This window comes from Haliotis rubra, unplaced genomic scaffold (genome assembly GCF_003918875.1).
Source record: "Haliotis rubra isolate DU_JTF1 unplaced genomic scaffold, ASM391887v1 Scf57, whole genome shotgun sequence".
NCBI lineage: Eukaryota > Metazoa > Mollusca > Gastropoda > Lepetellida > Haliotidae > Haliotis > Haliotis rubra.
The window spans coordinates 42279-186457 of NW_025767268.1; the positions used below are offsets into that span (position 1 = coordinate 42279).

Consider the following 144179-nt stretch of genomic DNA (forward strand, 5'->3'; position numbering starts at 1 on the left):
GCTACCTTCTTGTACTTGTATCCAAATTTGAGTAGAAACGTTAATGTCGTGATCCTCTGCAAGGATGTGTTTTAACTTTCTTGTGGACAGGTGTTCATTTCTAGCAAATAGCCGGCGAATGACACCTCTGATGACCCTGATGTCAAAGAATCTAACTTTGAATGCCTACCTTTTTGTACATGGTTTTGTTTATTGGTTGTTGGTTTATTTTTCACAATTTCTAGCACGTTCTTTTTCATGCCAAGAGCAAAAGTTGTACGTTTCATGTAATCCGACACCTTATAAATCGGTTTGCAACGTTTGCTCTCTTTTAAAAAAAATTTCAACACATTTCTAATTAAACGTTTAGCATCATCTGAATAAACTTTCATGATGACAGCTAGAAGTAGTCAATGTGAATGATCCAAACGGTCTATCACTGTGCAGTGCACGGGTAACTATCATGAACTGCACGTGCATTTACCTTTATGACCCAACACTGCCGCTGTAACAGGTCATTGGCTCCCTCCCTCTGCAAGCCGTCTGCGTTCTGCTGTTTATTTTGTTGACAGTTACATAGACAGATTCTTTACTTCAAATGCTTAAAATCGGTGATTTACAATGTGATTAGGTTGTCTGACAAAACATCCACTTGCACAGTTTGAGATCGATTGGGTCATTGGATGAAGAGATATTTACAAAAAAACGGGTCCAAATGCATTTCATGTCAAACTATTTTTTTTATAGTTGCGGTGGCAGTGGACGTGTTTAGGAGTATGCATATGAGAACCGACTTTCTTTAATTCTTTAGCATTGTATAAATCTCATAACGCTTCACTTTGTCGCGAAACATATCTTTTGCATATTAAATCTGAAGGACACAGACGAATCTTATGTTTGTTTAGAAATCAATTAGACATATAAGCCGAAAATGCGTTTATGGTGATAAAGATGAAATATTGGGCTGTAAACACCCTTAACATTGGGCTGTAAAGATCCTAATGTTGATATAAATGAGCGCATAATGTACAAGTGTCCTCATTTTACAAAAGAGAAAAAATGTTTATTCCAAAATGTGATATCAATATTTCGTTTTGTATTCGCAAGCTTTGCCAATCATGCCACCCTGTGATTTACTGTTAATGTTACCAAAGTTCTTTTGTTGTTTTTTCAGGGTATTTTTTAAAAAGCAAAAGAATAGATAACACAATGTTTAATTATCATTTGTACTGTAGGTCCACAATAAAAGGAAAAAAACCACATGTATCTTAATTTCTTATTGGTTTTGATTCTGAACTATGTTCTAAAATTCATTAATGTCTCAAGTCTTCCATGATTAATATATTTGTATGGTCATGAGCGTTAACATATCATATGAAAAGTTTTCGTTTCGTCGTTCACAATTTTTATTAAAGCACATTAAAACGTTTGTCTTTATCTCGTTCCAAACTCCAACAATGAAACAAGAAATTAGGTTTGTCATGTTCACAACTCTCTACATATCACGAAAGTAAGGTCACACAGTTCTGACAACCTGTTATGCAGAGTTGCGTCCCTTAGGCCTACTAGTACAGCTTGTGAGAATTCGAAGCCGTGGCCTCATTTTCAGCAAGTTATGAAAAGACCAGTGCTCCTATGTAATACCAGAGTGAAAAACAACCAAGACCTGAGTTTTCGTACACAATGAACAATAAGATTGGTTGGTTGCTATGTTGTTTAAAGCCGCACTCAGCAATAGTCCAGATATATGGCGACGGTCTGTAAATAATGAAGTCTGGACCGGAAAATCCAGTGACCAACATCATGAACATCGATCTACGCAATTGGGATACAATGACAAGCATCACCCAAGTCAACGAGCCTGACCGGCCGATCCCCTTAGATGCCTCTTTCGACATACAGGGGTTGATGATGTCCATTTCTATCCCGAATCTGCAAAGGTAAATGTCATACCAATAATGATTGTGGTTATTTCTTTTCAGAAAGGGAACTTGGTTGCATACTTGGCGTATTCATCCCTTCAGTATCAATCCGGTACAAGATGGCGTGTGGCAAGGGTGTGAACGTTCTCGTCTACATCTTCATTATTCTATTTGGGGTGTCTTCGTGGGTGGACATCAATGGCATGTGGGTGGAGCTTCCCATCATGGTCCAGAAGCTCCCAGAGGGTTGGAATCTACCCTCGTTCATGGTTGTCCTAACCCAGCTGGCAAACATTGGACCCTTGCTCTACGCAGTTGTTGCCCACCGCGTTCCGGAGAAGGTCGTAATCTACATCATTATTGCCATAGGAGCAATAGCCTGTCTGTTACTGGTGTTTTATGGGAGGCTACTACAGTAGTTGCTGGGTATCCTCACAGCACTGCCATGATGAGTCTGTATTTCATCCTGTCTCTCGTAGACTGTGCGTCAAACGTCGTTCTCTTCCCTTTCATGGCCATCTTCAAGCCAGCTTATCTCACAGCATACTTCATAGGGGAAGGTTTTAGTGGACTTTTCCTGGACTTATTGGCCTTGCTCAAGGCGCTGGACGCATCGTCTGCCGCAACATCACAACGTTCAACGTCACCGTCAACGGATCAGTATCTTCCATAAAGCCCGATTTCATGGATGAAAATTTCTCCTTTGAATTGTTTATGTCTATAATCAGTGGGATTATTGTCATTTCTGGAATATCATTTACCTTTCTCATTTTTCATCCAATGAGCAAAAAGGAATATGTCAAGAATCAAGAAAGTGGGGAGAAACTATCCCCTTTAAAGACGACTGAGAATCCAGAAGACTTGTGTGTAAATGGGGAACATGCTGAAGAGGAAAGTGCAATACCACTCACTGCGCAGGAGAAGCTGCAGACGACGGAACCCGACCAGGAAACCCACGTCAAACGTTTTGGACGAAAATTATACCTGCTCGCGTTGGTTGGTAAGTAGCCCTGATCCCTGGTAAAAATCAACGATCAAACTCCAGGGCTGGGATTACATTGCTAAATAATTCCCAGAAAGAAAATTATGCTTCTGACTCTTGTAAAAAGAATATGTCTGCCACATGTACATGTTTTTCCTGTAAAAAGAAATTAGACTCATATTTTTTTAAAAGAAAATATCTGCTTTTGCTACTTCAATTCAACTCAATTCAATTCAATTCTTTATTCTCATAAACCATCTTGGTGGTACACGAGCATATATCGTAAATATATATATAATACAAATTCAAATTCAAGATGGCAGACAAACAAAAGAAAACTACATACTGAAGCTGAAATAATTGCATGCAAAATCAAGGAAATCCATGATTAATATTGCAACACAGGTTCCTGCGTCCAAAAATATAGCTGTCCTATTTCAGGTTGGGTGAACTGTTTGAGGAATTCGGCGCTGTTGGCAGTTCAGTCCTTCTCTTGTCTACCTTACGGTGTAACCCAGTACCATCTGGCTGTAACTCTGGCAAATCTAGCCAATCCATTAGCTTGTTTCTTTGACCTTTTCGTCCATGTCACTTCCGTTCCTGCGCTGTCCTCTCTGACTCTGCTGGGATCTCTTTTCGGGGCGTACATCATGGCGGCAGCTGTCATGAGTCCGGTTCCAGTTCTTGTAGGAACATTGGCTGGATCAATCTTGATTGTAAGTACCGTAAACAATAGTGTTTCGACATCAAGTGAAGTTTTCTTACAGAAGTGGTAAACTTCACATCTTAATGTAATTTGTTTGTAATGCTTGTCGTAAGAGGCGATCGGGTGGTCAGGCTCACTGACTTGATTGACACATGTCACGGTATCCCAATTGCGTAGACGATGCTCATGACGTTGATCACTGGATTGTCTGGTCCAGACTCGATTATTTACAGACCACCGCCATATAGCTGGAATATTGCTGAGTGTGGCGTAAAACTAAACTCACTAACTCCCTCTTTGAGGACAACCAGAGGCAAACCTATGTTCATTCAGCATATTCCAGAACAAATGATATCCTTGTTTTCCAGGTGTCGGCGTGGGTGGTCTGCATCTTCATCCTCACCTACGTCAAGGTGTCACTGGCGTCGCTCTTCAGGGTGGAAGGCAAGAAAGGCCTGCTTCACTGCGGAGTGGCAACACAAGTCGGCTCTGCCATTGGTGGCGTCCTGATGTTCGTCCTCGTCAACGTTTTGAATCTCTTCAAATCTGTCGACCCTTGCTCTTGATTTTAACAACAGGGAAGCATGTATTTGTTACAGGACGTTGGAGCACATATGTTGTAGCCCATTACCAATATAATATCCACTGTCTTCCTGCGTCACCTTCCGCATACAAAATTATCTGGTATCTGAAAGGTCAAAGTCGTGAAAGAGTGAGTGAGTGAGTATGGTTCTACGACGCTTTAAGCAATATTCCAGCAATATCACGGCGGGGGACACCAGAAATGGGCTTCACACATTGAACCCATGTGGGTAATCGAACCCGGGTCTTCAGCGTCACGAGCGAAAGCTTTAACCACTAGGCTACCTCACCGCCCAGAAACATCATGAAACAGACCACGTAACATTAACTGATGATATTCATGAAGTCTTGGTGCAACCTTTAGGTTCTCTAAATCGTAGCAAAATTATGGATGCGGCATAAACAACTTTCACTCACTCACTCTAAATTGTAGCAAACATCGTCTGTGTCCCCCACGTTTCACCACATCCAGGACAAATGTGTTATATTTGTATTCATTTCTATCCAAAATTCACTATCATCGGAAATATTCAAAACATCCTTAGCCGATATCTCACGTCTTATATACAAGTAGGATGGATTGCCTTCATCTTGTTCGCGATTTCGGTCACATGATATGCAATACCGTGTATGCTCGCATGTTCCCTTGATTTGCATGGGAATAACACCGCATTTGTTTTGTTTTGCCTGTATTACCATCATGAAATCTAATCCTTCACCGTGATACAATATTTGTAATGAATTTCGGTATCTATACATATTCACACTCGATGATATTAATATATTTGTTATATACAGTACACACCTCCTCTTTACTGTGTTGGGTGCACTGGCGAACATGAGAATGGAGTGACCTTCAATTCACACTGATTGATGAAACGGGCACGGGTGACTTTGATGAACAAGGTGCCGCAGTTTCCTGCACAGAGTTCTGTCCCTTAGGGGAGCAGGAATTAGGACTAAGGCAGTGGGTTCGCATTGATTATGATATTAGCTTCATCAACACTGTGTCCGTACATTTGCAGTGATGTGGGATATCCTCTCTCTCGTCAAGCTCACACGCTGTCCTGTGTCTGAAATACTGTTCCAAGCCGTTATATACTCACTCGCTCAGTTATTCAACCATTCGCTCCGCAGTATGACTTGAAGCACTTGATACTGTGGAAGATACGAGTATGAGAGATATTGTGAATCAGTATGTGAGTGAGTGAGTTGGGTTTTACGCCGATTTTAGCAATATTCCAGCAATATCACGGCGGGGGGACACCAGAAATGGGCTTCACACATTGTGCCCATGTGGGGATTCGAACCCGGGTCTTCAGCGTCACGAGCTGACGCTTTAACCATTAGGCTACCCCACCGCCCTGAATCAGTATGTGAAATAGATACTGTTTAATGATTGTTTAGTCTGGTCCTTTCCTACGGCCATGAATGAATGATTTGATTTCATTTATATTCCATTGTGAATCATTCTGTGAAATAAATATTGTTGAATGATTGTTGGGTCAGTTCCTTTCCTACGGACAGATATTTTACATGTATCAGTATACTGAATATGAGATCAACCTAATATCTACGTACTGGCGTGTTATGAAGAAGTAAATGAGGATGATTGTTCTCCTGTTTTAAGATACCAGCATCATGAAGGCCGGGAACATCAGAAAGGCCTTCAACATTCTTCCTGTGTTGGAAACAGGTGTACACGTATCTTTTCAGATTAAGCTTTCAGAGTATAAAAAAGTTTTAAAGCGTCACATTTTGATACTGGGAACCGTTGAACGTGGGTTCGAATCCAAGGCTCTGCTTATGTCCCTTGGTGAGTGAGTTTAGTTTACGCCGCACTTATCCAGCGATAATCCAGCGATATGGCGGCAGTCTGTTATAATCGAGTATGGAGCAGATAATCCAGAGCCCAACATCATGAGCATCGATCTACGCATCTGGTATACGATGACACGTGTCAAACAAGCCAGTGAGCTTGACCACCCGATCCCGTTAGTCGCCTCTTAAGGTAAGCATGGGTTACTGAAGATCAGTTCTAACCCGGATCTTCACGGGTCTGTCCTTTGGTGTGTCAACGGTTAAACTTCTACCTCTCACATTAAGCCCGTGTTTGTGTCACGCTTGCTTAAGGTTTTGTTTGCATTTGTTTGTTGTTTAACGCCACACTCAGCAACATTCCAGCCATATGACTGCTGTCTGTAAAATTGGGAAATTGGGAAATACGACATGCATCAATCAAGTGAGCGAGCCGAACCACCCGATCTCGTTAGTCGCCTCTACGACAAGCATGAGTTGCTGAAAACCAATTCTAACCCGGATCTTCACGAGTCCGCTCGTATAAATGACATCTCGTCACAACAGAGTGGGATGAACATGAAAGGTGGGTTTGGTTTCCGCCGCCTTGAACAGTATTATAAATATATATTTCACATGACATGTAACCTTGCCTCGGGAGTAAATCTTAAGTGAAAGATGTCTTAGAGAATAGCATCAGGAGTAATAGTATGGGAAATAGTACTTCAGTTACAGCAGGACTGAATGGGAGATAAACCTCGAAATGATGGAGATCTTGGAGAACAATAACGACCTTACTATCATATATCAATATAATTTCAGTTACAGCAGGACTGAATGGGAGATAAACCTCGAAATGATGGAGATCTTGGAGAACAATAACGTCCTTACTATCATATATCAATATAATTTCAGTTACAGCAGGACTGAATGGGAGATAAACCTCGAAATGATGGAGGTCGTGGAGAACAATAACGTCCTTACTATCATATATCAATATAATTTCAGTTACAGCAGGACTGAATGGGAGATAAACCTCGAAATGATGGAGGTTTTGGAGAACAATAACGACCTTACTATCATATATCAATATCATTTCAGTTACGGCAGGACTGAATGTGGGATAAACCTCGAAATGATCAACACAACAGTCTCGGTTCCTGTTGACTGGGTTCCGTCCAATTGCGCAACTTAGTACAATAACAAGTCCAGAAATTGGAGACCAACTCATTCAACTTGATATATAGATAAATATTAATCAGTATTATTTGATACATCTAATCACTTGTATATTGCAACACTACGCTCCTTCTAACAAATGTACTTGCAAACACGTCGTGCAGCGTGCCCTGTCGTTCAGCGTTCTCTGACAAAAGGAAATCTGGAAATCGTGGAAATCTCAAAACGGGGCTCGGCCACAAGAAAAGTATGTCGGTCTGGTACGGACTTGATATTATGTCAATCACATTGTACGTTACAAAAATACATTTAATTAGCGCAAAGAGACACATAACAGGTGTAACCGGTGAGCCAGATGAATTTTGAATCATTCTACGACCTCATCAAACAGGGGCAGTCTGTGACGTCTTATTTAAGGTCATACTGCCTAAACCTCGCCATAAAATATAGAAATACGATTTTTTTAAAGTTTAAAATTATAATTAATTTGTAAATGACATTTTCCTATGAAACAAGGAATTAGAATTTAGTGTAACCATAGTTGTTTGTAGTGTCTCTTTTCACTTTCACACGAGAAAATTCGGATCGGCTGAAAAGTAGGTCATTATCTGAATTGGTTAATGAGACTCATGTTTCGGTTTGCGGGTCTTGGAGAACAATACGCCCTTACATATCAATATAAATGTCCTTTTTAATATGAGTGTAACTGTAAAACAAGCATATTCTATACCACTTCAGCCATAATGCATTTCGCAAAAGTCCATGTATACCGAAAAATCTCAGGATGAAGAAATATTTTTTGTTGCTTGATGACAGGGCCAAAGCCATGATTGTGCATTATGTACAACTGGCCATGCCAGACAATAAGCTACCAGCTATAAAGCTATGCTGACTATCGTTTTTCGGCTTAGGATTTTCTGTACCAGATATCACGCTGGCAGATCGGAAAACACAAATACTATTTCACTATTTCCACCTTAAATATCAAATGACTGGGACAAAATATAAAATATTCTTAAAATCAAAATCAAATAATTTCAACACGTTTTAATTGATGTTCCTAATGAAATGACGTCAACACTGTAAATAAATTATATTCGAAAACACGTGGAGTCATCGCAGGTTTTCAGTGATCCATTCTTATAATTATCACCCGAGAACATCCTTTTCGTAATTTAAAAGTTTATTTACATTTTGTTGGTGGATTCGTACATCAAGCATTAAAACGGTCTGACCTAAAGAGGCATATATCACATAGTTTCGACTCATTCCTGTGGGAACCCAGTATGTGTTGTGGTTAGATACAATGACATTACACATGTGCTTTGTCATAACAGAGACCAGATTGCAGTGGGATGGTTTGTGAAAGTTTTGAAACGACAAGACAACTGACCTTATTGTCATAGTATGTCCAGTACAATTTGATAATTTAATTTTAAAAAGACCCTTGCACAAGCATACATACATGCAGGAACGCAAGCTAACACGCAGTCACAAGCTTATGTCTAGAATATTTATCTTACATACCTAACTAAAATAATCCAGTTATTACATTTTCCTCGTGTATAAACTGATTAAATGAAAAAGGAGTTTGTTTTAAAATAATGCCCATTCTTGTTATACTTTTTATCATTAACATGCATTGTATACCTATATACATGAGTAGTTGTACACAAAGCTCTGTGGCAGCAGTAACAGGTGCAAGGTCTATATAGGACTATATGCTATAACATTCACCTATATTAACCTGCCGCTTACTGTCATTACTTGCAATAACAGGACAGCCAGCAACAGTTGTGACCAGATCCCTGTATTATAGGCTTTTCTTTACGCAATTGAGTCGTAAATATGTTACTCGTTGGTGTCAGTCATAGGTCTCCCATCAGCTTGTACATGGGGTTCCTGAACCTCCTGTAACAGCCAGCAACAGTTGTAACCAGGTATGTGTCAAACCAGATCGCTGTATTACAGGCTTTTCTTTATGCAATTGAGTCCTAAATATGTTACTCGTTGGTGTTAGTCGTAGGTCTCCCATCAGCTTGTACATGGGGTTCCTGAACCTCCTGTAACAGCCAGCAACAGTTGTAACTAGGTATGTGTCAAACCAGATCCCTCTATTACGGACCTATCTTTATGCAATTGGGTCCTAAATATGTTACTCGTTGGTGTTGGTCGTAGTTCTTCGTAACACCTGCAGCCATACCATTGTTTGTTAGGGCTTAGTATCAACATGGTGCGAGAGGTAACAATGAAATAGATATGTTATATTGAGGTATTTGTGTTTAAATAAAAACATTTACAAAAAGTGTTGATTGGACAGTTTCCGAACTGGGATATATTCGGAACCATTGTGATCAAATAGGTGATGGTGTAGTTCATTCTAGAGACGTCCTGTTTCATACTGTGGTAGCTGGCTAGTCTGACTGACTGACTGAGTTAAGTTTTACGCCGCTTTTAGCAATATTCTAGCAATATCACGGCGGGGGACACCAGAAATGGGCTTCACACATTGTGCCCATGTGGGGAATCGAACCCGGGTCTTCGGCGTGACGAGCCAACGCTAGTCAGTACCGTCACTTGCCATCCAACGCCGCCACGATAGTATAAGTTAGATACTGTTTTGTTTGTTTTGCTGTTTAACGCCGCACTTAGCAATAGTTTAGCTATATGGCGGTTGTGTGTTAACAATATAGTCTGGACCAGACAATCAAGTGATCAACAACATGAGCATCGATCTGAACAATTTGGATACGATGACATGTCTTAACCAAGTCAGCGAGCCTGACCACCCGATCCCGTTAGTCACCTCTTAAGACTGGTATGAGTTGCTGAAGACCTATTCAAGCCCGGATCTTCACGGGTAGTTACATTCTGAACACTATGGAGTTGTGTCCCTAGGCCTTTTTTACGTATATGAATCTGCGTTAAGCATCGAGCATCCAAACAAAAAGGCTTGTGAAATCACACGATTCCACTGGAAACCGATCCCTTCACGTACAGATAATTCTGCTTGTTGTGAAGTTGTCTGGTGATGCTCTTAGGAATATCCCAGCCATGTAATGGCGGCTTGTAAATAATCATCTCTGAGCCATAATCAACACTGGGTGCATGAAAGTGTGTGCGTCCGTGCGTCCGTGCGTGCGCGCTAATAATGTTCAGTAAAGTAGATTAATATATATTGTTACAGAAAGAATTAAGAATGACGTTTTATGACACAGAGTGAGTGAGTGTGTGAGCTTAGTTTTACGCCGCTTTTAGCAATATTCCAGCAATATCAAGGCGGGGGACACCAGAAATGGGCTTCACACATTGTATCCATGTGGGGAATAGAACCCGGATCTTCGGCGTGATAAGCGAACGCTTTAACCACTAGCCTACCCCACCGCCCCTTATAATATAGAGGTTACCTTGTTTGTGTGTGCTGAATTAGAGAATATCCTGATTCAGATTGCATTGTACACACTGTATTCAGCAGGCGTGTTTAGCTCAAATTTTTTAGCTGAACTCAGTTCATTGTCAACAGTTCTCTGGAATGTGTGATCTTGTTTTTGTAGCTGTGACATCTGGTTTAACTCGCACGTCGAGGCAATGCTAAACATTGAATGGATTATTCCTGGCGAGAAGATCTGTATCGAAATGTCCTGTTTACATAATTGGGTGTCAAATGAACCAAACATTGATAACAGTGTTAATTCTACCGCATTTCAAGGAGTATCTCTACAGATTTCAGTGTGTAAATGTGTTGATTATAGTTCTTTATATATATTCAGATCCAAGGTCTAGGTCAAATCCAAGATGGCGACCAGGGACGGCGTGGTGGTGCCCGTCTACATTTTGATGATAATATTTGGGGTGTCTGCCTGGGTGGACCTCAACGGTTTGTGGGTGGAGCTTCCCATCATGGTCCAGGAGCTTCCAGAGGGGTGGAATCTACCCTCGTACATTGTTGTTGTCACACAGCTTGCAAACATTGGACCAGTTATTTATAGCTTACTGTGTTCGAACCGTTTGTCGGAAAAATTGGTCATATTCTTCATCATTGGCATCGGAGTCTTAACGTGTCTTCTGATGGTGTTCTTCTGGAGTACAACTACCATTGTTGCCGGAGCTCCTCACAGCACCGCCATGTTCAGTTTGAATTTTTTAGTTTCTCTTGTGGACTGTACGTCCACCGTCGTCTTCTTTCCCTTCATGGTAACGTTTAAACCGGTGTACATGGTGGCCTACTTCAGCGGAGAAGGTCTCGGTAGTCTCCTTGCAGGGTTATTAGGACTCGCTCAAGGAGCCGGTAGTATTGTCTGCCGCAATATTACAGAATACGTCAATACAACCGTCAATACGACGGAGTCGTTAGAAGCCGTGTCAACCATAACAGCTACGTACGAAGATATTAATTTCTCATTTGAGGTTTACTTTGCCATCATCACTGGCATCAGTGTCCTGTCTGGGGTTGCCTTCACCTTCCTCGTCTTCCATCCACGTTGTAAAAAGGAGCAAGTTAAACAAACACAAACACAGAAGGACAAGAATCTGAAAAAACCCTGAGTCTCAAACAGCTATACCCGACGACATTCCGGTGGATCAAAAGAATATGGAACTGTTGAATATTGAAAAGAAACACCCTCCGGAACCGATTGGGAAAGACGTCAATGACGACACTTCCAGTTGTATGGTGACGGCTGTCAGTGAAGAAGTTGTTACAAGTGTGAAGAACAATACCTGTGACGTAAAGACAATGACTAGACTCCAGTACATCCTTTCACTTCTATTAACAGGTATGTGCATGTAAAGTGAGGGGGTGTGAGTGAGTGAGTTTACATTTAACGTCGCGTGGGCATTATTTCAGCCATATTGCGACGTGCATATAAAGACATATATTTAGCCACGTTTGTTCACAAATATCACATCAATATAAACTAACGACAAAAAGTAAGGTAACTATTTATAAGAACAGGCGCGTTGCAAGCCTTTGTTTTCCGTGTATGCCCGACAGGGAGCAAAACTTTTCATTCAGATAGTATTGAGGGCTTGCCCAACCTTTTAGGCAAAAATCACGTGTAAGCCCGGGCTTTTTTTTTATAATGGTAGCTACGGGACCCTTAAGAATGCCATTTACAATGCCGTTACGGGGGCGTAGCGTTGCATCTGAAGGTTATATCCAATCGCACAGATGTGATGCACGTACACACAGAATCAAAGCCTACACTAGCAATCACTATTGCAAATGAACTAAACACACGCTGCAAATGCCTGGGACAGTATCTTAGTGAACTGTGGACAAGATAAGGGGTGGATATCAATAAACCAGCATGCCCGAATGTTTTCCAATGTAAATGTTTAATGTCTCCATGTCGTCAAACGGACGCCGTTGCAATGACACCTGTTCGTGACATGCCAGAAAAAGGACATCTGGACAAGATTCAGTATCCACTCCTGTTATAAATAGTTGGTTAGTTTTTCAAGGCCGCACTTAGCTATATTCCAGCTAAATGGTGGCGATCTGGACCAGACAATCCAGTAATCAACATCATCAGCATCGATCTATGCAGTTGGGATACGATAACATGTGTCAACGAAATCGGCGAACCTGACCACCCCTATCCCGGTAGTCGCCCCTTACAAGCATGGGTTACTGAAGGTCAATTTTAACCCGGTGTTATAAACAACTTCCGGTAACACCAATGACAGGCTGTACGATATTGGTATAACGCCATATCTTCATATGCTTCGTTGATGTCAGAAAATGTTGGCGACAGCTTAGAGAGGTATGCCAGGACACCAATTCTTGAATGTGATCAGCAAAGGGGCGGCAGTGTCATGACGACGGGCGGTATTACAGGCGAGAAGGCGAGACACAGGGCAAAGTTACATGGTTTTGACAAGGCAATGAACCTACATAAAGGCAATACCAACCCTTCCTCATCCATAAGAAATCTCTGCTATAAACAAAGTCGACTATATTATGAGCATTTGTTTGTTTGCATGTCTAACGCCACATTCTGCAATCTATTTGACAACGGTCTGTAAAAAGTCTGAACCAGACAATCCAGTGACATCAAAAGAATCACTATCAAACAGTGATTATACTGGGTGTTTGCGAAAAGGCTACCGTTATACACGTCCATCAGCTGATTTAGCTGTATGCTTTTCACGTGTTTTGTGAATGTTTCGTGTGCTTGGAAATTGGGGCTCGCAACGTACACTTTCATTCTTCATTTGCAGGCTTTATAAACTCTTTGAGGAAGAAATTTTGTCCAGTACACTTTTCAAGCAGTGTGTGTCTTCTCTTCCATAGACTGTCAGAGGGATATATTTATCAATGTCTGACGATCCCTTTATTTTCAGGTTGGGTGAACTGTTTGAAGAACTCGGCGCTGCTGGCAGTTCAGTCCTACTCTTGTCTACCCTACGGTGTAACCCAGTACCATCTGGCTGTAACTCTCGCAAACCTAGCCAGTCCATTGGCGTGTTTCTTTGACCTTTTCGTCCATGTCACTACCGTTCCTGCGCTGACCTCCTGACTCTGCTGGGATCTCTTTTCGGGGCGTACATCATGGCGGCTGCTGTTATGAGTCCGGTTCCAGTTCTTGTAGGAACATTGGCTGGATCAATCTTGATTGTAAGATATAACAGTGTGTGTTTGTGTGGTGTAACATATGCATTTCAATAGTGTTTGGTGAATCTGTATCTGTATCTAGATTTGTTTTGAAAACAAAACGCATCATGCATCGTAATTACTTCAAACTGTACATCTCCTTCCTTCGTATCATGTTCAAGTAAGTGTTTCACGTGCATCAGGAACACCTTAGAATACCTTATCACTGTAATAGCATCTAATGCCTTCACGGGTGTCCCCTGTCGTATAGTTTGCAAAGCCTTTAATCAAAGTCGACAATGACAATGGACAATAGTCTTGAGCCAATTAGCAATCACAATTATTTCATTTTTCCCAACCTATGTCTCCTCTGTACATGGGTGTCATTGATGAGAAACTTTAGTACCGATATATCAAAAGCATTAGTCTGTCTCAGTCCCTAAACCACATTATCTTCCGTACTGCCTAGCCCTCCGTGCAATGTTGTCTGTTCCACAGTCCCTGAATCACATTATCTTCCCTTCCTTCTGTTCCAGGTGTCAGTGTGGGTGGTCTGCATCTTCATCCTCACCTACGTCAAGGTGTCACTGGCGTCGCTCTTCAGGGTGGAAGGCAAGAAAGGCCTGCTTCACTGCGGAGTAGCAACACAAGTTGGCTCCGCCATTGGTGGCGTCGCCATGTTTGTTTTTGTCAACATATTTAATCTCTTTCACATTGTCGACCCTTGCTAGTAAATCATTTACTCAAGGCTTGATTTGTGGATTTTACGGCCGCTGGAGTTGCTGTACTCCATTTTGGTAGGAATATGATAGGATGTGATTGGAATGAACACCATGAACATCTCTTTTGTGAACACACATTTGTTGTGGTTTTGTGACGTTCATCTTCATAAAAATCATAAACGGTCCATTTACCAAGAGTTATCCTTCGAGAATTAAATATCAGTTGGATGCTTTCTGGTCATTATACAGGTAGTGTTGTGCATTACTCATAATACAACATTTGATTGTTACAATAGTTCTGTTACTTCTTTTAAGAAGTGTATGTAGCCACCTTAGAAACTTTACTGAATCCGTAAATTAAACAAACATGATAATCGTTGCACGGTTGGATTTTCAAGTTTCGGTATTCTCTAAAGTAAATGTAGCGACCATAAAATCCCGTGTTGGGATTAGAACCACGGACCTTCTGATCCGAAGTCGGACGCCTTGTCCACATGACCAAAGGAGTTAACCTCGTCAGCAAGCTGACACATAATCAAAATACGCAGCCAGCAGTATTAGCCCCGCGAGGAATATAAGAACGGATTTCGTCAGCCCGTTTTTTTAATGCTGAAGATTTTTTTCAAAAACTATTTAAGTTCTAAAACTGAAATTTTACACACTGGCGTAACTAGCCATGATTAAATTCAGGTCGAAAATTGGTGTTTTGATTTAATTTTTCACTGAGTTATGTCCCTTACCTAAAGCGTTTTTACCTAATTACACATTGATAAAATGGGGACAACGTTTCTCATACTGACTGTCCGGGAGTTTTGTTATTATCACACTAATGGAAGCTCGAAAGTAACGACGTGACCAAACTACATGAAAGTAATGACTTTTCCTCACACTCCCCGCTACAAATATAAATAACCAGTGACGCTTAAATCTCATTAAAATCAGATGTAATTGATCCCTATGCTAAAATTACATTTGCAACATTGCGATAGCTGTGCGATGGCCGTCCACAATCTCTGTACGATATTGTTTTTGCCCCCATGTCCACAGAAAAAATCTGTGATCACGCGATCACGCGAGGCCTCGGTGCGATGCCCTTGCTGGGATTGCGTAATGCCACCTACAACATGTTTACGGCCAGCGGGCTGACGATTTAAAAAAATTACTAAGCGAAAAAAATCGAAGAGGCCGCGGAGCCCGTGAATCCGTAAGAAAACCGCACGGCCGCTTCCGGTCCCGGCACGGAAAAGGGGATACGGGCAGGATACGGCTCCGTAGACAAATCCAAGGGCAAATGTCAACGAGTGAGCGAGTGAGAGTTTTACATCGCTTAGGCCTTGTTTCAGCGATATAGCGACGAGTCCAAGTCAGCACACATACACAGGGGCTTGTAACGCTAAAAACTGCCATCAAAACTGTCACTAATGGGGTCTCAGCACTATATGAAAGGATCCTTTTAGTGACAGTACATACCTTGATGGCAGTTTGTAGCGTTACAAGCCCCTGTGCACACATATATACACGTTTTAGTTACAAGTACGAAGTAGTTTCTTAAAATAAATATTTCTTCATTAAAGTATAAGCGCTTGATACTACGATCTGATTTTAATGAGATGTAATATAATAGCAGGCTCTTTTTTGGACTTGAAATTGAAATGACACTATATGATTTACTAAATCAATAAACAACAAGAAAACATTGTGTCCAGGGACACGGATGCCCCGCTGACATTCATAAGACATATAAAGATCAATAATTGAACAAAATTCACGAACAAGTTCAATAAACATCTATGCAACTATGAGATGCACACCTTTCGAGTCCCAATGAAACACATGTATAAGCTTAATCAATTCTGTTGAGCAGTTTTTGTGGAGAAGTGGATATACTTAATCCCCTATTTCACTATCATCAGAGAGAAATTCAACAAAATTGATCTAAGTTCAAATGTCTCTACATACAAAAACTATAAAATACAAAAACAAAATATGAGATGCACACCTTTAGAGTCTCCATAAAAGACACATGTAAGCTAAATGAGTTTTGTGCAGTGGTTTTTGAGGAGAAGTGGATAAAGTACACCCCCTGTTGTATGGGACGAACAGGATGAATAAAACCAAATTCAACTAAGTTCAAACATCTGTAGAAGTGACAAAATTAAGAAATTGGATGAACAAGGTATGAGATGCACACCTTTAGCGTCTCATGACGTAGAAGCTCAATCAATTCTGTTCAGCAGCTTTTGTGGAGAAGTGGATAGACTTCATCCCCTATTACACTATCATCATAGAGAAATTCAGCAAAATGTACCTAAGTTCAAATGTCTCTAAACTTACAAAAAAACCAATAAAATACAAAAACAAAATATGAGATGCACACAATTAGAGTCCAAAGAAAGCCCATGTATAAGTTCATTGAATTCCACAAAGTGTTTTTTGTGAAGTGGATAGAGTACATTCCCTGTTTCATACAGATGGACGGACGGACACGGAGGGTAACCCTATATGCCCCCAGACATATATGCCGAGGCATAAAAAAAAGGAAACTATTTGGAAAATTAACAACTTTTTTTTGTAATACTCATACCAGCCTTTAGGGATTTATATATTTCTGTTAATGTTTTTTTCTGCATGTCAGTTTGACTACCAAATACAGGCTTATCATTTGACATGACAGTGGAGGTTAAGTGCATGAGCTGAGTCATGTCTGATAATACTATCATCGTAACAATCAGCAGTTTACCCATCACAAAACAACCATTGTGTGAATATGGTCAGAGCGCGAGCACCTGTTGATTAATAGTTACCATTGTTATCTGAAATGCCATCGAACGTATTCATTTGAAGGCTTACTAAAAAGGTCAGGGTCGGAGAGCTCTCATCTGTTTACACCATGGCTAATATTCATTGAAAAAAGCCCTGGCACCTAAAATATTTAAACAAACTTGTTTTGATAAGGTTATTTTAAACATACATGTATGTTCTACTTTTACAAATATAACAGTTTTAAATTTGAACATTGTTTTAGGATTGGTCATTTACGCCTGTGTGGAGGTGTAGGGTGGGAATGGCCTGGCGTTGGGTGGTAATACTTTGTTCTTTGGGGTGGGTGAAGAGGGACATAATGCCATTGTCTTTGGGGGTGGCGGAGAGAGTTGGGGTAGGTAAAAGTGGACTTGAAAAACTTGCATGTCATTATGTCTTTGAGGAGGGGGTTAGCTAAAAGTGGACGTGGAAAAGTTGCATGTCATTATGTCTTTGAGGAGTGGGGTAGGCAAATGTGGACGTGAAAAAGTTGCATGTCATTATGTCTTTGAGAGGAGGTAGGGGAAGAGGGACATGGTAAAAGGTTACACAAAATGGTGGTGTTGGGCAGCAAACTATGACACAGAAGATATATCTCTTCTCTGATGGTGGACAGGAGAGGTGTTGTTTCATAAAGGCAATGAACCAATCAGGTCACCTGAATTCCAAGATTCCAAGTCAGCCTCATACACACTGAAGCCACCCAATTCCCTCACCTGGAGTGTGCGAGTATGGTTTTATTCCAGCAATATCACACATCGTGCCCATGTGGGGAATCGAACCCGAGTCTTTAGCGTAACAAGCAAACACTTTAACCACTATTCTACCCATCCATTCCCCATCACCAGGAGGTCACCTGTGTACCAAGAGACCATGATACATTTTTGTGAATCTTAATGGGTTCACAACTCCGTGATTGTACTGCCTGAGAGTGAGTGAGTGAGAGTGTTTTTACGTGGCTTTTAGGAATATACCAGTAACATCATGGCGGGAGGCACCAGAAATGAGCTTCACACATTGTACCCATGTGGGGAATCAAACCCGGGTCTTCTGCATGACGAGTGAATGCTTTAACCACTAGGCTACCCAACCACCCCATACTGCAACCTCTTGAAATGAGCTAACAAGGAACCAGCTTTATGTGAAAATATTTATTACAACAGCACTGGAAATAGCATGTTCACAAAATCATCACATACCACACACCACATGTCACGAGTCTCAACAAGCCAATCTACACAGAAGATGATCATGGCCTAACTTCTTAGCACTCAAGGAAGAAAATAAATATATATCACTGAATAAAAGACTCAAAATGGACAAGATAAATAAACATTTGCTGACAACAGATGTATATCAAGAATGTAAACACATATTTACCACAGTGCAGAAAGGTGAGAAATATATATGCCAGAGACATCTCATCACAAAATATCCGTTGCATCCACTTATTACAGCAATGGAGATTAAAACAATTCAGTTTAATGCCACATCTACCTGCAAGCAAGGACCTACCTGTTTACCAGAAAGATAAACTAACACCACATTTCACATTTATTGGTTTACAATTAGACTTAAAAGCGACAAAAGCTCATAACTAAAATAAGTTTACACAGTTTAAATCATCTGAACTGTCTGACATCTACGTTTAAAAGATTATAAATTAATGGATACAATATGCAGTCATGACTGAAGTGAAAGTGACTATCAACATGACAAAAATGTTAAATACAAAATTCACTAGGACAGATAAATCAAGTAGTTTCCGCCATTAATCTTCAGAATGCATACTCATGCTTTGACACAAAAAAAATTAAATATAGATTAATTATCAGTCATGTGCCAGGTGCTGTCTGCTCTTTCTTTCACAAAGGACAGATAATCACCAAGGCCTCCTTTAGTCAATCTTAGCTTGGTGTGTTAAAGAGATCAAGACTTTTATAATTCAAAATATAACAAATATAAACCTTGTCAAACATGTAAAATATGACAAAGTTTATGTGAAATTGACCAACTCCAAACTACCATCAGACTGATGAAGGGAAATAACTCTTGGTAACATTTAGATATTCCTCACGTCAACATGATCAAAGAATGAGTGAGTTTAGTTTTACGCCGCACTCAGCAATATTCCAACTATATGGCGGTAGTCTGTAAATAATCGAGTCTGGACCAGACAATCCAGTGATCAACAGTAGGAGCATCGACCTGCGCAGTTGGGAACCGATGACATGTGTCAACCAAGCCAGCATGCCTGACCACCCGATCCCGTTAGTCGCCTCTTACGACAAGCATGGGTTACTGAAGATTCATTCCAACCCGGACCTTCACGGGTCGATCAAAGAATGGTTCTACAATCGGAAATAAGAGCTGAGATAAATACTTTACACAGAAGCAAGTAAAAGAATAAATTTCCTCTCATTGTGTAACAATCCAATCTCATAAATCATCAGCCATACTGAGTTCTGATTTCAATGACAGCAATCAACAATATCATTGGATACGGTAATCCTGTTCTTATAGGTAGGGGTGATCTAAACCAATTACATCATCACTCTGAGATCTCATACAGCCAAAAGCAAATTAACAAAACATATATCAGATCTTAAAAAGCAAAAATAACAGTGAAAATAATAACAATTAACTAGCACAATGCAATGAAAATCAACAAACAAGAAAGCCAGACATAACAAGAAATTAATTAATATAATATTATTTCAAACAGTTTCAAAAGTGAACAAAATTTATGCAAATGTTACAAATACAATTAATTAATAAAGGTTTTCTATTCTTAATTTTGTCGTCTACAGTCAAATTGGTGTTTTATTTTTAAAAATTCATGTTATATCATCTTTAAATGAAAGGCAAGAATATGTTATGACAACGGCATGAACAAATTACCTACATGCACTTAATTTTAAGACACAATACATACACACATTTTTTTTTTCATTATCTGACAAACTAAAACTGAAACTGGACAATCTATCTTAGATTTAGTATATTCAATATTTTTCATCCCATGTAAAGGTAAAGACTGATTCAAATACCTCTTGTTTCAGTATGCCTTTCTTCTGAGTCTATATTATTTATTTACTGAAACTGAATCTGAATTGTTGAGTAACAAATGCCACCCAATATTCCAGCTATATTGTGAGCAGTCAATATACAAGTAAGTCTTGACCAGATAAACATTTAATACATGATGTTATGAACCAGAGATGCCACCGAGTGAGTGAGTGAGTGAGTTTAGTTTTACACTGCTTTTAGCAATATTCCAACAATATCACAGTGGGGGACACCAGAAATGGGCTTCACACATTGTACCCATGTGTAGGTGTGACGAGCAACTGCTTTAACCACTAGGCTACTCCAAAGCCCCTGTCACAAAGATTTATCGGCTGGGTTTCTTAATAATTGATAAGTGTATGAAATAAGCCAGAAACCCAGCCAGACATCAGGGCTGGTAACTTCAAAATGGTACCAGCCCAAAATGGATTCAACCAGACCAGACACCAAGGTATTGTGAATTTACTCAGATGTATGGGACATCTAAAATGTCTACTAGACAATCGGGCTGGCTTGCTGTAAATTTTGACCGTCCGTCAGAAATCTAGCCCGTCTTGGGCGGTCGGTCGGGCCTTATTTCATACATTGTTGATAAATAATAAATATGGGTTGTCTAACAAGCTGAATGTCAAAGATATATTTAACAATACCACATCAAATGCCATTTCCCTCAAATTCTGCTGTTTTCCTGGTCACAGTGAAAGTATCAACCATTCACTTTTCATGAGTCCCCAACCAATTCACAACCAACACCTCATTACAAACGGGCAATATGTACATATCATCATCAGTCAGATCTCTACAGATATATAGTTGGGTCATTAGTCTTACACACAAAAATTCTGACGGGATTGACAGTAACCATGGTAATCAACAATCATTATTCATGGATAATTACTCACATTAAGAATATGTTTGGCATCAAACAAGTTACAAAATTCAAAACCGGGAAAGCTTTCCAATCAGCAAAAACAAAACTTGCTGATACCAACAGCAATTTGGCATATAAGTGCAGCATGTTTAAAACATCATACCGATTAGTCTTATGTATGTGTCACTTTTAGCTGGTTTCTCCCATGGAACTGTGTTAATCGTCACCTTTCCCCTACTAGTACCACGCAGTTGTGACAACTTTAATGACATCCCTCTTTCACTGTGTCATTTTTCTGGATTCCCTCTTAATCCCACTGCCCTCCCATCCCTCCCTCTGTAATACATCAACTGTCTTTTACAGCTTCCAGTAACCTTGGTAACAAAGAAACAGATAAATTTAACATTTGTTGCCATTTTCTTACTAGCAGACATCATTTATCAACAGTGATCAATACCTCAATAAAACATATTAATAGCCATTGATCATGGACATGAATACATATACGTCCTGATCTTCTCAAATTGAAATGTACAATTACCATGGTAACTGTTGTCTCGAAAATCATTATACAAAAGATATAAATAACATGATATTGCGCATTACAAAACCAATCAATACCAACAACTTACAATGTGGGAGTGCCAATGTACATAATTCTTAACATTTTCACTTACAACTTTCATAAGCATGATAAATACTCAAGCATAATATTTCATTTGTTCAAGATCATTTTTTTTCTATTTTTTTTTAAAATATGTTTTTCTAAATATACAGAATAGTTCATGATACAAATAAAACAATCTCTTCTTGGTTCACCAGAGGCGATGAGACATAGTTTTGACTTGAGTGTGAGTGAGTGAGTTTACTTTTACGCCACACTCAGCAATATTCCAGCTATGGCGGCAGTCTGTAAACACAATACATGAGAAAGCATGAATACTCAGGTGTGCATTATGCAGGTGTGACAACGAGGAGGTCATCAATGGACCCCGAGACCTGCACAATGGCAAAGGTTGACAGTGTGCATACTGACATACGGGAAGCCTGTGTTTAGTAAACATTCAGTTTGAACAGCATCAAAACGAGCACATCCAACTAAAAAATTGGGAGTTGGCTTTTTAAGTGTGAAATCTATCGTCAATTTGGCGATGTCTACTAACAACAAATCTCATTGGATAATTAGCCCGGTGTCAACCAATCATGTTTCACCTTATTTCAGCGCTTGAAACTACTCGTGTTGGAGTCAAAATTATGTTCTTGCTGTGTGGACATAATTTATATATATTAAAATATTGAATCGAAATAGTGATAATAATTATCGAAAATTAAAACTAAGGTGTCAGATTTGATTTTCAATGAATTGTTGTAGCCCTACAAATTAACACAATATTCTGCATGGATGCCTCTTCATCAAACAGACCCTTTCAAGACCATTATTGTCACATTAATCACATCTTCAACCCCCAACACCTCCTTCAAATACACACGTTTTCATATCCACACACACATGCACGCACGCACGCACGCACACACAGACACACACACACACACACACACACAAACACACACACACACACACACTATGACCATCCTATCTCTCTTTAAACGTGAGTATTAACGATATGTCTCCACATCAGGTAGAATATTACAATGTTTTATTTGCAAAAATCTATGTGTCGATTTTTCATGCCCATCCTCCCGATCAATATAGCTGTCATCAATTTTGGCAATCCTGTATTTCAATTTATCGTTTTTCTCATGCCCTGCCATCACCAATATGATCACTGATCTATTTCACCAGCTTCACATCCACTTGTCTGTGCTATACCGTACATTCAATACGGACACAAGCACATCTGTTCAACAAAGCATTGATGCATCAGTGTTTGCAACAGCTGGGAGAAGTGGTCCAACAAATATTTACATCACTTAACTCGTTAAATTTCATACAGGAAATTGTGAAGGCTTTACCTGCTCTATATTAATTAACAAACTAATTGCTCCTAATTAACTGACCAACTGCCCCTAATTAACCTGGTTTATTCACTGAATAATATACTGGGCATGGGGTCTTATTACAGTTATTATACAGGTGGATCCAATGGAAAATGAACAAAGGGAGACAACTCTATTAATATTCTTGTTTAACATTTTTTTTTCGATTGTTAAAAATGGATGAAGACTGACTGAGTTTTTGGTTTTACGCCGCTTTTAGCAATATTCCAGCAACATCACGATCGGGAAACACCAGAAATGGGCTTCACACATTGTACCTATGTAGGGATTCGAACCCGAGTCTTCGGCGTGACGAGCCAACGCTTTAACCACTAGGCTACCCCACCGCCCCAATGGATGAAGAGGATCTACAATACAGTGATGTACCACATTATCATATAATAAGACTACATGACTGCACAAAAAATATTAATTTGAACAGGGCAATAATGGAATATCAGACTGAAATATGAGTGATACATAATCTGAGTGATAACACCTGTCATTGCCGCACAGGGCACCCTGTCATTTCTTGACGTACCGGTTGCTGAACCCATGATCTGTTGTCACAGTACATTGCTATCACAATAACAACAAGGCCAAAGTATACTGGTCCTTGGGTCTGTCTCACTACAATGTCTCACCACAATTGTTTCAGGATGAACTAGAGAAGTTGTTATCCATAAAGTTTGTCTGAGTGAGTGAGTGAGTGAGTATGGTTTTACACAGCTTTTAGCAATATTCCAGCAATTATCACGGCTGGGGACACCAGAAATGGGTTTCACATACTAGTATTGTACCCATGTGGGGAATCGAACCCGGGTCTTTAGCGTGACAAGCCAACGCTTTAACCACTAGGCTACCCCACCGCCCCCAAAGTTTGTCTAGATTGTTTCAGGACAGTGATGCCATTCAGTAATTCTGCATTCTTGCACCATTCTTCAGCCATTTACATAAGTTTGTATTGTATGACTTGTTGATATATCAGATCCAACTACAATTAAAGGTAACACCAACTTATATATAACGACTATCCATTATTATTGCTTTGGTGTAATTTATGTACATTTGGCAAATGTATGGACACAACTTTTTGAAAATAGTATGTTCGATTGAATATATGTTTTGACAAACTTTTGTGAGGCTGATAAACCTATTTCTAGATTTAATCTGAGATTTTTAGACTAAAACAAAACATGATATCTATATTATTAGCTTTTAGGTGGTGTGATAATATATATGTATGGTACACATATTGAATCTGTCCTGTATTCTACAGTATTATAGATCATTTGAATAATCACACAGAAACAATAAAGCTTTCTCGAAGACCAGTATCTGTGCTTGACTACTTGTTGTGAATAGTTCAGAATCACATCACAGAAATAATCAGCAAGATTTAGTGAATTAATACAGGTCACCTGAAATTCAAATGATCTTGTGCATTTGATCACTTGTTCATACACTTGTCTATTTTCTGCATGATCACGATGACTTTGGAAAATGTGTAATGAATGTTATACCACTATCCTAACCACACAAACATGCCTGTGAATGTCCTCTGTCAAATGCACACATTAAGCTTTTGTCAACCTTAAAGGGGCCCTGACCTGATGGCGTCAACCCGGCAGTCTAACACTGCCACCGTGGTCTCATTAGCTGCCCTGAACGGAATTTTTGGGTGTGACATGAAACAATGTTTCTGAGCATTACTTATATTTATCCCTAACAAACCAAAGAATGCTTGCAAATTTCTCCAAATTGAACAGGCAGACAAAAGGAGAAGTTATCATCAAATATCCCTGTTGGTTCTAGTAAGATTTTAATAAAGTATCACAGCAGTGTAAGCATTTTCACATTTCTGATATGTAGAGTGAGTGAGTGAGTTTGGTTTTAAGCCACCTTTAGCAATATTCCAACAATATCACGGCGGGGGACACCAGAAATGGGCTTCGCACATTGTACCCATGTGGGGAATCGAACCCGGGTCTTCGGCGTGACGAGCGAACGCTTTAACCACTAGGCTACCCCACCGCCCCTGATACATAGAAGATAAGATGGCTGAGATTGATCTGGATCCCATGCCTGTGTTTTGTACCTTAATATGCAATCATGTCATGTAATAACGTCATGTCAATTGACCTATAATATTAAACATGCACATTTGATTTACTTGTCACCGTAATCTAACCTCTGTTTTGCCATTGCTAAAGTACATACAAAAATATTATGTAAATGTGTACCTACAATTATTTACAGAAAATGAGGGTAAGGATTATTTATCTTGGGGTAATTACTTAACATTATTAATTAAGGTCTGATGTGTCAAATGTATCACATTAAGTAATATGCACTTGGGAGCCAGAGAAGAATCATAAGGTGAGTTAAAAATACAACAATCAAACAATCAACCGATAATACTTTGATTATTACCTGTTATCTTGCACAGCCAGTTTATCAAAAGCTACTGTTTGTGAATGCAGAGTTTAATTTTTACCGCGCACTAAGGGGCAGTCTAGTGGTTAAAAGCGACCAGACAATTCGTTTTCAACAGCATGAAGACCCGGTTTGAATCCCCACATGGGTACAATGAGTGAAGCCCATTTCTGGTGTCCCCCGCCGTGATATTGCTGGAATATTGCTAAAAGCGGCGTAAAACCAAACTCAGTCAGTCAGTACTGTTTGTGCATGCTGGTAAAGTCTTTGAAAGGCATTTAGAAGTGATACACATAAAAGGTGAACATTTATGGATGTAATTGTATTTAATCTTTGTTGATCAATGTAAGGATTTGCTCTATTCTACCAAATGAACTTAATGGGGGTGGTTGCAGAGGTCACAAACCAGTCAAGTAATATGGGATATCATCTGGGTACACACAGAACCCCCCAAATGATACAACCATTCCCTTCAAGTTGCTCTAGATCAGAGCCCCTTTAATCAATCAGGCTATATCCTTTGGTTATAACAGTGCAGTGGGTGGAAAATACCATCACGTTTTAATTCTGAGTCAGCAACTATGGATAAGTGGTACCATAGCCTCCTTTGTTTCATAGGGAGAAATATCACAGTAACCATGTTTGCTGAACCAAGGCCCCCACCCACAAATAACTCTCAGTGCTGAAATGATCATAATCCCATACGATAACACTGAATTATGACAATCGAGTACTATGATGACTGACTGACTGACTGAGTTTGGTTTTACGTAGCTTTTAGCAATATTCCAGCAACATCACGGCAGGGGACACCAGAAATGGGCTTCACACATTGTACCCATGTGGGGATTCGAACCCGGGGCTTCGGAGTGACGAGCTAACGCTTTAACCACTAGGCTACCCCACCGGCCTAGTACTATGATGATAATAACCTGATACGATAACACTGAATTATGACAATTGTTGTACAAATATAACTTTGGGACCGTGATATAATGATATTCATATGTGAACTGAGCAAGTTTGAAGTACCTCACAACATGTACAAATCTACGTGATATAAAATCATGGTAACATCAGTGATACCCACTTGATATGTTTGTACATTTTACTGAGATGATTTTACTATTCCAGTGCAAAACGATTCCACAATCTTGTAAGTCACTACACATAGAAGAGAAATCTCATATGGCAAGTGTCTCACTTCCCCCTATCATGTGAGCAGTACAAAGTTCCAAGTCTCTGGTCTATACCTATATTTGTGAGGCTGTATTGTATATATTTGTTTCAGGGTTTGAATGGCAGTCTACTCTGTACCTGGCTGATCCTGGACAAATGCTGACTCATCAGCACATCTGTTGACATGATAAGCATTAGGGGTGACAGGATTTTACATGACACAGAAATGCAAGTCAAGTACATGTTGTATGTGCACATGTATCGAATAGTAAAAAGCATAGATAGCATAGACAGTAAAACATTTTAGTGACTTTTATTTAGTTTACCCCAAAACATAAAAAAATACTATAAAAAATATTGTACAAATTCCTGAAAATAAGGTTCTGAAATTAAAGTAATTATCAAATTGTTGCATTCCGTAGCCAACACCATTTAAATAATTTACAGAACTCTCACATGTTCAGTAAGGACCCTTGAAATTAAATAGGAGGGACCGGTAGTTTTGTATTCCATGGTCAAGTGTGGGGTGACATAAACAGTGTCAAGACTATATCACACCCTTTGTGTTACTAATTATGAACACATCTCAAATAGACCTTTGATTTTTTATGCCTTGTTTGCAAGTCTTTTGATCAAACATTTCAAGAAAGGTGGGCAAAAACGATTCCTCAAAAAATGTCAACAAACAAACACTATACCATTAATGGATATACGTACAGGTTAATATGTATTTTATTCATCATTCACAACATAAACGCTGTAATCGTGGCAAACATCCTAGCAGATGTACCGGTAACCTGTAACATCGTCCTGGCAGGGCACTGGCAAGCTAAAATATATTTCCGTGAAATTGTATCTCATAGATTAGACGACCCCCTTCTACAGACATCTTTTTGGGGTCCTCAAATTTTGGCTTATAGACGCTAATATACGGTAGGTAATAACACCAGAAATGGGCTTCACGCATTATACCCATGTGGGGAATCGAACCCGGGTCTTGGACGTGACGAGCAAAGGCTTCAACCACTAGGCTACCCCAACAGGAAGAGAGGTGAAAAGGGGTTTATGGTCTCAAGATTAGTGTATTTATATAGCATGAAAGCATGGATACATGCATGAGTTTGTGACTGCTTTGTAGTGGTTCAAACGGAAGGCAGACAGTGCTAGCCCACTGAGACAACATGTTGCAGTTTGACATAGATATGTGCTTGTTATCACAAATTAAGACAGAAATATATACCACACCATTTTCTTGCAAAGCAACCTCATTATGCATATATATCTTTGTTACATACTAGTAATGAAAATATTCTTGTTCAATTGTCTTTGTATATAAAGCATGCCTTAGCAAAAAGATCTTCTTATACAACGAATTGTATACCCTTATGTAAATATCCAAAATATTCCTTTATCACTGTAACTCTCATGTATATGGGCCGGAGGCCTGTCATACAATTACATCTTTTGACTTTGACTTGACATGAATCCCCACTCAGATACATTATTCTGACTCGCAGCGGACAGCTGACAAGACATTGCTGTCCCCTTAAACCTGAGCTCCAAGGTAACAACAAGTACCATATGTTAATGATTTGGGGACTGACAAGGACAAGGGAGAAAACCATCGACTTCTGCTCTCTAGGCAGACACTCTATCCACATGACCACAGAGGCAGTATGTTTTACTGGGCAGAACATTGACAGTGTAACATTATAGATGGTAATTTGACACGAGTTTCAGGAGATTCTGTCAGCATCCACAAACATGTGCAGTATGAGAACAGCATCTTGTCTGTCAATGTTTTCATTTCAAATGCCAAACCTGAAGTGGTTTCATTCTCCAAACAGAGAATTATATCATCTACAGTTCCTTGAATAAAACCTTCCTTTCTCCTGCCCACCAAGAATTTTTATCCAAACATGAAATAATTAATAAGATCATCTCATTTTTGTCTGTGCTGTGGAAATCTGTCTATCTGTCTATGTGCTTGGTCTATCTGTACCAATATATATAAAAAACGCATTTCCAAAGCAATACAAGTCGATCTTCAGCGGAAATGAATTTAAAGACTATAACTAAGCGTTCAAAATTCTTAGAACCGCCTCCGTGGTGTAGTGGTTAGAGCATCCGCTCAGAGAGCGGAAGGTCGCGGGTTCGATCCCCGACCGCGTCATACCAAAAGACGTTACAATATGGTACTTGTTGGTCCCTGCCTGGCGCTCGGCACTAATGGGTACAACAAGGACTGGTCGGCTCGGAGTCAGTACAATGTGTCTGAGTGGGGTATTCATGCTTCACTGCGGCATGGTATCTCAGTGGGCTAGCACTATAAAACCAGCTTCAGTCTGGACTAGTACAAGCAGCCGCACATACACATACACACGCATACACGTCGTCATATGAGCGAAATATTCTTAAGCATGACGATAAACCCAATTTCACCTCACCTCACCTAAAAAATTTTTAAAATATGTTACATAACATAAAAACATTTTAGTTTGTTACTTGTAAATAGATTTACTAATTATTTTAATTACTCCACTCTTGTTGGTTTAGGTTGGGGAAATGATATAGATATAAAATAATATGATTGTGAAATTGTGAAAGAGTTTGCTTTCAAATAAATTGCCCTATCATATTATTTCTAATATTTTCAAAATATTTCTTGTGTCAGGTCTTGTAGTCAGGCTTTGTATGCACAATAAACAATAAATTAGGTCTTTAATGTCTACTGCGAAAGAGACGTCATCTGGAAAATCGCTGTTTACCCTGTGAAGTGAAGCTGAGCTGTTGACATAGCAAACATGGTAAGCTAAGCTCAGTGTCTTCACTGCCATATTAAGTATAGCACTCAACAAAAGAAAATATATTAACATCAAGAACAACTAATAACACATGACACTCTTTGCTCCCAGGGACCGACCATTTTATCTTCATGAATGAGGCTTGAGACATTGACAACATCTCAAATGATTGTGAAACAAACCTTTGTAGGCATGCTTTGAAGATTGAATCTGTTTTGATTTTTTTAATAAATAATCACTTGAAGGGCTAATTGTTTGTTCTGAAATGTAAAGCTCATTGTCATTTCTGTAACTACTGGAATTGTTCTGAAAAACAACCCATCTAAATCTAAAAGGGATTTACTGGAATGTGTAATGCTAAAATACATGTGCAAAATTGAAAAAAAGACACTGATTATAACACCTATATAACTTCATTGAAAATATGTAGTGTATATTAATTAGTACATATATGACCTAACCTTAGAAAAAAGAACATGAAGTCCCATTCCTTGCATTATAAAATGGATGGCCCCCCCAAAAGACTGCCTGCACATGATATGATGAATTTGTTACTATAGTGATATGTCCCCAAAACAGGTCCCTGGCTAACGACAGGGCGAGCCTTGTTTGAATATTTTGAACACGTTGACAAGGAGGAACATGGATAGAGCCCCAACAGCTGACCCGACCTGCGTCATCGCTCCACACCACAGCAGCACACGTTTCCCCTCAACACGCAGAAGTGATGCAATGCTCACCTTGGTGTAGGTCAACACGAAAGTGACAAGAAACCATGCTGCAACCTAGAAACAAATAAATCATCATGTTATACACAGATACCAACAAGAAAAACATCCGGCAGGAAAAAATGCAGCCAGTTTTATCAAGTATTGAATTACTATCATTTAAACCACTGTGATGACGTAAAGCTACTGTTTTTGCACTTAATTCTCAGCCAGGAATTCAATAGCCATATCCAAAATAGTTTTCATGAAGCAAAACTGATGGAACTCAAGGTTATTATGCAAAATTATGGAGAAGTTTTTATACCATGTTTAAAGTTGGAAAAATCACAAGAATGATTATATTCCAGATGTATAATCAGCACATCCTGCTTGAGTCTTCCAGAATCCATTGATTTTCATGATTTCTCCATGGTTGATGGTTTGTTTATTGTTTAAATGCCGCACTCAGCAATATTCCAGCTATATGGCAGTGGTCTGTAAATAATCGAATCTGGACCAGACAATCCAGTGATCAACCGAGTCAGCGAGCCTGACCACCCAATTCTGTTCGCTGTCACTTATGACAAGTATGGGTTGCTGAAGACCAATTCTAACCAGGATCTTCATGGGTGATTTCTCCTTGGAGTTAAAAAATAATATGTGTATTTATACCACGCTGGATTCCATACAAAAATGTATGCTCAAAGCGCTACATATAAAGGTGATTGAGTGATACAAGACATAAAAACATTTGTACAAATAGTTGAAACTTTTGGGGATATGTTTGTTAGTCAGTGTAGTATTTTCTAAAGAGAAGTGTTTTTAAGGCACATTTGAAGGAATCAAGGGATGTTGTTTGTCTGAGTTAGAGTGGCAGCTGGTTCCATAGTGTTGGAGCTCCATAACTAAAGGAGAGGAAACCAAAGGCTTTTAGTTTACGTCTTGGGATGACCAATAGATGTTGATTAGCTGATCGTAAGGCTCTCGATGGAACATGTTTGGTCACCAACTCATTGAGGTAGTCGGGAGCAGTTTCATGATAGCACTGGTGGGCTAGACTCAGGATGTTTTACTCCACTCTGGCTCTTATGGGCAGCCAGTGTAAGGCTCGTAAAACTGGGGAGATATTTTCTCTCTTGGACACTTTTTTGACAATGCGAGCTGCTGAGTTTTGTACTCTTTGTAGTTTTGAGATGAGTTTCTCTGGCAATCCGTAGTAGGTGCTGTTGCAATAATCTAACTTCCATGCACTAGGGATCTAACAAGTGCATGAGCAGCTGGCATTGTTAAGGAACTTCTGATGTTGCTGACATTTCTTAGCTGGAAATAGCAAGATTTGCAGACGTTGTCAATGTGTGACGTTAATGTAAGGTCCAAATCCAGGTGAAGCCCAAGGTCTTAACACTGTTGGAGGATGGTATGATGGAGTTGCATATTGGGATTGCAGTTTCTGTGACTCGAGATCGATCGATATTGAGAGCTACCAAGAAGCAATGCTTCAGTTTTGTCTGCATTCAATTTCAGCATATGTGAAATCATCCAGTTCTTTATATCCACGGAACAGTTAGAAACCCTACTAAAGAGTCCACTAGAGGCATCCAGCTTGCAAGAATCAAACAGCTGGGTGTCATCGGCATACATATGATGACTAACTGTGTGCCCTCGAATGACATCTCCAAGATTTCTCGTATAAAGAGTAAACAATACCGGTCCGAGAACCAATCCTTGAGGAACTCCACAACACAACTGTGTTTTCTCCGATGACTTGTCTTTGACAATTACAGATTGCAAGCGTTCAGACAAACATGACTTGAACCAGGATAAGGCCATACCACTTACTCCAAAAACTGTCTCCAGTTGTTGAATTAATACAGAATGATCTATAGTATCGAACGCCGCGGACAAGTCCAGGAGTATGAGAACGGCAATATTCCCATTGTCCACTGAACACAGCAAATCATTAACAACAGAAATCAATGCTGTCTCTGTACTGTGCTTTTGCCGATAAGCAGACTGAAACTTTTCATAAAGTTTACACTCTGTAAGATGTGAGTCTTAGCTTCACTGCCCTTTCAAGCAGTTTAGACAGAAAGGGTAAGTTCGAAACTCGGCGATAGTATTTGAGGATGTTTTCATTACAACCAGGTTTCTTTATCAAGGGTTTTATAACAGCTTCCTTCATGATTGAAGGAACCTTTCCGGAAGTCAAGCTCAGGTTTATCATTTTTTTTATTGTTGGTACCAGGTACTCCAAACCAGTCACATAATACTGCAAAGCTGTCCATCTGACAGTGACACTGTTCTTCTACATCATAGGCCATACACTGTATATGGAGGATATTATATGAGTGTCCACGTCATACTATGCTTATGTCACGAGTGCCAAATGTTGGTATTTCCTGAGTGAGAGCGAGGGATATACCGATATTTAGGCACAAGTGTCGTAAACATAGTATGACATGGGCACGAATATAATGTTCTTTCTATTACCGAAGTTGTCAAATTGAGGAAAATGAACCCAAATCTACTTTCAAACACAGGCTGTCTACCCGCTGTCACTGAATGTAGAATGCAACGTCATAGAAGAAACGTGACGTCATAGCATTGTTCATGACGTCACATCTCCATGACAAAGGCATTGTATGAAAAATATGAACCCCGATATTTTCGCCCTCGTAGGTAATAGTGATAATAGTGATATGACACACAGGCGTTACAGAATGTGGAGCCTTAACATTAGATCACCTTTCAGAGATAGAAATGAAATTGTTTTAAGGGTGCATTATGTGTGCCTTTGTGAAAATAAGTGCACCCTTACCTTTAGATGACCAAATTAAACTTAAAACATCACAATTATGTAATTTAAATTCATTGTTTAATAAATCTGTAAAAAACATGTAGACCTATAAATCTGAGAGCTGAAATTCCTGAACACTATCAAGAATGCAAGAATTGTTTAGCTTCATTTGTCCTCAAGGTAACCCACAAGGTATGTTATCATCTAAAATGGGATTTCCTGTTATGTGGTTGGCATTCAAATGGCCACACCCATGTTATGCTGTGAGACTAAGAGTTCCATCACGAAACAGTTTGATGGGGTGTAAAAATAGGTTTTGAATAATTTGAGTTGGTCAAAACTACTGCATTGTTAACTAAATGAATCAATGTGAGTTTTATTTGTATAATTTTAGTCGTGCTGCCACGGCACACTGAAAATATTTCATCTGTGCCATTTCAATATTTACTGTGTCAATGGCATGCAAATTATGCACTATTTCAATCCCTGCCTTTATTGAAATCCTGTAATCATTAATTTAACACATTCATGCATTTCAATGATGAGATGAGGCATTTGGTGACCTTGACATGCTGAATCAAGTACACACTGCCTTTTAGAAAGTGGTCAGAAGTAATATGTTGGAATTAAACTTTTCCAGTAAAGTACAGATTCCAGTACTTTTTGGGGTAGAGCTCCATGCAGGATTCGAACCCACACCCTCAGTGCCTTACTCTGAATATGTGGATTTGAATCCTGGATGAGACATAATCTAGAATGGTAGAAGAATCTGCACTTTTACTGAAAGTCTAATTCCAAATATAACACGCTTTGCTTATTTGGGTCACAGACTGTCCATCATCAAATAATGACATTTGTGGATTGAGTCGTTGTGATAAACACTGGGATATAAAACAATCACGTTACATCTTCTTCGCTCATCGTATATACAACAACCATATGTGAACTGGCCGCTAACTTAATGTCAATCAACATACAGTGGAAACCTGATAAGTAAAATTTCAAGGGACTCGCCAAAATTGTTTACTTACCAGGTATTTTACTTATCCAAACTTATAAAAACCTGCAAATGACAACCATATGCATGTATTGTCAGTGTAGGAAAGATGTAGAAAATCTAGCCTGTCCACAGGACTGGCAGGTCAAATTTTTTACCAGTCCTGCCAAAATCTAGCCTGTCCTCCAAATATAAATAAAACACCTTCGGCAGTAAATATTCAAAAAGGTTATAATCATTATATATATGTCATTGGTTTGCTAAAATTGACCCGACATGAGGACGGACTAGATACTTTTTTAACCCGTCCTCCACAAAATTCACCCGTCTCGGACGTTGGGACGGGCTATCTTTCCTACACTGGTATTGTATATGTATGCATATGTAACAATGAACAGTGTCAACTGCTTGACGCCAGCGAGCTGTAAGTAGGATGTTTGTTTGACTGGGGACTGACACGACTGCCCCTCATGTCGGATTATGTGGTGATCGCTAATTTAGTTATCCGGTCTCTTTTGATAAGTAATTTACTTCCAGGGACCGTGAGAAGACGTTTAATTAAGCGGTATTGTTTACTTATACGAGTTTAGTTAACCGGACTCTAATAGTGATAATTAATGAAGAAAGTTGCCGGGACCAAAGAAAAGTGTTTACTTATCAGGTCTGTTTAGTTAAGCGGTCTTTACTTAGGCGGTTTCCACTGTACTTAGCTTTTAACATCACAAGAAACCAGCTGTTACTGATGTCACCTGGCCAAAGCCCAATTACAGCAATTTGTAATTAAGTCACCAGTTACCATGGTTACCACTAGAATGTATGGTAAATAATGTTAACTATGATAAGTTGAACATCGGAACACTATCATTTTTCAGACGAATAAAAATGCTGTGATAAATCACCCTGTTATGTAACTCCAGTTTAATGCTATACAAAAATCATTCTTAAATGTGGACATTGATGGGCATTATGTTGCCTTAGAAATGGGCTGTTTGATTGGGTTATATTAGTCTGTGAATGATGTGGTCAATTTATTTTCCTTAAAGGTCACATGCAACCAAAAAATCAAACATAATTAAAACACAATTATCACTTATTCATGACATATAATATACATTGCTGGTTATGAAAAAACATCAAAACAAAATTATAAGCGTACAATCGCAAATCAAAAGTGCAATATTGTGTACTTCGCTTTACTTCCCAAGAAACGAAGCAGCCGGGATGCCGAACCCAGTCAGAGCGGGTGGGTGTGCACTCAAGTGTAACGGCTGGTTCATTTGCAGATGCCCTCACGGGTCATTGTGTTAGTGTATATAGAGATGTTGGGTTTTGTAAATACATGCTCATTTTTTGTGTATAACACTTTGCAATCAACAGACATCATAACATGTCATGTGTTCAAGTATCACACCTGCCTGTCTGTGTCATTACATAATGTGACAGAGACCGAACTCGGGCCATTAATCAATGCATTTTGTTTATGGCGTATAGCCTGATTGGTGTTAAGTTCAAATTGCATGTGGTCAGTGATAGCAGCTGTGTATTGAATATTGTCATTAGCGGACAGGCAGGCAGACACACAGGTGTCAATAAAACAAGACATTGAGTTTAGTCTGTGACAACGACATATCTATATCACAGTTGGAAATTCTGTCAACGCTAAATAATGGCATTGCTTTTAAGCATCGAACTGAGAAAGTGACTCGGTAAGAAGAACGGTGGTGAAATAGACAAATGAAATTATATAAACAGTTAATTTACTGTCATAACATATAAAAGCTCGCCTGAGATATCAACAAAACATTAGAAAAATAGCTCACACCAAAGCCTTCACCCGACAACCGCTTCCAAGCTGCGCGAACCTACTTCACTGCGCACGTGCTATAAGCGCAGCCCAGCTGTTGAAAACCGTTTTCCCCAGAAAAGTCGGGGGAAAATTAGTGAAACGTTTGAACTCCGGTTTCGCGCGTGTTTTTTCATCGCGTTATTTTTCAACTTTATAAGTTGAATTTGCATTTTTGACGATTTGTTTTGGTAAGTCCATACCGAAAGGTATCAGAATCTGCAAAGTTGTGTTTTACGTTGCATGTGACCTTTAACTTCATCTAACTAGTCCACAGCCTATTTTGGTCCTGAGGTTTGTGTAGTATCACGATAACCATGGTAATTTGTAGCAATACACAAGTGGTCCTTACAAACTTTCCCCAGTATCAGAAAAAATAATGAGTGGTTTAGTCTCATCCTGATGTGAGTGACAGACTGACACTTAGTGCAAGTTATCTTATTTGAAAATATCAATCCAAAATTAAAATCCAGTAATTAAAATTGACAATATTTTAAATATTTAGTGCTGTCTTTTTTTACAAGAGGACTTATCCTGAACGTGACCACAGGTCTTTTCAAATGGTTGACATGTTGTGCTGAACAGGCGTTGGTCTGTTTAGCTTCCTGTACTCGAGAATGGAGATGGCTGAGGTAGTCATGTTTTATATTTTGATTGCCTCTCTAGGCCAGACTATGCACACATACATGTAATAGCTGTTGATAGTTAAATTAAACAAAAATATACTACAGAAGTCAATGGGAACATATTTGGTTTTGTGTAACGTGTAAGATACAGCTTGTGAATTCAATGACCATAGATATGGTGTTGACAAACCAAGAACATAATCAGTGAGTGAGTGAGTTTGGTTTTACGCCTCTTTTAGCAATATTCCAGCAATATCATGGTGGGGGACACCAGAAATGGGCTTCACACATTGTATCCATGTGGGGAATCGAACCCTGGTCAAGCGAACACTTTAACCACAAGGCTACCCCACTGCCCCAGAGCATAATCAGGGATTCAAATAGCATAATACGTGTCTGGAATGCCCAAGCGACGCTCTCATTCCCAACAATATTATTGCACTGCCACTGACACACATGACAGACAGACAGACAGACAGACAGAGTTTGTTTCCAGCAAAAGGCCGTAGGCCCAAAATACATTCAATAGGAAATTCCAGTGTAGCCAGGGGTACAATGATCATTCAAGTGTGTTTATAATAATCCTTTTAACATAAAATAGATACAAGGCAACAGATTTTACAGTGTCTACATTTGTTTCTTGAAAAGATTTGCTAAAGAATATAATACAGTATAAGGCTTTTTAACACATTTTGTAATAAACCTCTCTCTTAGTTGTGAATAGGATTCACAAATGAACAGTACATGGAATTTATCTTCAATATAGGTAAGACCTTTAGATTTACATGATGTACAAAATATTAGATTATAATCAGTGTTGTTATAACGCCCTGTTTCTACAGCTATTTTAAAATTACTACACCTCAATTGTGCAATAACATCTTTTAAATGTATAGAAAGGTTAAACGATAAATAACATTCAACATTTAAAGCTGATTTAAAATACTGATAATAGTTGCATTTGGAGGAATTACTCAGGGAAGAGTACCAGGACTGTTTTAAATTATCTGATAATCTTTGTTTAAACAAGCTTATAAACATCTTTACATCACCAACATCTTGGATCAAGCAAACATATCCAAAACCAAAATTAAAAAGAAGACTTTTAACTTTTGATGCCCATGTTGTTCTACCACTATCATCTAATGACTTAAGCATAAGGTAGCTTTGAAAGGGAAATCTGTCATGAAGAAGTTGTAACAAACTACACCAATCTTTGATTACACGGGTCATATAATTAAACTGCAGGGGCAATCTGCCACATTCACCCAGGGCCATGGAATTACAAGATGACAAAGATACATGGAAAATATAATATCTACTTACCACAAGAATATTTCCAAATAGATGTCCAACAAGCAGCGGGTCAGGGCTCATCGCAGCAAGACCGATGCAGTACCCAGCAAAGCCAGTCCCCAGCAGAGTCAGTACCATGATAGCAATGTTAGAGGACATGGGAAGGAAGAAGGCAAAAAGGCAAGACAGGGGATTGGCAATGCTACTTAGTGTGACGGACAGGTGGTACACAGTATTGCCAAATGGTAAGGCGGAGTATGACTGTATAGATGGCAACACCCCATTTGCAAGTCCATTCACCCATGCTGTGATAAATAGGAAGGAGAAGAAGTTTGTCTTTGTCATGCATGTCTGGTGACGGGTGGCCTCCAGCGATATGTCTTTCTCTATAGCAATTTCTGCCCGTTTCTTCGCCGTAAGTAATTGTGTCCTGGAATTAATGTTGTCAGCTGCGTCAAGGAAGTTGTCAGCTACAGGATTAGCTGTAGAACCACTGAGTTCATAGCTGGACGTGAGGTCTGTCTGAGCTGTGATTTCAGTTGACTCATCAGCTTCATCCTTCGTCGTCTTGAGCTGCTCTAGCTTTGCAAACTCACAGTAATGCAACATGGTAAAGGCAGCTCCACAAGCAACCAACATTCCAAACAGCAGGAAGAAGAATACTTCGATCGAAAATTTTGGCGTTTGATACTGGGTAATGATTTCAAATGAAGTTTCGTTTATGGATGTTCCATTGATGGTGACATTTTGGTACACTGTTTGATTCACACATGATGTCTGCCCGGCACCTTGACCAAGTGCTACAAGGCCCGGGCAGGAGGCCACTAAATCCTTCCCCAATGAAGAAAGCAGGGATATATTCTGGCTTGAAATGAGCCATGTACGGCAGGAACACTACTGAAGATGTACAGTCCACAATGGCAAGGAAGAAGTTGAGGATGAGGAGAGCGGTACTGTGCATGGCCCCTGCGATATAGGACGTCGTGTCCCACAAGAATGCCAACAGCAAGCATGAAATCCCTCCTATACCGATAATTAAATAAATAACAGGGACTTCGTTCAGTTTGCGTGTCCATTTTAACTTTGCCAACGTGTAGGTGAGCGGTCCTATATTGGCCAGCTGGACTATAATGACCATATAGGAAGGAAGATCCCATCCTTCCGGCAGTTTCTGGACAAGGATCGGAAGTTCCACCCACAGGCCGTTTATGTCAATCCATGAGGCCATTCCAAACAGAATCACTAATATATACACGCACACATTCACATTGTTGTAGATGCAGCAGATCTGGGCCATGGTGACAAGCTAGCAGATGTTTCCTGAAATGAAAAAAAGAATAAGAATAATGAAGATGGTGATGACAACAGGCACATTCCACAAAGCAATTTGAGTTCTAAGACTGCCAACTTACGTGTTAAAGTATGGACGTTAAGATAATCTTTGTGCTGCTGTTGCTTTGTGAAACAGAACCATAAATTCCAACCAGTGACGATGTCACAGTGCTGGGAACGCTCTTCTGACAGGGCACTAGTGTTGGGAATTGGTTGAAATCTCACAACTGATGATTGGTTCATTACCAACCAGCAATCATCGACAAAAATTGGTTAGCATCATTTTTCAAATTTTCCTATCCAGGTTGTTATTGCAGATAAGGATAACATGGTTCTCTGTTGTTTTTTGTTTTATTCAGAAACTGCAGAAATTGCATTTGCAAACTTCACATCCAATGTAAAATGATGCAACTTGCTACCTTAAAGTGATGACTAATAGAAACTCAAGAAATATTCAGTAAGTGAAGTGAGTTTTCTAAGAATTAAACATGTTTTCAGACCCTGACAACTTCTAAGATATGTTCCATTGTCAAGTGTTTATTCTTATTTATTATTATTGTCAGCATACCAAAAACTTCTGGTCTCAGCTTTTTTGAAAGACAAAATACCAGGTTTTGTCGTAACTAAGTCCACAATCATTATTGGTTCCCAATACTCAGATTATCTTATAAATCATAACATTCCTGTATTTCGGAAATTCAAGAAATCTCTCCAAGAGATAATGAAAATAGAAAGATATATTGTAACAAAGAACAATAAAGAATATAAATTTGAGCAAAAATGGAGACCACTGATGCTTCAATAGTTCCAGTCTCAGTATATCTTTTGGTATAAACATGTGAAAATGTATTTGACATTTAGATTTTTTACATTTAAATGTATCTAGATTGAACCAATATGGTGTATATAAAGACTATGTTAATATATGTATACTCTTGAACTGAATGAAAATATTTAAAAAAAGTGATTTCAAACACTACAACAGTAGTTCCAAAATCGTTTGTGTTCGATTATGAGAAAAAGATTGCTTGGTGTTTGGCCACGACCAATCAAACATCGGAACACAACAGTAGCAGGTAAGTTCATAAGCATGTATTCATGATAATACTTGTGAGAGTGAGTGAGGGTTTTATGCTGAGCAATAACAAATGTGCAATTTTGATTGTTGAGTGACTCGTAACATCAGTGTCTTCAGGACCACTGACTTGGCTGACTCTTGTAATCAACATCCAGAGGTACAATCGTATTTATCACGGCAAATATTTATGTGAAAACTTAATCCTGTTAACACTATTACAAGCGGCTTTTAATTTTAAATGCTCAATAAATTTGTATTCATGATACACACAAAATGTCAAATCTTGACTGGTGGATATAGATGAACTGACGTATATTGAGAGGTTCTATTTCAACACATGAACTGCTTGCAGTCTTTTTTAGTTTCTTATATTACAGATCAAAATATAAATATCAAACCGTAAGCCAACGTTTAAACTTTATTATATTTTACAATTAATGGAAAATGCAAAAATACTCGAACATCAGTGAGGTGGTCAATTTATTTGGTTACTCAAAGGAAAAATTGGGATACCCAAATGAAATGACTTGCTAGTACATAACTCAATAACTCAAAAAGTTATCTGTAGCTCTGAACATCATATGTAGATCAAAGCTCATAATGTCAATCACCTCTTTGTGTGGTCAACCTTGATTATTTACAGACGACATACAGCTGAAATATTGCAGAGTGTAGTGTTAAAAGAAGAAACAAACAAACAAACAAGACCAAAATATTACTATACCCAGGCTTTCCTGCTGGCACGGTAGTGACCAAATAAATATCGGCATTTACAGTCTGTTTGGCTCCAAAGCGGACTGATGAATTGCAGTCGAACTCGAAAACTAATAAACAAATATTACTCAATGAAATGCTGATCATAATCTAAACATCAAACCAACTCTGTGAGGTTTTTGCAGAATTTATGTCCTAAAAAGAAAAAAGTTGTTTAACAAACTATCATTAAAATATTGACACAGTTCACTGTTTGTTACGAGGGAGGAGTGCAAAGAGAGGAACAGTCAGGTGTGCGAGAAAGGATGGATACGGACGCAATCGATTGGTGGGTAACTTTTTCAAAGTCATCATCAGAGAGATCCAACTCTGATTCTGAACTGGGAACTAGTCAAATGGGCCGAAGGACAAAAGGGCCGAGAAGTGCCAAGTCAAATGGGCCGATGGAAAAGTCAAAAGGGCCGAGGTGAAAGTCAATGGGCCGAGGTGAAAGTCAAAAGGGCCTTATTCCTAGTCATATGGGCCGAACAGAAAAAAAGTTTAGAAAGGTTGTACATTATTTATTGACACATATACCATTGAAACATAATATCATCATAACATTAATAAAATGGTAATGGCATGGTAATAGCCAAGCAAGTACCTAAGTTTTCATGTAATGGCAATACATATAGTTCATAATTTACTTAATTAACACAAGTTCACATAATTAACAAAAACTAATATAATGGTAATTTACACAAGTTCATAATTTACACAAGTTCATTCGTTCATAATTTACACAAGTTCATTCATTGGCCTGATATCCGGCAATGGATGCAGTAAAGACGAGCTTTACATTTTTCAATGTATGGTTATTTCTGCCGCATTTAGTGCAAGGTTGGTTTTCTGTACAAGTTTTTGGAGTATGGTCATATTGGAGACACTTCGCAAATGGTATATTTGTTGGCAGAACAGTGCTGTTGGCAGAAATAATTTTAGTTTGTGTTTTGTTGTTATTAGGTGTTTGGACGAGAGAATCTAGTTGTGTTATGGTAGGGTCTAGTTGTATAACCCCTTTTATTTGTTGAGTCCAGTTAGGTGTTACAACTTTAACTGGAATATTGATTTTGTTTATTGCTTGGTTCATAAGCTTTTTGTGTGAACTGGATGAGATGTCCATGTCAATTGAAGTGAGTTCATTAGTTAAGACACTGAGTCGAGATACTTTACAATAAAAACGTTAAGACTCCCATGTTTTAATTAGATTTGGATTAAAAACTTACAACAAAACAAAACAAACATCCCATGTTTTAATTAGATTTTGGATTAAAAACTTACAACAACAAAAACATTTGAGTCTCCAACAACTAAACACTATTTACACTATTTTACTATGTAATTTATTATACATTTATATTATGGAATTTTCTGCCCATTTTCCGTGAGTTTTGTGCCCTTTTAACTTTTAGCCTCGGATTGAAAAAAATTAAGATAAGACTACTCCTGCTCACCATTTCGATATGCACCTTATAATCCAGGCATCCCATTTCAAGCATTAATCCGACATTTTCGAACCTATTCACTGCGCAAGTGTCGGCTATGAGTGCAGCGCAGCACAGCTAAAATTGAAACCACTTTTCACCCCACTTCAAGCTGGGGTGATTTTTGTGAATCGCTTGAACCCCCGATTTTGTGAATCGCTTGAACTCCGATTTTCCGTGTGTGTGTGTGTGTGTGTTCATTGCTTTATTTTTCAACTTTATAAGTTGAATTTGCATTTTTGATAATTTGTTACTGTAAGTCCATACCGAAAGGTATCAGAATTTGCAAAGTTGTGTTCTGCATTGCATGTAAAAAAACATTTGAGTCTCATGTTCAAATTCCATGTAAAATAACAATAACAACAACTAAACACTATTTACACTATTTTACTATGTAATTTATTACATATTTTTTTCGGCACTTTTTTCGGCCTTGACTTTTCATTTTCGCCCTTTTGATTTTGTTTTGACTTTTTTTTCCCGGCCTTTTTGTCCTTCGGCCCTTTTGACTACAACCCATTCTGAACAACTGCTGTCAGAGTGTGTCTTTAATGGAACTGGCAAACTATTTTTCTCAAGCCATGCCAACATCTCCCCCTTCCTGCTGTTTGAGACTTGGGCTATTGTATCAGGTTCTTTCATTATCTTTCTTTTTCCCCCCTCCTGTCCTGTTAATGCCTCCATCTACCAAAAAGTCCATCGTCCATCTTTTTTTTGTAAAACAATAGATCATGATCCCAGTTTCAAGACACACATCGGTTTGAACATGACCATCCCAACCTGTGTAACAACATGCTACTCTACTACACAATGATGCAACTGTTGACAGCAGCAGGTGTCACTAGTTCAGACTCCAGTCGCTGCTCTGGTGGCTGTTGCCAGTCTGTCGTCTGGGTATTTCAGTTAGTGGATGACATTGGAACGCGGTGTCCATGTAATTTGGGAAATCATTCAAATATTATCATCAAACTATAGCCACCTCTGTTTGTGGCGTTATCCATAGTTAGACAGAGGAGTCAAGTGTTCCAATGACTTGTTCGCCATGCTAACAGTACTCAGGAGCGCTTGACGTCCATGCATGCTTAGTTCTCTCATGAAAGTGCAATACATATTGTTTTGAAAAAAACAATATGGATGAGAAAGTCAATTAATTTATGAATAAAATAACAATTACATAATACAATCAGTCCAATGAGATATTGTTTCTGAAGCATGGTTAAACATTATCAGTATTATAGTCTAATATTCAGTATTCTCTATGCGTTTCGATTCTTTTTTCGAAATTCAATAATTCTGCCACTAAAGGTGTGTTAAAAATTACCTTCCGTCAGTGTTCAGCACTGTAGATGGCTCTGGCTATGGTATATATACTGTTAGTTAGTGGGTCCAGTGTATTTCCGGGAGTATGACTTGACCTCAAATATCCTCGAGGAAACCGTAGCGTATTTCCTAACCCACTCACGTTGTCAGTGGGAATGATGCCTGAGCCAAACGTGAACGCAATCTGAACTACCACCTGGCTATTTGTGGTCTACTATACTGTAGATTGTAGTTACGTAAACTATCGGAGATACCCGAGATACTCCGAATGGTATGCCAGCCTATAACTCCTTACAGTGGTAGATTCGTTTCGACCAAGTGATGAGCTTTACAATTAAACCGGAACTTTCACCCGGATCAGTACCTGTTCACGTCGTTTGGTATGTTTTCACGACGGATTCTAAGCAAATTCAATGATTCTAGAGAACCTTCGCACTGACCTTGAACTAGTTTTATATCAGTCCACGTCACTGGTAACCCTCGTTCCAATATTTCTTTTTCCGTTTCACCTTTGAAGCATGACAAAGTAAAGATTACAAAGCTAGAACTGGGGACCAGTCTGTCAACGTCCCTGAACTATAACTCTCTTCCGACCAGCCTATTTCGTAAAAAGGGCAAACTCCCTTAATGAAGCAAGTCTAAATCTTTCTTAGATCAAGGCACCTCCTGGTTTCCCGGTTCAATAAAGTGGGGGTATTTCTTACAATTAAAATAATATTAACAGAGAATATGCGTTAGTCTAAGGGTTGATATGTATTTTATCACTCGGTGTATTGCATCATGCTCTTTCATGCTCGGACATGTTGTGGTATATAACTCAAATACTCAGTTGAAGGTGCAGTATAAGTACACAGTGCCATTTAGAAAGTGGACAAATGTAACAAAAGTTATATATGTTGTTGCTTTTATTCAGGTAAAGGGGCCATCAGCCCATTATACAGAGCATGATTAAGCACAGTTGTAACACAAGTTATATTTGGGATAACACTTTCTCAGTAAATTACAGATTCTAGTACTTTAATTAGTTCGGTTGAGTCCCATCCAGGATTCAAACTCACACCCTCAGAGTCAGGCACCTAATCGCCAGCACACAAAGTCAGCCGCCTAACCCGCCCAGCCACCGCGACTTCCACAAAAATGGAAGTCGGACAACTGGTAGTCTAGACCACAAACTTTGTGTACCCCTCTGATAAGTGTAAATTGGCACCGCTCCCACGGCCGAAAGCTATGAAATACGCAATGCCATTTAGGAGGTGATCAAATGTAACGTGTTATATTTGGGATTTCACTTTCTCAGTAAAGTACAGATTCTAGTACTTTTGCTAGGTTGAGTTGGGCGCAGTAGTGCCTCTCTGCCCGACATCCAACCAGTGCGACGTGAAGTCAATACAGAGGCGACCCGGACTTTCAACCTATATACACATCCGTAATCATTGTTCGCGCTTCACCATAACGCGGATGTTAGACGTCACAGTTCCACGTCAGTATCAAACATATATGTCCCCTGAATCGTTCACCATGAAAAACAGTGTTTGTATTAAAAATATACTGAATCACCCAGCTGATGGGTTAACTTATAGAGAAAACGGCACCACAGCAAGACTGAAAATGTTCAGTAGGACAATATTTAATTTGCTACCTATTCACTGACTGAGCCAGAAGGGCGTGGGGGATGCGCACCTTAGTTAATGTTAGAATGGATTGTATTGCATATAGTGGGGGTGGTATCATCGTGTTCTTACGGTTGCCGTTGTCAATACCCACTTCATGCGGCGAATATACCCCCCCCCAAAAAAAAAAATAAATAAAAAAATAATAATAATAAATAATAATAATAATATAAAAAAATAAATAATAAAAAAATATATAATATGTCAATATTTCCGCTTAAAATCGTGTTTACAAACGCAGAATGAATACAACCACTTCAGTTTTGAGGACTAGTATAAGTTTGGCGTCACGCCGTAATACACATATCATTAAAAGGTTTGTTTCAGTATTGTGTTTCAGTTCTCCGCCCTATCTGAAGACAAATTCACTAGCTTTAATTATTCTCTCTCTTTTAGGTGACCATTTCAGTAACAATGCGGGGTTTGGTGAAAATGTGTTTACATTCTGTCATTTTCTTTCCGAGGAACGAGGACTTCTGACAGTAAATCCGGCTCTCGTGGTGAAATATCATATCGAGAGACCGAATAAAGTCTACAAAACTGTACAATGCCGAAGTGTCCGTCTTTTAGTAGAACACCGGGTACTTCCGGTTTCTTGACAAAGCTTTATTGGTGAACTAGATTTAACAACAAATATGGGTAAAAAACACAAGAAACACAAATCAGAAAAGAAATCTCTTGATGCAGAAGGTAAGAATACTTTACAATAGATTAGTTCTGCACTTACGACTAATTTTCTTTCGTTCTAGCGGTATTTGTAGCAACGTGAACAGGGGGAACAACCGTAGCGTCTTTTCGTACATCGTTGACGGGTTTACAGATTATCGGGTTTGTGATCCCTTCACTGAAGTTCTCGCATTCACTTTGATGCAGTGATAGATCATAGAGTGTATCGGGTGCAGATTGTGCAGCGCCAAGCGTGTCCCTCGTTCCAGTGCTACCGAACACCCTATTACTATAATGATACAATGGTTTAGCTCTGTACGTGATCCATCCATAGGCCTAGTTGTGAGGGTAGGAGATTATTTTAGTAAGATAAATAAAACTAATTCAGTGTAAATTTGTACAATTTTTTTTTACGTTAAATGGAGACAATGTTGATGACCAGAATATATCTAGGTTATTGCTGCCCTCTGGAAAATGTAATCAAGAGGGTCTCTTCCCCGCGAAGGTTGACTTGTCCCACACCCTTTCAGCCCCCAAATATTTGGAGGGGAATCGGTTATGGTTATAATATTGGCTGATTAGATGAACAGGGGGAAAACAATATGCTCTTCCCATGGTACGGAGGGGCGGTGGGGTAGCCTAGTGGTTAAAGCCGAAAGGTTCGATTCGTGGGTACAATGTGTGGCCATTTCTGGTGTCCCCGCCGCGGATATTGCTGGAATATTGCTTGCGTAAAACCAAACTCACTCACTCACTCACTCCCATGGTACGGAAGTATTGCGGTACAAGGCCTTCAGTTTGGTCCGTTTCGGTTCAGTATGTGAGAACATCCATCGAAAATAGCGTCTGTCTAGCAAAGAAATGCATAGATTTTGACAAAATGATTTGCTTTCTAGGTATTTTATTAAAGGTTTTAAAACATTAAAGGTTAATCAAATACACCGAACCACAGGCAAATTGTAGAGCAAATAGGGTTGCGTAACAAAGAGAGAATTACCAATCTTCTCAAATGCGAGTGAAGCGAGCAAATTTTGGCAACGTGCTTCCCTCGCTTCGGTTCGAAAAATAATTTTAATATCAAAATAAAATATCCCCATCATCAAAGGTAGACACCCATTTCCTCACAGTGTTGTGCTCTCAGATTTCCAACCTCATATTTAATTATTACTCACGTACAATATATTAAATTCAACATATTTAATTCTTCATTTAGCATTCAGTAAACATAGGTTATTAAATTGTTTTATATATTTGTCTGTCCCCCAAAGCGTTGGCTCGTCACGTCGAAGACCCGGGTTCGAATCCCCACATGGGTACAATGTGTTAAGCCCATTTCTGGTGTCCCCCGCCGTGATGTTGCTGGAATATTGCTAAAAGCGGCGTAAAACCAAACTCAGTCAGTCAGTCAGTCAGTCAGTCAGTCATCATAGTACTCGATTGTCATAATTCAGTGTTCATCAAATATCCCCGGAAAAGTAGGAGTCCTTTGCCCCCACTTTTTCGGTTCCTGAAATGAACAGTGAGGTCCTCTTGACTCTCCTGCTTAATTTGGATAAAGTATATACATGATACTGAACAAACTTTATGGATAACAACTTCTTTATTTCGTGAGTGCGATGTTTGTATACAGATATGTCAAGCTTGACAATGGTACAAGAATCTGTAACCAAACGTTGCACTCACGAAATAATGAAGTTGTTGTCCCTGAAGTTTGTTCAGTGTTGTATGTCCCATCTTCTAAAATGCCACTCAAACAAGATATAGCATGATATAGTGCAGTATTGTGTATGTGATACAACTTTGTTATTTTCAAAGTACTTGTTACACATTGTGTCATGAGGTATGACAAGACATGAGCTTGCTGATGACAAGAATGTTGCTGTATATTACATAATATATTTAAAGTAAACAAACATAGCTTTATCTATGATTCTATTAGTGTGATCATTGTGATGAGGCCTTAGTGATTATATAAATTATATCAAAATTAGGGGTGTCGCGATACACGAATGTATCGATGCATCGATACATTTTTACTGACGATACGATACGCGATACATGCTTGCGTGTATCGATTCCTATTTTAAAACTTTATCGATTCAAATTTTTATGCTATATCCATCTCCTTCTAAGTCTTGATAGTAAAATTATACGAGACCGCTCCGATAAATAGATGTAGCTAGCTTTACTTAAAAAATAGGTTGGAAACTAACAGCTTTTGTGATTGGCTAGACTATTTTGATGGACAAATCAGCGAAGCCAGACGCTGTCGGTAAGGTAATGCTATGAAAAGCGCTTGAAAATTATGTATCGCGATATGTATCGTGATCATAATGATCATATCGTGATTGGTGTTCGTGACACCCCTAATCAAAATGTTTTTAAGATGAGACGAGGAAACATTTGTTGTAGCAAATATGGTAAAGTAGAGGTATGTCATTTTTCTTTGTTTACAGGCTGTGGGGTAGCCTAGTGGTTAAAGCACCTGCTCATCTCACAGCAGACGTGTTCGATTCCCCACATGGGTACAATGTGTGAAGACCATTTGTGGTGTCCCCCACTGTGATATTGCTGGAATATTGCTAAAAGCAGAGTAAAACAATACTTACTCTGTCTTTGTTTGTTTGTTTCAGAGAGTTATTCACAGGAGGTTGTAGAGAAGCCCTTGAAGCTAGTGTTGAAAGTTGGAGGTTCACAGCCCACAGAGACAATACAGGATGTGTATACACACTCACCACACCATGAGGAGAAGAAGCACAAGCATAAGAAGAAGAAAAAGAAGAAGGATAAGGATAGGGACAAGGATAAAGACAAGGACAGACACAAGCATGACGGGGTAGGATAGGTTTCACCATTGATACCATGTAGTTTGATGTAAACATCAACAAAATGTTTTGAATAAGGATGATGAATATGATGGTCTGGCATGTGGACACAGGATTACATATCAGGAGACTCTCCTTGTCAAACCTCAGTATTTGGACAGATCTTTTTGGTGTCATATGTTGATGTCACAAGATGGTGTTGCACCGTGTCAGCATACAAAATTGCTGGAGTGCTGGAGTTCTACACGACCTAGTATCATATAAAACAAAGGGAGACAAACAAGATTTTATTTGCAATTGGATTGTGCATGTGCTTTGTTCAGGATCGTATTATAGATGGGGACTGATATTTAACATAGCATTTATTTTGAAGGTTTATTCAGGGTGGCTGCGTTACACATGGGTTTTCTATATATGCGGTGATGTGTGGTAAATACAACAACATTATCACTATAAGATCAGGGTTTCATTTAAGGAATTTGAATGGCCTTTATCAGCATCATGTTGATGTAAAGACACTGTAGCTCTAGACAAAACCAACTGTGATGACTGTAGTGTTGGGAATTGGTTAAACTCTTTTAATTGATGAGTTTCATTCTGTAGTCTAGTGGTTAAAGCTTGGCTTTGTCACGCCTAAAGACCCAGGTTGAATCCCCACATGGGTACAACGTGTGAATGCCCATTTCTGGTGTCCCAGAATGAAATTGCTAAAAGCTGGCGTAGCCAAACTCAGTCAGTCAGTCAGATCTATGAATTTTTCCTGGTTATTTTTGGTGACTGTAACTGATACAACCAACCGTGGTGAAAATTATTGTCAAAAAGTGATTAGCAATATATTTCTGTAAAATGTAATAGGAACTTGTGCTCATAATCTTACCCTCAGTTTGATGATGTGAAGAAAATATGACACAATACACATAACACAGGGATTAGTGATGTAGAAAGGCACATAAAGCTTAGTGGTAATCAATGTGTTCAACATGTTCATAGATTGTAAGGCTCAGTCAGGTACATATGTTTGATTCTCCTTACATACAGTAAACTTAGGTTGTCCCGAAATAAAAGCTTAGTCCCTTCTGTATTCATCACCTGTGAAGATCCGGGTTGCAACTGGTCTTCAGTAACCGATGCTTGTCATAAGAGACGTTTAATGGGATCGGGTGGTCAGGCTCGCTGACACATGTCATAGTATCCCATTTGTGTAGATGGATGCTCATGCTGTTGAGCACTGGATTGTTTGGTCCAGACTCAATTATTTACAGACCACCGCCATATAGCTGGAATATTGCTGATTGCGGCGTTAAACTAAACTCACTCACTCACTCAATTTTCACACAACAATGTTAGACTGTACTTATGTTACATGTGGACTGAAGTACTGGGTTCTACTATTCAGTAATTGGTTGAACACATGCATGTTTCACTTAGCTAAATGAGGCTTTGCTGGCATATGTATTAGGGCTGTTCTTCACTTCAATATTCAGTGAATTGAACCGTAAATGTTCATGAATTCAATTCATTATTAGTGATCACTAGAATCAAATATTCATGATTCTTTTTCAAGTAGGAGTGTTTATACTTGAACTAAGGTGTTATTTGTCAAAGTGAGATATGCATCATGGAATAATAATTCGAAACCAGGCTGTATAATAGTCAACAGTTGTCTATGTTCAGTTTCATAGTAATGTGGTAACTAGCTATAGTCATGATAACCTAACACTGTCAACGTAGTCAAAACATGTCAAAGAGTTCAGTTTGTTATTGTTTCACTGAAAATAATGAATAATACTTCAGCTGCTGACTTGTTATTCATGAACCAGTATTCGTTATCATTACCCTATGTTTGTGATTTGTATTATATTTGACCTATAGAGGATTGTTTGCAGCCCTAATATGTATTTATCATGCTGAAACCGTTTCATTCCTTGATGTGTTCGCAGGAGGGCAGCAGCAGCAGCAGCAAGAGGAAGGCAGAGACGTATGTGGGAGGTGATGAGGGCACAGACTTGCCACAGGAGGAACCCCCTGAGAAACAGCCTCACATTGTCGTCCCCCCGCCCCAGGTGGTGGAACCGGTCAAGATGGAGGTGGAGGAACAGGATGATGCCAGGGAGCCACGGCAGTGTACCATCCAAGGCGAGGACAGCAATGCTATACTTAGACAGTGTCTACACTACATACAGAAGAAATTACAGGGGTAAGACAATGTTGATCATGTTCCTGGCATACTTTAACTGGCAGTTTTACAAGCTTACTGTGATGTGTTAGATTAACATTATCTGTCCTGAATATATGTAAGAGACAGATCATACCAAATAGTGCTTGTTGTTTCAGGAAGGACTTGACTGGTTTATTCACCTACCAAGTGACTAATGCTATTGCCATTCTTGATAAACACATTTAATCCATAGCTTTCGGCTGTCCATTTTTGTGGAAGCCATGGTGGCTGAGCAGGTTAGGCGACTAACTTTGTGTGCTGGCAATTAGATGCCTGACTTGGAGGGTGTGGGTTCGAATCCCAGACGGGACTCAACCCAACAAAAGTACTAGAATCTGTACTTTACCGAGAAAACGTAATCCCAAATAATACATATGGTACATTTGACCACTTTCTAAATGGCATTGTGTATTCACAGACAGTGTTTGTTTTTTCAGGAAGGACATAAATGGTTTCTTTGCCTACCCAGTGACTGATGCCATTGCCCCCGGCTACTCCAGCATCATCTCCTACCCCATGGACTTCAGCACCATCCTCACCAAGATTGAAGATGACGAGTACCGAATGTCATGGAGTACAAGGTAATGCAGGGATTAGTCTGGACTTCGGGAATAAGTGCATCTTCCTGAGGCAAGGGAGATAACTGACTGGAAAAGTCCAGCTTCCACCCTTGCCGAACTATTGGGGATCAGATTATAACTATTTTGTTCCAAATTGTATTTTCTAATTTGATATGTCCAGAAATATTATAACATTGTAACTTTCCTAATGCAGTGAGGTAAAAACAAAATGTGAACTCTGGAATATTAAACATTTTCAGTGAGGTTACAATTTTACTCAAACATTTTTCTTTTCTTGCTTATCAGATAAATAAAGTCAGCTATGAAATGTACATCTTCCTTTAAATTTAGGAAGTTTCATTGTCATTTCCTACAGAAGTGCATCAGAATTTCCACATTTACAAATCCTGTGGTCTTTGATTATGTTTGATATATTTGGAATTTCAGAAAGATTTCATCACAATGTGCAACAATGCTATGACATACAACCGGCCGGAAACTATCTACTACAAGGAGGCCAAGAGGTTGATGCAGTCAGGCCTGAAGCTTCTCAGCAAGGTAACAGTTGAGGAGGTCTTGTAGCCTTCATAGTTCAAGTGTCACCTCGCTGGCGTTCATGTAGAGTTGGTCCTCACACTATTGCAACCAATGAAAATCTGGGTTAAAATTGGTGTTCAGCAACCCATGCATGTTATTGTATCCCATTTGCATAGATCGAGCCCTATGCTGTTGATCATTGGGTTATCTGGGCGGTGGGGTAGCCTAGTGGTTAAAGCGTTGGCTCGTCACGCTGAAGACCGGGTTCGAATCCCCACATGGGTACAATGTGTGAAGCCCATTTCTAGTGTCCCCCGCCGTTATGTTGCTGGAATATTGCTAAAAGCGGCGTAAAACCAAACTCAGTCAGTCTTTCGGTTATCTGATCCAAATTCAATTATTTACAAACTGTTCCCTTACAGCTAGAATATTGCAGGGTGGGAACTTAAACAACAAACAAACACTACTGCAGTATTGTTGGTTTGTTGTTTACCGCCACAGTTTGGATACAATGACATGAATCGCCCAAGTCAGTGAGTCTGTGGGGGGTCTAATGACATGCATCGCCCAAGTCAGTGAGTCTGTGGGGGTCTAACACAGGGACTGAGTATCTACAGTGGCTGATCAAAGAAAGCAAACACAAATATGTGAGCTTGGGTGTGGAGTAATTGGAACAGAATGCAACTCATTTTATATTGAGAAGTATACAGGAAATGGTGTCTCTATGGACAATTGTTAGGAAACAGTGCTTACATGTATAGTTATGGTGAAGTTATTGCTCCTTGTGAAATGGGGCGGTTGGATAGCCACATGGTTAAAGAGCCCACTTGTCACACTGAAGACTCGGGTTCAATTCCGCACATGGGTACAACATGTGAAGCCCACTTCTGGTGTCCCCCGCTAAAAGTGGCATAAAACCCAACTCACTCACAATGTGGAATCACATTTTCCTTCCTTTCCTGACTCATACAATTTGCTTCTCTCTCTCTTAACCCAAGATACAGGGGAATCATTCTGTGTTATGTTCCTCAAGAACAATAAGAACATCTCACCCGAACACACCCTACCACTGCTCATGCTGACTGCCATATAGTTGTAATGTCGCTATTTCAATAGAGTTATGCAGAAAACAAACAAAATATGTACAAATGTATTTAATGCCAGTGTTTGAGTCTTTTGAACATGTTTCTGCATCTCAGGAGAAGATATTCAACATGAAGAAGACCCTGAGCTTCATGGCCAACATCACTCTGGAGGAGATCGGCTTTCATGAGAACGGCGCTGTTGCCGAGATGGTGACAGTCATCGATGAGGAAGAACAGAGGAGGAAGGAGCTGAAAAAAATACAGAAGTCAAAGAGGTGAGGCTTGAATGCCGATGTAGGAACACAACATCAAGTTCTGCAACAGAACATTCTCATTTGATGGTTGAGAATACAGTGTGATGGTTCAGCCACAGAGCATCCCACCTTGAAGACTGAGACTACAATGTGATTGGCATAAAATGTCTGTTACATAATGACCACATTCTGTCATAGAAAATTCTACCTGGAAGGTTGAGACTGCCTTTAATTGATATAGAATTATCTTCAATGTTTTGTATCATGTTTTGAATGTACTATTGATGTATTTAGTGAATAAAGAATTGCAAGCTAAGCAAGTCAAAATATACAGTAGTGTAATTATACACTGTCAGAGTACAGTTAGAAACTACTCCAAAACTTGTGGAGCATGAGTTTCTTTGGGGACAAATTGAGTCTTTGTACCTTTCAGTGAAGAGCTGAGTGGAATTATAATTGAGAAGATGACAAGAATTTACTCTTGCTTTGTTAACGCTGAATGTTAGTTGGATATTTAGCATGATGCTTGTCGTTGTAGCTTGACTCGGTTTGAAGCCATTCCGGACAACATGTCCCCAGAGCAGATCCTGGCCCAGGCCCAGGCTGCAGCCAAGGAGGTGAAGGAGGAACTCACTCTTCGGAAAGACAAGAGCAAGGTAACCATAGTAACACTGGCATGCGAGTATATCTCTCTCACATTTTTATGGTAAACAGACAATATTATTTTAAGAAAATACATTGTGAGATAAAATGTCGGAAATCTTATGCTCTTATGAGAGCAATTTTGTCTATATTACTCATAGAACAAAAACTAAGTTGACATTTTTCATATTGAACAGTTTGGATTCCTGAGAAGAAGGAAGGATGGAGCTACTACTCTTACAGTGGTCAACCCTGACAATGATGGCAAAGGTATGTCGGCAGAGCTGGGTTAGAATCAGACCAGTATTATCAGCTGGTGCATTCTGACAATGTGGATTGTTTTGTGTCGTCTCTACCACTGGTTGTCTTGTCAGGATTGTGTTGTATATTGCTGAAAATTGCATCATTAAGCTACATAGTTTCATTGTGTTTGTATATTTGTTCCAGTGAGTGAAACAGAGAAGGTTGTTGCTCTAGGGGAATTGACAGGGAAACTGACCACAGGATCTGGTAATCTGGCTGGCTTTAAAGAAGACAAAAGAAACAAAATATCTCCAGGTACGAGACATGTATTAGAGAAACAGCCCTCTGATGTAAATCTATGAAACTAGAACAAGGGAGATAATTTGGATAAGTTATCTCCCTTGATGTGGGAAAATATTTGTGACACTCGTTCATCTTTAGCTTACAGCTTGGAAACATTACGGAGAGTAGTGTTGTTAATCCTTTTGTTTAATAATACATCCCTCTTGTGTTGAACCTAATCCCAAAATGTTTCTCAAATGTTACATTTGTGCTCCTGTTTATACCATAACTGTTTGGGAGAGCGGAAGGTCGCGGGTTCGATCCCCGACCGCGTCATACCAAAAGACGTTAAAATATGGTACTTGTTGGTCCCTGCCTGGCACTCAGCATTAATGGGTACAACAAGGACTGGTCGGCTCGGAGTCAGTATAATGTGTCTGAGTGGGGTATTCATGCTTCACTGCGGCATGGTATCTCAGTGGGCTAGCACTATAAAACCAGCTTCAGTCTGGGCTAGTACAAGCAGCCGCACATACACATACACACGCATGCATGTCGTCATATGAGCGAAATATTCTCAAGCACGACGTTAAACCCAATTCCACCACCATCACCATAACTGTTTGATACTTGGATGAGTGATAAAGTTGTGTCCACCTTGCTCTTCAGTGACCTACCTCAACTACGGACCCTTCAGTAGCTATGCCCCTCAGTATGACTCCGCATTCTCCAGCGTCTCCAAGGATGAGTCCGACCTGCTGCTGTCTACATATGGGGACGAAACAGGGGCACAGTATGCCAAGAGGTAAAGTGACAGCTACATCAGGCTATGTGTAGAGTCGTGTTGTTGTGTCTATATTGTGATCAATACTCCTCTTTGACTGGATGAGATATAGCTTCCCAGCACCCTGCTTTATCCAGGAAGAACCTGTGAAGATCTGGGTTATAATTGGTCTTTAGCAACCCATGCTTGTCGCAATAATCAACTCATGCTGTTGGTCACTGGATTGTCTGGTTCAGACACGATTATTTGCAGACCGCTGCCATATAGCTGGAATATTGCTGAGGGCAGTGTTAAACAACAAACAAACAAACAAACAATTGTCCAGGAGTGCCCAGACTGGTCAGGTTGTCTGGCTCAGTGATTTCATTCATGGCTGCATACCACAGTCGTGTGGGTTGTTGGTCATGCTGTCAATCACTAGTTGTTAGTGGTATGATATGCTGACCACAGACATGTGTACCCCAGGCAGCCTTGTCTGCAGTCTAGTGATTGGAGCATCTGTCTGGCGAGCAGAATGTTGCTGGTTCCATCCCTGGCTGTGTTGTACCAACAGGGTTTAAATATGGTACTTGTTGTTACCCAGCCTGGTCCTCGGCTGTGAGAGGATACAAACAAGGACTGGTTGGCTCGGTATCAGTATGTCTCAGTAGGGTATAACTAAACTGTTGCAAGGTATCCCAGGGAGCTTGCACGACAAAAGCTGCATTAGTCTGGACTGGTACAAGCAGCCCACTCTGCCCCTCCTTCCTTCACACACAGACACCCTTGCTTGCATGTTGCTTTACAAGTGGAATCATCTTGAATGAAGGTTAAACCCCATTAAAATTCACCTCACCTCACCTCACCTCACCTCACCTCACCTCACCCCACCCCACCTCACCCAGAACCACCTGACCTCACCTCATCCCACCTGACCTGACCTTACCTCACTCCACCTCACCTCAACTACCAAACCTCACCTTATCCTAACCTCACGAACCTCACCATAACTAATTTCACAAACATCACCTCACTTTACACAACCTCACCTACTTCACCTCACCTCAACTCACCTCTAACAATTCACCCCACCTACCACGCTACCCTAGTGTAGATCATGCAAACAGACCTCATTGTGAAAAGCCTGTTATTTTCAGTGTGATGAGTTTTGTGGAGAAAGCGGAGGACTACGGGGTGAAGATGGTGGATGTCCTCCTGGATGTGCTCACCAAGGGGGAACACAGCAAGACAAGGAGGCTGCTAGAACAGGTGACCCACTCTACTACATATATATTGACACTTCAGGATCATGCATCTACACACCTTTTCGTACAGTTGGGCAAATGTAAAGTTATTGCAAATATTGCAAATATGGTGTGCAGGACGAATGTTTTGAAGACAATATGTTTGGTTAACAATTCATTATTGTATACCAAGACCTGATGTATTTGGCTACTTGTATCTTCATCACGCACTGAAGCAGCTGAGGACAAGATGTAGTCCTGAAAATTGTTACACATGAAGAAGACGTTATTATAAATGTTTTTCATGTCTTCACATTTTGTCAATTCTTTATCAAATTAATGTAAGTCAAAGACTGTGCTATTTTGTTGTTCTACCAGAGTCAGGATGTTTAATCATTTATTGTTCAGAACAATGTTAGTAGTGTCATGTTGGTTTGTATTAACTTCTGTGGGTGATATATATGCTGGCAGTTCTGACTCAGTTATTTTCGTCTTCAGAAGAAGAAAGTGGAAGCTGACAAGAAGGCTGAAGAGGAGAAACAGAGAGAGAAAGAAGTATGTCAACACTTTATAAGTTGTTCAGATATGTATGTGGGAAGTGATGCCCAGGTTTATCAGTTAGAAAGTTTCATTAAATATTGTCAGATAACTTCATCTTGAATAATCTGAAGTTATGATCGTTGCTTTTAAAACTCTGGCCATTGCTACCATCTGTAGAGTGAGTGAGTGAGTTAGTTTTGACAGTTTAATACAACCATACATACCAAGGTGTCTATAATGAGAAGACATTTTTCCCAAAAGTGAAATGTAAATATTAGAGAATAGGTAAGAGTTAGTTTTTGATGATGCGATAGTTTCAAGTTTTGTTACCTGATCAGCCTATCTGGGATTTGTTGTGAGAAGAGGTTAGCATATGGTGATGCTAAACATGCAGGTGTCAAATAGTTCACTGCATTTCAACTAAATGTGCTTCATGTTTTCTTTCAGGCAAAAGTTAAGAAGAACATTGATTTCAACTCCCTTAGAAGCCTTGGTGACCTTGGACTTGACGTCTCTTTTGTAGACTACTTTGGTGAGTAGGCAGAATGATCTTAGGATAGCTCAACAGGCGTTGCTTAAGATGGACATGTTCTGGGTTCATTTCTCACACAGGAATAATTGATACGTGACTATCATGATTTTGTCGCTGATTGGTATGACATTCTCTTTAGATCATTAACAATTTGAAAACAAATCTTGTTTTGGCAACCCTGTTAGGGAATATGTAATATAGAAGTGCTTCAGTGTTTAATTTCTCACCGTTTGTTTATATTGTGATAAACTGATATACTAATATGTTGTTCTAGAAAAGGTCATCAGACTCGAAGTTGAATAGTGTCATGACCTTTTATAGTACAGTATATAGATATATAGATATGTCAGTAATTACACACCTGTGCACTGAAGAAACTGGCTGCTTCTGTGTCAAGTTTGATAACATTTATTGCTGCTCGTGCTGTCAATCATTGGTTTGACTGGTAGCTTATTTATAGCCAGCAGTACCAGCCTGTGACTTAAGGTGCTAGTCCAAAGCCAGAGTCTAGTAGAATTCAGTTTGGTCAAAGAACATGAGTAAGATTAGCTCATGAGAAACCACTTGCACAAATTAAAATGTACTAAAAATGGTGCTGAATTTAAAAGTTTAGCAAAGGTGACTCAAATATTTTGGGCAGAGATAATAAGATAATCATGAGATAAGATTATCTGCTGTGGTCGCATAGGTTTTCCAAATGTTTGAATAATGAAAATGAGCAAACGTAAGTATGGTTATAAGGTAGAGTCTCAGTTTATTAGTAAATAATTATAGTGACACTTTCTATGTGTGTTCCAGAGAAAGAGATAGGTAATGACAAGCTGCAAGCCCGCTTGGACCAGACGGCGGGCCTCATCACGGACCTCCAGCAGACGCAGAGGGAGAGGCTGAGTCAGAAGCCACCTGCACATCTTGGACTGGTCCTCGGGCCGTCTGACAGAGAAGCTGAACTGGGTGAGTACATGACAATGCTGGACATAGATGTTTCCTGAACTTGTATACCATTAGTCATCTGGGTTAGAAATGGCTCCCCCCATCTCTGCTGGTCATAAGAGCCTGCTTGGCTTGGTGACATGATTCACAACATAAACCAAGGGAGTTCAGAAATTGATTGGGTACAATTATGATTGCTGATTATCTAACTGTCTGTGAGCAGAGACTAATGACGGATCACAATTTTTCTGACACACTGGGCCACAGCTTAAATGTTGTTCAAAACAGCATAAAAACAAGTTCACTCTCATTTACGCGTTTAGTTGGTTGGTTGTTTAACGCCGCACTCAGCAATATTCCAGCTATATGACAGCGGTCTGTAAATAATCAAGGCTGAACCAGACAATCCATTGATCAACAGCATGAGCATTGTTCTACGCAATTGGGATACGATGACATGTAAGGCAGCGAGTCTGACCATCCGATCCCGTTAGTCACCTCTTACGACAAGCATGGGTTACTGAAGACCAATTCTAACCCGGATCTTCACGGGTCATTTACTGTTTTAAGAATGATGTGGTACTATGAGTACAATGGTATTCCAGTCCCTCAGACTTCCCCAGGAGATTCCCCTTTTGTATACAACCTCTCATGTGGTTTATATAGGTCGAACATTTCAGAATAGATATCTTCATATGTTGCTGACATGGGTGGAAATAATTTGTTATAGTTAAATAGACATTTCAGCTATACTCAGTGCTTGTTGGTCAGTTATGGGGGTATGTCATTACATTGCCTCATTGTTAATGACCAGAGCTCCAGATAAGATTTAGCTCATGTGGGTACTGTACCCACTGTATTTTTGTGGAGTGGGAATTATGAATGTTGAGTGGGTGTTTCATTTTCCGTTACCCACTGCTTTCAAACATGTGCGTATTTCAGTCATTTTACTCACCTAAGAATAATGTCATTGAGTAAGTTTACTCAGCAATATAATGGAAATGAGTTCATAAAAATCCCTCATCCAAAATGGACAGTACAGCACTTGTCCTATACTAACAGTACAACTTGATAGCAATCAAGGTCTTTCTCATTACGCAAGCGATTTTTATAAATATATTCTGTACGCATTTGTTTTAAACGTTTTTATGATCTAACATTTTAAATGCATAATTGGTACGCAACAATTATTTTTCAATGTGTAATTGGAAATTTTCTATGCGTATTTTACCCGGATACGCAGCTTATCTGGGCCTCTGAATGACAACATATGATGTAACTGACTATAAACCAGTCAGAGATTTACTTGCTTGGAAATCAGAACTATAGATTATCTCTGCTTTCCCTGAACGAATAAGCTAGTTCCTCAACAATGGAGGGACCCTATATCATTTCTTTCAGTCAGGACATTATCTGTAATTCTTCCATATTTGTTGTTTTTTCTCTAAATGCTTCATTGTTGAGTGAGTATGATTTTCCGCTGCTTTTTTCTAGCAATACTGACTGACTGCCTGAAAGTCTAGCAATAAGATACCAAAGACAACTATAATGGGTCTTCACGAGCCAATTTAACCATTAGGCTACCCTGTCTAGCAATAAGATATCAAAGACAAAACAAACCTGGATCATTGGTGTGATGAGCAAACGCTTTAACCATTAACCTATCTCTCTGCCCTGAATAGTTCTGTTTTGTGATGGATGTGTACATACAATACTCACTCAGATTTGTTTATTTCCAGCTGAGAAAGTATCGAAGGAACTGAAGGCATTAGCCCGTGAGGCTGCTCCCAAGGACATTGTCAGTGTGAAGGCTGTACGCTCAGCTCTGGGAATTACCATGCAACCAGTTGTCTCCCTTCAATCTCAGAACCAGGGCAATAGCAGCCAGCCAATGGAAGGTGTTGACAGTGAAGCTGCTCAGTCACAGGCAGCCAATGAGGGCCAAGATAACAATACCATTGACACAGATTTACAGGAGTTTCTGCAACAAGGCTCCGCAGTCAGCTCAGCATCTCCAGCGGGCATGGAGACATCATCCTAGGAAGACTGTCTGTGTGCATGTGGACAATGAGGAAATGGCATCAGTGGGAGAGGCAGGCATGTTATCATGACCTGATATTCTTCTTTGAGCAGGAAATCATTTTGTTTGATTACTAAGTTCATGCCTCACTGATTATCGTAAAAGGCATCTGTACTTGTGGTAAGGGGCAGCTAACGGGACTGGGTGGTCAGACTTGTTGACTTGGGGATGAATGTCATTATATCCCAAATACTTAGATTGGTGCTCATGATGTCAATCACTTGATTGCCCTGTCTAAATTCTTTACAGACTGCCATCATGTAGCTGGAATATTGCTGAAGGCAGCATAAACAAAAACAAAACCAAATTTTTTGACAAAACAAAAAAACTTGACAAAACTCTTGTATTGGCCAAATGTTTGATACCTGCCTGTGCTTCAAGTCATTAAGACCTGTAATTATCAAACACAGGATATGTTGGAAGATACTTTCCTCATAGATATAAGGCTGTACGTAGAAAACTGTACCAGTAATGCTGATGAAGTGAGCTGATCAAAGTGGTTGTAAGGTACACTATACATCAACAAAGCAGTGTTACCCACACAATGAAGTGAGCTTATTGCTGATATCTTGATAGACATTATCTGCTAGTCTGAAGCCTGAGATTTCAATGTAGTCGAGGAAGGAGCCCATCTGAGGTAAAATCATCACGTAGCTCATGTACTTGTGTCATGAACCTCTGTGGCAGGTCATAATTTCCATGTTAACATTGCCTCACCATGACATTTTGCCAACATGGTGCTGGAACAGCATTTACCCATCATGTTCATTCTGTCATTGTAAGTCTGCTCCAATACTCCCACGTATGTGTACAGTCTCATTCCATGTTCATTGTGCCACTACATCTGTATTTATATGGGTCATGTGTTCGTCATTGTCATCCTCTCTCAACATGTATCATGTACATTTATGAGATCAGCACATTAAACATATTTGAACAAGTGACTTGTGTGTTTTTGAAGTTAACATGGAGAATGAAGACATCACAAAGCTCTGCACTGATGTTTGTTACAAACATAGAAACGAACACTAGTTGTTATCTATCATTGTGGCAAACTACCAAATGTGCTAGAAATACCGATTTTTTTTTTAGATGTTACCTCCAGCAGACACAGGAAAGAACAAGCATTGTCACTAAGGTGACATAATCCCCCGCAGCAAATTATCAAATCAAACTTAAAAAGTAATGAAAGTTTAAGATGAAGTTAATTGTCAACAAAAACATGACCAGTCAACCTCTCTTGATATCTTCTCTTTAGTTGTTCAAACACACAAATATTTTCAAGACTGACTTTGACCTTGACATGAATGTCATAGTGTATGAAATATGCAAAAATGGTACTAAAGAAATTGCTTATTGAAAAACATTCAAGGGAAGTCTTTAAAGTCAATGAAAAAATCCAGTTAATTCAGGTTAACATGCTGAAATCTTCAAAGTGTGGCAGTGACCTTGAAAATTATGTGAAGGTCACCAGTATCAACTGGGCCCTGTGCCTTCCCTGGATGAAGCTTGATGTCAAATATGAAGAAACTCCAGTGAATGGTTCTTGAGGTATCTCGCTGACAAGCATAACATGCAGGTTAATATGCTGAAATCTTCAAAGTGTCACCATGACCTTGACAATTATGTGAAGGTCACCAAAATCGACTGGGCCCTGCGCCTTCCCTAGATAAACCTTGGTGTTGAATATGAAGTGAAAGGTTCTTGAGATATCTCTCTGACAAGAGTAAAACGTTAAAGTCCCCTTGTGACCTAAAAAAATTAAGGTCAAGGTCACCAAACCTGACTGGGAAGAGGATGTATAGTGTAAATCGATTTTCATAATATAACCAGCCAAAATAACGGATTATGATGATGATGTAATAGGTGTATGTTATTTGCACAAATTAAGGATATTTTTAGGATCAGATTGTTTGATTAACAACAGTAATATGAAAGAATCAGTCGTAGTGAACCTGAACTTGCTGCAGGATCTTCAGAAATGACTCCTGAGGATTAGATGGAGACAATGTGTGACCTACCTGGTTGTGTTCCAATGTATTGTACCACCAATCTGGGAATGAACTTAGGCTGGTGGGAAGATCAACGAAAAGATAAGGTGATTAAACTGATTACCTGGGCCAAGATTTTCGTAGCTCTCTTAAAGCTAATGTAGTCGTAAATTAATATTAATGTATGGCACTAATGACCATCTTAACAGTAGGAGAGCTTCAATCAGCTACAATCTCAAGGCTGATTTGCTTATTCCCAAGACTGGGATACCAGTGGGCTTTTACCAGGGCGCTTTAACCACAGGGCTATCAGGGTGTATTAACCGCACAAATCCCCAGGTAATCGTATTAATGTCCTTTAAACATACAGATGCTTTCCCTTCATGACAACTGATCAAACGTAAGTGTGCGAGCATTGTCTTAAACTGTTTTCAGCTATATTCCAGCAGTATCATGTCGAGGACACAAGAAATAGACTTAAAACATTACAACCATGTGGGGAAGCAAACCCACACCATCAGTGTGATGAACCAACGCATTAACCTGTGAACTACTCCACACCTGCAGTAAGATGTTGCTGGGTGTTGAAAGGAAACAAAAGACAACATAATGAAAAGGTGGTTTTATTGCATATAACCAAGCCCTATGCAGGATATACAAGATATCCTGGTATATCGTATATCATCCCTTGAGGCTCCTGACGGCAGCCGACTTCAAGTTGATATCAACAAAATTATGACACAAACAGAAACATGTTTACTTTCATCAACAAAACAAAAAACAGGAACAGGTGAAACAAACAGAAATAGTTCAAACAATATGTGTAACAAAACTTACAAGTGTACGACTTGAAACAAGCTTAAGAATATACAATTCTTTCAACAGACTGTAGTTGCTCTGTCACCAATGAACTAGAAACCTGAATTGTGTGATCTTTAATTTATTTTGAGTAGCATAAAAGTTCCTTAGCACTGTGATAATCTGGTCGGGATATGGACTTCACATCCGGTTCTCTCAGTTCTGTTGTGTGAAACCTGTACTGTCTCATACTACGACATAATGTCCGTGGTCCAAAAGACTTGCTCTATTCCAAATGAACAAATCTGCTACCTATTATCATTAGTTATTCCCTGATACACCCTCAATAATCTCCAGGGTATACGTTATGATAAATCTCCACTGAATAATGATAAATGATAAATATACGCAAGAACCCACTTCTACCTCTTTCAGGGTACCTCTGCAACAATTGTGTTGTCATGTTTAATTGGTTAGATAAAAGAAGCAAAAGTGAGTTATGATAGAAGCCTTGTGATTGGTATGCTAAAAATGGAGGTAATACAATTATCGGGCTGAGCCATAGATGCATCTAGGGTACTAGTGGAGATTTATCATACGTATACCCTGGGAATTATCGAGGAGGGTCCCTGCAGGAATTGGCTTTGAGTAACTGGATTGTGAACTAAGTACCCTTGTAAGGCAAATTGGGACAAAAAGAAATAAAAAGTGAAAAATGTGAATATTTTAAAGACCATATTTATTTTTAAACGCAGGAGATTCCATCATAATCAGTACACTAATGCCGCTCTAAATTTGTCCTGTCATATGTGAATCAATTATTTGTTACAAAGCCATAATATCAGTTATAATTACAAAAAAGATTAACATGAATCTTGAAAATCATAATTCCTGCTTGGATTTTGCTGCTTACTTGGGGACCAATAACAGGCTGGAAGCAGATCTCGATAAATCCCCATACTCACATCTATATATATATACATATCGATAACAGGGCTTAACAATTTTCCAAATGAGTGAGTGAGTATGGTTTTATGCCGCTTTTAGCAATAATCCAGCATCATCACCGCAGGGGACACCAGCCATGGGCTTCACACATTGTACCCATGTGGGGAATCAAACCCGGGTCGAACGAGTGAACGCTTTAAACACTAGGCTACCCCACTGCCCCAATTTTCCAAGTGCATATATCTCTGTGGTAAGTGACGATAGAAGGTTCTAGCCTATACACTGAACCAAATGTACTGATAATGGAACCGGCATCGTCATACATACTGACCACGTTACCTGAAACCAGTTTGTCTCAATGTAATGGTATCGGCATGATGGACTGTACTTCTATTTATATCTGTAAAAATGAATTTATCTTGAATTGAGTACATACAGATATCTCAGAAAATCCTCAAAAGTACACAGCGTCAACCAACCGTCTGTGATTGGTCTGTAATTTTTTTTTAACGATTTGAAACAGGAAAAATAGAAATAAAGATGCCAGTGAAGCAGATGTACAATGTCTTGTATCTTCCATCTCAATATATACAGTAACAATGAGAATCTGACAGTTTATTCTCTCACTCAAGCAAAGACTTCATTTGAAGAGGACATTTTTTATCCACAAAATAACCCAAACAGATACAGATGGACATTTTACACAAGAAAAGATGGGAATATATCCATTTCTTCACAGATTTATTTCAATGTTTATCATAAGTTCATCTGAAAGTTTATCACAAGTCATTCCATGTTTATCTCCAAGTTTATCATAAGTCATCCCAGGTGCATCTCGAAGGTTATCATCGATCACTCAGGTATCACAATCACAAGACTCCACTGAAATATCAGCGACCCAATGGCCCCAGTCTATTACACATGACATTCTTCAATATGTGTGTGATTGTGTGTTAACTACATGTACTAAAGTGTTGTTGGAATATCATGAAATAATAACAAGACAAGTGCAGGAATAACAAGTCTTTATGGATGATCAACTTCTTTATTGTGCAATAGCAATGTTTCTGTAGAGAAAACAGTATAAGTGTCTATACCGAAACGTCGCTATTGCACAATAAAGAAGTTGATCATCCACAAAGACTTGTCATTCCTACTTACAACTTCTAGATTCTAGAATGCCTCTTAAGGGACTGTTCATAATTTAGGGATGAGGGGTGGGGTGGGGTGGGTGGGGTGTGTGGGTGTGGAGAGAGGAGAGGATGAGGGAGGTGAAACCATTTTGTTCGGGGTGGGTGGGGTGTCAGCAATTTTGTGCATATTAATATTTAAAATATGGGCTTAAAATTATGGGAATGGAGGTGGGGGGCATTGATTTTGTACACAGCATGCAGGGCAGGGTCACTTACTTTGAACATAAATTTTTTTGGGTGGGGGTCATTCACATTGAACATGCTTCTCCGTGAATATCATCATCACCCCCCTTGCCATAAATTATGAACAGTCCCTAAACAGTTCAAGACAATTGCAGTTGAAGTTATTCAAAGAAAACATATTGACTTGGTTTGACTAAAACCATCCTTACAAACTCTTCATCAGTGTGCATGACTGGTACAACTGTGAGGGGTAATATTGCATTGCCAAGTAGTGCAGCTAACAGCAAGTGATTCTATGTCCCTGAGACGTACAATCAACTACAGAGTGTAAGTACAACTGTGACAAGGTTTGTGTGTAAACCTGGATTTCAAGAGGTAGGGAAAAGGCCGTGGTCAACATTTATACAGTTGTAGTTTTAATAATTTGTCTTGTGTAACAGAGAGCATAAAGTCGAAGGCTTTATTAGTAACAGACAGCAGTTTATTGTTAATTGATCTCTGTATGAAATGAAATTTCGAATTGTGTTAGAAAATGTAAGTACAAACAACATCGATGTTGTTAGCTCATACTTAACTAAGTTAAAATACCAGGAGGAAAGGTGAAAGAATATACTTAACTAAACAGTTTGATTTTCCATAAAACCTTTAAGTTCAAAATTATAATTCTGGGCCTGGCAATTGAGAAAATGGTCAGAACACATTTATTCCTATCTTAACAAAAGGATAATACCAGAATTGGAAATTTTAATATAAATTGTATATTTATATACTTATCCTATCTCACGACTTGCACCTCTCTCTCTCTTGCTTCAACTTTTAGTGGAACGACTGTAAACTTTTCTCCATAGGCCTCCTTGTTCATTCGCCCGTGCACTCCATGCTGCTCTCCTTATTAGCTTCCTAGTTCCTAATAAAGCTTGCAGCATGCTCCACTAATTGCCCACATGACTACCTTGAATGATTATTCTCATCTTGGAGACAACGTTGTAATCTGAGTAGTGGGGAGGCCGGGCGGGCATCCATCGCGTGAGATAGGATCAGTATATAAATATACAATTTATATTAAAATTTTTAAACTTATCCTATCTCACGACTTGCACTTATCCCACGGTTGGACGGCGGGCCGCAGATTACCCTTCTGGCTGGACAGTGCGAACAGTTGGTCTTGGACTGATGACAACCGTAGATAGCGATGTGCAAGGGAGGCCTGTTACGCATGCACACAACTCCTATGCTTGTAGTGGGTTCTCCGGAACCCCTTGGCTTACTTAGCACAACGACTCCCAGGGAGATTGGTGTTTGGCCGCAACCTTGTACAAGACAAGGGACGCAACTCGGCAAGTAAGCCTCGCCTCACCACGATTTACAAGGTATCCCCGTAATTAAAGTCTTGCGACTTGAATCGGGCCTGCCCCTGCTTCAAGAAGGCCCCCCAGACACCGACCGAGGCAGGTGAAAGAGAAACACAACTCGGCATCTCCAAGGTTTAACGTTCAATTCCGAGCAGCATCAAATTGACCCTCACTCCTTTGCCTAAGCTTTGTCAAAGAATGTGCCCGGCAACTTTGGAGGCAGAACGCAACGAAATCCACTGGAATTCGGGAGTGTCACACTTCACTGATGTAATTGCTCCGTGGAGTAGAGGTCAGTAAGCGTGAATGTCCAACACCTCTGCATCGTCATACTGATTGTGCCTCGGGTCCGTAGGGCCACGCTAGGTGGCCGTATTCCGATGCCTTGGTATGGAGGCCAAGTGAAGTAGTTCTTAAACCCATATAATCAGAACAAAAGGTTGAGATCCAGTTCAACTTTTATTCAGTATATACAAGGAAGTAGTAACGCGAATGCGGAACCATCCCTCATCTGCGTTGTTGGGCCGATGTAAGCGGCTGAGCCAGTACAAGAGGTCCGAACTGGTGTAGTCACTGGACATCCGTGACAGACACTGGTCTCGCAGGTAATGTGAAGAGAATACTGTATCAGAACGCCAGAAGCAACCTTCCATGATAGCGGTCAAGGAGCAGTTGCTATGGAGGGCCATCGTTGAGGCTAGTGCACGAGTCTCATGAGGATTGGAAGCGGCTGGAGGAGGCAACCCTGCAAAGGTGTAGGCTCGCAGGATCGTGGCACGCATCCAGAAGGCCAATGTGGTCCGGGAACCTCAGTTCTTGAAGCGTTCGACAAGGGTATGAAGAGGCGCTTCCGTAGCCGTCGACAATCCTTGGAGGCAGCCAGGTAAACGTGTAGAGCCCTAACAGGGCAGAGTGTCAAATCTTCATTATCATCAGGCCCAAGAATGGTGGACAACGGGGGAATGGTAAACATCCGGTCCGGTTGCCCTGGCAGTTGGTTTTACGCAATGAAGTCCCAGCGGAGACCCAGGAAAGCCTTGCCATGCTTCTTCTGCTCGAACCGCACCCGATTGACATCAAGCGCATGCAGTTCAGATATACGAGCAGCGGTAGCCAAAGCTACCAGGAAGAATGTCTTGAATGTCACTTGTTCGAAATCCATGTCTTCTAAAGGTTCATAATCTGTAGAAATCATATGACGAAGGACGACGGACAGATCCCAGGCCGGAGGTCTGAACTTTCTGGGCTGGTCAGAGAGTCTATAGGAGCGTAGTAGCCTCTGCAACTCGGGAACAGTGGAAATCTTCGTGCCCGTGGTGGTAGCCAAAACCGAGTTGATGGCGGCTAAGTAGGTAGCTAACGTAGTACCCTTGAGTTTCTTAGTAGTGTGGAGATGCTGGAGAAACTCAGCAACGACATGAGCCGAGGTGGAAGTGGGAGATGCAATTCCCCTAAGCTTGCAAACTTCTTCCACTTGTTGTCGTACAAGGAACGGGTCAAAGTACTATGCGCTGAAGGGATAGCTGTGGCTACTCGGCGAGAGTAGCCCTTAGCTATGAGAGACCTCTGAAGATGCGCCAAACGTGTAGATTGAGTGTCTGAGGTGACCCGTGGCGCAGGTCCGAGTGAGGGTGAAGAAGTAGGTCATCCCGGTTGGAAAGCGGTACTGGGTTTGGCTCTGCCTGGCTTCTTAGGTTGACGAACCAACTTCTTGTTGGCCTGAAGGGTGCGACCAAAAGCAGTAGTATGTTGCTGGTGGACAATAGTTTCTGTATTACTTTTGGTAGCAGAGCTGGAGGGGGGAACGCGTAGGCATTGAGACCCTCCCATGATATTGCCAATGCGTCGAGGTCCCACACCAAGGAGTCTGGGATTGGTGATACGAACTTTGGAAGTTGGTGGTTGAACCTTGTGGCGAAAAGATCTATTTGAGGCCGTGATAGCGGGTAGATCATCGACTGAAAGATCTGGGGCAGTAACTTCCACTCTGTCGGGGACGGTCAGTTGGATCGGGACAAGGCATCAGCGATCACATTTTTTACCCGGGAATGTGTCTGGCTCTGGCTACGATGTTGAGTGAGTCGATGAGATGGAAGAACCTGATCGCCCATTGTAGCAGATTCGCCGAGCCTGTCAAGCCTAGATGATTTATATACCAAACCACTGTCGAATTGTCTGATTGGATCAACAGACTGGTTGATTGAAGCTCTGTTGCCCAATGTGAGATGGCTTGAATTACCGCCTTGAATTCCAGCTCGTATATGAAGTACCCGTTTGTCGGATGACCACAGTCCGGCCACTTGGTGGTCAAGGAAGTGAGCTCCCGAACCCATGAGGGATGCATCGACGAATAGGTGATGAGTCAGTGCAAAGGGCAATATAGAGACTCTGGCGCAAACATTCCGTTCGTCGAGCCACCATTTAAGGACTGGACGAAGCGGTTCTGGAAGGCAAATTAGTTCCTTGGGGATGTCGGCCTGAAGGTACGGGCGTAGAAATCGCTGTATCGGCCGAAGTTGGAGCTGGCCTCTGTATGTTAAGGCTTGAGCTGACGTCAGAAGGCCCAGTAGCTCCTGCCACTGTCGTAAGGTTCTTGCCTGAGACAGTGCTGGAGGAATGCATTGCTGAATCTTTTTCCACCTGTCGTGAGGTACGAACATCATCCCCTGACGAGTGTCGAACAGTGCTCCGATGAATTGGAGTTTCTACGTCGTTATTAGTTTCGCGATGTAGGTAGGCCTTAAAATCCTCATCTTTTAGTGAATTACACTTGCCACATCGTTTGTTCCAGTTACATTGTCCAATACAGTCACTGCAACACGAGTGAGGGTCAAGGGACAAATAATTCGTCTTGCATTGAGCACAAACTTTCCTTTCCTTGACCGATTGTCAGTTTTCCCCATGATGTTAGGGTGAAATAATGTCCCTAATATACAGCACGTCCACGCAGTCGTGTGCAACAAGAAAGAGAATGATCATTCAAGGTAGTCATGTGGGCAATTAGTGGAGCATGCTGCAAGCTTTATTAGGAACTAGGAAGCTAATTAAGGAGAGCAGCATGGAGTGCACAGGCGAATGAACAAGGAGGCCTATGGAAAAAAGTTTACAGTCGTTCCACTAAAAGTCGAAGCAAGAGAGAGAGGTGCAAGTCGTGAGATAGGATAAGTTTAAAAATCTATCACTGCGCTCCACTGTGTGAAGATATTCTCTAACATACTAAGTACTCCTCAATGCCAGTGAACAAGATTAATCTTTTTTACATCACGTACATACTGACAAAAAATATTGATATATTGCTGGTAAAACTGACCAGTAGGAAACCTAATCCCTTTGATTGGATAGATGAGGATGAGGTATATATGTAGCATCAGAACATTCACACAGGAACAGGTCATTTAGCTGATGTACCATGGTACAGAAACAGGTCATTTAGCTGGTGTACCATGGTACAGAAACAGGTAATTTAGCTGGTGTATAATGGTACAGAAACTGGTCATGTACAATGGTACAGAAACTGTTAATAAAGGTCATGTACCATGGTACAGGAACTGGTCACTAAGCTCATGTGCCATTGTACAGAAACAGGTCATTTAGCTGGTGTACCATTGTACAGAAACAGGTCATTTAGCTGGTGTACCATTGTACAGAAACAGGTCATTTAGCTGGTGTACCACGGTACAGGAACAGGTCATTTAGCTGATGTACCATGGTACAGAAACAGGTCATTTAGCTGATGTACCATGGTACAGGAACAGGTCATTTAGCTGATGTACCATGGTACACACACTGGTCATTTAGCTGATGTACCATGGTACAGGAACAGGTCATTTAGCTGATGTACCATGGTACAGGAACAGGTCATTTAGCTGATGTACCATGGTACAGGAACAGGTCATTTAGCTGATGTACCATGGTACAGAAACAGGTCAGTTACCATTGTAACATTTTGGCAGGATTTCACACAGGAAAGTCACAACTGATGCACTGTATTTACAAAGCAGCCAAGGAGGAATGTCACAAATAAGCAATGTTATAGGGCCGTTACCATGGTTACCAGATAGTACTTGCTGACTCCAGGTGAAAGTCAGGACCACATCTTCACGTCTAGAATACACAGGATATATGTCAGAAAAGTGATCTGAGCATGGTAAATTTCAGGCAGGGATTTGTGTTCGAATGAAGATATTCAAATATCTAAACACTACATTAATACCGGTAAGAAAAACTTCAAAGTTAAATTATGGCATAGTGAACTTGGTGTGGGAGGGGGGTCCAAACAGCCCTGACCATGGACTTTTAGACTACGGATATGTCACATACCATGGATCATTAACAGGCAAATCCTGCTATGTCTAAGGGAACTAACTCTGCACAAGAGGGCTTTAGATCACTGGGCACCTGTTTACCCCAATACATTGAGTGCATGTTTCATATGGTGATGAGAACTGTAGAGACACACAATGACACTGCTTCCACAGGTGAGTGAGTGAGTTTATTTTTTCACTGCTTTTAGCAATATTCCAGTAATATCACGGCAGGGAACACCAGAAATCATCTTCACACATTGTACCCATGTGGTTCCACTGATGAGTTCTGGATATATGTACATGTAAGGAAAACCAAGTTCTATGGATAGTCAACTTCTTTATTGCAGTGAATGCGACATTTCGGTGTAGGTACCAACACCGATCTCGAGCACCGTTATCATCACCTACACCGAAACGTCGTATTCATTGCAATAAAGAAGTTGACTATCTATAGAACTTCTAAAAATGCCTCTCAAAGAAGATAATATGTACACCGTTGGTGTGGAGGATACAGATCACATGAGATGATGTATGAGTATTATCTAATGCACCTTTACATGATTCTCAGACAATATGCTTATTACAATCCAATATATGCAGGAGCAGCTGTTATAATCACCTTAACTCCAAATGTTTACAGTGTGGAATGGAGTGGAGTGGTTGTGTTTTGTGGTGTGTCGAGAGTGGTGTGGTGTGGTGTGAAGAGAGTGGTGATGTGTACATGTGGTGGGGGCTGTGGGGTCTTAAGGTGTGATATGTATTCAGCTGTATTGTGTACCTGTGTTTAAATATCTGAAAACTTAAGGCATTACATCTTTATCCTCATGTTTTCAAACAGCTCCCTAACTCTGACTAGAATGGGACAATATTACTATATTATGTTTGCATTGCATTCATAAACCATTGGTCTGGACATTACATATCCAAATACACAAATATAAATAACAGAAATCATGTTTCAATTTGAAAACAAGGCTACCATCTAGATTATAGCTGTTATTGTTTCACAGCTGAATATTTTGTGACCTTCAACTGAATATAGAAAGGGACAATATCAGTCATTTGAACACTTCTGAAATCTTAATATGTACTTATTTAAGAGTCTTGATGTCAACATGATGGAATTATTGATTCCGTCTTGTCAGTTTTAAAGGCCCTCCACTAATATGAGAGTGGTTTTATTCCGCTTTCAGCAAAATATTTCAGCAACATCATGGAAACGGACGTGAGAAACGGGCTTCACACATTGAAAAGTGGGGATCCAAACCTGTGGCTTTTGCTATAACAAGCTAACACTTTAACCAGATGGTTACCCCACCACTGCTCTAATTAAAACTGAAAACTGGGCTTTGTATAATGTTGAAATGTCAATCAATGACAACACACGGGTACCGAACACAAAGCTTTGTAGTGGTACGAGCAAGCCGAACACAAAGCTTTTGTAGCCTTTGTACGGCCCTCATTGTGGATCAGCAATCGCAAGTTTATAGTTCAAGATAGTTTATAGTTCAAGATAGGCTTACGAATATCATAGTGCCATAACGCTTTGTGGATCGGGCCCCTCATTGTGGACCATTAGGAACCTACGAACATTAACCTCTTGTGGAAAGATATGTACGAAAATAGTTCAAACATATCTAGTTATATTATATCACAGGGCATTGGTGAAATGCTTCAGCCTGAATATCTCATGATGACAAAGTATAAGGTTAAATAAAAACATACCCTAAAACATGGATAATGTCTCCTACAGTGGTGTCCTCTTGTTGATATGTAATGAAAATATCTATACAAATATAAGGTCATATCAAAAGTAATCTGAAAGCAAAGCCGTAAAATGTTCACAACCAATCTTAAATAAAATGTCACAACCATATACATTCCTATTTGGTCATAATTACCTAACTAGTGACAAGAAGAGTTAGTCATTTCATCAAACATTTGTATTGATTATATTATGAAGCACCCTTTAACAGCATTTAACATGGAACTAGCTGTTGTCTCGGATCAACGTTGTTCTACTATCCGGGTAACTGACTAAAATGGGAACAAGTAATATACTAGGATCAAAAACAGCACTAAATCATCACTTACAAGATTTGCTGGTTTCTGTTCCATTAGTGTTCCAGTGAACAGGATATAAACACCTGACCCATACTAACTAGAAGCTGTGAGAAGTGTATTCTGTGGACTTTCTTAAAACTGAATTTACCTTTTTTTTAATTGAAAAAAAAGTCTTTAGAGCCTGAAAAAAAAAAAAAATGTTTTATAAAGTCACCAAAATTTCAATTAATAAATCTTAATCTTTTTAAACCTTAAAATAGTCATAAAATAAATAAGCATGGAAGTAAAGAAGTCCTTGTTATAAACCCAATGTTAAATGGTACAGAATTGGATGCTCCCTAGATTTAAATACTGTAGATGTAAATAGACGACATCAAGGACTTGCACTAAGTTTCAACATAGGTTGGTCTTGACATGACGTATCAGTGATACACAATACATGCAGTAAGTTCCCTACCAGGAGTTCAATGATGAAACATTTCAGGTGTAATGATACTGTGGAATAGCTCATGTTGTGAAACACACCTGCTGATGCAGCTACTTTCATCTGTATGGATGGACCCTTATCAGGGGGACGCAAATCTTAACAAAGCAATGTTGATAACAGTATTCTGCAAGTGTGATATAAATTCAATAGCGAGTTAGTGAGTTGTGTTTTATACCGTTTTTAGCAATATTGAAGCAATATCCTGGAAGGGAAACACCTGAAGTAGGTGTCAGACATTCTACCCATGTATCGAATCAAACAAATCTGGTAAGATTTTACAAAAGAACTGATTTAGGAGTGTTGCAGTATTGCAAAGAAAGTGACAACTGGAATTCTGAACTATACTCAACAACAGGAAAACACATACCTGTAAACCTCAAACATGGGTATCACTTGGACCCGTGTAATTGTGCTACAGAGTATTACCGTCATCCATGTTGTCTATCATGTTACCATGGTTACATCACAACCCTGACTTCCTCAAAACATCAACAAAATAATGTCTATACCATACTTCAAAATGTCAGAGTCTGATCTGTATTGGCCCTCCATGTGAATTAATATTATGTCACCAACCAATCCTCTCCTTCCTAACCACAATCTAGAAACATTTCATAACATGTGGCTCCTTGCGGTTTTTACTTGCACAGCAAAACCGATGCAAGTTTTGACATTGGCAGTACTACTGCAAAAGCACTACTATTCCATTATGGAATCTTGTGTTGATTATTTGTAATCCAGATGTTTCAGATCAAGCTTCAATTTCTTTTGACCGATCGCAAGACATTTTACATCTCCTTTCCTGCAACCATCCAATCAGAGATCGCTACACGTGTGTAGGGAACTGCATCTTCACCCTATGACTCACTGTAAACACAGGATGGTAACAGTCCTTGAAAGCCTCGTTTTCTATAATCCGCTTTCCGACTAGTGTGTCTCCCCACACTGCGCTGGTCAGGGTATAAGTGAATATCAAGCGCGCGCACTTTGATCCGTTATAGCCGAGACTGTAACGGACATGGGCAGAGCGTCCAACGGCATCAGCGTTTCCATCTTCCCATTGTGAGAAAAATGTAAATTCCCATTCGAACACACAACTGCATAAGACCTTTTACTCATTCCTACTTGATCCTTGTAATTTAGCACTTCAGAAGATATTCCTACACCAAATAAATAGCCCGTCTTTATGTCTCGTATCTGGTTTGTATTTTTCTCGATCGTTATGGTCCACAGTGAATTATCTTCCAGTTTTTCAGCTGTGAAGGTGGTGGAGTTGAAACCCCATGTTATAAGACTTTGTTTTGTTGATATTTTATACATCCTGGCGTCACTCTTGCCAGGGGAGGCAACTGATCTGATCGTTGGTACAAGGCTCACACAGTACACTTCGCTGTCGTCACCTGAAAATCACAAATGTTACTCTTACTCAAAAAATTACATATTTTCCTTATCCTGACTCATGCTCTTTTTGCTTGTAGAATCCAAACAGAGCCGAGGTGGGAATATATAATACTTTGGATTTTAATAATTAGTGATTTGAATCTGTGATGATTGTAATAACCCCATGGGAACTTCATAAAGGCATTGAACTGATGAATTCCTGCTGCCAGCTTGTTATCAGCTGCCATATAGTTAAGGTTATTACAATGTACTTATTATGATAAGTATATATAATATTAATACAATGCTTAAGACTAATAGACTTAAGCTTGTTAATATGCTAGTATAAACTCCCTTAGAGTTTGTTAGCTAAAATACTTTAAGATATAAACATAGCACTAAGCTTAAAATATGATTAATTTTAAGCTAATTATATAATAACAAACCCCTTTAGGGTTTGTTAGTTAAAATATTTATATGATATAGACAGTGCTGAGCTTAAGATATGAATAAGCTTAGCTATATATATAACAGCAAACCTTTGTAGAGTTTGTTAGCTAATACATTTTACAATATGAGTATAGTATTGTGCTTAAGATATAATTATCTTAAGCTACATATATAATAGCCAAAACTTAGTAGAGTTTGTTAGCTAATATATTTTTACAATATGAGTATAATACTGTGCTTAAGATATAATTAACTTAAGCTACATATATAATAGCCAAACTTAGTATAGTTTGTTAGCTAATATATTTTTTACAATATGAGTATAGTACTGTGCTTAAGATATAATTAACTTAAGCTACATATATAATAGCCAAACTTAGTAAAGTTTGTTAGCTAATATATTTTTACAATATGAGTATAGTACTGTGCTTAAGATATAATTAACTTAAGCTACATATACAATAGCCAAAAACTCTGTAGAGCTTATTAGCTAATAGATTTATAATGTAACCATAGTACTCAAGCTTAAGATATGATTAGACTTAAGCTAAATGTATATATGCAAAAAACTCCTTAGAGTTTATTAACTAATATACTTTTATGTTATAAACATAGTACTGAGCTTAAGATATGATTAAACTTAAGCTATATATATATATAATAGTAAAACTCCGTAGAGTTTGATAGCTAATACATTTTATTATGTTGATTTAGACCTCGTATTGAGCTTAAGATATGAAGTAAAACCTTAAGCTAAATATATAATAACAAAAAACCTTTTAGAGTTTTAATAGCTAATATACTTATATGGTATCAACATAGTATTGAGCTTAAGATATGAAGAAACCTTAAGCTACATATGTATAGCAAACGCCGTGAAGTTTGTTAGCTAATACATGATATAATGTAAACCATAAAGCTTAAAATATGATGAAAACTTAAGCCTAATATATAATAGCAAAAACTCTCTTTTAGAGTTTTGATAGCTAATATACCTATATGCTATAAACATAGTACTAGCAGCTTTAAGATATGAATAAGCTTAAGTTACATATATAATAGCAAAAACTCTATCGAGTTTGTTAGCTAATACATGTTATAATGTAACCATATTGCTTAAGATATGATGAAACTTAAGCCAAATAGCAAAAGCTCTTTAGAATTTGTTAGCTAATATAGTTATATGATATAAACATAGTACTGAGCTTAAGATATGAATGAGCTTTAAGCTACCTATATAATAGCAAAACTCCGTAGAGTTTGTTAGCTAATGTATTTTTACAATATGAGTATAGTACTATGCTTAAAATATACTTGACTTAAGCTACGTTATATAATAGCCAAAAACTCTGTAGAGTTTGTTAGCTAATGCATTTATCATGTAACCACTGTGATGATAAAAAGCCAGCTTAAGCAAATTATATATAGCATGGAAGCTATTTAGTACTGTTATAAGATAAGTAAACATCTGTAAGATTGACTTATCTTCTCGAGGAACTGTCAACTGTTGTGCAAGGACCATGGGATCAAATTGGTGGATACCTGAGATGTCCTCGGTGGTGATATCTCTCAGATAATGGTTGGCAACCACCATATCGGATCTACAGTAATAAACCCTCCATTATTTCAAATAACATTTGTGTAGATGAAATTAGAAGTTAGCGCTCTAATATCAAGAGTATTAAAGCTCATGGAGGGTCGGATTAGGTCCATCTGTCTTGTATGCACGTAGGGGTATGACAGTTCTGATCCAAACGGAGATATAGTGCGATGAGACTACACTCTGCCGTAAGTTGATGATAGAGAGAAAAAATTCTGTTGTATTTTTTCTTCCTGTTTGGTTTTGGTGGAGGTAAATTTACAGTGCTCTGCTGGCCAGCGTGATAGCATCATCGTGATCATGGAGTCCAAGTATGTCATCCAGGCATGTTCATAAACCTCACTTGTGAGGTGTTGTAGCAATATATTCATATCCCCAAGTTGATACGCGTGGAAACTTCCGTTTATTCTCCAAACAGAAACTTAGTAGGTTTACTAACCATCTAGTTGTGTTAGTAGCTTGATGATGAAATTCAGGTGTAGTCTGAAACGCTGTGGATTTCGATCCACTTGTATCGGTCGTCTCAGGTAAATCGTTGCGATGTCCTTGGCGATGTATGTGCACAACCGGAGTTTGTGTCCTCGATGAACTTTATGTAAAATCGCTTGACTAACTGTTGTGCCCTTGTCTAAACTTGACAGGGGAGGTCTCTAACCTGAAGAAAGCAGCCTAATCAAGCGAAGGTTCAGGTTAACTGGGCTGTAAAGGAGGCTTGCAATTCGTTCATTGATATAAAGTTGTCACTTGCAACCTATGTCTTGAACTGTGAACTATGCTCGACCTCTGTGTCGGGCGTTGTTCATCGGGGTCCAATCAGAATAAGGCATTTTGATTCTGTAGAGTACCCAGCTGCTGTGATGTCACCGGTGTAGCAGGAAAAGGAACCTTGTATAATGCAAGTAGCGTCGCTGATATTAGAACAATCGTCGGTCTTCATCGTCAACTTCGAAGTTACCCGAAAGTGACCACGTGTTTCGAGATTAATGGTAAACACAAAGCCGGTAGCAAAAATAACCTCGCCTGTAATATTAATGCTGGGTGCAGGTTATTTTCCTGGCTGTCGTGGAAAGTACTTCAGTTTTGAATATAATTCCGACTTCTTTTATATAAAGGTACAATAACTTGTAAAGTTGTCAGCTTGTAGACTGTATACATGAATGTATCGTCATAATTGTAGAATTAAAGCTGAATTTGTTGTACATATTTCTTCTCAGAAATGTTGACGATTATGAGTTATACTGGCTGTAACAAGGCTGCTGTTCAATTCCCCGATATTGAATTGTTCGCAGATATGCGTAATGGTCACATACGTAGATAATCGTGATCGTCGTCCGAGATTGCATATACTAGCAATTTATACGGAATAGTTGATTTCTGTGAAGATCTCATGAAACGTCGTTACGACAAAATTAATACAGCGACGTTCTGTGTTGTAAATAGCCTGTGCAATTGTCTTCGCGTAGGAGGGCTTATAGGCGGCATCTGGCATACAGTTGATAGACAACTTATGCGATGTCTTGAACGGACTGAGGAGTAGCTATATATGACGAAAGTGGCTAGTATATGGAGACTTGGTGGAGGAGACTCGGTGAGCGCCGAGACTTCCACGAAGCTTCTGAAGTATCCCTTTAGATCTACTGGTGAAGTAGACTTGAAGCCACTTAGCCTTCGCGTGATCTTCGCCGGAAGGTATCGAAATAAAGTCCGATTAGAATATATATATATATATATATATATATATATATATATAAGAGCTTTGCTTCAGCGAATGGCCTCTGTGTTTAACAGGATGTGGGTCGTGGCGCTACTCCTCCGCCGACGCCCCTTTGTAGCTGGTGAGGCTCTAGGCTCCTTCGCTGAGGCGGCCTGGGACTTGCTGGTTCTGCATAAGTAGGGTCGAGTGGATCATCTTATCATTTTCAGAAGTCGAGTGTTACGAAATCTGGTGATAAGTGTCTCAATGATCGTTCTAGACGAGTTTAGGCCAACGAACATACGCCTTCGGCCATGGATTCAACTGAACCAATTTACATTGTAGTTCTTATTGTTGATATCGATGATCAACTTGTAGTTTTCATCGATGTCTTAAGCCTGAAGAAGGGTCCATGTTGTGCGTGGAAAACTTCTAGGCGTGAAAGTTCGGCAATTATGGTGTTCGGAACTTTTGTGGCTTTATGGGATGCTATGTCTAGATTCTGTGCTACCGCGAGCAATCGGTCGATCGGGAGGTAGGGTGATAGCATCTGCGCCGTCTTCCTTCATCAGGTATGTCGCGGCTCGTACTGCCACCTCAGGAAGGTGATGTAGACTTGTGTGCAGACTGTGTGGTAACCTGTGAGGCGATCGATGTGGTGATGTATGCGAGGAGATCGGAGACTATTGACAGCTTCGCCCGAAGCTCTTGAGTAGTCCCTTGACTCTGTTAAATGACGATCTATATTCGGGTGTCCTTCCCGAGTGCCTTCGCGAATGCCTTCGCTAACGCTCATGAACGCCTTCGCGAAGCTTCCTCATGCGCTCGTGCTGGGGAACGGCGATTTGAGCCGCTGTAAGGCTTCCGTGGAGGTCTGGTGGCTGAGTCTGCATCTAAGGATGAAGCCGAATGTGATGATCTATCCCGCCGCCAAATAAGGCCTTCGAAGGCTGTACATCTGGGTCCTTCGGCCAAGGTGGTCTCAAGCACTTCCCGGCGAAGGCTGCATCGCCTTGGCTGCTTACGCTGACTGGAGGTGCCTCTAGAGTGTTGTTAAGTTGGAGCCTCGCGAAGGCTCGTACTCGGCTGGCTGCTTCTCCAGTCTGTAGTGATCCTCCATCACCACCCATGATTTGCCGTAGTAGCTTCGTCTGGGATGGTCTCGCATGCCGAAGTAGTCGGTGCCATCTCTGCGCTGTTAGTGGTGGGGCCCTCAGGTAAGTCGCCTGACATCAGTGTAGAGACATCAGGCTGCATGACGATCTCTGCTGATGTCATTGTAGCTGTCACCGGTCGCTACTTGTCTCATACGTCGGGATGATGATCGGCTGATCATCGAGGCCAAGTTCAGCGGCTGGAACAATCTCGGTTGAGAAAGTCCTAGTAGACTTCGCTGAATTCCCCTCAGAGGTCGCCCACGCCCTGGGGGTGCTAAGCCCGCGTTGAGTGTTGGTAGCTTAACGGGACCCTCAGGAAGATCATCGAATGTTGATCTGCGCCGACATCACTGTTGCCGCACATCAGTCATTCTTGATGTATTATCAGGAATGATGATCGGGTTGATCATCATACAGGCCCAAATCTGCGATGAGAACAATCTCGGCTGAGAAAGTTCTAGTAGACTTCGCTGAATACCCCTCAGTGCGACGAAGGGATGTCTGGGGAAGCAGGACGCTCTGGAGGCGGCGGACTCACGTCCCCACGCTTCCACCATTCTAGCGGAAAACCAGACGGGAGGGGGGGCACCAACAGCAGTAGACTGGCGTAGGGTTCAGGTGTATCAGTCATGCTAGACTCTGCATAATGTGACTCCATCTGCTGCGGCTGCCTCAAACGCGAAGTAATTATTTATTAAAGGTAGAATTGGATAAATTAGTATCGCGAATCTGCAACGTGAATCACATGAAACATGGCGCTAGTACAGCTAAGGCATATTAAATGCGATCAGCAGCAGAATAAAAACGTAATGTGCAACAGTACAGAATTTTTATCAACGTAATCCACTGCAACAGCACGGGCCCCGTGCATAAACAGTAGAAACACGACTAAATATCAATATATAATTGTTGAAAGATACTAGCTAAACCTCTATAGATCTCTATCACGCAGGTAACTAACTAAATATAATCAAAGGATATAGTGTGTCGGAGACACAGGCGCTTCACCGCCCCAGCTCACTGGGCTTAAGAAGGAGAGAGTGAGGCACATGGGTAGAGTGGTAGCCCTGTTCTCGCCGCTTTGTGGAAGGGAGGTAACTCGTGGTGTACTAATTAGTGATTTTACATTGAAGGGAAAAATTAACCATGATATCTGACCTGTTAAGAAATGTCTCCTTGAGCTGAAAGATTTGATCAGTAGTCAAAGCTTATTAAATGCCCCTGACATGCAAATCATCTCATGATACACATCATAAACTGAAAGTCTCTCCTCCTGGCCTTAATTATGCTATTTGTTTTGTAAATAATACAGTCTGGACCAGAAAATCCAGTGATCAAGAGCATGAGCATCGTTCTTAGCAATGACATGTGTCAACCCGTCTGACCACAAATTCCCGTTAGTCGCCTCCTACGACAAGCATGGGTTGCTGAAGACCAATTCTAACCTGAATATTTACGGGTACCCCTCCATTGACTGAAGCCCAGTGTATTGGTTACCCTGAGAATATGGTTGTGAGCAAGTGGGATTGGTTGGTTGGCTTGTTGTATTTAACGCAACACTCAGCAATATTACAGCAATATTGCAGCAATATTCCAGCAGTCCATAAATAATCGAATCTGGACCAGACAATCCAGTGATCAACAACATGAGCATCGTTCTACGCAATTGTTATAATATGACATGTGTCAACCAAGTCAGTGAGTCTGACTACCCGATCCTGTTAGTCTAGTAAGTTGGAACTAACACTGCTTTAAACAAGTTGGAAGTTAACACAACACTAAACAGTATTTCAGTTGTACCAAAGTGTGTGCGGAAAGTGATGCAGGAGTTATATACTCACCATGTACGAGGAAGGTACTGACAAACCTAGAAATGTGGTCATACAGATATGGATACGGTGCATCTAAGGGAGGCAACTCTGAACAGCAAACTGTGGTGCATGAGGTGACTGCTTCAGCCATTAACCCGAAAGTGCCACAGAAAGAACTTACCAGTAAAACACTTGAGACTATCAAAGGCCAGTGATCGGAACCTGAGCACTGACATCCGTATATCCTGCTGTGCAGGCTGATGGGTGACCAGACTCTTGAAGGATGCATCACGACTCTGAGTACTGAAATAGGAAAATACCAACAAACAATGAAACTACAGCACTTCTAAAACTGACTTAATGTTGACTTTAGAAGCCACATAGTGATGCCTACACTCTAATTGCATAGACATATTTATTTCCAATTTTTACTAGGACACTTAGACACACATGCGAGTATGTTGATAACATCCCACTTTTACTTTACCCATACCATGAAGCTACTCACTCTTTAGACAACTGGTCCACCTTGGTGACGATAGGACTGACATCCTTTGCCTTCTGGAGGAGCTCCTTGGTGTGTTCCTCATCCAGCAGCTTCTTGCAGGCTTCTGCCAGACTCTCCATGGACTTGACTAACGCTTTGTTGGCATCACACTGGGTGTGGTACTGCAGGCTGGCCAGGGACTGCTGCTTCCCGATGCTGGCCAGGACTACCTCCTTCTGGAGGTCCAGGGCCTGCGTGACTTCTTGCAGCAGACAACGATGCTGCCTCTCGATCTTCTCTCTCGCCAGTTTATGGAGGAGCTGTATTGGGAAGAACAAAGAAGGAATGACCTTGAATTCTCATTGATGCTTCATTACTGAATGAGTTGGGAGGACAGAGTTCTGGCTACATCACATAACCTTAAAAACCAACATAACCTGGCTACATCAAATAACCAAAAATCAAACTGTAACTATCCATTATTTTACTCTCAATCTCAAACTTGTAATTCATTGCAAAATTTGTATGGTTAAGAGCAGATATCTCTGTTGGAAATTAGGACTGAAGTTTATGGTTTTAAATCGAAGTATAAAACCCTGAAAAATATCCTGATGTCATTAGTCTTGCACAAGATCTGAACATACCTCTATTTCATCTGTGACTTCGTCCAGTCGAGTATTCTGCTCCGTCAAGTTGGTCATCATGGACTCCAGCCTCTCTTTGGAATGTACTACAGATTCCTGAAAAAGAAACAGTCGGGATGAGTTCCAAAGAAGTGTCAACCTTGTGTTCCCCAAAGCCAACCAGAACAGATGCAGATAACTGTGGCACCATACTATGGTGTTGGTGACTCATCATCATTCCTCAAAGGAAATTGTCCCATAACTGGAGCCTCTCAAGACTTTGCAACAAGAAAGGCCAGTATTCTGTTCACCTTCATAATGTTTTTGCTTTTTGCATCCTCAGACACTGATTGGCTGAATAAATGCTGCATAATGTTCCTGACTGTAGAAATACACTTACATTCAGGTTGATGATTTAGGTTATTGGCCAAAGAAATATCTAAAAGATGTTCCAATTTTAGCAAATGATATTCTTATAATTTTCTTACTAACACCCTTTTGTAATTGTTACAGGACACAGAACATCATAAATATTCATATTAATTTGGGACACAGAACTCACAGATTAAGAATGATTGGTTCATTAGCAACAATCAATCATCAAAAAAAATTAGTTAGTGTCATTTTTTAGATTTTCCTATGCAGATAAGTATAACATGTTCTCTGTTGTTTTTTGTTTTATTTAGAGTGAGTGAGTGAGTATGGTTTTATGCTGCTTTTAGCAATATTCCAGCAATATCACGGCGGGGGACACCAGAAATGGGCTTCACACATTGTACCCATCCAATGTAAAATGACGCAACTTGCTACTTTAAAGTGATGACTAGTATATCATGAAAATATACTTCCTGGAGTCTTCAAGAAATATTCAGTCATGACTTTTCAGTAAGTGAAGTGAGTTTTTTAAGAATTAAGCATGTTTTCAGGAGATGACAATTTCTGAGATATGTTCCATCGTAAAGTGTTTCAAACACTAAAGCAGTAGTTCCAAAATTGTTTGTGTTCGATTATGAGAAAATGTGATCGTTTGCTTGGTCGTTTTGTCACTGTGACCAATCTTTGATTATTTCATTTAATTGGAACACCACTAGATATAATATATGTTAGTAAAAATACATATAACAAACTACAATTATGACAAACTATGATTATAAAATTAGTGGTCTATTTCAGTTTGTTATAACTGCAGCCGACTGCATTATGCAATTTTCTTTGAACATCACAACAAGCGGTAACTCACCCTGAGTTGCTTCCAAGCGGCATCAAGAGCCAGGATCTTGTGACCTGAATGTTTGCCCACTCCCTCGCACACACACAGATGGCACACCAGCACCTTACACGTATCACAGAATATACTGGTAGTCTCCGAGTAATGGTCGCAACAAAACACAGGTTTCTCCTCAACCTCCACCTTGGAAGGTTTCCGGACTCGATGGTGACTCAGAGGTCCCCTCTTGGGGTGATATGTCTGCAGACACTTTTGACAATACAACACAGAACACTGCTGACAGAACCAGGTGGCTTTGGCTGGGGACTTGGAATCACAAAGTCCGCAATCCTTGCTCATGTACTCGGGAAACACGGGAACATCACAGTCATCAGATGAGGTGTTCAGTTGAAAGTTTGTTCCAAGGTCAAGGCTCTTGCTCTTGGTGAGGTTAGAGCTCTGAATCTCCTGGAACCGGAACACAATGTTCTCAAGAGCCAGGTTCTTGGGCAGACTCATCAACTTCTCATTGGCCACTGCCGTCGACTTCCGACAAGACGGACACTCCACATCTGTAGAAGGATAGAAAAATACTGAACTGAATGCTGGATGACCATGAGTAAACAATATTTATTAACAGAGTTTCTTGGGAAAAGAAATCAATGCCATTTTCCATCTCGCAAAGGAAATTGTGTATATCACTGACTTTCAGACTCTCAGTGTGCAGAATAAATTTGCAAAATCTAGCCCACCATACAAGTGACTATGCATCATAATGATGGGAATATCTGGTTACGACTCTACCATGCCCCTCTTTCATTTAACTACCTGTTTCATTTGATAACACATGGCTCTTTTATATGGCCACACATGCCACATGGAGCTTCATTCTGTCACATGTGCACCCTTCTGTAACCTTTATTTAGCAACACATGTATCCTCCATTTGGTCCTACAGCTGGCCAAACATGCGTCCTACAGCTGGCAACACATGCATCCTATAGCTGGCCACACATGCATCCTACACCTGGCCACACATGCATCCTACAGCTGGCCACACACGCATCCTACAGCTGGCCACACATGCATCCTACAGCTGGCCACACATGCATCATATTGCTGGCCACACATGCATCCTATAGCTGGCCACACATGCATCCTACAGATGGCCATACATGCATCCTACAGCAGGCCACACATGCATCCTTCAGCTGGCCACACATGCATCCTACAGCTGGCCACACATGCATCGTATTGCTAGCCACACATGCATCTATCAATGGGTGCATACATCTTGTATTAACCTATAACCTGAAGCGTGGAAACTGATTGTCTCACCCTCTTTGCCCAGCTTGAGTCTGTTGTCAAGGATGTCCTGGAGACACTTCTTACAGATGCTGTGAGAGCAGGGCAGCATGAGAGGATCAGCAAACAGCTCCAGACACACTGGGCAGGTCAGCTCATCCTCCATCATGTCATAGGTCAAGTCTGGAAAACAACACAGTCTGGTCAGTACACTGTCTGGACAAAACATCTGCACCTCCTCATCAATCTTCCTGTAGTACAAGACAAACCTTATGGATAACAGCTTCTAGATTTATTTTTGAAATATTACTTGAAAAAAAAAAAATCAAGGAGTTGTTATCCATAAATTTTTCTTGTAATACTACACCAACTTCTAAATGCCTTTGAAGAATTTCATCTTCCTGTACATCTTAATGCCATGTAAATAAAGTGTGACAATGCTTTCAGCAGATTCAGTTAAGCTCTAGAGGAGATCATTTTCTAAGACTACACCCCTCTTGGCACTTAACAATTAACAGGTGAAAACACCATAATATTGCAAACATTGTATTTTTTGTGTAGAGTGAAGTTACTGAGCAATGGGTCATCATTTAACACCATTGACCATGACACCAAGCCTGACGCAGATCAGGCCACATCTACAACATGCACAGTAACATAAACCCTGCTCCCAACAGGAGGCCTGGCATCAACTACACAAACACCGCAACAGGAACACTTGTTTTCAGTAAAGGTGTGTACAGTAAAGACAAGCACTCCCTGAAGATGTGCACAGTAAAGTGAGTGAGTGAGTTTAGTTTAACACCGCTTTTAGCAATATTCAGCAATCGTCTCGGTGTGGGACACCACAAACAGGCTTCATCCATTGTACCCATGTGGGGAATCAAACCCGGGTCTTCAGCATGCGGAGCGAACGCTGTAACCACTAGGTTACTCAACTGCCCCTACAGTAAAGACAAGCACTCCTGAACAACTGCTGAAGATGAATGTGTTCAACAAGTCAGCAGCTCATCTCATTCTTATGAGTTATGTAATGTGACAGAATTTTGAAAGAACACAAGTCCATCAAGATCTTTACCAGTCTCGAGACAGTGAGACAAGTGGCTTAGACCAGCCTTAATCATCTCTGATTCTGTCCAATCACCGTCTCTTCTCTCATTTAGCCGCTACTACTATCACAAGACAAATGCACATGATATAACACTGTGCATCACATCGATGGCGACACGCTGCACTCATGTCCTCCACAGTGGCGTCTAGTGATTGCACACAGCATCACATCTGTCAGCTCACTCCAGCAACATCAAATAAAGATTTATCAAAATATGCTCTAGAAGAGTTAAAGACAGATTCTGGTTTGTATCAAAGGAGTTCATCATTGTCAGATAACACGGTTTCATTCTTCATTTTTCTTTCCGTAAAAACAGTAAACTGCTGTTTGTTTTACAACGTAAATGACCTCGTTTGTCTAAGTACTAAACACACACTTACTGACACATACATTAACGCCTGTCAACATCTGTTCAGCTCATAATGCAGTAATGGCTGATGGTGTGAACGTATGACTTTAAAACAAAGTTCAACCATCTGTGTATTATTGGTCCATTGTTTCATGCAACAGTGAGCCTGGTCAGCAGTACCAACTGGTCAGCATTAATCACATCACACACTGTCACAGATCACAGAACCATTGTTTCATGTCAGTGGAGCATGTTGACAAACACTCTGCAGGACACCACTGTGGCCTGAGAGCTACAGATAACTTTTTCGGTCATTGAGTTATGTACTCGCTTGTGTTCATCTCAATTGGGTATCCTAATTTTCCTTTGAGTAACCAAATAAATTGTACTCACCTCACTCAAACTCAATTGGGTATTTTGCAATTTTCCATTAATTTTAAAAATGAAATAAAGTTTACATGTTAGTGTTTGTTATTATATTTGATCTGTAACATGAGAAACGATAAGAAAGACTGCAAGTTTTCGAGTTCATGTCCTGAAATAGAACCTCTCAATATACTTCAGTTATTTTATCTATCCACCGGTACGTAAGCTTATAATAAAGATTTGACATTTTTGTGTGTATGCATGTAAGATCACATTTATTGAGTATTTACAAAAATTCAAGCGTACTTGTACGCAATAGCCTTAACAGGAAATGAGTTTTCACATTGATATTTGCGTAATTTACGCACATATGCAGCTTATCTTCACCTCTGCTACCAATATACATGTATAGTGATGTCTGCTCTGATGCTGATACTTGCTGGAGTTTACAAACGTCAGTTACAATTATAACATTTGGTATTAACGCCTAGTAGCTTAACTGATGTTTTCTGATAATACAACCAATAAACTTTGGTTAAGTTTACACATATGCTTTGAAAGCAATGTTAAAATAACTTTGAACGAACAAACAGTTGAAAAAATCCCAATTTTGAACAAAGTTACAGTTTCTTTCAAATCCCTTGGTAAGGCCGGGACAGACCCTTAGGATCACTACTGGAGTCACCCATATATAATGTAACAAGCAAATGTTCTGGCTTATTTTTGTTTAACCTTGTAGAGACCACTCAATTCATTAATGTGATTGAGGCACCTCCAACAAAATACGAAGTTTGCAGTAAACATTTTCTGACCCAAACTCTCCATGAAGATATGAGGAACATACGGTTCATATTCCGACCACGACTGGCGAGGCCTTTAAGGACATTATAACCTCGTGACCGCAATACAACAGATTTATCTTCTACATGGCGCAAGAAAAACAAATACTAAAACAAAATACACAGACAGACATTGTCTGATCTGTCATATCGCATTGCGCATGAACAGAAAATGGTTGATTTTTTACAACGATGTGCGCGACACTTTTAGAATCAGATTGCCAAATCACATAAAACTGTAATTTCCTTCACAGCGATGAAAAAACTCAGCAACGTGCAATTTCCTTCAGCGATATAAAAAAGAGAGAATAGTTTACATTTAGTATAAAAACATACTGCCCTAAGCTCTTCCTTGTTTGACAGACAGCTTCAGTGAGCATCATCAGTTTTTATTAAACACAGAAATTATAACAACTTTCGACTTGAAAGCATGGCTCCTAATTGGAAAGACGGTCACTAGCTTTAGCTGATGCGATAAAGATGAAGCCTGAAGATTGATGCTGACATCAGCCGTTGGTTGCCACATATGATTACTCAATTGCCTGATGGGTTCTGGGACTCAGTAGTTTACCAGCACTCCAAGCTTGTTAAGTGTGTGATTGAGTGAGTCTGGTTTTATGCCACATTAGCAATATTCCAGCAATATCATGGCGGGGGACAACAATAATGGGCTTCACACATTATACCCATGTGGGGAATTGAAACCGGGTCTTCAGTATCACGAGTTAAGGTTTTAACCACCAGGCTACCCCACTGCCCCTCAAGCTTGTTAAGACTAATATGAGGATTGAGTATTTAAAAACAATGTGTAACCTGTCAGATTGGGTTGTATCATATTCTTATGAAGGGTATCAATGCTCATACTAGCAACCACTTGATTACACCCGACACGATAGAGCATAATCCGGGTCGACACAAAACAATGTGCACTCGACTGTTGAAAATGTAACAAACATCATAATCATTTGTAGATGTTAATTGCCCTTAGAAAACTATAAGGGGCAGTAATGTAGCCTAGTGGTTAAGGTGTTGGCTTGTAACGGCAAAGATATGGGTTCAATTCCGACATTGGTCAATGCATGAAGCTCATTTCTCGTGTCCCCTGCATGATATTGCTGGAATATCACCAAAAGTTGTGTAAAACCATGTAACTCTTGACAAACTACATATTTATGGTTAACTAAAAATATGTATACTGTGAAACCAAAGATCATATATATATCGGCGTGAATCTTACAGGCATGTCACAAGGGACATCATATCTAAACATGATATAGTTACCAACAACACATTTCCTGAAGAAATGCCATAAAAAATCGTAATTAGTTGTACCTGAAAACCCTGCATAACAAGAGCATCGTTCTCAGCTTCGTCGCTGAATACTGAAGGCAGATACGTCTAGCTAATGTTGCAAGGCTAATTACAGGAAGGAAAATCTGTCTGGCTTCACAGATTGTGAAACACAACCTGCTCCAAGATGAGGCATTATCGGCTGATCAATATATCAAGAGCACCTCATCTCTCATACAGATTGTCCTTAGCACTGGCACGATACTGTTACCTTCTCGGTCACCACTCATTTGTTCATGCCTCAGTTTTGATTGCTTTTAAATGAGGACTTGGCATGGGACAATTAACAGCCATGGCAAATTTGACTGAAGTCATTGAAAACACATTTTGTAAGTTTAGAACTTACAATGAATAATAATCTGGCAGCTGATGGGTGCCCTGATTGGTCTGAGACAATAGTTACATGTTGACATACTGCTACAACATCAACACCAAGATCAAACATGGGCGCCAGGTCCTACATCCACAAAATGATCATAGCGCTACGACTCTCAGAGCCCCTGCACATGTAAGAGTCTTATGCTGAGACAGCTCTGGACAAAATGTTCCGGATTGTTGAAAAGAGATTACAGTTTGGTTGTAAAATTGTATCTCATTTCACTTCAGCAATGGCACGGGGGAATAAGTTGTTTCCATGATGGCTTTTAAATCCAATGTTTGAAAACATTAACTTTTGAAAAATCTACTCTACAGATATACAAGAGCAGAAGGGACCTCATTTGTCCATGCTTGTCTGAAGAGCCAACTGATAGGATTGTGTGGTTGTAAAAACTCTCCTTGTATGTCTACCCCTGGACAACCTGTGAAGCTCTGGGTTAGAATTGGTCTTCAGTAACCCATGCTTGTCGAAAGAGGCGACTAACAGGATCGGGTGGTCAGACTCGCTGACTTGGTTGACACGTCATTATATCGCAACTGCGTAGAACAATGCTCCTGCTGTTGATCACTGGATTGTCTGGTCCAGACTCGATTATTTACAGACCTTCGCCATGTAGCTGGAATATTGCTGAGTGTGGTGTAAAATGAAAGTCACTCACTCACTGTGATGCTTCACTACGGGACAGTGTGGCCGGGACTCAACCATGTCCTCCAATAAGCCGCCATGTTACCGATGCAATGTTACCAACCACAGTATAAAACAACATTGACTCGTGAGTGAGTTTGGTCTGTTTAATGCCAGTTTTAATAGTATTACGGTTATATTACTGTGCGTCGACATTATCTAGGAAAGGAAAGCACAAAAGATACATGGCTGAGGGTGTCAAACCTTACAGGAAACATAAGTGGGGCCAAGTGGGGCCAATGGGACCCACAATCCTTGTTTACTGGTGTGTTCAAGGGTGTAACTCTGCATAGCGAACTGTGACACCTTCGACACCCATGCTAATGCTGATTCTCTTCAGCCATTAGAGGCACGGTACACTAAATATACACAACAGATTTAAAAACTTAACAAACTTTGTTTCATCTGAAAACTACCCCAAAATACAGAGTTCCGTTTAAAAAAAGAATAACTAAAAAATGATAAATGATAAATTCTGTTTAAGCAGTTTTGAAAAATAATTGCCAATTAACCACAAACTTAGAACATACTGATCGGTTGATCACTCAGCATCTGCTCAGAGGTTTCAGTCCACAATACCTACTCCTGAAACAGCTATTTACTGTCCCAAATTTCAATTCAATAAAGTAAAATCTACAGGAAACCTACCTCTTCAAAGAAAACACAGAATATAGCTGTTACATACACCCTCCTTGTCAGTTGCTAAAGTTCCACTTTGTATTTCAGATATATGATAACATGTCTGAGAGAAAAGACAAATACATTGTCAGCTACAGAGCAGTACTCATGTCAGCTCATAGCAACGGTTTCTCTCCCACATACAGTCAGATTGTAGTTCTGGTACACATTGTGCATACTGACACGCCCACATCGGAATCATATCGACATCCACTACAACAACACCCAGCCTTCCGCAGAATAATAATTTAATTTTCTATCTGAACATGTGTGGCTTAAAATAGGTCAGTGGTGAGAAAATATTTCCTCATCATCAGATGTCAACATGGTTGAAATGTCACTTTGACCCAATTGTGGAAACTAGGCGAGTGAACATCCCTGTTAGTGTTATTTTTGAGCTGTAGAAATCAACCTGTAACGGTGAATGTAAATGCATGCATGATGCCTTAATGGACGTTGCTGGTGCGTGTGACATGTGATACTGTTGATATCGCCCTGGCGCCAACAGAGGTTTCTCCACAAGCTGTCCCTCGCTGCTGCATCTGAGCATGCCACTAAAAACATCTGAATAATTCATCACAAACACATGCGACAGTTTTCCAATCCTGAACTGGAAAGAAATGGAATTGGTAAAAAAAACAAAAACATTCTCACCAATTTGAAATAAGATTGTTCACTACCAAGAAATCATCTAGCTGTAGATTAAAACATTAGTTGTGTTTCTTGACCAGTGACCTACACTGTTGACTTCTGTCATCATGAGCTGGAATACATCACACCTCCAGTCTGTACTCACTGGCCACTATCACCTGGGCCTTGACCCTCACTTCAGTATGTTCAGTTGAGATTTCTACTCTCAACGAAATACCTAGTCTGTCTCACAGTCCCTGAACTACATTATTTCCCCTACTGCCTAGCCCTCATTTGCAGTGCTAAAGCCCTATATAAAGCAAGTCTAGATTTTCTCAGGTTCTGAATCTCTGGGCTCCCTGGGGCTCCTTTTCAATTTAAATGGGCTTGTTTGTTACAATCAAAATGATATATATTCAGAGACTAAGCGTTAGTCTATGAAACACCATACCAACATAAAAACATCACCTAAGGTTGCATATGTTTTTTCAGTGAGAGAGTGAATGAGTGAGGGAGTGAATGTAGTTTTATGCTGCTTTTAGCAACATTCCAGCAATATCTTCACATGAGTGAGTTTGGTTTTACATTAGTCCAGTTATATCAGGGTGTGTCAGTTTAATGTTTGAGGAAACCCTTGAAGAAGGTCTCAGACATTTACCACTGGTGAAACCCACAATATATTTTAGCAGACATGGGACAGCAGAGTCAATGAGGACTACCATCAAAAGATCTTTTATTGTCAATACACTTTAGCAGTTTCGGGTTGGATTAAGTTAATAAGTGTAAAAAATACTTCGATGTATTTCTAATTGTCAACACATTTTACCCCTCTTGGGTTAGCATAGCCATTGTTGACTATGGATGACTACTGTCAATGGATTCAAAGGATTAAGCAAGCTTCACAGACAACAATGGCGGTGTCGTAAGTCACACCTCACTTGCATACCAGAGGTCCACATGAAAGTGACCAGTGACAGCAGGACAGTGGGCCTGCCAAGTCTAGCTTGAAACAGACCTGCTAAGATTAGCTCAGCTGTGTGCAAACATCAAAACCAACCAAACAAACTTAAAAAGGGCAAACAGTACATTTACACCATGACAGGAAGTACATGCATGCTTCATAATTCTGGGAAAACAAACATGCATTGAAAATTCCAACATGGAGATCTATCAAAACAGAAACAGAAACTATTCAATGGAGGACAAAATACCCTGTCATCTGACCTCTGCATCCAAGCAAAGTCTTTCTTGTAAAACAAGATCACAACTGAATCTAAACCATATATGATAAAATCAGTTAACATTCAAAAAGGTCGCAGTCGTGTTCTGCTTTTCGAATTTCCTTTGACCAGTTACCCAATGACGTGCATACACACACGCACGCACGCATGCACACACAAAGAAAATATGTCACAGTTGCTATTTTGGGGTTGTCATCCAAAAGCTTTACACAGAAGTGAGGTAAGGTGAAATTGGGTTTAACTTCGTGCTTGAGAATATTTCGCTCATATGACGACGTGCATGCGTGTGTATGTGTATGTGCGGCTGCTTGTACTAGCCCAGACTTAAGCTGGTTTTATAGTGCTAGCCCACTGAGATACCATGCCACAGTGAAGCATGAATGCCCCACTCAGACACATTATACTGACTCCGAACCGACAAGTCCTTGTTGTACCCATTAATGCCGAGAGCCAGGCAGGGACCAACAAGTACCATATTTTAACGTCTTTTGGTATGACGCGGTTGGGGATCGAACCCGCGACCTTCTGCTCTCCGGGCAGACGCTCTAACCACTACACCACGGAGGTGGTCTACACAGAAGTTTTAATAAGAAAGTGATAAAATTAACATGTCAAACCCACAATTTGATTTTAAATATTTAGTGTAGTTTGAATATGCCATCTCTAAAACAGAATATTAATTGGTCTATTCTGGTCAAACATGTTACAACTCATGTCAGCTGTTGCATCTGTATAAATATCAGTAACACATAATACAATAGATCTGCATATAAACTGGCTCAAGAATCCAATAACTCCAATAATTACATCATGGACAAACTTCACAGATATCAACTTCTGTATTTTGTGAGTGTGGCGACGTAGCGATACAGAGGGTTGTCAAACTTCATACAAGAATCTGTATCAAAGTGTCGCACTCACAAAATAAAGAAGCTGTTATCCATAAATTTGTCTATATTGCACTTTCCAACTCTAACATGCCACTCAAAGAAGCAATATTTACAACCATATAAATAATACACAATGATGTATAACCTTCGTAGGTGCTCACAGAAACATTATTGGTGTTCCTATTGATTGAGATAATCTAACATTATCCGAACATCCTACTGAATAGAAAGCATCATATATCCAGATAATAAAACATATCACTCTGTACAATCTCCAGTTCTCAGCTGTCGTAATGTTTAAGAAAATACATTAATCAATATTTAGTATCATTATTTTAACGACAATGATACTAAACAACATGATAAATTTCAATTCGCCAAGGCAGCAGTTCTGGATTTCGCTGAATTGCATTTTTGATAAGTGTGACATAGTTGTACTGAAAATAACACTGAAACTTCCAAATGATACAAATGACTGATATAGAGGATCGGTCCACTGGGACGATCGTCTGATCCATCATGACTTCCCTCCCGGTCACGATATGCCATAACACAACAGAGAATGTACATATTGCTGAAATATTCTCAGTTACCTGTGCACATCCAGCTCAGGTAGATAACTGGACACACTTGAAACAAGCCTCCACTACAGACTGCTATCTGCAACTTCTGCGACCATGAATCAACAATGCTTCTCCAAATCTCCAATTATTCCTCTAATACCTGGACATACCTCCCACTGAAATCTATTCTGATCTCCAGAAGGTATGATAATCTCAAGAGTATCAATAATTAAGTATTCAGTGAACCAACCTAAGCTGTATGCCTTGAAATATTTATATAGGTTGGTTATGGTAATTCCATACTGATACTAAATACAGATCCCTCCTCATGAATATCAAAGGAGCCCTGCAACACCGAGTAATGACACGCTTTGCTCTACCTGAAGATTATTGTATCAACTTAAAGCTGAAGAAGTGTGACAGTTTTTCCCTATTTGTGTGGATGTCCAGCTCTTTGTATGGGTGTGGACATCCTCTGATCTGGTGATGGACGATTATTATTTCTGATAGTTTATTCCATACAACTAGTGAGTGAGTGAGTGAGTGTTGTATATCATGTATTTAATGATAATCAAGCTATCAAAAAGAAGTCAGCATTCCTTCAAGTTGATGAAAGTTTTTCAGAACTTGCATATTGGCTATCACAAGAAATTTGGCTTGCAGATCTCTAAGTTCATGACAAGGAAAGTCGCAAGATTTGCTGTCTTTGTTTTGGCAAAGAACTCAATTTGGCCTATAAATGACCTTTTAGTCACAGACGTGTATGAAAAATCCTTTAAATATATGACAAGTAGCAGCATAATTTGTTTAATTTTTAAAGGGAACATCTAATCCCTCTATATCAGTTTTCATGTTCACAAAATGTCACAATTCTGTGTAGCAAAGAACATAAACTTCTTATTACTTATAAATGTCAATATGAATTCCACTTCTCATAAGGGACTAACCATATATTACAGGGGTTAGATGCATAAGTAAGGTTTCACGCCGATTTAACAATACTCCAGTAATATCACGGAAGGGGACACCAGTGAGAAATGTGCTTCACACATAGTATCCATGTACAGAATCAAACCCGGATCTTAGCCGTGATGAGAGGACGCTTTAACAACTAGGATACACCACCATCCCTACCGGAGTTCGAAAAAATGAAGGAAGCATCACCCCAAAATATGACAGCCACTGACAAGGGTTGGTATACATGTTTCACATATTTGAATAGTCATGAAAAAGTAGATATTTTCTAAAAGAAGTAATGCTTTTGCGTTTTGTCTTTCGAAGGAAGATCTTGCAGAACAGGCAATTAAGGAGGGTTATTAGTGCAACAAAAATCTCACACCATACCCCTTACACTAAATAACCAGACCCCTAAGAGTGAGTGAGTGAGTGAGTGAGTGAGTGAGTGAGTGAGTGAGTGAGTGAGAGAGAGAGAGAGAGAAGAGAGAGAGAGAGAGAAAGAGAGAGAGAGAGAGAGAGAGTGAGAGAGAGAGAGAGTGTTTTACAGCGCTATTAGAAATATTCCAGCAATATCACGGCAGGGTACACCAGCAATGGGCTTCACACATTGCATCCATGTGGGGAATCAAACCACCATCATCATCTTCGGCGTGACGAGCGAATGCTTTAACCACTAGGCTACCCCACCGCATGCATGTGATCATAATGATAATCCACCAGCGTGTACCCTCTCACACTTGACACAGTTTCTCACAGCCTCACAGGCTGCCAGGTAAATCTAACCTCCCATGAAGCCGAGATTGTGGTTACAAGTGACTGTGACACCATGTATTTGAGATCTAACCGTGACCTGTTTCCCAGGTAGGTCACGGTGACTGCCTGTCAGCGGTTGTATCTGACGGATGCCTCATTTTACAGATGATTGACTTTGATCACTTTAAACCAACTTCAACTGTCTCACGATATTCCTCAGGTACACTTATTCACACAGCAATGACACATATCAACACGAAGTCAAAATAAGTTTTTCAGAGCTCTATGTGTTACTTTCAATCAATAGATACATTTAGCATTTTCAACTAAAAAGCAAAACTGTTTCATATTTAAAACAAATCACATATAATATATTTGAGATTGACAGATACTGACAAATATTAGTAACAAAACTCCAGCAAAACTCCAGTTAATATAATGACGATGACCAGTGAATGTCGAGTCTGAACCAGGCAATCCAGTGACTGACATTGTGAGCATGCCCTCCGGGTACCCAGGCACTTAGTGTCATCACCTTATTCTTTAGGTTTGTTCTTACAACTTGCATAGGTTGCTAGAACAGGCTCTGAACCCAATCCTGAGAGAGCGTATATCATTATGATTGAAAATACAGGCCCTTGACTGTACATAACAGTATTTATATAAGATCTTAGCAAGAAATGACATATAAATTTCTGTCCTATCAAAATCTGTTCCAAGAGAGAACATGACATATCTAACATTCTGAATATCTTATTCACACATTAGGCATATAATAATTTATTTCATTTACTACAATCAAGTAATTAGTGACTTTACTTGAACACAGACACAAGATCAGTAAAAAGACACTTTCAGTAAAAGTTTCAAATTTCAGTATATTTTGACAAACTCGACTGTGAATATTCCATCATATCATAGTTTTACAGGCAACTGACATAACAAGACACCAATTTTTGTTAACATGGCAAAGCCTTGTATTTAAGGCTGTTTACAAAACATATAAGTCAAGATTAAGCACAAGGACAATATGTGGATGTGATTACGTTTACAAAAATTTCTTCCTTCAAATTAATGAAAAAACCTACAAGTTTTAACCAGGGATGCCACAGAGTCATTAAGTGTTGGTAATCAATTTGCCTGCTAAAAAACAAGTGTGAGCATAAGGATGACTTTCCTACCTCCACCCAGGAGAGTGCCAGGATCTACTGTTGCATCAGCGATCATAATACAGGGACGTACAGATATATATAACCACCAGCCCAATTACAAGTGGAGAGGTCAACCTAACATCTTCACTACTGGAATGTTCTTTGGACATTTAAAAACTTGCAGCATTTTCAAAGGGGGAATGTCTGTCTGGCTGGATGAAAGTATTTGTCAGATATCTCCATTGAAACTGGAAAGATGACACACATTGCTATTTGTTTTGATTCATGTTCTTCCTGTTTACTAGAGAGATTTAAATCAAAGTGGGCTGTGATCAGTCATGCAGAACTACGATAAAATTCAAGGAAAGGTTGAAACACGGAAGTGTGGTTGTTTACAAAAGCCACAGGGCTGTGTTGGGATATGAAGCATTGTCTTCAATAGGTGTATCATGTAACTCCATATCCATATAACGCTTAATGTCTCACAGTGTAGTGAGTGGAGAGTCTCAGTGAGTGAGTGAGTGAGCGAGTGAGAGAGTGAGCGTAGTTTTATTTTATGTCACTGTTAGAAATATTCCAGCAATATCACAGCAGTGGACACCAGAAATGGGCGTCACATATGGTACCCATGTGGCCATAGTGTATTGTGACCAGGTGAACTAGATACTCCACAATGCAGGCTCCATATGACAATGTCTTGTAAACGGTGATTGTGATATTCCACATCAGTGTTATGCAATCATCAGGGTTTTACGCAAATCGTAAATGTGTGTCCAATGGAGAATGGACGCAGAAATAAAATTCACTGCGTCTAGAAGGACGCAAAATATTATTCATTGTACCCACATCACATCTACGACTTTGTAAAGTGTTTGGTTGTTTCTTTCAGAGCAGTTACGTGCATCATTTCATCCACCAGTCCATATGATCAATGATTCACTCCAGGCTCTAAAGAAACTATCAAAACGGACCCTTAAAACTAATTATTGGGGGTTCCCAGGACCCCCATGTTTGTGAGTCAAGGTAAAACACCTCATAGACTTTATATGGGACCGATACATGTGTTTATGGACCTGAAAAGTACAATATTGATTCCACTGTGGTATGATGAATGCAGTGTCTTCTTACAGCTGACATGACTCCTGGCTGAAGACTGTAAAAGGGATGCAGTGCTATGTCTGTTCTAAATGGGACATTGTGATCTTGTCAGCTTGAAAGGGGGCATTGTGACCCTTGTCAGCTTGAAAGGGGGCATTGTGACCCTTGTCAGCTTGAAAGGGGGCATTGTGACCCTTGTCAGCTTGAAAGGGGGCATTGTGACCCTTGTCGGCTCTAAAGGGGGCATTGTGACCCTACCCTGCAGTAAAGGGAAATTTGTGACCCATGTCAGCTCTAAAGAAGATATCATGACCCTTGTGTGCCGTAAAAGGGAACATCATGACCCGTAAAAGGGAACATCATGACCCTTGTGTGCCGTAAAAGGGAACAACAGCCAAACTGGTTCTGATTCCAACAGCCAAACTGGTTCTTCTGATTCCAACAGCCAAACAGGTTCTCCTGATTCCAACAGCCAAACTGGTTCTGATTCCAACAGCCAAACTGGTTCTCCTGATTCCAACAGCCAAACAGGTTCTTCTGATTTCAACAGCCAAACTGGTTCTTCTGATTCCAACAACCAAACTGGTTCTCATGATTCCAACAGCCAAACTGGTTCTCCTGATTCCAACAGCCAAACTGGTTCTCTGTTCTCCTTCTGATTCCACTGGTTCTCCTGACAACAGCCAAACTGGTTCTGATTCCAACAGCCAAACTGGTTCCAACAGCCAAAGTTCTTCTGATTCCAACAGCCAAACTGGTTCTTCTCCAACAGCCAAACTGGTTCTGATTCCAACAGCCAAACTGGTTCTTCTGGTTCTCCTGATTCCAACAGCCAAACTGGTTCTGATTCCAACAGCCAAACTGGTTCTCTGATTCAACAGCCAAACTGGTTCTTCTGATTCCAACAGCCAAACTGGTTCTTCTGATTCCAACAGCCAAACTGGTTCTCCTGATTCCAACAGCCAAACTGGATTCCAACAACCAAACTGGTTCTCTGATTCCAACAGCCAAACTGGTTCTTCTGATTCCAACAGCCAAACTGGTTCAAACTGGTTCTGATTCCAACAGCCAAACTGGTTCTGATTCCAACAGCCAAACTGGTTCTTCTGATCTCCAACAGCCAAACTGGTTCTGATTCCAACAGCCAAACTGGTCCTTCTGATTCCAACAGCCAAACTGGTTCTCTGATTCCAACAGCCAAACTGGTTCTCCTGATTCCAACAGCCAAACTGGTTCTGATTCCAACAGCCAAACTGGTCCTTCTGATTCCAACAGCCAAACTGGTTCTCCTGATTCCAACAGCCAAACTGGTTCTGATTCCAACAGCCAAACTGGTTCTCCTGATTCCAACAGCCAAACTGGTTCTTCTGATTCCAACAGCCAAACTGGTTCTCTGATTCCAACAGCCAAACTGGTTCTCCTGATTCCAACAGCCAAACTGGTTCTGATTGCCAAACTGGTTCTCCTGATTCCAACAGCCAAACTGGTTCTGATTCTGGTTCTGATTCCAACAGCCAAACTGGTTCTTCTGATTCCAACAGCCAAACTGGTTCTCCTGATTCCAACAGCCAAACTGATTCTGATTCCAACAGCCAAACTGGTTCTTCTGATTCCAACAGCCAAACTGGTTCTCCTGATTCCAACAGCCAAACTGGTTCTGATTCCAACAGCCAAACTGGTTCTGATTCCAACAGCCCTACCTAAGAGTGTGTTTTTCAAGCTTCACAACTATACTTGCATCAATTTAGGCTTCCCTCCCGCCAAAACTGCAGACACTGTGATTTAACTAAGAAAATCGCTGTTGTCAAAGTGATGCAAAACACACTTTTAATGGTACTGTACATGAAAATCTTTCAAGGCTTAATATTTTCCACCAATCCTATTTATACATTAACCATTGATCCACAGGGCTCGAGTGTGTGGACCCACACAGAATCTAAGGCTGCTTGAAGCTTCCCAGAAGATAGTCATGATTAATTAAGTAAGTAGAACTTCTCCACTGATTCTGACATCCAGAGGCAGTTCAAATCATGTAGCTACAAGTGACTCCAGAGCCACAACAGGAAGACATCGCACACAATATATCATTCCTACACGGATTCCAGTGGGACCTAACCGGCAAATCCCAGAGACAATCACTCATTCAGTCTAATCTCTTCATCAAAGGGTTCATGAGGGATTGGTTGAATTGTGGTAACATTACAAATGGCATTATAACCCTGGGATTTTATTATTTTTAAGTGTGTACTGCCATTTGTCCCATGTCATTGTCTATTATTAATAACATCGATACTACGTGAATTCTATTGGGACATGTGTCATGGTTTCTGTTGGCAGATTTGAAGTGTTACTGTAATGTCTAGTCAAGAGGGAGATGAAATTACGTTCAGTAAGTGTGACCTTCCACAGTAGTCAGCTATATTCCAGCCATTATCACGAGTGTCTACATACTCAGCAGCCTATGCCACAAAGTGATCGTAGCATTAAGATGATCGTAACTCAAATACTGTAACATAGATTTACGACAGTCATAACTAATGATCGCATTGTGGAACGGCAGGCAGGTCAGGTACTTGTGTAGGACACTGCAGACTATATATTGTTTTTTTCTACAGGTTTATCTGTATCTGTCATAAACTAACGATCGTTTTGTGGAAAAATGTTTCAGTTTCAATTGTCGGTCAAGAGTTAGTTTAAAGTAAAGTCACTCATTGTGGTCTGAATGTAAAGGTCATCATAATGATCCCATTATGCACATGACAATCAAATTATAGACAGCAAGAGCAACCATTTTTACAAATAACTGTTTTGATTCAACAATACCACTTTTGCGAATTGCTTCATGTCTGGCTTATCTCACAATGCTAAATTCCATCCATGAACCATTCCATAATGTAGCCGATGGCTCAACAATAAGAAACCTGACAATTTTTATCTGATTTCTCGAAACAAACTTAAATTTTTGCTCAAATTTCGAACTGAGTTTGACAATTTGAAACCACTGAAATTTTAACTCAACTGCATTTTTAAAATATTAAAGCCCAAACAACTTAAGTAATCTATCCACCTAACTGAAATTGTCTACTGTGTTTGAGTTTACTATTGATTTCAGTTTATTCTGGGAAATGCATTCTTTCAAATTTGAGTTAATACTCTAACTTCAGTCAAAACTCTGAGAAATCAGGGCCTGGTCACATCTGTCCAGTATCTGAAAGCACTAACAGCTCCTGAACACCAAAGGGAAACCACACATTAACCATCTAGAACAGTCAGATTGTCTCACTACACTACAACCAGTTCACAATTTTAATGGTAGATAAATAATCTTCACTCCTCTAGTTTAGATCTGAGTGGGTCAATGGCTCTGCAAGTTTCCTGTCTGACAAAATCAACTTTCCATTTTTCTCAATTTTCAACAACCTGAAAAGAAGACCATGAGTCACTTATTCCACCCCTGAGTGTTTCAACACCATCCAGATAACTGAAGAGTCGACCATGATTCACTGGGGGATGATTCATAGATTCCTCCCATGGAGTCCAAAATGGGAACCTTTCAGAACTCAGTTGTCATTCTTCATCACAGTATGTTTGCGAGTATTACAAAGAATTAAACATTTTCAGAATTTAATGTCAGAGGGGAATGTCTTAATACTTCAGAATTAATCTTTTGTCCTTCATTCAGCTGGTCTCTATGTCGTTTAAAAGTTCCTTCGTTCTAACAAACCTCATATAAATATGATTCAGCAAAACTAACCACATCTTGATCAAGGTAATGTAACATATTAAGAAATATTCCACACAAAACATGCAATATGATCAGATTATATCCCCAAGAAAATTAATTTGTATAAAGAATATATTCTGTATCTTGCACAAAACAACAACACAACTTTGCATAAAAAATGCGAATGTAAAAGATCGTAAACTGTAATTAACTCACGGTAGGCATGAAGGTGTGTTAAGGATGTAAATGGGTGCAGTCGTCCCGGAGACGTTCACGATGTGTATCTCACACCTAGTCTGCTGCAAGGATAGCTTAACCTTGCCATCACAGTTAACCCTCTAGCTGCTGTAGGCAACATCACAATCCAACATTTCAGTTAAAATGGGGACAGGATGAGTGTCCCAGTCCTCTAAGGTCCTACACTTTGCTGTGATGAGTTATGTCCCTTACGTGTGCCAGAGCACTATGATCATGGGTTTTTATCCTAGTTTGCCTGATGAAGTTTCAAGGTTTGTGTGTTTGTGGGTTTCATATAACTTGGTCAGGAGTAACATTTCTGACATGTGTAAGGATACAACTGTTTTTAATAAAGACATGGGCTTGTGACAGTAACAAAAAATAGGGGTGACAATCGAGGGGGAAACAACTATTGCGATATCGATAGTATATTGTAACATACTACTGAGATAACGATATTCTATTGCGACCAACTATTGCAATAGTATATTGCAATAGTTTTTTCTCTCCTTGAATTGTCTCATTTGAAGTCATTTCCCAAATGAATGTATGGTTTATATGAAATACAAACAAGTTGCAGTAGTTTCAGTCTCTTTTAATAACTAACAAGAAACTTGAAACCCAGATCAAGTAAACAGTTAAAATATAAACACAATGAAGCTGCAAGTCTGCACCCAAATATCCTGTATTTTGCGCTGCGCTATATCAACCGATGTCAATTACTAAACTATCGATAGTCACACATACTGCATCGATAGTTTTTCCTTTTTACCATCGAATAATTGCTATCGGAGACTGAGAACAACTGCAATCCATCGATGGATTCATCACAGCCCTAACAACAGGTACCGTATATGCCTATATAGATAAGTTAAATTTTGAGGACCAAAAATGCAGTCTGTAGAAAGGTCTCTTATCTATTATATTTTCAAACTTATTTTTCTGGTGGTATTAGAAAACATCATTGTATCACTAAGTTGTGTGAAATAATAAGAGAAAATGATTTTTGCTGGTGAAGACGTCAAATTAGCAATAAATATCACTAGACAAGATTGTTTACCTTTCAGTTCTAATTTAGAAACTCCCCTCCACGAATGTTGTATTTCCAGAGAAGGTTGCAAGTCTGCAACACAGTCAACATGCCTCTGTTCGGGTTTTATTTTGTCACAATATTCCCATGAATACCGATTATTCAGCCTTCTTAGATAATACTAAGGATGCTTTAGCGTGAATCTTGTCATTACCATGGGTAAACATTTCTACACCTGGCACACAAAGTGTTAACTCTCAGTGGATGACAATCATGATGTAACAACTTGGTGATACACCTTGACAACCGCCTTCACCTGTGTAAACAATCGCTTCCCTGTCGTCAGGGAGAAAGTTCAACATACAGTTTCATAACTAATTATCGGTTTGTTGAGTGAACAAGGATCTCAATGCAAACAAAATGGTGAAATTAAGGCCTGGAGAAGGAATAGAGCCTTTTGCATCAATGAGAATTGGGAGGGGTTGATTTTCATATGTCACTCTTTTCCCAGTGATACACTGCACTGGTATGGATGGAAATATCATCTATGAGCCTTAAAGTGCAACTATGTGTGTAGAGTCCTGGTTGGTTCGTTGTTTAACGCTGCACTCAGCAATATTCCAGCTATATGGCGGCAGTCTGTAAATAATCGAAGTCTGGACCAAACAATCCAGTGATCAACAGCATGAGAATCAATCTACACAATGGTTGGGATTCGATGACATGTGTACACCAAGCAAGCCTGACCACCCGATCCTGTCATGTCCTTAAGTAGTAGTGTTGGGAATTGGTTGAAATCTCACAACTTATGATTGGTTCAATACCAACGAGCAATGATTGAGAAAAATTGGTTAGCATCATTTTTCAGATTTTCCTCTTCAGATTGTTATTGCAGATAAGTTGTTGTTGCTTGTTTTATTCAGAAACTGCAAAAATTGCATTTGCAAATTTCACATCCAATGTAAAATGATGCAACTTGCTACTTTAAAGTGATGACTAATATATCATGAACATAAACTTCCCAGCGTCTTCCAGAAATATTCAGTCATGACTTTTCAGTTAATGAAGTGAGTTTTCAAGACAGTTCACCTTATACTAGTTCATATAAAATAAAATCTACTGAAAATGTATCTTAAAAGTCTGTTTTCACCAAGCTCAGTTTCCGACAAACTATGCATTTACTGAACCCCATCAAACAATGTATTCATATTCTTTATGAACAAACAATATTTATGTCATGTTTTCCACAAAACAAACAATTCTTTTGAGGGATATTCTTGAAAAAATTGTTCATTCACAAAATCACCCCATCCCCAAACCCTATAGAAAGCAAAGGGATGCTCTGCAGGTACAGCTAAAAAAATATCAGAAAAATCATTGATCGGAAGAATAATCATCATACTGTTACATGTTTTCACTTGACATATACTTCCACAACTGTGATAATACGTTACACACATACTGCACAATTACGTCACAATTAATGGACAGCTTGGAAATTATGTTTAGAATGCTGTCTGTTTTTTGTTAGCAATCTATGCAGATGTTTCAGATGTGACTGAGATTTTTTTTCATACATCAACCAGCCTCCTGAACAGTTTGTTCAAATTGAAAATTTTCCATGTAATAACTACATATTGATGAAATCCTGCTGGCTAACACTGTTCATGTCGGACTGACGACCCAGGTGAGGTGAACACAGCACCAGGCAACTGGATCTCTCTGTCATTCATAACATGATACTGAAAGTTAGCTCAACCACTACGATGAGGAACATACCATTTCCTTCATGTTGGCCGAGGATACCTTTATTTAAACAAGCCTGGATTCCGTAGAGCAACTTGAAGCTCAAGCAGGTTGAGAATTTCATTACAGATGCATTGATTTCTTCACACCTCTGGAAATAGATGTTATCAGAGGCTTTCATTTTCCCATCATCAATTGATTCTCCATCTGCGTCAGCTGTTGTAGCAGTTGATACAGGACCAGGTTACCAGCTATAAACATTGTGCTTAATCAACACCAGAGGCCTGAGGCAGTTCCTTCAACACCCCTTGTATATAAACACGTGTTGTGTATATCAGATCAATGTATACACAGTACATCCCAAAGGTCGTACCATCGCTATGGAGTATATGTATTTCATGAAAAATAAAACAGCATGTCTTACAACCTCTATCAGAATCAAGAATTTATTTCTTGGGGAGCAATATGTCGGCCTCAGGCAGTGTCTTCAACACCACTTGTATATTAACATATGTTCATGTAACTTGAAATAGCATGTTCAAGGTTGGTTGGTTGCTTGTTGGTTGGTTGTTATCGCTGCACTCAGCAATATTCCACTTACATGGCGACAGTCTGTAAATAATCGGACCAGACAATCCAGTGATCAAAAGCATGAGCATCGATCTACACAATTGGGATGCGATGACGTGTCAACCAAGTCAGCGAGCATGACCACCCAATGCTGTTAGTCGCCTTGTACAACAAGGATGTGTGGGTTGCAGATGACCAATTCTAAGCCGGATCTTTACAGGTCGAAATAGCATGTCTAACTTAACCTCTATCAGCATTAGGAAACATTATTTTTCTTGCAGAGCAATATCAACCGGAGACAGTGTCTTCAACACCCCATGTATATAAACAGACCTTGTCACACAAATGTATGTAGAGTAAATCTAAAAGTCTTGCACCAATCATTACAGAGCATACATTATTTCATGAAGAAACAATCATGTCTTGCTTCCTCTATCAGCGTCAGGAACAACATTTGACTGACTGACTGAGTTTGCTTTTACGCCGCTTTTAGCAATATTCCAGCAACATCACGGCAGGGGACACCAGAAATGGGCTTCACACGTTGTACCCATGTGGGGATTCGAACCCGAGCCAACACTTTAAACACTTAAGGCTACCCCACCGCCCCAACAACATTTGAAGGGAGAAATTAATTGTGTATTGTATATGATGAGCCGATCTCATAGACAAGCCTAGGTCCATAAGTTATCAGAATATCAGTACCAGAAAGGTAGTACAAAGACCATACAGTTTATACATCACCTGAGTCATACCAAATACTCTTCACAAACAGTGAGTGAGTGAATTTAATTTTACGTTTTAAGCCGCTTTTAACAATATTCCGGCAATATCACTGCGGGGGACACCAGAAATGGACTTTGTACCTATGTGGGAATTGAACCCGGGTCTTCGGTGGGATGAGCGAATGCTTTAACCACTTGGCTATCCCCATTGCGCCTCTGCACAAACAGAATATTCTCTACGGCCTCATGTAAAATCAAAGCTAACAAGAATTACAGACATGAAAAAACGAAACGTTTGACGTCAATCATCTGACAAAATTGATGGATATAAATCGGTTTTTCTGAACGAAAAAGTATTATTCAAACTCAAGGGAAGGAAACTAATTATAATCAATTTTTTTTCAGTTTCCTCGAAGACCGTGATTTGCTTCAACAGAAGCCTGTGTACTATGTACATGTACATGCTAACATTTTCTTGAAGTTTTATTCAGTTCAAATTTGTAGCAAAATTGAAACGCAGGGAAATGTGTCAGAACCATATCTCTCAAATGCTACTTGTCAACACGTATCTACCATCATTCGATTTTTATACGTCCTCAGCACAATTCAGCAGTATAGAAGACTAGCATTAATTTAAAAAACTGAATCTATTTGCAAACAGAAGAAAAACACTTATTCAATTCCATTACCACTTGCTAAAAATATGATAAATCTAATCATGATACATTATATAGGCCAACTAATAACATTGAGAAATTGAAACATTCAACATGATCCTGTGGACACCAGAGCCATTAAACAAACTGTCAAAGATCCATATTTTCCCTGTACAAAAGATGTACAATATGTACAATTGTATCCTTCATTTCTCATTTGCTATGGAGCTCTAGAGGTCCTAGGACTCAGGGGAACAAATCTAGTGTACATTCTAGGAAGTAATTTCAACGTGAATTTTCTTTCAAGACTGACAACTAGCGGACAGCATTCTGATTCAATGCCTGAAACAAACTGTGACACATTTCTGTATGCAGGACAGCTCATACATATTGAAACTATAGGCTGTTTTACACCATGTCATTTCATTTGGATTTTACTAGGACTGGCTGAAGAGATCGACAATCAGAAATATCATCAATACAAAGAAATATGGATGATTATCGACATGAAAATTACGTTATTGATAAAATTATGTTTTCAATGAAAATTATGTTATCTTTTGTGACAGAATTTTTACAAATTTTATACAACAATATACACTTTTAGTTACGACATTATTCTTGGTCTGCTTCTAAATTAAATAATCGTGCATAACATGTCACTGCTCACTAGTGATATGAGATACATCTTTTCTTTCAGACATTTTTGGCAATTTTGCTCAAAGTTCTATGTCCGATATTTATCAATAATTGATCGATATTTAGTCATCGATCACCGATATCTATCGACAGCTAGCCTTAGATTTGACACAAACTTCCATTTCCTCCGAACACTGTTAATTATCGACATTCACAGTAAGGCCACTGTAACACTGCAGGTCAACAGTGTCTTTTTACAAAATGTGTGTTCTAAATGTATTCCGAGATCATCCTTGTCCCTCCATATTGACTGACAAATTAACAAGTTTAAACATTGAACTTGGTGAGACGGGCAAACTATAAAGATGATCAATGGGAGTTTTGCCTGAGACTATCAAATATTGACTCGGGTATTACGCGTTCATTAGTGTAATCTACAAGGTCAACAGACATAAGGGCTGGGGACACATGTACCGGTCTCAACACCACAGACACTGAACGCAGTCACAATATTACTTTCCCATTAAGCTCTATGGAACTTCCTCTCATAATACCTCCTTGTCTGTTGAGGTTGACAACAGTGATGATATTGGCTGTTCATTGAAATTTTGAAGGGTGTCTAAACATTGCTCAAAGCTCGTCAGGTTTCCTGGAAACCAAAATAGACTCCATCCCACACCTCGGGATGTGCCTTTGAATTGACAGATTTGAATGAAATCTTTAATTAGTGATTCGCATCCTTTTTTTGATAAGCAGACGTGAGAAACTGTCGAGCTGCCATGTTAGTGTAATGAGAATGTTGGTGGGTTAATGAGTTTGTTATTTTGTATTTTACAATTAGCGTTACGTGAGCTGTGTCAGGATGGTCTGTAAGTCTGGCATAGCTGCAGAGGATTGTAGACAGGTTACATTGACATACATCAGGTACGGAACACATGGAGCAATCACAAAGAAAGCTGTTGTCATCCCACTGTTGTCAGTTGTTAAAATATAACAGGTTTCTTGGTCCTGTTCATTAATGTAACAATTCGAAACAATCTCATATGCCAACATCATTATACATATCATCAGACTGGTATACATATTACACAATCTTATTAGAATCTTTATTATTAAGATCTTTATGCTCACTGCCTCTATTCCAATATGACGCAAAACCCAACTCAACCCATCCAAGATGTGAACCCATGAGGATCCGGGTGAAAATTGGTAAACAGCAACCCATGCTTGTGACAGGTGACTAACGGGATCGGTGGTCAGGCTCGCTGACATTGTTCACACGTCATCGTATCCTAGTTGTATAGATCAATGCTCATGCAGTTAATCACTGGATTGTCTGGTCCAGACTCAATTATTTACAGACTGACGCCATATAGCTGAAAATTGCTGAAACAACAACCGAACCAACCAAATCCAAGACGTGAAGACATCTGATTGTATGTCTCGCCAAAAAGGCTTTTCCCAAAATTTGACTGACCATTGAAGGTGTGGTGAAATTGGTATTTACGTCGTGCTTGAGAATATTTCGCTCATATGACGACGTGCATGCATGTGTATGTGTATGTGCGGCTGCTTGTACTAGCCCAGACTGAAGCTGGTTTTATAGTGTTAGCCCACTGAGAAACCATGCCGCAGTGAAGCATGAATACGCCACTCAGACACATTATACTGACTCCGAGCCGACCAGTCCTTGTTGTACCCATTAGTACCGAGAGCCAGGCAGGGACCAACAAGTACCACATTTTAATGTCTTTTGGTATGTTGCGGTCGGAGATTGAACCCGCGACTTTCCGCTCTCCGGGCGGACGCTCTAGCCACTACACCACTGAGGCTGTGAAATAACTAGCAGTAAGTCAGCACCAGCGAATTAGAAAGTAACTTTCACGAAATGATAACTCAATCCATTTCACGTCCTCAACTAAAAATCTGAAAGCTGATCAAAAGAAAATCCAGGGATGTCTTAAAGGTGGCTGAAATTGTATGGCTGTACTCCCAATGGGTATAGGAAAGACTCTTCCGTTTCAAATGTTAATCCCATTGAAGCAGAGACAATGTCTAGCATTTGGAATTGGTCAAACAGCCCCAAACTGTCATTCGGAATGCCTTGTGTTAACCTTTAAAGGTTGCATGATTTAGAGAACATGACCTTGAAACCTCTACTCTGAATGGTTGAATAAAGGGTCGTTCTGACGTGACCTATTTTGTGATGTCCTCAGATCTTTGTGTAGTGGTGATCTGCACGAAAATCTTATTTTAATGAGACAGTATCTCTGGCAACAAAACATGTTGACAGTTAACCACACAAAAAGTCCTCCAACTTTTCAAAAATTTGTTGTTAATTGGAAGAAAGAATGTCTGATCCAACATGAAAAACACGATGACTTGTCCAATAATACAGCAAAGGATGGAATATTTTCTTATGTAGGGATTGTGAAGTCAGCACAATATTTCCCATAATGACACAGATATTTGAACCATTGCGAACATGAGTGTTTACACAGTAACACATATCTATTACATCCTTGAATAGCTGGCATCAATACCATGATCTGTGCTTTTCAGTGTTTCATTGGAGCAATTTTCATCATTATTATGCTTTTAAAACCAAAGAGGATTTGTAAGAGTGATTGAGTTTGGTTTTACACCGCTTTTAGCAATATTCCTGTAATATCACGGCGGGGAACACCAGAAATGGGCTTCACACACTGTGGAATGTGGGGAATCGAACCCGGGACTTCAGAAAATATGAAGACAGTTTTTCACTGGCCTTAGTATTTTACATTAACATATAAAACGATCATCATGATAAAGTTACATAAACTCCTATATTGAGTAAATTGTAAATCTTTGCAATGAAACCAAACATATACAAATGGAATATTTTCAACATTGTCGAACGAATCAGGAACTATTTCTTCAGTGGAATTATCAATACAATATCCAGTACAAAACAAGCACCCATTCCAGCAAATCAATGAAGTATGTGCCATATGGGAGTCACAGCGGGTAGCACAGTGTATTGACCGCGTCCCACTGAACGGTGATGAAGACCGATGGTTGTCAGAAAGTCAAGAGATGAGTGTCCTGTTGCAGGAACTGCATCCCTCCAAGGCCATTATCACCTTCACATATTGACCTGTCTGTAATTTCATTAGGAAGCTGCTTCAATGCCCTAATTCCCAATGTTAACACCGTCTACCTATCCCAATGTCTTCTTTCTTATTGATTACCATGAATTGGTCCAAACGTTCATTGATCTTGCTGAACACTGGGGTCTGGCTGGACCATTTTCTGAAGAGAACTGAAGAATAGTTATGTAGATGTGAAATAATGATACAATGCTTGCCATCTGCTGGGATCAAACAGGCCAACAATGCACTTTGTTGCAATATGTGTACCCTTAATAGCTGTCTGCAACTTAACCCAGTTGAGTAGTCACAAGCCCAAGTCCATTAAAATTTTGTTCAGTCTAGTGAGCTCAGGTAAAATAATCCATATCATAATTAGAGCTGTGACGATATATCGTAGTATCGATAATCGTGATACTTTATCTGACGATAAATATATCGATACGTTTTTTCGTATCGTGATATGTATCGTTGACCTTAAAATTGTTAATTTTCATTAGATATTGACGGTTATGTCAAAATATCTTGCTATTAGCATATATGTTTTTAAAGAAAATAACTAAAGAAAGCATATCGTGATATGCATCGAATCGAATCGTATCGTTCCAAGATATCGCGATATGTATCGCATCGTGAAATTTCTGTATCGTCACAACTCTAATCATTATACAAGAGTCTAAGACTCTTATGAAGATAATGCAAATATGAAGTTAGGACTAGTAGATTGTTTGTTTTTAAACACTGCCTTCAGCAATATTCCAGCTACATGGTGGCGTTCTGTAAATAATCAAGTGGACCAGACAATCCAGTGATCAAAATCATAAGTATCAATCTACACATTTGGGATATGATGACATGTTTCGACCAAGTCAGCGAATCTGACCCCCTGATTGCATTATTCGCTAGCTCTTATGGCAAGCACGGGCTGCTGAAGGCCAATTGCAAGCCAGATCTGCATAGGTTTTAAGGCTAGTAGGCTCAAAGGACTAAAATGGCAATATTTTGGCAATTTTTAGCAATGTTGTAATGCAAATGTTTGTTATTATTTTTACACCACAGACAGCAATATTTCTGACATATCACGGTGGACTGTAAATGGTCAAGTACAGTCATGTCTCAACCAAGTCAACGAGGCTGTCCACGATCCTGTTAGTCAACTCTCACGACAAGCATGGGTTACTGAAGATCAACGGGTCTGGTATATAACAAAGATATTGGGGCCCCAATACATATTTCAAGACAGCTGTCCATTACAACTGAATACATTGTGCCACAAATTACAGCATGTGTCAGTTTGCCAATCTTGAATAAATTCCCTGGAGTATAAACACTGTGCAACATGACAGCTGTGAACAAAATATATTTATAATCCATACTGAACTCATAATCCATACTGTACCCATAATCCATACTGTACCCATAATCCGTACCCCATAATTATTATTATATTATTATTATTATTATAGGATATTTATATGTACCCATAATCCACTGGTAAAAATGCAACCTTCATCCATTATACCAAAGGACACCATGTTCCATTGAATAAACCATACAGTGTCCTAACAAAAACATCTATCTACAATTCAGACAGAAAACATAGGTTTTTTTTGTCGAAAAAAACAACTATGCTAAATTCATTGAAAGTGACAAACATATAACAATAAATGCTAAATTCTGTCTAAATAAATGCTGATGCGTTTATAATTTGTTAAGATATATTGTTTCTTATTGCCTAAATGTTTCCATAGTAAATCCTGACAATAAAACTTACTCATACCTATCTACTAGAGGGTATGGAAAAATTAAAAACAAATCCAACAAAGGTCGAGAATAATTTACCAAGTGTCTCCAGCCTCCATTTTTTGCCTGAAATTTAGCATTGTTCTGAATTCCATGATGATTGTTTTTTCTACATATTGTAATATATACTTTATAAATTTTTAGTTAGTTTGTTTAATTTTCAATATCCTTATCTCTCTATGTTAAGCAATTAAAATACTTCGTAATTAGACTTTCAACATTATTTTCTTTACTCTTTTTCACCACACACAACCAACCTACCACAATCAGCTCAGGCAATGAAAATCATATAAATAAGATATTATAATAATAATATATAATAGCATATTTGTAACGCACATATATCCATGCTTATGCATGCTCAAAGCACACAAATAAAAATGCAAGTAAGGCAAAGTACAGTTCAAAGGCTATCTTGAACATGTGTGTTTTTAGATTGGATTTTGTTACCTAAAAGCTGTCTACTAACAAGCGATAGCTCTGTGAGCACATTTAATTTATATTGGCTTTCAATGCTTAAACCATTATAAGTCTAAGTTCAACATCCTGATTCAAAACATAACCATGACTAGACAATACAGAGTCAGGTGACTGCCATTAAGTCCCAGGTGAGATACTCAACCCTGTGAGAAGGCCACCCTAACTAGGTACTCCCACTTACTCCAACAATAGATCATACTTAGACACTGACTTCACAGACACCGACATGGCCAGGAACACTCAGGGAGTTTACAGGTACCGGTACGTTTATATTGAGGAATGTTATGTCTACAATAATGTTCTGTGTGCGGTCAATAATACACTACAAAACAGACGGAATTGCATGTTTAAACATAATTTGAAATAAAACTTGATAGCAGTCATTGAGTGCTCGTAGGGGATCTTGTGACAGAAGAATTTGGAGGTATATGGCACTACAGCGTTTCTAGGTTAAATAACTTGTAGGAATTGTGTGTCACGGAATGAAGGTTGTTATACATTGATTTGAAACATACCTGTGTGTTTCTTGTGTTGAAACATACCTATGGAAACATGGTTTTGAAACCAAACTGCAGAAATATCGTGTTGAAACATACCTGTGGGGACCTGTATTGAAACATACCTGTGGAGAGTTGTGTTGAAACATACCAGTGGGGACCTGCATTGAAATGTACTGTGGGGACCAGTGTATTGAAAACCTGTGGGGACCATGTATTGAAAATATGGGGGCCTGTATTAAAACGCACCTGTGGGGGCGGGTATTGAAACATACCTGTGGGGACCCATGTGTTGAAACATACCTGTGGGGGACCATGTGTTGAAACATGTGTGGGGACCAACCACATACCTGTGGGGCAAAACATACCTGTGGGGGCCTGTATTGAAACATACCTGTTGTAAACATACCTGTGGGGACCCTGTATTGAAACATACCTGTGGAGAGTTGTGTTGAAACATACCAGTGGGGACCTGTATTGGAACGTACCTGTGGGGACCTGTATTGAAATGTACTTGTGGGGACCAGTGTATTGAAACATACCTGTGGGGACCATGTATTGAAACGCATTACCTGTGGGGGCCTGTGGAAACATACCTGCTGGGGCCTGTATTAAAACGTACCTGAGGGGGCCGGGTATTGAAACATACCTGTGGGGACCATGTATTGAAACGTACCTGTGGGGACCATGTGTTGAAACATATCTGTGGGGGACCATGTGTTAAAACATACCTGTGGGGGACCATGTATTGAAAAGTACCTGTGGGGGCCTGTATTGCAACATACCTGTGGGGGACCATTTTAGTATTGAAACATACCTGTGGGGGACCAAGTATTGAAACATACCTGTGGGAACCTGTGTTGAAACATACCTGTGGGGATCATGATCAGGTTCCCAGAAACTTGTGCTTCCCAAATATCATTACGTCATAAAAGAGGATTGGATGGTAAGACTCTTGATATGGCTTATCGACCCGATGAAAATCTAGGTTAGAATTGCCTTTCAGTAACCCATGCTTGTCGTAAGAGGCGACTTAAACAGGATCGGGTGGTCAGGCTCCTTGGCTTGGTTGACACATATCATCATATCCCAATTGCATAGACTGATGCTCATGCTGTTGATCACTGGATTGTCTGGTCCAGACTGGATTATTAACAGACCACCGCCATAAAGCTGGAATACTGCGGAGTGTGGCTTTAAGCAACAACCAATCAACCAGTGATATGGCTTATCACATCATACCACAACATCAGACTGACTCAATGGATTATTGGCAATGTTTCCTGAGTTGGGTCTGGAAGCATCAGATAGTCGGGTTGAGGGCATCCAGCCAAATACTCAAGCTGAGCAACTGAGTACTCACATTCAGCATTTATTGCACTGGTGGGGCTCATAGAGAGAAAAATAGTATCATTAACAGAAGCTTTCTGTTATTGGCTTGATTTATCAGACAGCGGAATATCCTTATCGCAGAAAGGAGAAAAATATTGTTGAGGCAACAACCATGATAGCAGGGTATAACTTTACATAAAATTAAACTTTAACATATTTCCCCCAAAATGGAAACAAACAAAACTTAATAATAATTTACTCTTAACTCAATAACACATGGAACCAGAGTGAGTGAGTGAGTTTAGTTTTAGGCCGCACTCAGCAATATTCCAGCTATATATGGCGGCAGTCTGTAAATAATCATGGACCAGACAATTCAGGGATCAACTGCATGAGCATCAATCTGCGCAACTGGGAACCGATGACATATGTCAACTAAGTCAGCGAGCCTGACCACCTGATCCGTTAATCGCCTCTTACGACAAGCAAGGGTTACTGAAGATCAATATTCTAACCCGGACCTTCACGGGTAACCTGGAACCAGAAACTCATGTAGACAAACGTGGACAGAAATACTTCAAGTACAATTCTGAAAGTGAAATTCTTTTCAAATCCTTTACCATCAGGAGTAAGATATTTTAATCAGTATGATTTTCCTTATCCTAGATCCTGATGAGGTCAGACATATTTCCTTGGTGCACTGTCTTTTCTTCTAAGCAGGTGATCATGAATCATTATAAGGATCACGATAATAAACAGAAATAACCCCAGGTTATCAGTCGTCTACTTGAGAAGGCGTTCAGCAAACACATTTCACTGCTGTCCTGTACAGGTGTATGAATTATAACAGGGGTTATAGCCACAAGCCAATCCTACATGTCAAATTTCTAAAACAGTTGATGACAACCCCCAGCCAGGACCATTGAAAAATATACTTTGTTTTTCTATGATAAGCATCACTGATTCTAAAAAATATTTTGCCATGGGTCTGTTGTCTAAACACCTGAGCGATAAATACCAACATGTAAAATTTTGTTGATAAATTTCACATTAAAATGGGACTGTCCATCATCATGGCTAGGTGCCACTGTTCAAAACGTCAATCATCTTTAATGATGATCGGGCGGTGGGGTAGCCTAATGGTTAAAGCGTTGGCTCATCATGCCGAAGACCCGGGTTCGAATCCCCACATGGGTACAATGTGTGAAGCCCATTTCTGGTGTCCCCGGCCGTGATGTTGCTGGAATGTTGCTAAAAGTGGCGTAAAACTAAACTCAGTCAGTTTAAGATGATCATAAGTACCATACCTTAACATAGACTTACGACTGTTGAAGTGTTTAGTTATTTTTTTACAATGGCTCTCTGGGTTTTTCAAGATATGAAATGGTTGTCCAGTGTGAATAAATTAATTGGGTGATGCAAAAAGAAAATTTTGCATCCTGAAAGAATACTGCATTATGAGAGATGCACAATTCCCTGGTAAGTGGTTCAGCTGTATCATACCAAAAGTCATTAAAAACTTAAAACATTAAAAAGGTAACTTGTTGCTACCCTGCATGGCACTCTGTAAAAAGGCAGTAAAACGAGTATATCTGAGAGGGTGTCCATGTTAATCTGCACCTTGGTATCTCTGTGGGCAAGTACAAAAAAACAGTACTAGTCTGGACACAGCCACACAGACACACGCACGCACGCACGCACGCACACACACACTGACACAGATGCATTCATATTATCACTCCATACTTAATGTAATTGCAATTATCATGAACAAATTGTCAATGTCATATCACTCAACTCATTCATGTCCCCTAACATTTGTTGTAGTGAAGTCCTGACTCACCCGGTGTTTGGGAGGTGGAGCTGTCAGAGCGGAGGTGGACAACACTCCCCTCCTCTACTGTGGCCGTGTTGGAGTAGGCCGCCCACATTCTGTAGAACCACGGTGTAATCTCAGTCAGCAAGACATCCAGTGACCAGCAGCATAGTTGTATAGATGGAGGACATTTCAGCAGCTCACTCAATACAGTGTGCCCTATATTGTGTCAGCAGACACCAAATTTACATCTGTGTGTTTTATTAAACTTGCTTCGGATCAATAACCTTCAACATATCAATCTCATCAATAACCAAATTGTTTCATCTATAACCTGATTGTTTTCATCCAGCTAATTCAAGACCTGTGTTCTTCATTCTTTACAGTAGTGTTTCCATGTTTTGAAAGTCAATCAGATCAATATCCACAGATCAATGTACACAGATTGATGTGATCAATTAACAGCCCTCAGTCTGAACCATGTAAGGTACGTCTCAACACATCAAACAATCTCACTTTGAACGTCCATCCACAATAATCCATACACTAATGTCCCAGTTCCGTTAACACAAATCACGTTTTCTTCAACCTCAGTTGAGTTCAGTTGAGCACCCACTGCAAGTTAATACCACAACATCTAAGACTGTCAAACTTTCCACAACACATCCAGCAACAATGGACTCTGTAGGTGATCGCTCAGCACTTCCTGATGTAACATCTGACTCCGCTTGTCTCCCCCTCCCTCCTCAACCTCCATACAGACATGACAAGCATCTGGCGGCCATTACATTAGCGTTAATTCTAGGCAAACACAGCCATCACAGAGCCTGAGTTACCTGCTCACGGATCTGGCTCTCCCTAGCCGGACACACAGTAATCTCCTCCACTGATAGCAAGCCAGCTGCCATTTATCATTCTAGGCCATGCATGGTTAATCAATTGTTTGTGTTGAGTGAGTCTATTGTGTGTTCTCCTACCCTAGTATTACCTACTGCTGGCAAGCTGGCAAGGGTATGTTTTACCGTTTGCCCAATATAAGCGAGAAATTTATTTATTTATTTATTTATTTATTTATTATTTATTTATTTATTTATTTATTTATTTATTTAAATAAGATCAAAAGGATTATGTGGTCTCTGAAGTTTTTAGTAAGGAGAGGCTCAAGAGATTCAAATACTCACATGTGTGTTTGTTTACATAATGGCTACCATCTTTCCAATTGTGTGTGTTCTATGACAATCTCTGACATTAAAAAGAGTAAAATCAATAAATAGCAAACACAGTGGTAGATGAATATAAGGTGAACATCTGGTAACAATTTCACTAAGATATATTATATGTTTTCAACAAAAGATAATTATCACTGTCTGAAACAGGTTACAAGCTTTTCAAAAGCTTCAGTAATGGTTATTGTGTCTGGAATTCAACAGAAATAAAGTGCATAAGCCTATATGAAACCCTTCCAGAGGGGCACGAGTCGCTATTTGGCTTGCCTCGGAATAACCTGAGTTACTCACGAATGCTTTTTATATGATACAAAAATTCAATCATCATATTCAAAGCCTTTTTGTGGAAACAAATGTGTTTGGCACAAAAGGTGTACACAAAACTGTAATTTATTATGGAAGACTTTAATGTTATCCTTATGTACTCAGTTGAATATGCAACAGGCATCAGTTTGCTCATTTACTTCTAAAGTGGAGGGGTGGCCTACTGGTTACAGGGGTTGCTCATTGTTGAAGGCCTTAGTTTGATTCCCTTCATAGTTTCAACATATCTCACAATAAACTTGGATCATGTTGTGGCCTATTGAGAAAAGTGTTTGCTTATCACACTGAGTGTCAGGGTTTGATTCCCCCTATTGGTTTGATGTATCAGCCATTGTCACTACTGGAGGAGTGAGTGAGTGAGTGAGTGAGTGAGTGAGTGAGTGAGTGAGTGAGTGAGTGAGTGAGTGAGTGAGTGAGTGATTGTACAGAGGGTGAGCCATTGTCACTACTGGAGGAGTGAGTGAGTGAGTGGAGGAGGAGTGGTGAGTGAGGAGGAGTGAGTGAGTGAGTGAGTGAGTGAGTGAGTGAGTGAGTGAGTGAGTGAGTGAGTGAGTGAGTGAGTGAGTGAGTGAGTGAGTGAGTGAGTGAGTGAAAATTGTACATCGCATCCGCAAAATTACAGCCATATAAGCGATGAAAACAAGGTAATCAATATAAAATATTTGTCGACAAAGGACAGTAAAACCAACTAGAATATCACAGATTTAAAACTAAAGTGAGTGAGTAAGTGAGTGAGCTTAGTTTTACACCGCTTTCAGCAATGTTCCAGCAATATCACAATGTGGGATAATTGTAAGTAAAAGCAGGGTTAAACCCCATTCTCTTCCCACAGAGGTTTCTTGTCATATCTTCCTACTAACCTCTGTTCTAATATGGCCATATTTCCCGGTTCTTGTAATATCCCCTTGCGGCAAAAAGTCACAACACAAATTATCTCCCTTTTTTCTATCCAATCAGAACACGTGTTACATCGACTTAGATCCAACTCGAATAATGCAAGTAAAAATGGGGCCACAAATATCACTCTTCTCTGCCGGGGACTTGTGTTGATGTGACACACAAGACATTTAATGGCAAGCTTGTTCGTTGTCAACGAGGGCGATGGAGACGCCATTCATCCGGCATTACATGACTGAGTTCTGTCTAGAAGAAACGTTTGCGCATCGCGCAGGGAAAGAGGTTCTAGTTTTCCCGAAGCATTCGGAAATTCCCGAGGCCTTGCGAATGATCACTTTTGAAACAACGTCACTGATTGCACAACTAAATCAGATTGCAACCAATCACGAATCCTGAACACTTGCGCCATGAAAGGGCCATATTAGAACAGAGGTTAGTAGGAAGATATGACAAGAAACCTCTGTGGGAAGAGAATGGGTTAAACCCATAATCACTAGCATATATCTCATCACATTGTATAACAGCTTTCTGATGTACATTATGCTTATGCATTACAGGCTGCATACAATCCACTCTCTTAAGTGGGCTTCCGTAACAGCATGTGAACAATGGACAAGCCATTCTGCCGGCAACACCCTGAGTGGGCTCACAAACTGTTGTTCTGTAATGATTCAGACTGTATGAAAACACCCTATCCACATGCCTCCCTACAACCAAGTGCACATCATTCACAGTAACCATGGTAACAGGTTTCACATGCTGCAGGAATCCTGTTGACTTGACAGGACTTCATTTGGAATACCCCAAATAATATTTTCAGTGAAACTTACTTGATGTGAAACATACTTGCCATTTGGTCCTATAGGTCCTACAAAAATGTCCATTTGACTTAAACCAAAATTTAAAAATTTTTTTTTCAGTGTTTAAAAGAACATGCATGATCATGTAGGTGTTATATGGAAAACAATATATTTTGAACTAAAAGTTAAACTGGGGCCTCTTTTATTCCTCTTATTCCCCTACAGAGATGCCAACCACTCTGATTTTGGAGGAGTTACTCCGATTTTCAAATACAAAATCCACTCTCTGATTTGTCTTTAAGAAACTCTGATTTTTTAGAAAATACAAATATGTTTATAAATTTAGAATGTTTGAAAGAATTTGAGAAAATATGTTCGTTTGAGTTAAGAATTATCTGGTTAAGTATGCCCAGAAATTGCATATTTCCAGGCAAAATCTAAAGATTTTCATAGCGGAGGCCCCCCAGACACCCACCGTCTGGGGGCCCGAACCCCCTCTCATGCTCACCCCAACTCGCACCTTCAGGGCTTTAGCAAGGCATGACTCCCCTTTCATTTGATTCAGGGTTGGCATCTCTGCCCCTAGAGAATCTTAAGGAAATATCATGCGAGTCAAGATGAGGCCCAAGTTAACAGTAGAGACCTAAAGTTATGAGAAAACAGCTACCTGCACAAGTATTCATGATCATGACTGAAACGTGTGGACATAAAATATTATCATTGAAAAAAAATACTTTTCAACTTTCATGATCATCAAAACCTTTTCTTACTGTCAGTTTGGTAGAAACTTAGAAAAACAAAGTGTAGTCCAATTGTCAAGTTGGCCAAATCACTCAGTAAATGCACATCTGTCCATCTCAAACTTAAAGGCACAATGTCACACATTTTTGACAATATTTTGGCCTATAGTTTACATATTGGGGGCATATGCACTCACTTCAGCTTCCTATTGATGCAATAAAAGACATATTATCAATTACAATTTGTCTGAAATCGTTAATTGAAACTTTGAATCGAAGAGCTTCCAAACAGAAAACAGAAAACACTTTATATAAACAATTGCTCCGTACATCAAAAACTGTAGCACGCGGTTTTGTTGGTGTTTGGTTTGGTTTGGTGAACTTGTTTCAAGCACAAGTTGTGAGTAATATATTTGTAAAGAACATTCCAAGGGACATAACTCTATGGGCTTTGGTTAAAATAATGTTTGGCCTGTAGAGGGTGTGTTAGTCGATTTAATGCAACGTTGCATTAATTCGTTCGAACATTTTAATTTAATAATGTAATCTTAATACACATTTCTTTGGGAATAACTTACCTGAGGGCTGATAGTTTGAGAGAAATGCATTATATATTTTTAGAGAATTGTGGTGTGACATTGTGCCTTTAACCACTCTTCCGAAATCCAAGTCATGTAAAAATCTCTTTTCACTAGGAAGCTCAGCTAATGGTAATTCATATAATGCATTAACTGAAATGATTCTAAAGGCCTTGTTTGGACGAATAGATGAAAAGCTTTTACGCACAGATTGTTTTCGACTTGAACCAGGGATATATTTGCATGTACCGAATGTAGGTTACAACACGCCTGACAATGCAAGTTTCAATCCCTATATAAGTAGTAGCCAAAACCTTAAACACTATCTGCCATTATACTTTCACCAAGAGAATTCCGTAACAATACATCCAAATGGATACAGTCTGATGATGCTAATCCTAACACTACAGTTCCGACAGATCTACCAGCATGTACTCCATCCTAATGAGAACCTCTACAACTGCTGTCTCCATATCCTGGCCAGAAGCACGCAACACAGTGTAACATGATTTAGAGCCGGAATGGAGGATTTATTTTATTATTACTGACATAAATAAACTTTAGTTTGAGCAAATCAATAGGATTACTGCAATAAACCACAAGAGCTTTATTGCCGCTGTGCATGCAACAACAGGCTTGTATTTAATAACACGCAATAGTTGATGGGGATTTGGAATTAGTGCCACAAAATCTATGTGCTACAGATTCACAACTGTTTGGCTCTGTTTCATTTAGAGACAAACTGAGTTCGATGTTTGTTAAAGGCAAGTAAAAGGAAAGAAATGACTGAGATATTGATACAAATATCAATTTCCTGAGTTACATTATTCCCGGAGTAGACAAATAAAGGCATCATCTCTGTTCTTACTAGTTCTCAACATAAGTTATGGGCACAGCAACCAAATGGAAACAGCTGACAGAAAAGCCAGATAATGACATTAAAAATCAAAAGTGGAAGTTGGCAGGTTGGGCACAGACCTCTTTTATCCCATGATAACCACAGTAGATTTTATTATTTGGGTGACCCTAAAATTAGACTTAAGATTCTCTTTTATATTGCCTTGTTTATTATAAGGGTAACAACCCTTGGTCTTTTCAACTACCCTCCTTCGTCGGGCAGTTAAATGAAAGACCTCAGGCTTCTGCAAATGATAATGCCCTGAAAAATAGCATTACCATTATTATAGATAAAATGGATAGAATTTTTAATAAACTAAAAACAAACAATGTTACAAGCATTTACTGCTAAATACAAACGACGGAGGTCTCTGACCCACCATTTACAAATATGGAAACGTCATAGAACAAAACAGATGCCGTCACTATTGAGCATGATGACATTCGACCTTGACCTTTGCCCATTTACGGCCATTTTTTTCAGTGCTCAACAATGTTGGAGTTCCAGTTGATGTTTTCATTGCTGCATGTTGTAATTTATGGTACAATTGTTAAGGTTGGCACCGGCAAGAAAGTGCATAATGGCACAGGTACATGTGACGAATATGAGAAATATCGTCAATATTGAACCCAAGTTCAAACGAGCCGTAGGTGATTGAACATCAAGAGCTGAGCTCCTTATGACGTCACCTAACCAGTTTGATTTCTGATGTATATTCATGCCAGCCATGAAGGTGAGCACATTTCTGGGTATACAACAGTTTGATTTCTGAGATGCATATTGAGCACATGAAGGTTTCTGGGTATATTCTGTGACACTATAAAGGTATCTGGGAATATTCTGTGACCTATAAAGACCTATGAGATGCATATTGAGCACATATCTGGGTATATTCTGTGACCTATGAGGATGCATATTGAGCACATAAAGGGTATCTGGGTATATACTGTGACCTATGAGAGATGCATATTGAGCACATGAAGGTATGGGTATAGATGATGCATATTGAGCACATACATGAAGGTATTTGGGTATATTCTGTGACCTATGAGATGCATATTGAGCACATAAAGGTATCTGGGTATATTCTGTGACCTATGAGATGCATATTGAGCACATAAAGGTATCTGGGTATCTGGGTATATTCTGTGACCTATGAGATGCATATTGAGCACATAAAGGTATTTGGGTCTGTGACCTATGCATATTGAGCACATAAAGGTATCTGGGTATATTCTGTGAGATGCATATTGAGCACATGAAGGTATCTGGGGGTATATGAGATGCTGTGACCTATGAGATGCATATTGAGCACATAAAGGTATTTGGGTATATACTGTGACCTATGAGATGCATGTTGAGCACATGAAGGTATTTGGGTATATTCTGTGACCTATGAGATGCATGTTGAGCACATGAAGGTACATACACATGACCCAAGCACATATTTGTTCACAAAAGGGTATTTAGATGTCAGAGTATTTGATACATACTGATAATGCAGTGTATATTTCAGTCACTCTGACATGTTTACGAGGTGTCAATCAACAAACATTGTCAGGTGTTCGGTTGTGTTTGACACTGAACAACAAGATTTTTTATCTTCTACTCACAAAGAGCTACTAGACCTATGTGGTTTACAATACAAAATGCAGTCATAAATTAACCAACATTATCCAGTGGTAGTACATATTGTGAAGTAGTACTGCTGCTGTTTCAATGGTTATCTCCCATTTGACAGACACTGAACTAGAAGGTTAATTAGGGTAACACCTACGGGTATAATGGAACAGTCCGCTGTCTAGTGAGTAGAGCAGAGTGAGCCTGAAACAGGTTCTTGACTGAGAAGTTTGATTGTGGGTAAACAGAACTTTGTTGTGATTAAATGATAAATGATTTCTTTTCTCCAAATTGATTTTACTATCAATTACTATCGAATATAAAAAGAGCTTTGTCACTGAGAGGTTTGATTGTGTTTATTGATAGAAAAGCCCCCTCCCAATAATAGGATATGTACAACAGAAGTTAACTGAGAAAACGTTTTGTTGGAGAGATATAGATATGTACATATTTGAAAACATTCTGATTTGCAGTAAATGAGACACCTGCATTGCCATGCATGATACGATTAATACCAATAAGTGTTCTAATTTCAACAATACTTTCTAAAGATTGTAACAGTTTATGTCTTTGAGTAGTATAAAATGGACATTCAAGGAAGTAATGAAAAACATTCTGACATCCATGGACACATCGACATGATGCGTCATATTTTAAATATTTATTCTAAATACAAATGTGTGTAAATCATAATTAAGTGCACTCATCATATATCTTAATATTGTTTACAAAACATATAACTTCTTTATTCCATATAAATAATAGTTAGGTTCACATTTTTCTTTATTTGATTTATATGATACAACATTTTCGCATTTTCTAACAGCTAAGCTAATGTTTTCAATATGATGATGCCAACTCCCGTTAGACTAGAAGGTTAAACCGAAATGTTTATGAAAATTAACTGTTTTTATATTGCAGCAATAAAAATTCAAATTTACTGTCTTTTCGTCCATCTTTCAAAATAAATAATATAGCTTCAGTTTGTTCCTGTGTTTTTATTTGGACTATTCCATTATAATGTGTAGGTAACAGGTAGTAGATAATCTGTTCACTGAACCGTAAATGTTGTTTTAAGGTGTCTGCAAACTGGCTGTCTGCATAATGGGAGGACACTGTTTCAATATTTACAAGACAGTGAAAGCAATATCTCATTCATTTATCTGACACCTATTCAGATATGTCAAAATAATTTTGTTTATCTTGTTCACTCAACAGACCACACATAAGCTGTTTCCAACAACATAATCAGTAAACGACTGACTGTTGTTTTTCCATCACAATATTACAACAACGCATTACTACAGCAATATCATGGAATATTCATAGCATGAAGAATTATCTCGTCTGCTTGAAACTAGCTGGAGGTCTATCAGACCGGTCCTGCTGAGCTTTCAAAATTCATGTCAGGTGATGGCCTATCCTAGTGGTTAAAGCATTCGCTTGTCACACGAAGAGACCCACAATGTGTGAAGCCCATTTCTGGTGTTCCATGATATTGCTGGAATATTGCACATGTAGGTACAATGTATCCCTCACTCACTAGAAGCATTTGTGAAGAACCAGTTCTCAAGGCTTCAGTGCTTTGGTCATGTCCCCTCACATGGTCATGATATTGCTGGAATATTGCAAAATCTTGACAGGGGACATCATTGTCAGTACAGTGGAACCTTAGACATCCAGAAACATCACCTACTGGACAATATTTACCCAATACTAAAGTACTGTCGGAAATAGAAAAAAAACCTGTTTTTTTCACATTTATATCGATAATTTAGGTAGTTAACATGTGAAAGTGTGAAATATCTGCTGAACTAAGTCTCAGTGGTAGGGACATAGGAAACATTAAAACAGAATTTTACAAAGGAGATATTAGTGCAGATATGAGCAATGCGGTGTTTTTCTAAGTCCGAAGAGACTTATTTGGAGCAGACCATGGCTTTATGCAAATTAGTTGGCAATGATATTGTATAACAAATGACACCTTTTGAATGTCCATTTTGAAATTAGACTTAGCTTCATAATAAACGATAGCAGACGTAATAAATAACAACTTTAATACTGAACCTATTAAGGATATAGATACCATTGAGTCTCACTATCACCATAAAAAGAAACAGGTACGAGGGGTCGTCTCAAAAGCAAAACCAAGACGGGTGTTGCTGATGGTAGTTGGGGTCGGGCTTGGGGATAGAGATGTTAGCTAAGATTAGATAATCAGTAGAGACATATTCAATACACATGAAAAAGCACAAAACGTATTTGAGATGACCCCTTGTGTCTGTGGGCAGCACGTGCATTTCATGCCAAGTGAGTTGACGGTCCGTCGTCATACCTGGCTGAGCGACCTAATTGCCATTTATAGTCTGATCTATTGTTTTCAGCAGCTGTTCGTATTTTTTCTAAGTTTTGCCCTATTTTACGAGTAAACATGCTTTTCTGGATATCCTATTACGCATCCCACTGAACGCCCAGTTAGGCCGATGTAGGTTATTATGACATATGCTATTTGCAATTGTGTAAATTTTAGGGATACAGAGTAACAGCCTAAAAACAGTTTGTTTTTTACTCCATAAAATGCATTTTACATCTGGAAATTCGGTTCCGAGTTCACACTGTGAGTTCAACTTCAACCACCAGCGGTGCAATATATAGAGAATCTCACCAACGTGTCTACTGATATCATATATCACCATGAGTTGATAAAGTTACAAATATCCAAGCCTTCCAAGGATATTTTTACTTTTATCAACAAGTGTTGATATATTTGATATCAGAAGACACAAGGATGAGATTGTATTTATCATCAAAAATCACTCTTCATTATATTCCAATGAAGAGTGTACATTTCTGAACATGGTACTGCCATTAAACTTGCAGTGCAGCGATGTCATTGCATTGTGACATCATAAAGTTTATTACATCATAGCATGTAATTGATGATGTCAGGGCAATGACTGACTGACTGAGTTTAGTTTTACTCCGCTTTTAGCAATATTCCAGCAATATCACGGCAGGGGTCAGGGCAATGAACAAAATCTACTGTCAAAACGATACTTCCTGGGAGATATCGTTTGAGGTGAGGTGAAATTGGGTTTAACGTTGTACTTGAGAATATTTCGTTCATATGACGACATGCATGCGTGTGTATGTGTCCTTTCACAAGCAGTTGGACTGCCAGACTGACTAACAGTGATGATGATGATGATGATGATGATGATGATGATGATGATGATGCCTTGGAAATTTTACATGTGCTTTCCAACAGTAACAGTATAGATGTAATCATATATAGTTAAAGAGGTGAAGGTGGAATTGGGTTTAATGTCGTGCTTGAGAATATTGTGCTCATATGACGGGCATGCGTGTGTATGTGTATGTGCGGCTGCTTGTACTAGCCCAGACTGAAGCTGCTTTTATAGTGCTAGCCCACTGAGATACCATGCCGCAGTGAAGCATGAATACCCCACTCAGACACATTATACTGACTCCGGGACGACCAGTCCTTGTTGTACCCATTAATGCCGAGCGCCAGGCAGGGACCAACAAGTACCATATTTTAACGTCTGTTGGTATGACGCGGTCGGGGACCTTCCACTCTCCAGGCGGACTTTATAACCACTACAAAATATCGTTTGAACTCACACCAGCAATATCTCCAATGGAATGCAGTTTTGGATGATAAACACACTACTGTGTCCTAGGATGGGACTCAACCCAAAAAGTACTAGAATCTGTACTTTACAAAGAAAGTGTACTCAGAAAAATATAACACAAGTTACACACTACCGTGTCCCACTGAAGCTAGACCACTGCTTGACAATGATTGTTTTGCAATTCATCACCCAGCAGCAAAGAACTGGGTATCATGTGATCGCTGTTAGTTTCAAGTCTTGATCATTTGTAGGGCCATCATTGTCATTTGACACTGGGAGAGAATGTGGGTAAGTAAACCTATCCCTTCACAAGGGATTCAAATATCCAGAGTGATTTGTTGATCTGCTGTTTGTCGCTTAATGCTGTAGTCAGCAGTATCTAAGCCATTTAGCTGTGACCTGTAACAGGGATTTACAGGATGCGAATTCCTGCATCCTATATGCATAAAAATTGACAATGGACACAACAAAATTTATTAGCGCGTCCACTGGGACTCAGAAAAAGTCCAAATACTTTTTTTTACAATTTCCAATTAGGTGGCAATAAATTATTGCTGAGTTTGCTACTAGTTGGGTTATGGTATTATTTGCAATTTAATTACCATAATAATGTGATGATCATGACACACAATACAATAACAGTATTATTAGTAATATTTAAGTGTCTGGGACCCCCATTTTGTTGTCCCGACACAGGTCCTCGTGTCTTTGTGAGGATTAGAGATTTTATAAAATATATATAAAAATTTGAGATGACCCCCCGACTCGAAATGCTTCACAGTATAATACATTATGACAAGGCTGGACACTTTGGTACACCCCACCTGACTGCTTTGTCGATCGCTACGCTGCCATCACATGCAATCGATTAAAACTTAATGTAAACATAATCATGGATGATTGGCCTATCGAGCACCACTCATGACACCTACCAGTTCTTTATTGTTATTTCTGCAAGTCGATTGAAACCCGATTTTGACCCTCAACTAAACGATCTTGACACAAATGGCTGACGATATATCCGCACAAAACGGGAGTGTGGTCGAAGCAAGCCCTCTGGTTGGTCAACGCTGCTAAATCTGCACATTCTTTATAATTCTCGGGAATTTTTACTTTCATCGACTGCTTGACTTGGAAGAATTGTAACATTTTTTTCCAGCAATGGCTTCTCAAAAGAAAGCATCATTTGTAAATGTCTCCTTAACAAACATCAACCAACCAGAGGACTTGCTTCGACCGCATCCCCGTTTTGTGCGGATATATCGTCAGCCATTTGTGTCAAGATCGTTTAGTTGAGGGTCAAAATCGGGTTTCAATCGACTTGCAAAAATAACAATTAAGAATTGGTAGGTGTCATGAGTGGTGCTCGATAGGCCAATCATCCATGATTATGTTTACATTAAGTTTTAATCGATTGAATGCGATGGCAGCGTAGCGATCGGCAAAGCAGTCGGGTGGGGTGTACCGAAGTGTCCGACCTTGTCATAATGAATTGTATTGTGAAGCATTTCGAGTCGGGGTCATCTCAAAAACAATATTTTTTTAATCATGAATCCTCGCAAAGATACGAAGGCCTGTGGTCCCGGAGCCCTGAAAATTAAGAGTATGAGTCCCAGGGACCGTCAAATATAGGACTCAAGGTAAATCCCTGCCTGTAAATACTGGAATCTGGACCATTCAACCACTGATTGATACTGTGAGCAGAGTCTCAATGGTAGGAGGAAAAACTGACTCACCTGCTGACGCAGCCTTTGGGTGGAACGGCCTTGGCCTTGGCCTTGAGGACTCAGACATGTTGACCTCTAGATGCCTTGTGCAGTGTCGCTGTCAATCATCTGTCAATCAAATGCTGATATTAATCAAAGTACATTGCTGTTTCACCTTGTTTACAGGAAAACCTGTTTAATAGCCATTGTGACAGGGCTTCTAAGTTCAGGTAATGTAAGAGGATAACATCGCAGATTGTTTTTTTTAAACCAAATTTTGTTATACAAATGATTGTAATTCATGATTTACACAAGAAAATAGGGACTGTGTTCTGGGATTTAAGGGATGCGAATTCCTGCGTCCTATACTCATAAAACTTGACAACGGACGCAAAGAAATTGATTAGCACGTCCACAAGGACGCAGGAAAAGTCCAAATACTTTTTGTAAAAATTTTGATCAAGTAACAATAAGTTATCACTGAGTCTGATACTAGTTGTGTTATGGTATCATTTGTAATTTAATTACTTTAACAATGTGATGATCATGATACACAATACAATAACTGTAACTGAATTACAACAATATTACAACATAGTATTAATAATAAATATTTAAGTGACTAGGACACCCATTTTGTAGTCCAGGACCCCTGAAAATCAAGAGTACAAGTCCCAGGGACCCTCAAATACAGGACTCAAAGTAAATCTCTCCTGTCATGTAAATCTTCAGTCTTAGCATTGTAGCATATGATTGATTCAATGATTGATTGAGCTAAACATTCCACTTTTAGAGACATTGCAATGTGGAATACAAGAACCTGCCTCACACATTGTACCCTTGTGGGGAATTGAACCCAGATCTTAAGCATAATGAGTGACTAGAGATCTGGGAAAGGCTGCTCATTGTTCATGTTTTGATCAAATTAAGAGACTACGTATCCATGGTTACTGTGCATATGTTTTGTGGACAGGCAGAAGGGATCGTGCAACAAATCCACTATGGGGCAAATCTGACACATATCACGAATACTGGGTAACAAATACAACAAGTCTGCAGTTGGTATACATGATATTCAGTGAAATAATAACATAATTATATGACATGTTTGACCGCACAGACTGTCTATTATCATGACAATAAATGCATGCATGGCACGCAAATTAAGCACTATTTCATTCAATCCCTGTCATCTATCTACACAATGATCTACCAAGTCAGCAAGTCAGACTACCAGATTCAGTCAGTTGCCTGTCAGCTTTTATACATGTATCAACAGGGGAACTAGCTCAGATTTTAGACGAAATAATATGTCGAGTCCCGACTTCTTTAGTTGGCCATACACTACATAATACACAAATAGCAGTGAGCTGATTTTTTCACCTCATACATAAATGAGGTGAGCAGAGTTCCAGCTCAACCTCAGGGCCTTTCTTATAAGCACATCCTGTTCCTGGTTGTCCTTTCACAAGCAGTTGGACTGCCAGACTGACTAACAGTGATGATGATGATGATGATGATGACTTGGAAATTTTACGTGTGCTTTCCAACATAATGCTTATTTTGCATACAGTGCGCAACAGTATAGATGTAATCATATATAGTTAAAGAAAACAATGGACGGATGAAGTGACAATGACAATGCTTTAGATGTACTGATGTGATGACAAACACGGAAAAAGAGTATGACCAGTTAAGGTTACCAATGTCATCCACAGTACTTAATGAAAGAGACCGCCTCCGTGGTGTAGTGGTTAGAGCGTCCGCCGGAGAGCGGAAGGTCGCGGGTTCGATCCCTGGCCGTGTGATACCAAAAAGACGTTAAAATATGGTACTTGTTGGTCGCTGCCTGGCGCGCGGCATTAATGGGTACATCAAGGACTGGTCGGCTCGGAGTATAATGTGTCTGAGTGGGGTATTCATGCTTCACTGCTGCATGGTATCTCAGTGGGCTAGCACTTTTAAACCAGCTTAAGTCTGGGTTAGTACAAGCAGCCGCACATACACATACACACGCATGCATGTCGTCATATGAGCGTAATATTCTCAAGCATGACATTAAACCCAATTTCACCTCACCTCACCTCACTTAATGAAAGTGACAGTAGCACAGTTGGCTCACACATCAATGTATTATGTACCATGCAGTGGTGATGAGGAGATGAATGCAATTATAGAAGATGGTATTCGGCTTCGTAATTAAATGTACATCGGAGAATGACGGACATGACCTTTATGACAATCCTGGGTTGGTGATGACCAATGATCACCTGGTTTGGAGCTGCTAAACCTAGAAACATAATTGTGACACATGGGCATCTGAACCACCATAGGTTCTTGGCACTCCTACAAAACTCTGCTGGCGGCAGCACCAGGTGACCCTGCCCCTTTAATTGGGTGGATATGGCAATAGTGGTATATGAAATAAATAAATGATTTATTACTACAGGACATTGGGCTATAGAATATATCATACAAACAGACCTATATATCAGGAAAAGCACTCACACTGAGTTATTATTGATCACTGGGTATGAAACTTTATTTTCAATTCTCATGACCTGTTCTAGTATGGTCCATATTTTCAGAAATTGTACATGTTGTATGAGAAACAGTTTGATTTGAGATATGATGTTGAGAACCTCATTTCACAGGTGCAAATATGTGATTTGGTTGCATTTTGATATGAAGTATGTTTGGGTGTGGTTATTTACATTTGTAAACTAAAAACTGTGAAATACACAAGGCCATCCCGGATGGGACTCAACCTAAAAAGTACTAGAATCTGTACTTTATTAAGAAAGTGCAATCCCAAATATTACATATGTTAAAAACTGTGACATAAAATGGCATATTTCTATTCACTGATTTTAGACACATGATCAACACATAGAAATTGTTGAAGCACTCACTTTCTTTAAACAACAGACTTGCATATTAATTACAGCATTATACGATTTTTAGTTGTACAGTGAAATTAAACTGTACATGTATTCATTATAATAGTAATGTTTTGTACAATTATAGGTTCAGACTTGCATTCTTAAAAGGACTATTATTCAGCTTTTCAACAGCATTCTAGCCATATCACTGCATGTAAATGTTCAAGCCTGGACTTGGCAAACCCATGTGTATCCGAAAGCATCCTCAGCAATGATCGACCTCAGGGAATTATGACACCTTTGACAAAGCAGCATGCCTGACAAGTGTATACTACATGATACTTGACCTTAGTCGGTCCTTACGGAATGATAATACAAGGATACAGATACAAGAACTTACTTATCCTCGGAAAATCAGGAAAACTCACAATGAGTCTTGTAAACGGTCAATAAACAATAAAAAAAGGTAAACTGAAAAGAACAAACAGAGAATCTGACTGTCCAATTACCACTTCCTTATTGCTCTGAGTTTTCATCTTATTGCAGGATTTTCTATCGATGACAGTCAATGCGTCGCTGATGGTGTAGCTTGTACTGACACCGATGCTGATATTTCAGTGTGTGCACAATAAATAGTGGTGTTGAGGTGTAGCGTGTTGAATTAAGCAAATTTCTTGTTTAAGAAATCTGAGCCTAAGTGACGTATTTGCACAGCACCACAAACCGACACTGGGATGGCATGCACGTTAGATTGGTGCAACAAGGTACCAAGAATGGTATTAACAGCCATTATTATGATAACATTATATCATGACACACGTTAAGACAAAATAATAAAAAAATGAAGGTTTTCCTTAGCAACAAATCCTCACTGTAAAAATAATGTAAAGACGGAACGCCGTGGATGTTGGTGAGGATAATTAGACAGCACCCCAATCACTATAGGCTCGTCAGTAGACCACCACTACTGATCAGCAAGCTCGGGGCCCGATACTTGACGGTAATATATTTTCTACCAAACAGAATCAAGTCTGTTTACTCAACCTTGGTCATGTACTACTAACATCGTGAGTTTCGAGAATCGGCTACTGTCGGTTGATGCACGCTTGCCACTGAGTTGTTTATTCTTTCTGTCAAAACATTCCCTCCTGTGTCCAGGGTCTGGCTGATGTGCGGCCATAACGACTGGCCAACTCCGATGTACAGTCAAGCACAAACCAAACGGAAACATTGTGTTTTAGGAACAAATGACTAGAAACCAATTACCTTGCATACAACGTCCAAATTATCATTTTCTTCTTCTAAATCCACACACGCACGGTAAAAGCGGGCTAAGCTACTCCTACCTGTGTATCACTTCCGCTCTCGCGCATGCTGTTCGTTTAGTAATCCAGTTTGGGTTTGGTCACGTGGTTAATCCGAGCAGGTGCGACACGCCCCTTTCAACCCCAGCATCGACCGCTGTACCACAAATCACAAATATTGGTAATTGTTACACAGAAACTGTCAAGAGCTTCATCAAAACAGTGGCCCATAATTATCATTCAATTGATTACCCATTGCCTGTCGCTGAACAATAAACCTTCCTTGAAGCATCAACACGGAGCTAAACCTGAAAATCAATATTTGCTACACTGGCAAGATGAAAGGGTTTTCATGATATGAAACTAATGTGGAAACAGCCTTAGGGGATTTCTGTCCTCAAACTGCCCTACATGTTAATTTAATTAAACATTTAGACAATGCAATATTCTTTGCAATTTGTCGCACCATATGTGACGTTCCTTTGATAACATGACATTTCGTTCACTGTTAATTCATGAACATATATAACAAGATACCGGCATCAACGCAATCTGTATATCCGTGTACATTTCTAATAATTTGAAATTAACATTTTGTTTTCATTGTTACTGTCTATTTTACCATGATTACATTACACAAAGAGATCTCAACAGAATATAGTGTACGAACTTCATGGCTGACATTTATCCAAGGCTTTGAACGGCAGTTTGATGTGATACGCATAAAGGAGAGAGTTTGTGGATGTCAACTTCCTTATTTTGAGGAACACGACGTTTCGGGGGTGTATCTTACTTCTTCATCCTTCTTGCTTCTTCATTCACCTGACGAAGGAGTAAGAAAATTCTCACAAACGTGTTCCTCAAAATGAAGAATTTGACATTCATACATTTTCGCCTTTATGAACATTTATCGATCTGGAATTAAATGCCATATTTGTGAGGAGTATTAAGGGTGTTAAGACGTGTGGATTTATATGTTGTTGTTTTTGGGGTTGTTTTTTGGTTTTTTTTATTCATTCCAGATAGGTATACAAAGACAGGGAGTACACAACTCCATGTTAGGGCTGGTTACATATTGGCAACAAAGAGTTAAAAAATTTCAAAGTAAGATAATACAGTTACTGGTATACAGAGTCAGGGAGTGCACGACTCCAGCAGCAAACTCCATGTGTTACAGTGAGTGAGTGAGTTGGGTTTTACGCCGCTTTTAGCAATGTTACAGCAATATCACGGCGGGGGACACCAGAAATGGGCGTCACACATTGCACCCATGTGGGGAATCGAACCCGGGCCTTCGGCGTGACGAGCGAACGCTTTAACCACTAGGCTACCCCACCGCCCCTCATGGGTTACAGGCATGCTCGGGCTAGTTATATATCAGCAACAAAGATTTACCAATTTCGAAGTGTGGAAACATAGGTACACAAAGTCAGGGAGTGCACCACTATTTATATGTTGCTAATCACTATTCTATCTCTCGCTGGGAAACCGATACCTCTTTCTTGTAGAGTAAACGAGCCAGTGGACTGAAATGGGAATTCGGTGGTCAGGCTCACTGCCTAACTGCAAGTTATACTGTATATATTGTACATCTCACACGCACGCGTTAAATTAAGGTACCTGTTAAGAAGGACTGACTTCCTTGTTTTCACTCTCAGTGCGGTGTCAACATTATACATGGTATCTAAGTTAGCTAACACTATGCAAGTGGCTTTAGTCCGCAAGAGGGGTGGTGCGGTAGCCTAGTGGTTAAAGCGTTCGCTCCTCACGCCGAAGTCCCGGGTTCTATTCCCCAGATTGGTACAATTTGTGAAGCCCATTTCTGGTGTTCCCCGTCGTGATGTTGCTGGAATATTGCTAAAACACGGCGTGAAACCATACTCAGTCAGTCAGTCAGTAGTCCGCAAGAGTCCAAAGTGACACACACAGGCGCATGCTTGCTCACACGAGTGCGTATACACATATGTACACATATGTATTTACCTCGCCTTATAAGTGCAAAACTCTTCGACGCGACTTTCAGCCGGATATCATATTTGAAGTTATATTTTATGAGCGCTTCTTGTAGCCCCGTTGCGGGTGGTTTGGTGCTCATTTTAAGTCTGTATCAAGAGTGAGTGAGTGAGTTGGGTGTAGCAATATTCCAGCAGTATATGGGGAACTAGAAATTGGCATCCTACAATGTACCCATGTGGGGAATCGAATATGGGCTTCTACCACTGGGCTATCACACCGCCTCCATCAAAGAGTCTATAATTCTAAACGTTGCTCCAGTTTTATCACGGTGTGTGGATGTGGAGGCTTACTGTTTTGGTGAAACCCTCGATCACGGGTATGCTGCTGATATATATTCCTGTCGTATCTGAGATTCGAACCCACTGTGATTTCTAGCATGCACAAAGAATTGCAGCTCCTTAGACGTCTAGGCGACCAGTGTCTGTCTGGACACCGTGCTTGAAACTGAGGGATCGACAGCGTTACTAGTGTCTATACAGTGACTTAAAATGCCTACAGCCTTAAATGTACAATTTTACGCACCAGCGGTTTTATGTGTAACTACCCTCTCCCTGAGACATAAATGGACACAGCCCATTTAGATTTTGGACTTTCGCCTGCACATAAGTGCATCATTGCACTATTATTATTATTATTATTATGTTTTACAGATTAAAGATAGTATGCAGCAGAGAGGGTTCGGGTGATCCTGGCACAGTCAGGCTGGTAAGGCTCATCATCAGCTCAGGGCCCTTTGCACCCTCTACACGCAGCCCAGACAGCGAATGGGACTTCTCCCAGGAAACGCTGCCTAGTCGAACCCACCAAGAACTTTCCGGAGAATATGAAGGCTCCCCAACACTGCAGCCTTCTGCATTACCCAGAGTGTCAGAAGGGCTGTACTCCCGGTGGAGAACCCGGGCACTCTCCTGATCTGTGCCAAGAGATCAGGAGGTACCAAACCAAAGGCACCGAGAACAATTGGGAGCCTGGCGACAGTGTACTTGGGATGCAAGCGAGACATTTCAAAGGCGAGGTCCGCATATTGATCATTGCTTTTCCTGAATCTTGCCAATCACATTGGTGTCAAAAGGGACAGAAAATTCAATGATATAAATAAATTCATTGGCTTTATCAAAAAGGACAAGATCAGGTTTGTCGGCTGGAATTCTTCTGAGGCTGTATATGGGCCTATTCCACAGAAGTTTGAAAGCATTATTTTCCATGACGCCCTGGACATGATCAGGGTCGTACCATGGATGGACCTCAGAGTCAAAGCCACAGGCATGGCGAAGACGGTAGTAAAAGCAACGAGCCATGCCATCATGTCGTTTTAGATATGCTGTTTGTGCCAAGGAAGGGCATCCACTGACAAGGTGTTGGACAGTCTCCGTGAATTCATTGCAAAGTCGACATTTCATATTGATATTTTCTTTAAGAATCACATTTAGGCGATTACGAGTGGGAAGTGACTGGTCCTGAGCAGCAAAAAGGAAGCCCTCAGTTTCACATTTAAGACCAGCCGACTTCATCCAGGCGAAGGAGTCGGTGGGATTGCTATTCTGTTCAACACACTGCATGTACACACGATGCAATGGCTTCTCAAAGACCGACTCTGGGCAGACTTGGTAAAGGACTTCATCTGGTTTACTCCCATCACTGTACCGTCCAGCAGTACATCGCCATCAACAAAATCAACCTCAAATTTCAGATTCTGTCCAACAACCTTGGCACGCTTAAAATAGCTGTGGAATTCCTTGCTTTCATCATGAGTCTTCACATGCATCACCAGAGGATCATCCGATAAATAAATATGTGCAAAAGTACACAATAAAATTCTATCATGAAGAGCCTCCACATTAATCAAACCCCGACCTCCAGAATTGATTGGCATATATACACGGTTAAGAGAGGAACGAGGGTGGTGGGCTCTGTTATCAGACATGATCCTTCTGGTCAGACGGTCAAGACTCTGGATATCTTGTTTTGTCCAATCAACTACTCCAAAGGAATAGGAAAGGACTGGCACAGCAAAAGTATTGGTGGCTTTGACCTTGTTACGAGCATTTAGCTCTGAGCTCCAGATTTTCTTTAAACGAGATTTGTACTCGGCCCGAAGTTTGTCTGGAATCTGGGCATTCTGGAGCTTGTCTCGAACTTGCATTCCAAGATAGGTGTAGGCCTGATCTTCCACAAGATGCTCAATAACTCCTCCCCCTTGTAACCTGACCGATCTATCATTAACTACCTTGCCACGTTTCAAATGAAGAGTATTACATTTGCCGAGCCCAAATGTCATGTCAATATCATTCGAAAAGGACTCGCCAAGGAGAACCTGCTCTTTCAAATTGGTATCTCCTTTGGCAAGGAGCTCGATATCATCCATGTAAAGGAGATGAGTAAGTGGTGTTGGGGGTCTGTGCTGAGGAGGTCCGGGATGGTAACCCTCCTCTTTATTGAGCAGAAAGCTCAAAGGATTTAAAGACAGACTGAAAAGCAAAGGACTGAAGGAGTCCCCCTGGAAAATTCCCCTTCTGATTGGAATAGATTCCGAAGTCTGCACCTGCCCTTGCGAGTACATCTCAAGTTGAGTCGACCAGCAACTCATTAAAGACTTGAGTAAATCAAGTAGTCGCTCCGGGAGGTCAATACAACGCAGAGACTTCAGAATCCATTCGTGAGGGACAGAGTCGTATGCTTTTTTGTAGTTAATCCAGCACATGGAGAGGTTGCGGTGATATGTTTTAGCCTCTTCCAAAATCATTTTGTGTACAAGAAGTTGATCCTTGCACCCCCAACATCCCTTTCTTGCCCCCTTCTGCTCTCTGTAAATTATATCATTGGAAGAGCAGTAAGATGACACGAGGTTTGTCAAACACCCTGTGAATATTTTGTATTGTGTATTCAAACATGTGATAGGCCGGACGTTTTTGGGATCAGTCAAGTCTCCTTTCTTGGGGAGAAGTATTGTGCGACCTTTGCAGAACCACGAGAGAGACCTGTGTCCACGAGAGTACTGAAACAGTGTAGTAATGGTGTTTGGACACAGGGGAACCGGTTTTGAATGCCATCAGGCCCTGGAGCTGTATTAGATTTGAACTTTTTTATAACACATTTCAGGCAATCTGGGGAGATGTAACAGACAAACGACCTAGTTTCTCATGCATTACATGGTCATAATCACGGACCCACGGTGCCTCAAGGTTACAGTCGCCGGGTACAGACCACAACTGTTTCCAGAACCTTTCATTGGCATCCATGGGAGGCCGTTTATCATGCTCACCATCACCACTTGTTTTAAGTTGCCTGTAGGAGTGATTTTCATTATTTCTAAACAGTTTATTTAGTTTGATGAATTTGTCTTTCTTTTCCCATTTATTCTTTCTTTCAGTTCAAACTTTTATTTTTTGCCTTAAGAGAATCTTCAATTTGGAGAAATACCTTTTCTTTTGTTGTCTTGTACTGTAATTTTAAAATTGACTGTAATTGTACTGTAATTTTCAAATTGACTTTTGCCGTTTTGACATTGGACTTCCTGATGATCTTATTTTCAGGCACAACTCTATCCAGGAAATGTATTTTCTAGTTTCCGTTAGTTTGACTTGAAACCGGTTTTTGTTTGGTGTAGTCTTCTTAGTATTAGATGTTTTTTCTTTGGAAACTCTGTGAAGTTCCTCCAAGGTTCGAGCAGCAGCATAGACACAACAATTAACTTCATGTAATGAACAGTCCGCAGAAAGTTTCACAGAAATAATGTCATTTAATAAATTAATTTCATGTTTGGGAAAAGATACATTTGTATGTTGAATTGGCCTCCGTTTTTCTAAACAAAATATGCATAGGATTTTCTGAGAGATCTGCAACTGAAGAAGAGGAAGAGTGAGGGTCCGACATTTCGGGGCCAATTGGCTCTATGCCAGAAGAGTTTCCATCAGAAAAAGGAAAGAGGTTGACACGGACATCCATTAGAAGTTTTGGGTCTGCTGCCACTTGAGCATTCTGCTCATGCAAAGGTTCCTGACGGACACCAGTTGTGGGTTGAACTGGCTCACGGCGTATGAGATATTTAAGACGCCGGAATTGGTCGCGGAGATTTTGCTCCGTCAGGTAAGCATACATGGGCATGGCATTGTCCCAATGCAGCTTAAGCGACTTGCCATTAAGGCGTGGATTATCGGGCCACCCTGTCGCTTTCGCACACTCAAGTAGTGTGGATTTGAGATGGTTTGACCAAGATATTCTTGGCCGGGTTCTGTGCCTTCCCCTGGGGCAAGTCCCATCTCCAGTATGGTTTGTTTCTTTACCGGAGGAAAGCTGACTCGGCTGCGGAAGTGAAAGATTGAATTCTTCTTGGCTTGTAGTAACCCAGTAATTTCCCAGCTTCGGGGGGTCAGCCCTAACTGGGTGATGTACGTTCAGTTCAGGGAATATAATTCCCCTATCTAGGCCCACCATGAAGAGGCGTACATCAGGCCCATATTATAATAATTATTATTATTATATGGATATTTGATTGTTATTTCATTTTTACCAGGTTGTATTTTTGTCGTTTAAACCTGTTTTACTTTCACAAGGACTATGTTTAATGAAATAAAGCAGAAATAAGAACAGTTAAAATGTTCCATTTCCATGCTGAATATCACTTCAAAATTGGTAAATCTCAATGTCACGTGATCAAATTGTGCTTGCTCATTGGTCAATTGACAACTTAGAACACTCGAAAACTAACAACATGTGATTTTTCATGGAGATAGAACGAAGTTTGTGTTTGAAAAAATACTTTCAAAGCTAGATAGCACTGTAAAACGTTGCTAGAGTTATAGATTATGCTCTAAAACCCACCCCGAGCATACTAACTCTAATTTTGTCAAAAGTGGACTTAGAACACTCTGGTTTTCAGGCGACTTTACTATCTTGAGGGGTGGCATCATATGTGGAAGAATTATATTCTATGACATTTTGTCAATTCCAATAAATGAAATGCATTCCGAAAGTATAAAGATACCTTATAGCTAGAGACACTATTTTTTTGTCATTTTTCCAGTATTGCCTACAATGAACTTTAGGTCAAGTTCATTTTAGTAAAGGTAGAATAGGTCAGCACACTAACCTTACTTCCTAATCACTGGACCGTATCATGTTGTTTTAACTTGTAGGTAGAATGGGACTGTAGGCAGAATGGGAAGACACCGTCGAATATGTTTATGGTAAACCAGGTTTCAGAATGAATTACCACGATTGCCGAGTGAAACGGTGGGGTCTTGAGCTGACTGTATGACGTCATGCATGAGTCAGATAGCGTTGATGGGGCACAGATCCGTTTATATCACTCGCTTCTCTTTCGTTTTGCTAGATTTTAATAAAGGTTTGATGCAGTTAGTTATTTGTGGATATTCAAAGAATGCAGACTTAACGCGAGTGACCGGTTATTTATTAATCAGGAATCTAGTAGCTATTCCCGTAGAGCCAACCTGAATGTAGAATGCATATGTTTCCTTCGCGTCTAGACGACATGTGTCGTCTCGATCAGTAATTAGATCCGAAGCAGGATCAAGATGAGCTGACAGCCCCATCAGGTTGTTCAAATTTGATACACGCTGTCTGTCTGTCTAGACTGAGACAGACAGCGTGTATCAGATTTGAACAACTTGCTGGGGCTGTCAGCTCATCTTGATCCTGCTTCGGATCTAATTACTGATCGAGGTTTCAAATCAGAACAACAGCCCCCTAAGTAATTACACTACTAATCTGAAGAACATCAGGGTCGGATACAGTCTACTGGGACAAGGGGTGCAGGTTTTCATAAATTCCAACTCCATCCTAAACCCACCCTGGACCACCCAAAGTACCCATATCCACATTCAGCAGCATCTCTTTCCTTTAAAATTGTTCCTTTGTAGGCCGTTAGATAATTTATGTAGTTAGTCATTCACTAACAAATGGTAGAGCGTTTGCAAGGGCATTTAAAGGCTTCTATAACATGACAATTTGCTGTTACCCGGAGCCCCATCCCCATGGCCAATGGAACAGATCAAACCTCATAAAAGAGATAAAGTGCAAGAAGCACCCGTAATATATTCAGTTTGCCAGGAAAAAACCCTTCTATCCAAAACCAAAAAACCCGAGACACTTGTCAAACCATTATGCTCGACTATATCGAGCAAGGCAGTGTGTCCTGTTAACGTGATGCATATGATACAAGCCATGACACAAAAGGAAAAGGACAATTTCTGTTATGCAATAGTAATAGAAATGAGCCAGAAAAGGATGGTCGGGCTGCATGAATCAATTGTTGATTCAAACAATGGTTCTTGAAGAGGTTAAAAACTTTTCATCGTCACTTGTCAATGTCCTGGATTGATTACAGAGAAGCTTATGATTCTGTAACTCACGAATGGATTATGAGACCACAAGAATGCCTTGACCTCCCCACAGGGGCTTGTAACGCTAAAAACTGCCATCAAGGTATATACTGTCACTGACTGACTGACTGACTGACTGAGTTTGGTTTTACGCCGCTTTTAGCAATATTCCAGCAACATCACGGCGGGGGACACCAGAAATGGGCTTCACACATTGTACCCAAGTGGGGATTCGAACCCGGGTCTTCGACGTGACGAGCCAACGCTTTAACCATTAGGCTACCCGATCGCCCCACTGTCACTGACGGGGTCTTAGTACTATACTCATGCCAATAATGGTTGTCACCCCCTGCAATTGGGAACCGATGACATGTGTCAACCAAGCCAGCGAGCCTGACCACCCGATCCCGTTAGTCGCCTCTTACGACAAGCATGGGTTACTGAAGGTTCATTCTAACCCGGACCTTCACGGGTACGTTTTTAATGAATTGCTGATCAACTCAAATTGAGATTTATTCACAATAGCAGTTGCTGACCTGAGAACCATTTTCCCTTAGAAGAGTAATATTTCAGGGCGATTGTCTTTAGTCCTTTGCTTTCCTGCCTATCACGTAATCCGTTAAGCGTTGTGCTTAACCAAGAGGAGGGTTATTATCCTGGAACCACCCCACCCCCACCCCACCCACAACAGGGGTCCTCGATACCTCTTACTTCCTTCCTTTACATGGATGACCTTGAACTTCGCGCCAATGGGGAATCTACACTAAAAAACTCAGATTCCCCAGTTCAATATCTTTCCATCTTGTTTGAGTGGTATTTTAGAAGTTCGAGAAGTACAATCTTGAACAAACTTTATGGATAACACCTTTTATTTCGCAAGTGCGTCGTCAATAATCTGTATCGAAACGTCGCACATCGGCATGTCCCGTGAACTCAACAAATGCAAAATTCTTCACCTGAAACGTGGCCAGATAGAAGAAGGAGGATCAGTAAGTTTACTTGGGGGATGAGTTCCTGACCATCTCGTGGAAGATCAGGCCTATAGTACTGCAGGTTAATGACAAACTCCAGATTGCCCATAACTGCGGGCACCATACAAATGTACACGTCAGAAAATCTGGAAGCGCGTAATAAAGTATAGGTCACAAATACTTATGCTGTGCCTTCCTCTCATATCCTTTTGGTATTCGTGATTGGACGAAACAAGAAATGGAGAGTATTGACACTCTCACAAGAAGAATCATGTCAGAAAACAGAGGCCACCATTCCCGCTCTTACCTAAACAGTTTGCATCTATCAATTCAAATGGAAGGGCTCTGTTTGATTAACGTGGAGGGTCTTCGTTGCAGAATTAAATTGTGCCCTTTTGCACAATTGTTTTGTCTAATGATCCCCTTGTAATGCATGAAAAATAGTTGAAAAAGAGCCAAGGATGTTGTACAGATTCTCAACGTCAATGTTGACTTTGTTGATGGTTCTGTACTGGGCAGCGGAGTGTAATGTATCAAAGAAGCACAGTTTTCCAGCACCACACCACAGAGACCGCCTCCGTGGTGTAGTGGTTAGAGCGTCCGCCCGGAGAGCGGGGTCGCGGGTTCGATCCCCGACAGCGTCATACCAAAAGACGTGAAAATATGGTACTTGTTGGTCCCTGCCTGGCGCTCGGCATTAATGGGTACAACAAGGACTGGTCGGCTCGGAGTCAGTATAATGTGTCTGAGTGGGTATTTATGCTTCACTGCGGCATGATATCTCAGTGGGCTAGCACTATAAAACCAGCTTAAGTCTGGGCTAGTAAAAGCAG

General features: G+C 39.8%; 5 protein-coding genes and 1 long non-coding RNA gene across 6 annotated transcripts in view; 3 read left to right on the forward strand and 3 right to left on the reverse strand.

The window, feature by feature from the left end:
* LOC124254233 (riboflavin transporter 2-like) overlaps positions 1-5668 on the forward strand; it is a 6416-nt gene extending 748 nt beyond the window's left edge. Inside the window, exons 2-6 of the mRNA XM_046688119.1 lie at positions 1962-2316; positions 2381-2387; positions 2469-2901; positions 3325-3599; positions 3958-5668. Of these exons, the coding sequence (XP_046544075.1) occupies positions 2021-2316; positions 2381-2387; positions 2469-2901; positions 3325-3599; positions 3958-4155 (1209 nt within the window). The 5' untranslated portion in view covers positions 1962-2020 and the 3' untranslated portion in view covers positions 4156-5668. The remainder of the gene's footprint in view (positions 1-1961; positions 2317-2380; positions 2388-2468; positions 2902-3324; positions 3600-3957) is intronic.
* A 5007-nt stretch (positions 5669-10675) lies between these two features.
* On the forward strand, positions 10676-14754 carry LOC124254260 (riboflavin transporter 2-like). The gene is given in 5 exon segments (XM_046688173.1): positions 10676-11689; positions 11691-11922; positions 13493-13633; positions 13636-13766; positions 14279-14754. Coding segments are annotated over 5 exon segments (1446 nt in total). The 5' UTR covers positions 10676-10942; the 3' UTR covers positions 14474-14754.
* A 15078-nt stretch (positions 14755-29832) lies between these two features.
* LOC124254259 (riboflavin transporter 2-like) lies at positions 29833-44058 on the reverse strand. Its single transcript, XM_046688172.1, is given in 4 exon segments — positions 29833-30408; positions 37920-38702; positions 38704-39209; positions 43858-44058. Coding segments are annotated over 3 exon segments (1464 nt in total). The 5' UTR covers positions 39187-39209; positions 43858-44058; the 3' UTR covers positions 29833-30210.
* A 2052-nt stretch (positions 44059-46110) lies between these two features.
* LOC124254290 (bromodomain-containing protein 7-like) lies at positions 46111-61874 on the forward strand. The gene is given in 16 exon segments (XM_046688206.1): positions 46111-46216; positions 48826-49028; positions 50958-51214; positions 51673-51794; positions 51797-51816; positions 52243-52353; positions 53532-53692; positions 54210-54327; positions 54511-54583; positions 54761-54871; positions 55508-55643; positions 56759-56870; positions 57344-57400; positions 57833-57917; positions 58716-58871; positions 60590-61874. Coding segments are annotated over 16 exon segments (2079 nt in total). The 5' UTR covers positions 46111-46161; the 3' UTR covers positions 60892-61874.
* Positions 61875-65184: 3310 nt separating this feature from the next.
* Positions 65185-73119, reverse strand: LOC124254266. Its single transcript, XR_006892434.1, has 2 exons — positions 72148-73119; positions 65185-65823 (listed from the first exon to the last, which is right to left on the reverse strand). It is a non-coding gene; the product is annotated as an uncharacterized LOC124254266 (long non-coding RNA).
* A 918-nt stretch (positions 73120-74037) lies between these two features.
* On the reverse strand, positions 74038-118440 carry LOC124254265 (E3 ubiquitin-protein ligase Midline-1-like). The gene is given in 8 exon segments (XM_046688181.1): positions 74038-75255; positions 75258-75653; positions 82526-82647; positions 82853-83151; positions 83476-83571; positions 84695-85233; positions 85999-86148; positions 117415-118440. Coding segments are annotated over 8 exon segments (1866 nt in total). The 5' UTR covers positions 117503-118440; the 3' UTR covers positions 74038-75079.
* Between the last annotated feature and the right edge of the window lie 25739 nt (positions 118441-144179).